The sequence below is a fragment of the Oppia nitens genome, unplaced genomic scaffold (assembly GCF_028296485.1).
Source record: "Oppia nitens isolate AA-2021 unplaced genomic scaffold, nextdenovo-longstitch-racon4-pilon3 scaffold27_pilon_pilon_pilon, whole genome shotgun sequence".
Taxonomy (NCBI): domain Eukaryota; kingdom Metazoa; phylum Arthropoda; class Arachnida; order Sarcoptiformes; family Oppiidae; genus Oppia; species Oppia nitens.
Window position 1 is genome coordinate 1,229,932 of NW_026533207.1, and position 144,179 is coordinate 1,374,110.

A 144,179-nucleotide genomic window follows, 5' to 3' on the forward strand; every position below is an offset into this window, starting at 1 on the left:
AGGCGTACTGTTGATTGGCGTCCCGTGTGTGACATTTGTCATAAACCTGGACATTTTGCTAAAACTTGTTATCACAATAAGAGTAATAATACGGAGACCAAAACTGTTGTTAATGCTAAAGATAATAACAGTTCGGGAAACGAGTGATGGCGGCGGTCATCACTAATGCCGTCGCCGATACCCACTGTTATATAATCAATATTAAAGATATGCATTTAACAATTGACGGCTATGTAAATAAAACCCCATATATTATGTTAATTGATACCGGATCCGCCCGGTCTATTATTAGTAAAAATGAATTTAATAAATTCAAAAATTTAAGTTTAAATTTATGCTCTCATCCTATATTAAAACTAGCCAACGGTACTACAATGGTACCGGTTGGTAAAGCTAACTGTACAGTTTCAATTGATAAATATAATTATTTAATCGAATTTATAGTCTATGATAACCTACCATTTAATGTACTTTTAGGTTTAGATTTTTGTATCAAATCTGAACTTAATATTGATTTTAAGCAACTAAAATCTAATTATCAAAGTTTAGTAAAACTTCCATTTTATAACCATAATTTTTATAATAATGTAAATAATGATTTTAAATTAAAGATAAAATCCAGTATTACTATACCTAAAAATAGTGGCCGATGGGTTGAAGTTAACACAATAAATAAATGTATTAATGATTTATATTTTGAACCAAGTGTTGAATTTCAAATCAAATTTAATGTATTAATTTTTGATTCGCTAATCAAATATGAGAATAATAAATTATTCATATTTATTATCAACACCTTACCATCAAATGTATTTATAAGAGAAAATACTACTATAGGTACAGTTCAAAATATAGACAATGTTGAATTGCTTACGGCAACCCATGAAACCGAAACGGCCAAATTGGCCAAATCGACCGATGCGGTCAATGATACACAAAATAATGATTCATTTGAATTTAATATTAACGATAACTTAACTGTTGAACAATATGATAAAATTAAATGTTTTTTATTAAAATATAATAACATTTTCGCTAACTCAATCTCTGATATCACTAAAACCGATATAATAACACATAATATAAAATTAACAACTGATGATCCGATTCATCAGCCACCATATAGGGCCAGCCCGAAAGATCTCATTGTAATGAATGATCAAATTGACGAAATGTTAAAAGCGGGTATAATTAGAGAATCAAATAGCCCATATGCTAGCCCTGTTGTAATGGTTAAAAAATCAAATGGACAGTTAAGGTTTTGTTGTGATTATCGTAATTTAAACAAAATAACCGAAAAAGATAATTATCCTTTGCCGAGAATAAATGACTTGATGACAGCATTTACCGGTTCTAAGTTTTTCACTACCTTAGACTTCATATCTGGTTATTGGCAAGTGGCCGTCGAACCAAAGGATATCCCTAAGACTGCATTTATAACACCTAATGGATTGTATGAATGGGAAGTAATGCCATTTGGTTTGACCGGTGCACCTGCTACTTTCCAACGCATGGTTAATAAGCTAATAGCGGGTTTAAGATACAATACATGTGTCGCCTATTTAGACGATATAATAGTATATGCCCCAGACTTTGACATACATTTAGACCGATTGGCCCAATTGTTCGATAGGATCGAATTGGCCAACTTAAAACTTCAAAAACAAAAATGTCATTTTGCTAAAAATGAAATAAAATTTTTAGGTTGGATCGTAGGATCCGACGGTATCAAACCTGACGACAAAAAAGTATTAGCCATCACTAATTTTAGATCACCTAAAAATGTTAAGGAAATTAAGAGATTTCTAGGTATGTGCGGTTATTACAGAGATTCAATGAATGAGTTTAGCAAATTAGCTTCACCGTTATTGAGACTATTAAGAAAACATGTACAGTGGCAATGGACTATATTAGAGGAAACTGCTGTAAACAATTTGAAAAAATGTTTGTCCACTGCTCCAGTACTGGTACATTATGACCAAAATTTAGATGTTAGACTTCATACAGATGCCAGTTTAGAGGGATTAGGTTATGTATTATTACATATAATTGACGGCAAAGAACACCCAATTAAATATGGTAGTCGTTCACTAAATAACTGTGAAATAAATTATGCTACGACCGAATTAGAAGCGCTCGCAGTATTTTTTGCCGTTAAACAAAACCGTCACTATTTGTTAGGAAAATATTTCGAAATAGTTACCGATCACCACTCCCTGTGCTGGATGTTCCGCTCTAAAAGTCCGACACGACGGATAGCCCGATGGGTACTTGAATTAGCTGAATATGATTTCAAAATTGTCTATAAATCAGGTGCTTATCATTTAGATGCCGATGCACTCTCGCGATCGCCTCTAAAATTAACTAATGTTGAAATCGGTCAAATTGGTCAAAATGGCCAAACTGGCCCGAATTTTGATGACATGTTATTGAATATTAATGACATTAATTTAGTTGAAATGCAACAGAAAGATGAATGGTGTAAGAATGTAATTAAAAAGTTTAAAAATCTTACAGACAAACCTCAGTATATATCTGGAGGAAAAAGTTTCGAATTAATAGACGGTATATTATATCGAAAAATCGATAATGGTTTTGGTCCTATTTATCAATTATTAGTACCGAAAGTATTACGTAAAGACATACTATATACTAACCACAACGATCCGGTTAGCGGACACTTAGGAATTATTAGATGCTATGCAAAAATGAGGGAAAAATATTACTGGAAAAAAATGTTTCGGTCAATTAGTCAGTACATCAATCAATGTATAGATTGTCAAACAAAAAAGAAACCGCAGCGGAAACCCATAGGTTTTGGTCAGATAATGGACACACCTGTCATACCTTTCTCGACAATTGGTTGTGATCTTCTCGGTCCATTCCCTCTGTCTTACAATAATAAAAAACATATAATCGTTTGTACTGATCATTGCACGCGTTATGTCATCACTGGTGCACTTGAGGACAGTAAAGCTGAAACAGTTGCTAATTTTATTATACATAATGTAGTACTTATATATGGAGCGCCTGCTGTAATATTGTCTGATCAGGGAAAATGTTTCACATCAACACTAATGCAAAAATTGTTTGATTCATTTGATACAATACATTCACGTACATCTAGTTATCACCCACAAACAAATGCATTAGTTGAAAATTTTAACAAAACTCTAGCTAATATGTTATCCCAATATTGTGATTATGATCAAAAAAATTGGCCAGATAGTCTACCTTATGTCACTTTTGCCCACAATACTACCCCTCAGGAAACAACAAAATTTAGTGCCTACAAACTGTTGTTTGGTAGAGAAGCTAGACTTCCGATAGACACTTTGTTGAGAACACCATTTATTAATGAAATACCAGAATTTTTTGAAGAATATTTAGAAAATGCTAGATTATTGGCCAATACAAACATTAAGGATATGCAGTTAAAAAATAAGTATTATTATGATAAAAAGAGACTAAATATAGATTTTAAAATTGGTGATAAAGTAATGGTATTCACACCGATTAGGAAACGTAATCTGAGTACAAAACTTTTACATCGAATGTTTGGTCCATTCACCGTAACAGACATTATAACACCAGTAACGGTAAAAGTAGTTAACGTAGACTCAAATAGATCCGAAGTAGTACATACTAGTAGATTAACAAAATTTAATGAGAATTTTGAATTGGAAATTTTACATGAAAATGACTTAACTGTTGAGCCAGTGAATGATTGGTCAAAATGTCCAAACTGGCCAACACAGACAAATCAGTCTAAAGATCTAATAAAAAATAATATTAAAAAGAAAAAGAAAAAACCAATTGTCAAGGTAATTAATAAACAAAATACGTTTAGAAAACACAGTAAATATGGACGTATATTAAAAGCGCCTGATCGCTATAGGTCTGAAAAGTAAATTAAATAAAAATTTTAAATCAAATTATTATAAAATTACTATTGTTTTTAGAAATGATGGATCGGTTAGTTAAAATAAAATGTAATATATTGCCAAAAAAACTATTTGTGAGACGTTAGCGCTAAAGTCTGCACAATATAGAAAGAAAATTAATGAATGAAATAAATATAAATTGAATAAAAAATAAATTGATTAGATAAGAAATAAGAAAAAAATAAATGCACATTTGAAAATAAATTATGAAAAAAAGTGAATAAAAAATGAGTAAATTAGAAAAATTAATTGAATTAAAAAAATGGGTTAAAATTAAATAAAAGGCAATTGAATTTAAAATTAATACATGATAGTTTTGACTACTGGACATATAGGTCAGTTTGATCGGATCGGCCGGTTTGGTCAAACTGTCATATCGTGCCCTAACATAACAGTCTGTATTTTAGTTTTGAAACTATAGTTAAGAATATGTAAATGAAAAAAAAAGAAATAAATAAAATAACAATAGTTTATAAAAAATAATTTTGATTTTAATAATGTTGAATAAATAAGTAGAATTAAATCTAATTAAGTAATAATTACCTTACAATTAACAATAAAAATAAGAAAAAAAATAATGCGATTGAGTTAGATATTACAAAAAATATACAAAATAAATTACAGAATATAATCTTATCAAAATATTAGTTTTTTAAATAAAATGTAATAAATAATTTATATATCAATAAAAATATTATACCCACACACATACACATACACACACACACACACACACACACACACATACACACACATATACACACATACAACCACATACAACCGCATACAGACACTTACAAAAATAAGGTATACCATATCTATACCATATGTATACCACATGTGTACATGTATACTATAAATAACAAACCGCCAATACCATTTATCAAATGTTATAGTGTCCAAGTATATGGTCCTGGTAATTACTGTGACTAGTGCTAGTCATAGTAGTAGTACCGGTGCAGCGTATACTACTAGTAAACAGGGATCTATCTGTAGTGGGCCATAAAAATACCAAAAGATATTATGATATTTATACAGATATATACGTAGAAACATAAATATGACATATAAATATAAAATTTAATGTTATGTAATAAAATTTGATATAATACTAATTATATAAATAAATCTAATTAAAAAAATAATTTTAAAAAAAATAATATGTTAAAAATAATATTTATAAATATATATATATAATAAAATGCTACACATAATGATGTTATAATCTTTTACTATATTCAAGTTTTTTATTAGTATAAATTACAATAATTTAAATAACTAAAAAAAATATATCAAATAATCATTTAAATTAGTAATAACAAAATAAACAACAAATATATATATAAAATTTACTAATTTTATAACGATTTTTGTTAAACAAAAAAAAATATAAAATTATGTAACTAAATAATAAAAAAAAACTTAATAACAAATATCTAAATAATCATCAAATTACACGATAATTGAATTATTTTTTTAAAAAATAATTTTAATTTAAATTATATAATAATTTTAGTTATATGTTATTAAACATTTAACCATGGTAATATTGGCCAAATTGGCCAAATTGACAAAATTGACAAAAAAAACATGATTATTATTACAGTATTTATATATTATTTCTAATAAAAGCAATTTGCTTTTAATTATGTATTTATCAACAACCAAAAAAAATTATTAAATTATTAAATAGATATAATCAAAAAAAATATATTTATAGATTTATTAATACAGTAATAATTAAATTGTAAATACAGTTTAATTTTTAAAAAATAATAATTTTTAAACAATAATTTTCATACATATTATTTAAAACGTTATAAAATAATGTGTGTTAAATTGAAATACTGTTATTTTTAGTGTGATTGTTTAGTTTGATTTACAATAAAATAAAAAGTCTATATTTATAATACTAATATGTAAATCAAATTATTTTTTTTTAAAAAAAAAATATTTAGTAAACAAAACAATTTTTTTATTAGTACTAAAATAATATCTATACATAATTATATCATTATATTTATACACATAATTATATTTGTAACCTTAAAAAAATATTTAAAAATAATTTATCACAAATATTTTTTTTTATAAAAAAATAATTTACTGTAATATTCTATATATTTTCTACATATATATTTGTCAAAATAGTTACAATATAGTTAAAAAAAAAATTTGCCAAATTGGCAAAATTGATTAATTGGTTTAACTAAATAGTTTCATAACTTTTAAGATATATATATAATAACATAAATTAAATAATGATTTTTTTATTAATGTTAATTACTATTTACTATTGTTTTTACTAATTGTTTAAAAGAATAGACAAAAAAAAGTAATTTTTTAAATGTTTTTTTCAAACAAAATAAATGTATATTTGAATTAGATATCAATTATTGTTATATATACCCAAACAAAACGAACAAATAACAGCCTAACTAACGATATGAAGTTTGGCGTGAATTAATGTCGAGGTGTTCATCATGTAGTGCTTTACTTTCATATGATTGTTTATGTCGTGGACAGTCGAATTAGGTCCGGTAGCCAAACATTGCCCACATATGGGACAACAAGGCGAGTATAACCGGAAAAAAACAAACTGATGAACAGTCCTACCGGTTAACACTTCCCATCCCATATATGACGATTTTTGATAGCTTTCAAACAATCGTTGTTTGTCTTTAACTGCGTTGGCGTTGGTCAGGTGTCCATACAGTTGGATGACTTTTTGATTACTTCCAGAAATAGTTTCTAAATATCCAGATTCGGTGGGAATTATGTCGGGACTTAAACCCCAATGAGATCCCAATTTGATGGCTCGGTTAGACTGTGATACCATATGTAGTCTACGATCAATGGGAACATTGTGACCGTCATTTGTCCACTCAACGCCTCCCAGACTAACTCCATCGCCACCGTCAACCTGATTGCCTTCAACGTCTGTGTTATCGTCTGAATCGTTCAAATTGTCCAAATTGTTCGAGTCGGCCGATCCCTCATTGGCCAAAACATTAAGCCAGTTAACACCTAACATATCAGGCCCGACACTCTGAGCAAACTCTTTACTAAAAAAAATAATAACTATTAACTAAAATACTCAATAAGTGAATAATAAAACCTTACAATTGATCACCGATTGTGTCAAATCTCTGTTTATACGACTCGACTATATTAAGTGACTCTTGTAATTCAAAGTGAAGTCTATTGACATCAGCTGTCAATAGGACAACGATTGCAAATATTTTGCTAAAAAAAACTAATTATAACAACATTTCTAATAATGAACTAAAATAGATAATACCTGTACTCCAGAATTCATACGCTTACGTTTATTACCAGTGTCTCTGTTATCGACGGATTCATCACCCGATTGGTCCACTGAGACGTCAGTGTCGTCCATGGGTTCAGCTATAAAGTTATCAATTGAAGTACTAACCCGTCCAGACATCTGACTGCTGGCCATTTCGATACATTTGGCAGAAGCATTACTGAAACGAGTCATCCATTTACCAAAATTGCGTCCACACGTTCCTAACTTATTGACGGCCAATGCGAACATTTCATCATTGAAAGAATCCAAGTCCTCCTGAGTCGGAGATACTGGTAAACCTGTTGTTGATTGAGTACGAGTGGGTGTCCTGTCATGAGTTTAGTCAAAGTTTAGTAATAATATTGTATAATAAGTTTAAAACACAATAATTGATCAAATTGTCCAAATCGGCCAAATCGACCAAAAAGTAAATTGTAATAAATAACAGTTGAATACATACCGTAGTTGTGTGTTGTCAGCACTGGTAGTACCCAAACCCTGGCCATCGTTATCGGTATTAATGGGTATTCCGTTGTTGACATCACATGAAGACAAACCATTGGTTTCATTACGAGTATAGACAACATCGGCATAACTGACGGCACTGTTATCTTCTCTACGATTGTCGACATCGATGGGAGGTATAGGAACTGTATTTGAGTTGTCAGTCGGATCTATATTTTGTACATCAAAACTGTCAACTCTGTCGGCATCCATATCAATGACTAGTCGGTTGTCATCCAAGTCGTCGCTTTGATCATTAATAATACCTCCAGTATTAATACCGACTGTTTGGTCACCGATTTCATCAACAATTTTGTCATCATTTTGGTCATCAGTTTCGGCACTGTTTGGATCACATCTGTTGTCATCAATGACAGCGACGGGTTGGCCATCAGTCTTGTCGTCTGATCGACCGTTGAGTTGACCACTGGTTATGTCACCAAAATCACCGACGCTTTGGTCAGTAGTTGTGTCATCTGATTGACAGTCGGTTTGCCCAATGTTTGTCTCATGAATTGTCCCATCATTTGTCTCATGAAGTAAGTGCTCATTTGGGTCATCCGTTTGACCGCTAATGGACTGACCAATTGGGTTCTTGAAAAAAAAATCAATAATTAATTTAACTAATAATTAATAATAATAATACATATAGTAATAGTAATAACAATACAATTACCGATTGAATTGAATCCATTCAAATGTATATAACAAACAAAAATATAATTTGTTTAATTTAAAAAAAAAATATTGTTAAAAAAAACACAAAAATCAATTGAAATTTATGGGTTTAATAAACAAACAAAAGTTTTTTTTAATTCAAAAAAAATCAATTAAAATGTATTGCAAACAATATTGAGTCAACAATTATAACAATTTTAAAATCTATTCACGTGATTAGGGATCGACTGTTTGACTGCATTGTTGACCAAACATGTGATCATTAGATATGCAATACAAATATAATATGCATTTATTCAACTCTGAATATACTAATTAGTTATATTAAATAAAGCTATAGATTTTTATTGCAAAATCTTTTTAATAAATAAAGTTTTTTTTTTAAAAAAAATAAATACAACAATTTTGCAAATTTTACAAAAATTATATATCTATATTGTATAATCAAAATATCTTATACTATTTTATAATAATTTTAGTTTTAAGTATATTTGAGGACTAAATTGGCATTTAATGTATAATTTAAATATATTAAATGATTGTCAAACTAAATAGACCAGGGCGATCAATTTGGCCAAATTGGTCAAATCGGTCAAACAGCTTATTTTGGTGTAGACATAGTGTGCCCACTTCACCCAATTTATGTAATAGGTTTTTCACCTAAATTATTGGCATTTAGCTGTAATTAAAGGTTTTCCCCTATTAATTAATAGTGGAAATAATTGTACTGATTGATAAGATAATTAGTATTAATTATATATTAACTATATATATATATATATAATAATTTTAAATTTTTATAATTGTTTTATTGTAACGGTTGGCTTTTATTTAACTGTGGGGGGATAAAACATAATAATATATATTACATATATATTATAGTTTTGGTAGCTAAGATTATATAATTGGTTAGTTTAGATCAGCCCATGCATGACATACCACACCTCCCTCTCCAGCTATATAAGAGTCAACCGACCCTAACTCGGGGTCTGGATATTGTAGTCGTCTTTTATAATCGTATATGTTTTGTAATAGTTTTTTTTACTTTGTTTTTAACAGTTTTTAGTACTTTTGTACTGTACTTATTTTGTCTAAGTTTTATACTTTTGTATTAAGTATTTAATTTTGATACTCAACAATAAAGTAATATTATTTTATAATTAAAATTGTGTGTTAAATAACAATTCATACAACTATACTGGTGCTGGGGAAAGGGTGGCGCAAGAAACGCCAGTACCGACCGGATCGGCCAAATCGGCCAATCACTTGGGTGGGACAACTGGATGTGTTTGAAGAGTGCTCTACATTTTGACGACCAGTTGTACGGCCGGTACGGCCTTCACAGCCGCTAACCCGAGTTCGTTGCAGCGCTCGTATACATACATATATAGGCAAAATATATGATATGTTGTAATATATATAGTTAGTTATTTTGGTATATAAAGTATAATAAGTATAATACTTAATACTTAATACCTGTCCACCTATTTATGGGTCAATCCATATGTATATCTCATTGTATATAACATATCAATAGTATGATAATCATACTGTATATCAAGTGCTTAGCATTATATTAATATATCACTGTTTAAATGATTAACAACAGATGCAAAATATAAATAGTTTGAAAATTGAAGAGTATTTCAAAAGATATAATAATAATAATAATTTAAAACATCAAACGTAAAGATTGGTTGAAGACAATGGCAGCAAACGACTCGTTCGATCGCTTCGGCGATGATTTGGTGGAACTATTGCTGACTTATCTGCCCATTGATGACAAACTAAGATTACAATCGGTGTCCAAACAGTGGTTGGCATTGATATTCAATACGGAAACACATCTGGTATTTGATGACATTTACTTATTAACTATTAAAGCGGTTATCTTTGGACTCATGTTTGAAATACAAACAAACTATCGGTTTGTTTGAATTGTTGGCCAAAAAGTGTCCAAACATTACAACAATAACTATAAGTTATATCTATTTTTCGGATAAATTGTTTGAAATAATAATAACATACTGTTCCCGATTGAGACACATATATCTTAAACTTATAATTATTGTCGAATGGATAACTAGTGGCCACCAATTTGACCGATTTTGTGACAAATTTGGCCAACAGTTACTGACATTCAAGTTTGACGCAAACTATTGTCAAAATTTTCAAAGTACTAAACAATTGTTTTATAAATGTTTGGATTGTTTACCAAACTTGAAGACACTGGACATCACTAGAAATGACTTGAATAGTATTAAATTGTCTGATATATTCACAGCCAATAAGTATTATATTTTGCCGAAATCATTGAAATCAATGTCACTAAAACTGGACAACTGGTCGGTCCAATTGTTTACTATATTTACCCACATTTATGGCAAACAATTGATATCATTAAATGTTTATAATTATTCATTTTTTATTAACGAAAATAATTACCGATCATTGATAACCGGTTTAGAGCTTATGAAACAATTAAGACAATTGAAGATTGATTTTGTAGAAGGTTTTAGCACCGATTTTACCGGCAATTTATTTGCGACAATTGGCCGAAACTGTCAGCAACTAAAGGCATTAGACTATTCACTAAACCAGAGAAATAAGTCGACAATTGAGCGCATATTTACCGCAATCAATGACCACATGTCAGCACAATTGAGACGATTATCAGTAAATTGTTGGATCGATTGGACGGAAAATTTGACCAAATTTTTACTGACTAGCGATTCGCTAAACCGATTGCACGGATTGACACATTTGACACTTTGCTTACATAATAGGCATTATATAATTGGTGACCAGTTTTTTCAAGACATTCATCGCAATCTTCCGCGACTACAGTATATATACTGCGATAAAGTGGACATCACTGACGAGTCAATCAAATCTATTGGACAGTTAGCCCATCTGATGGATGTCTATCTCCGATGCAAACCATAGGGATTTAAGTTATATAAAACTTTTATTAGAAAGCATTTACTGATTGACACTAAAGTCAAACACATTTATATTGACGATTATAGTAGTAATCAGTCGACCAAAAGAAAAGTATTGTTTAAATGTGGAAAATATATTAATTATAATTTTGATAATAATATCAATGAATATGTTAACCATTGGTATGATTTGGATTGTAATGATTTATATACTTTAGTTATAATATTATATTTTATTGATATGATATTATTGATTTTTTATTTTTTTTATTGATTTTTATTGATTGATTATGTGTTAAAAAAATAAATGTTTTATTTACTTTATTGATAAATATTTCATTAATTGCTTACTATATTATATATATATATTATTACTATTTTTTACATAATTAAACAAAATATATAAATCAAGTTATTACTTAAAAATTAATTACTGTATTAATAATTTTTTCAATATCAATATCTATAATATTTTATCAAAAATTTAAATAATTCGTTTATTTTATTTTTTTTGGTCAACAAAAGGGTTGGAAAAATACAAGGTTTTCAATTTTGTGTTTGTAAAATACAGTAAAATACAATGTACTGGATGTATTTTATAATTATAGAAAAATTACATTAACAATGATAAAATATTAATTTTTTATTAAAATTATTATTATTACATAATTTCAATATCGTTATTAGAATCGTTGTTTTCTAAAACTTTAAAAAATTAATATTAATTATTTTATTAATATATTTCAATACCAGAATTAAACTTTTTCCAACACATTCATCGCAATCTTCCGCGACTACAGTATATATATATTGCGATAGAGTGGACATCACTGACCAGTCAATCAAATCTATCGGACAGTTATCACATCTGATGGATGTTAATCTGCGATGCAATTCATATATACTTAAGTCAAATAAATCTTTTATTAGAAATCATTTACTGATTGACACTAAAGTCAAACACATTTATATTGAAGATTATCGGTATATTCTTTCAACCAAAAGAAAAGTATTGTTTAAATGTGGAAAATATGCTATTAATTGTAATTTAAATGATAATAATGACAATAATGACAATAATGACAATAATGATGATTATTATTATTTCAATAGTAATGATCTACAAAATAATAATAATAATCGTTTTTATATTTTTTTAATAGACTTATTAAGTATTGTATTGTATTTTATGTTATTATTATTATTTTACCACGAGTTTAAAAATAATAAACTTTTTAACTGATTGATATTTTTAAAAATATTTTATTTATTACTTATTGTAAATTATATATTTATTACATTATTTTATGCATAATTAAAAAAATTAAACCTTGGATATAGAATTTAAAATAATAATCCTAATTATAATAATGATAGTGATTATGACAATTATTTTAGTTATAAAATAATAATAACAGTGAATAAAACGCTAAACTAAATATTTTTTTTATTTATGGTAAAATTTAAAACTAACAATTTTAATTAAACAAATTATTTATATAAAGTATATTTAATTTAATACTTATATATACAGTATATAAATTTATATATAGATATTTAGTATAAACATGTTTAACATGGTATAAGTATGTTTAACATATATTTATAATTATTCTATTAGTTTATTATTTATAGCTTTTAAATTAACTTAAAAACAATTAATTTTAATTAAATTAAATTATTTATTTCTAAATAGTTTAAAATTCAATAATATTTATTATAAATATTGGTATATAAAGTTAGTTATTTTGGTATATAAAGTATAATAAGTATAATAACTTAAATATATTATTATTAATACAGTTAATAATAATAATACTTTTTAAATACCTGTCCACCTATTTATGGGTCAATCCATTTGTATATCTCATTATATACCGGTATAACATAGTATGATAAGTATATCAATTGCTTAGCATTATATTTATATATCCCACTGTTTAATGATTAACAACAGATGCAAAATATAAATAGTTTGAATATTGAAGAATATTTCAAAAAAATATAATAATAATTAAGACATTAAACGTAAAGATTAGTTGAAGACAATGGCAGCAAACGACTCGTTTGATCGCTTCGGCGATGATTTGGCGAAACTATTGCTGACTTATCTGCCGATTGATGACAAACTCAGACTACAATCGGTATCCAAACAGTGGTTGGCATTGATATTCAATACGGAAACACATCTGGTATTTGATGACAAATTATTAAAGCGGTTATCTTTGGACTCATTTTTGAAATATAAACAAACTATCGGTTTGTTTGAATTGATTGCTAAAAATTGCCGAAACATTACAACAATTATTATAAGTGATATACATTTTTCGGAAAATTATTTAAATATAATAATAACAAACTGTTGCCGATTGAGACACATATATCTTAAACTTATAATTACTGTCGAATGGATAACTAATGGCCACCAATTTGACCGATTTTGTGGCCTATTTGGCCAACAGTTGATAACATTCAAGTTTGACGGCAACTATTGTCAATATTTTTATAATATTAAACAATTGTTTTATAAATGTTTGGATTGTTTACCAAACTTGAAGACACTGGACATCACTAGAAATAACATTAATAGTATTTATTTGTCTGATATATTCACTGCCGTTAAGTATTATGTTTTACCGAAATCATTGCAATCAATGTCACTAACATTGCACGACTCGACGGTCCAATTGTTTACTATATTTGCCGATATTTATGGCCAACAATTGAAATCATTAGATATCAATAATTATTCATTTCATTTAGATAATGAAAATAATTACCGCTCATTGATAACTGGTTTAGCGCTTATGAAACAATTAAGACAATTGAAAATTGTTTTATTAAAAAATTTTAGTACCGATTTTATTGGCGATTTATTTTCGACAATTGGCCGCAACTGTCGCCAACTAAAGGCATTAGACTATTCACTAAACAAGACAAATAAATCGACAATTGAGCGCATGTTTACCACAATCAATGACCACATGTCCACACAATTGAGACGATTATCAGTAAATTGTTGGATCGATAGGTCGGAAAATATGACCGATTTTTTACTGACCAGCTATTCGCTAAACCGATTGTACGGTTTGACACATTTGACACTTTGCTTACATTTTCGTATAATCGGTGACCAGTTTTTCCAAGACATTCACCAAAATCTTCCGCGGCTACAGTATATATACAGTGACAGTCTGGACATCACTGGCCAGTCAATCAAATCTATTGGACAGTTAGCACATCTTATGGATGTCTATCTGCGATGCGATCCATATAAACTTAAATTAAGTAAATCTCTTATTAGAAACCATTTACTGATTGACACTAAAGTCAAACATATTTATATTGATGATTATGTTTATACAATCAATAGAAAAGTATTGTTTAAATATGGAAAATATATTAACTGTAATTTTGATGATAATTATAATAATAATGATTATGATAGCCATAGTGATAGTGATGATAACCATGTGTTTAATGATTGTTTTTGTATTGTTTTATAGGTTTAGTATTATTATTATTATAATTTTGTTGTCAATTACTATTACGATAGTCATAGTAATGATGATCAACAAAATAACAATAATATTGTAATTGTTTTTGGCATTGTTTTATAGACTAGAAATTTCTATTATTACTATTGATTATTATAATTGAAAAATAAAAGTTTTAATTTACTTGAGTAGAAATATATGTAAATTATTTATTTAATTGTTTTGTTATTTTTCAAAATTGATTCAATTAATTTCCTTATTATATATAGAGTATTAAATAACATTAATTAAAGAAAAAATGTATAAATTTTTAAAAAAAAGTTATTATTTAAAAATTAATTACAATATTAATATTTATATCAATAATTTTCAATATCAAGTTTTGTTAGCAAAAAATATATATATTTAATTGTGAAAAATATATTAATCATGATTATAATAATGGATAGTAATAGTGATTATGATACAGACAATCATAGTTATAATAGTTATTAAACAATAAAATTAATTAATTATACAAATAATTTAACATTTAATACAACAACAAAAAAAACATTCAAAATAATACTGTATTAGTATTTAACTTACTTTACATTTATTATTATTACTTTTTTTTAAATACCTGTTCACCTATTTATGGGTCAATCCATTTCTAAGTCTAAACTTTTGTATATCATATATCAAGTGCTTAGCATTTATATCCCTGAGCTAAGCAACTAATAACAACTTGTGTTACCAATGTTTTTATGATTTAGTAATTTTAAAAATAAGTAATTATTTTTTAAAAAATAGTCTAAAACTTATTGAAGACATCAAACGTAACAAAAATAAACTGAAGACAAATGACAGCAATGAATGACTCGTTTGATCGCTTCGGCGATGATTTGGCGGAACTATTGCTTAAATATCTGCCAATCGATGACAAACTCAGACTACAAACGGTGTCCAAACAGTGGTTGGCATTGATATTCACTACTGAAACACATCTGGTATTTGATGACAAACTATTGAAGAGGTTATCTTTGGACTCAATTTTTAAATGCAAACAGACTATTGGTTTGTTTGAATTGATTGCCAAAAATTGCCAAAACATTACAACAATTACTTTAAGTGATATCGTATTTTCGACAAAATTGTTAAATATAATAATAACATACTGTTACCGATTGAGACACATATATCTTAAACTTTTAATTACTGTCGAATGGATAACTAGTGGCCACCAATTTGACCGTTTTTGTGACCAATTTGGTCAACAGTTACTGACATTCAAGTTTGACGCAAATAATTTACACTATTTTCAAAAGACTAATCAATTGTATTATAAATGTTTGAATTGTTTACCAAACTTGACGGCACTAGACATCACTAGAAATGGTATTAATAGTATTCAATTGACTGATATATTTACTGGCGATAAGTATTATGTTTTACCGAAATCATTGAAATCAATGTCCTTAAAACTGGACGACCAATCGGTGCAATTGTTTTCAATATTTGCCGATATTTATGGCCAACAATTGCAATCATTAAGTATATCTAATTTTAGGATAATAGTCGATGAAAATAATTACCGGTCATTGATCAGCGGTTTTGAGCAAATAAAACAATTGAAACAATTGAATATTGTTTTAGCAAAAAGTTTTAGTACCGATTTTACCGGCAATTTATTGGCAACAATTGGCCTCAACTGTCGCCAACTGATGTCATTAGACTATTCATCAAAGCAGACAAATAAGTTGACAATTGAGCGCATGTTTGACACAATCAATGATCAAATGTCATACACACAATTGAAACGATTATCAGTAAATTGTTGGATCGATTGGTCGGAAAATATGACCGATTTTTTACTGACCAGCGATTCGCTAAACCAATTGTACGGATTGACACATTTGACACTTGGCTTACATTATCGGCAATACATAATTGGTGACCAATTTTTCCAAGACATTCATCGCAATCTTCCGCGTCTACAGTCTATACACTGCGAGAATGTGGACATCACTGACCAGTCAATCAAAACAATTGGACAGTTGGCACACCTGAGGGATGTCGACATCCGATGCAATTCACCTAAACTTCAGTTAAATGAATCTATTATTATAAATCATTTACTGATTGACACTAAAGTCAAACACTTATATATTGATAATTATATTTTCTTATTTAAAAGACAAGTATTAGTTAGATCTGGAAAATATCTTAATTGTAATTTTAATAATAATTTTAATAGTAATAATAAAAGCTATTGTGATAGTGATGATCAAAATAATAATAATAATAATAATTGTTTTTGTATTGTTTCATAACTTATAACTAAAGTGAATATTAAATGTTAATAAAATAATTAAATAAAATATTGTTTTTATAATTTATAATTAACAGTATTATATATTTTTGTTTTAATAGACAGCATTATTTTAATTAAATAAATAGATTTAAATTTAATATATAGTATTTAACTTACTTTACATTTATTATTATTATTATTACTTTTTAAATACCTGTCCACCTATTTATGGGTCAATCCATTTGAAGTCCTAACCCCTGTATATCATATGATTCATATATCAAGTGCTTTCAAGCATTTGATATATCATATATGCCTGTATTTAGTCACTGATAACACTATAATAATTGTATGAAAAATAAATTATGAAATAATATATAAAATGAGTATATTTATAATAATAATAATAATAATTTTTTAATAGTTTATGTATAAATATTTTTAAAAATAGTATTCAATTTATTTAAGACATCACTGAAGACACCAATGACAGCAATGAATGACTCGTTTGATCGCTTCGGCGATGATTTGGCGGAACTATTGCTTCAATATCTGCCAATCGATGACAAACTAAGACTACAATCGGTGTCCAAACAGTGGTTGGCATTGATATTCAATACGGAAACACATCTGGTATTTGATGACAAACTATTAAAGAAGTTGTCTTTGGATTCAATGTTGAAATGCAATCAAACTATTGATTTGTTTGAATTGTTGGCCAAAAAGTGTTCAAACATTACAACAATAACTATAAGTTATACCTATTTTTCGGATGAGTTGTTCGAACAAATAATAACATACTGTTCCCGATTGAGACACATATTATTTAAACTTAAAATTAGTGTCGAATGGATGTCTATTGGCAAACAATTTGACCGATTTTGTGGCCTATTTGGCCAACAGTTGATTACATTCAAGTTTGACGGAAACTATTGTCAATATTTTGACAATAATTCAAAATTATATGATAAATGTTTGGATTGTTTTCCAAACTTGAAGACACTGGACATCACTATAAATAACATTAATTGTATCCAATTGTCTGATATAGTTACTGACGATAAGTATTATTTTTTGCCAAAATCATTGCAATCAATGTCACTAACATTGAACGACTCGACGGTCCAATTGTTTACTATATTTGCCGACATTTATGGCCAACAATTGAAATCATTAAGTATATCTCAGTTTTGTATAATAGTCAATGAAAATAATTATCGTTCATTTATTAACGGTTTTGTGCTATTGAATCAATTAAGACAATTGAAGATTGATTTTTTAGAAGATTTTAGCACCGATTTTACCGGCGATTTATTTTCGTCAATTGGCCGCAATTGTCGCCAACTAAAAGCATTAGACTATTCATCAAAGCAGACAAATAAGTCGACAATTGAGCGCATGTTTACCGCAATCAATGACCACATGTCCGCACAATTGAGACGATTATCACTAAATTGTTGGACCGATTCGGGAGAAAATTTGACCGATTTATTACTGACCAGCGGAAGGCTAAACCGATTGTACGGTTTAACACATTTGACACTTTGCTTACTTTATCGGGGCTATAGAATCGGTGACCAGTTTTTCCAAGATATTCACCGCAATCTTCCGCGACTACAGTATATATACTGCGATAAACTTGACATCACTGAAGAGTCAATCAAATCTATCGGACAGTTATCACAGCTGATGGATGTCTATCTCCGATGCGATCCAAACAAACCTAAGTTATGTATATCTCTTATTACTAAGCATTTACTAATTGACACTAAAATCAAACACATTTATATCGATGATTATATTAATTCAATTAAAAGAAACGTATTGTTTAAATGTGGAAAATATATTAATTATAATTTTGATGATAATAATGATTATGATAGCCATAGTGATAGTGATGATAACTATGTGGTTAATCATTGTTTTTGTACTGTTTTATAGATTTGTTATCATTATTATTATTGTGCTGTCACTTACTATTACTATCATCTATTAATAATAAGATTTTTACTATAAATTATCATTGCAGGAATTATTAACAATTTTTATTTTTTTTTAAATTATTAATTTCACACATATTTTTTTATACAAAATTATTTTTAAAATATAAAACTCAATTAATAGTCAATAATGTGAACATTTATTTGAATGTTAAACATATGTTAGCAATAAATATAAATTCCAACTATATACAGTATATATATATATATTAATACATTTTTTGTACATTTAAGTGAATTATTTTATGTTTAAAAATAGTTTTTTTTGTGTATGAATATAAATATAATGCAAATATAATTTTTTTAAAAGTATATATTTTTTCTAATATTTTATTATTGATAATTTTTATTATTTCAAATAAAGACAAATTTTAAAAAATTATTTTACCCGAAATGTTGGTATAAATATAAAAAAAATAAAACCGAGTTAAGTATACATTTGCTTACAAAAACATATATGATATCTGATTCAAACATTTATACAATAATTAAGTTGATTAACAAAAAATAAGAGAAAAAATTATTGAAGACATTAAAAGTTAAGATCACTTAAGACAACGATAACAATGATGTCGTCTAAGGACTCATTTGATCGCTTCGGCGATGATTTGTGTCACCTATTGCTTCAATATCTGCCAATCGATGACAGACTAAGATTACAATTGGTGTCCAAACAGTTGAAGTCATTGATATTCAATACACAAACAAATCTCAACTTCAGTAGAAAACTATTGAAGAGAATGTGTTTGAATACAATTCTTAACTATTATCTGACAATTAAGTTGTTTGAAGTGATTGTCTCCGAAGTGTCCGAACATTACTGCCGATTGCGGTCATAATTAAAGTAATTTTTTTATTATTAAAAAATACATTTAACTGTTTTCAAAGACAACCTTTTCAATAGTTGAATCGCTGAATCCAAGTTTAATTTTGTCTAATTATGGGTATAAAATAATATAATAAATATATATATATATATACAGTATATAATAAGCAATAAATAAAATATTTAAAAAAATATCAAACAGTTAAAAAGTTTATTATTTTTAAACTCGTGGTAAAATAATAATAATAAACATAAAATACAATACAATACTTAATAAGTCTATTAAAAAAATATAAAAACGAATATTATTATTATATTGTAGATCATTACTATTGCAATAATAATCATCATTATTGTCATTATTATCATTTAAATTACAATTAATAGCATATTTTCCACATTTAAACAATACTTTGCTTTTAGTTGAATGAATATAATCTTCAATATAAATGTGTTTGACTTTAGTGTCAATCAGTAAATGCTTTCTAATAAAAGATTTATTTGACTTATGTTTATATGAATTGCATTGGAGATAAACATCCATTAGATGTGATAACTGTCCGATAGATTTGATTGACTCCTCAGTGATGTCCACTCTATCACAGTATATATACTGTAGGCGCGGAAGATTGCGGTGAATATCTTGGAAAAACTGGTCACCAATTATATAGCGCCCAAAATATAAGCAAAGAGTCAAATGTGTCAAACCGTACAATCGGTTTAACGAACCGCTGGTCAGTAAAATATCGGTTAAATTTTCGCCAAATTTGGTCCAACAATTTAATGATAATCGTCTCAATTGTGGTGACATGTGGTCATTGATTGTGGTAAATATGCGCTCAATTGTCAACTTAATAGTCAGCTTTGATGAATAGTCTAATGCCTTTAGTTGGCGACAGTTTTGGCCAATTGTCGAAAATAAATCGCCAGTAAAATCGGTACTAAAACTTTTTGATAAAACAATCTTCAATTGTCTTAATTGTTTCATAAGAGCTAAACCGGTTATCAATGAGCGATAATTATTTTCATTATCAAAATCATTAGCATTCACATCTAATGATTTCAATTGTTGGCCATAAATGTCGGCAAATATTGAAAACAATTTGACCGACCAGTCGTCCAGTTTTAGTGACATTGATTTCAACGATTTCGGTAAAACATAATACTTTTGGGCTGTAAATATATCAGTTAATTTGATACTATTTAAGCCATCTCTAGTGATGTCCAGTGTCTTCAAGTTAGGTAAAAATAACAAACATCTATAAAACAATTGATTAATATTATCTAAATATTGATAATAGTTTCCGTCACACTTGAATGTTATCAACTGTTGGCCAAATCTTTCAAAAAGCCAACCAAATACATGGCCATTAGTTTTCCATTCGACAGTAATTATAAATTTTAGATATATGTGTCTCAATCGGGGAAAGTATGTTCTTATTATATTTAAATAATTTTTCGAAAAATGTATATCACTTATAATAATTGTTGTAATGTTTCGGCAATTTTTAGCAATCAATTCAAACAAACCGATAGTTTGTTTGTATTTCAAAATTGAATCCAAAGATAACCTCTTCAATAGTTTGTCATCAAATACCAGTTGTGTTTCCGTATTTAATATCAATGCCAACCACTGTTTAGACACTGATTGTAGTCTTAGTTTGTCATCAATCGGTAGATATATTAGCAATAGTTCCGCCAAATCATCGCCGAAGCGATCAAACGAGTCGTTTGCTGTCATTTCTTCAGTTTATCTTTAGTTTTGATGTTTTCAATAAATTTTATACTAATTTAAAAAAAATTATAGAAACAGTTCATAAAATTATTATTATTATATTCTTGAAAAACATAATTTATTAATTAATTTTTAATTTATTTTTCATATAATTATTTTTATATAGGTTTTCAGGTTATTATCAGTCTCTAAGCACATGTACTGCATATAAAATATATAAAAAAAAGTTATTATTGATAGGCTATGACTTTCATTTAGTATATAATTTCGTTTAATACTACAAATGGATTGACCCATAAATAGGTGGACAAATTATTAATAATAATAAATGTATTAATAAAGTAAAGTTAAGTTATATACAGTTCAATAAATATCTATATCTATAACTTAGACATAGGATTATAAGTATTGATAACTTTTAATTTATTTATATATATATAAATAGATAATTAGTATTAAATATTTGGATATTTTGGAAATTTTAAATAATAAATATTTAAATACAGTTATTATTAAGCATTTTAAATGCACCAAAATTTATAATTGTGATAATGACTAACCTTAATAATAATACTATGCTTTTGATAATTACGCTTATGATAATTATGTAATTTGTGTTTGAATATAAATATAATGTAAATTAAATTTTTTCAAAGAGTATATAATATTTTTTAATTAAATTTTTTAAGTTAATAATAATAGTTGTAATATTTATTACTATAAAACTAATAACTTTTTAGACAGTAATTATTATGAATATATAGTGTCAAAGCTAGCGTAGGCTTAGTGTGTATTAATTTTTTTTTTTGAAGGTATAGATACTTAATTTAAACACCTGTTTGATTGGCCTAATGAGTGATATTGTATACGGGTTTCAATAGACAGGTGTGTGTGCTATGAATGCGTGTTTTATAAAAGACAAACAAATTAAGTATATATGCGATGAAAGTGATCGACATTTCAAAGCAATTATTATTGTGTGAAGACATTCAAACAAAACACATTTGAATATGAATTTAATTATATTATTATTAAACTCTATTAATGATAAAAACTTATTACACTATTAAATCAAATTAAAATAATTTTTAGTATAACAAACTTTTTAGTATAAAATAAATAATATAAAACAGGTTTTAGGATTAAAATTATTATTATTATTAAAGTTTTTGATATCCGTTTCAATAGACAGGTGTGTGTGCTTTGAATGTGTGATTAAAATAAGACAAACACATTATATGTGCGATGAAAGTGATGGACATTTGAAAACAATTATTTTTGTGTTAAAACATTCATACAAACAAAACACATTTGAATCATGAATTTAAATCAATTAATTCAATTGAAATCAACGGCAAATAGTTTACAACAAATTAGTGATAAATTTCGTGAAATATGTAAACAAATTGAATGCGAAGTAAATATTATAACAAATGTTTGCAATAATTCATTAAAAATTATTGATAACAACTCTTATGACGACAACAATACACGTGTGGTTAACAACAACAAGCGATTCATTTGTTTTTGGCCTAAATGTCGGTATAATTGTAAATCAAAAGCACATTTAAAATTACATCAATTGATTCATTCATCTGACAAACAATTCAAATGTGATTTCAATGATTGTAATAAAACATTTTTCAGTAAATCTAGTCTACAATCACATAAAAATGCTAAACATTTGAATATTAAATATATCTGTAATATCGATAATTGTAATAAAACTTTTACTCTAAATGGTAGCTTATTTAAACATAAATCTAGTGTTCATTATAATAAGCGACCATTTGTTTGTAATTATATTAATTGTCGCAAATATTTCATAAATAAAACTTATTTGAAAATACATTTATTATCAGTACATCTAAAACACAAACCGTTTAAATGTGATGTCAACTATTGTGATAAAACATTTGCTCAAAAATCAGACTTAATTAGACATAAATTACAACATTTGTCTAAAAAACAATTTATTTGTTCAGTCAATCAGTGTTTGAAAATATTTACAACAAATCATTGTTTACGACAACACATATCAACTGATCATTCAATTGAAGCAAAATTTAAATGTGATTTCAGTAATTGTAACAAACTTTACTCTTCATTGATTAGTATGAATAATCACAAACGTATTATGCATTTAAAAATAAAGATACATAAATGTGATGTCGACGGCTGTAACAAACAATTTTCATCAATAACTGATTATCGACGACATAATAATAATACACATAATGGCATCAAATTATTTAAATGTGATTTTAAGAATTGTAACAAAATTTTATCATCAAAATATTGTCTCAATTATCATAAACATCGCTTTCATTCAATACTTTAATTTTTTTTGAGTATGTTTTTTATAAACAACGAAAAAATTTATAATAAATATAAACTATTATGAAATATTCAATATATTTAAATTATACCAATAATACTGTACTATAATTACGATCAATAACTTATATTTTGTTTGATTTTATAAAATGCTTTACTTTCATACTGTATTATATATATATATATATATATATATATATATATATATATATAGTATATATATACAATGTATAAATATTATATTTATAATCAATAAATAAATAATTGTGTTTTTTACTACTACTACTAATAATAATAACTTTTTATTATAAAAATAGAAAAATATTATTTTTAAAAAGTAATATTATATGTATTTAAGTAAAGTTTTTTTTCTAGTATTTTATTATTGATAATTTTTATTATTTCAAATAAAAACAAATTTTTAAGAAAATATTTTCCCCGTTATGTTGGTATAAATGTAAAACTAAACCCGAGTTAAGTATACATTTGCTTACAAAAACATATATGATATCTGATTCTAACATTTATACAATAATTATATTGTAGTTTAGGTTTGAATTGATTAACAAAAAATAAGAGAAAAAATAATTGAAGACATTAAAAGTTAAGATCACTTAAGACAACGATAACAATGATGTCGTCTAACGACTCATTTGATCGCTTCGGCAATGATTTGGCGGAACTATTGCTTCAATATCTGCCAATCGATGACAGACTAAGACTACAATTGGTGTCCAAACAGTGGAAGTCATTGATATTCAATACACAAACAAATCTCAACTTCAGTAGAAAACTATTGAAGAGAATGTGTTTGAATACAATTCTTAACTATTATCTGACAATTAAGTTGTTTGAAGTGATTGTCTCCGAAGTGTCCGAACATTACTGCCGATTGGGGTCATAATTAAAGTAATTTTTTATTATTAAAAAATACATTTAACTGTTTTCAAAGACAACCTTTTCAATAGTTGAATCGCTGAATCCAAGTTTAATTTTGTCTAATTATGGGTATAAAATAATATAATAAATATATATATATATATATACAGTATATAATAAGCATTAAATAAAATATTTAAAAAAATATCAAACAGTTAAAAAGTTTATTTTTAAACTCGTGGTAAAATAATAATAATAAACATAAAATACAATACAATACTTAATAAGTCTATTAAAAAAATATAAAAACGAATATTATTATTATATTGTAGATCATTACTATTGCAATAATAATTATCATTATTGTTATTATCATTTAAATTACAATTAATAGCATATTTTCCACATTTAAACAATACTTTGCTTTTAGTTGAATGAATATAATCTTCAATATAAATGTGTTTGACTTTAGTGTCAATCAGTAAATGGTTTCTAATAAAAGATTTATTTGACTTATGTTTATATGAATCGCATCGGAGATAAACATCCATCAGATGTGATAACTGTCCGATAGATTTGATTGACTCCTCAGTGATATCCACTCTATCGCAGTATATATACTGTAGTCGCGGAAGATTGCGGTCAATATCTTGAAAAAACTGGTCACCAATTATATAGCGCCCAAAATATAAGCAAAGAGTCAAATGTGTCAAACCGTACAATCGGTTTAACGAACCGCTGGTCAGTAAAATATCGGTTAAATTTTCGCCAAATTTGGTCCAACAATTTAATGATAATCGTCTCAATTGTGGTGACATGTGGTCATTGATTGTGGTAAATATGCGCTCAATTGTCAACTTATTTGTCTGCTTTGATGAATAGTCTAATGCCTTTAGTTGGCGACAGTTGCGGCTAATTGTCGAAAATAAATCGCCAGTAAAATCGGTACTAAAACTTTTTGATAAAACAATCTTCAATTGTCTTAATTGTTTCATAAGAGCTAAACCGGTTATCAATGAGCGATAATTATTTTCATTATCATTATCATAATTAGTATTCACATCTAATGATTTCAATTGTTGGCCATAAATGTCGGCAAATACAGTAAATGATTGGATCGACCAGTCGTCCATTGTTAGTGATATTGATTTCAACGATTTCTGTAAAACAAAATACAATAACATATTGGCTGTAAATATATCAGATAATTTGATACTATTTAAGCCATCTCTAGTGATGTCCAGTGTCTTCAATTTAGGTAAACATTTAAAACATTTATAAACCAATTGATTAATATTATAAAAATATTGACAATAGTTGCCGTCAAACTTGAATGTTACCAACTGTTGGCCAAATTTTTCAAAAAACCAGTCAAATTGGTGACCACTAGTTATCCATTCGACAGTAATTATAAATTTTAGATATATGTGTCTCAATCGTGGAAAGTATGTTATTATTATATTTAAATAATTTTTCGAAAAATGTATATCACTTATAATAATTGTTGTAATGTTTCGGCAATTTTTAGCAATCAATTCAAACAAACCGATAGTTTGTTTGTATTTCAAAATTGAATCCAAAGATAACCTCTTCAATAGTTTGTCATCAAATACCAGTTGTGTTTCCGTATTGAATATCAATGTCAACCACTGTTTGGACACCGATTGTAGTCTTAATTTGTCATCAATCGGCAGATAAGTTAGCAATAGTTCCGCCAAATCATCGCCGAAGCGATCGAACGAGTCGTTTGCTGCCATAGTCTTCAGTTTATCTTTACTTTCAATAAATTTTATACTAATTTTAAAAAAAAAATTATAGAAACCGTTAATAAAATTATTATTATTATTATATTTTTGAAAAACTAAATTTATTAATTAATTCTTTATTTATTTTTCATTAGATTATTATTATTAGATAGTTTTTAAGGTAATTATCAGTCGATAAACACATGTACTGAATATGTACTGTATATAATAAAAGTTATTATTGATATATTTATATGACTTTCATTTAGTATATAAATTATAATTGGTTTAATACTACAAATGGATTGACCCATAAATAGGTGGACAGGTTTTATATAAATGGTAATAAATTATTATTATTAATAAATGTATTAATAAAGTATAGTTAAGTTAAATATTTTATAGTCTATATATAGTCTATAATTACTGTTCAATAAATATCTATAACTATAACTTAGACATAGAATTATAAGTATTGATTTGAACTTTTAATCTATATATATATATTAGAGCTAGGCGTTTGAGGCGATTAACATATAAATACTTAATTAAATAAATACAGATAAATGGATTAATATATATACAAACATTTTATATAAAATGTACAAAATACAAAATAAATTTTTAATTAATATGTTTGAACTTATAATTAATATAATTTAAAATGCAGTATAATAGTAATAGTAATAGTAATAGTAATAGTAATAGTAATAGTAATAGTAATAGTAATAGTAATAGTAATAGTAATAGTAATAGTAATAGTAATAGTAATAGTAATAGTAATAGTAATAGTAATAGTAATAGTAATAGTAATAGTAATAGTAATAGTAATAGTAATAGTAATAGTAATAGTAATAGTAATAGTAATAGTAATAGTAATAGTAATAGTAACAGTAATATATATATAAAAATAGATAATTAGTATTTGGATATTTTGGAAATTTTAAATAATAAATATTTAAATACAGTTATTATTGAGCATTTTAAATGCACAAAAATTTATAACATATGATACTATAATATAGAAAATATGATATATAAAAACAGTGTTGGCAGAGACAAAAAATTTGTATAATACATGCAGTAAATTGTATTTTACTGTATTATATAAAGTCAGAATTCAAAACCTTGTATTTTTCCAATCCTGGATTAAATGTTTGTATATGATTGACATTAATAATAATAATAATACTAAGCTTTTGATAATTACGCTTATGATAAAATGTTTTAATAATAATTTTGTTTTTTTTTGACATTACATAACTCATTACTTTTATTACAATGTAAATTAAATTTTTTCAAAGAGTATATAATATTTTTTAATTAAATTTTTTAAGTCAATAATAATAGTTTAGTGTGTATTATTTTTTTTTTGAAGGTATAGATACTTAACTTAAACACCTGTTTGATTAGCCTAATGAGTGATATTGTATACGGGTTTCAATAGACAGGTGTGTGTGCTATGAATATGTGATTAATAAAGACAAACACATTAAGTATATGTGCGATGAAAGTGATCGACATTTCAAACAATTATTATTGTGTGAAGACATTCAAACAAACAACACATTTGAATATGAATTTAATTATATTATTACTAAACACTCTATTAATAATAAAAACTTATTACACTATTAAATCAAATTAAAACAATTTTTAGTATAACAAAACTTTTTAGTATAAAATAAATAATATAAAACAGGTTTTAGGATTAAAATTATTATTATTATTAAAGTTTTTGATATCCGTTTCAATAGACAGGTGTGTGTGCTTTGAATGTGTGATAAAAAAAAGACAAACATATTAGATGTGCGATGAAAGTGATCGCCATTTCAAACAATAATTATTGTGTGAAAACATTCAAACAAACAACACATTTGAATATGAATTTAAATCAATTAATTCATTTGAAATCAACGGCAAATAGTTTACAACAAATTAGTGATAAATTTCGTGAAATATGTAAACAAATTGAATGCGAAGTAAATATTATAACAAATGATTGCAATAATTCATTAAAAATTATTGATAACAACTCTTATGAAGACAACAACAAGCGATACATTTGTTTTTGGCCTAAATGTCGGTATAATAGTAAATCTAAAACAAATTTAAAATTACATCAATTGAATCATTCATCTGACAAACAATTAAAATGTGATTTCAATGATTGCAATCAGATATTTTTCAGTAAAACTACTTTACAATCGCATAAAAATGCTAAACATTTGAATATTAATTATATCTGTAATATCGATAATTGTGACAAAACTTTTAGTTTAAATTATATCTTATTTATACATAAATCTAGTGTTCATTATAATAAGCGTTCAATTATTTGCTATTATCCTAATTGTCACAAAAAATTTGCAAATAAATGTAATCTGAAAATACATATATCGACTGTACATCTAAAGGTCAGACCATTTAAATGTGATGTCGAGTATTGCGTGAAAACATTTTCACAAAAAACAACTCTAGTTAGACATAAATTAATACATTTGTCTAAAAACCGATCTAAAAATCATTGTTTACGACAACACATATCAACTGATGATTCAATTGAAACAAAATTTAAATGTGATTTCAGTAATTGTAACAAACTTTACTCCTCATTGAAGAGTATGATTAATCACAAACGTATTGTGCATTTAAAAATAAAGTTACATAAATGTGATGTCGACGGCTGTAACAAACAATTTTCATCAATAATTGATTATCGACGACATAATAATAATACACATAATGGCATCAAATTATTTAAATGTGATTTTAAGGATTGTAACAAAAGTTTGTCATCAAAACGTTGTCTCAATTATCATAAACATCGCTTTCATTCAATACTTTAATTTTTTTGAGTATGTTTTTTTATAAACAATTAAAAATATATTTAAATTATACCGATTTATTATTATATACTATATATTGAATTTTTGAATCAAATTCAGATGTGATTACAAAGATTGCAATAAATGTTTTGCTACATTAAATGATATTTATGAACTATAATAAACGTGTTGTGCATTTATAAAAAATAATGCTATTCTAAATGTGATGACGACGGCTGTAACAAACAATTTGCTACGAAAGTATTATATTCTACTATTATAATATAAAAATTATTAAATTAGTATTACATTGAGTGTAACAAACAGTTTTCATTGAATATATTGATAATTTAATTTTTAAATTTATTAAAAACACACACACAATATTAATAAATATAGATTACATTGTAAATATTTTTTTTTTTAAATAACATATATTAACTTATTAAAAAATATATTAATTAGTTAGCATATTAATTTAATGTAAATATTATTAGTCAAATAAAATATATTCATGAATTATTTATAATTTTATTTTTGTACATAAATTGTTTTTTTAAGTAATTAATAGATTTATTATAACAATAATTATGTTTAATTTTTTTTAATTAAATTAATAGACGGCAATAATGTATGTATAAACATGTTTGCTATATATGTTTGTTAGAGATGTGTAATTCGTGACATTTTTTATATATATTTCTATTAAACTGACCCGAAGATTAAAAAATTAAAACTAAATCAATTATCTAACTTTAAAAAATCAAATTACAATATAATATATTTATCTAAAATAAAGTTTAACTTTTAAAATTGATATTAAAACTAAAAAAAAATTAATTTTTAAATCATAACTAGAATTTTTTTAAAAACCGGAAGCGAAACAATACCCGTTTTCTACTCTATTATACACTATATGTTAGTATTAATAGTAAAACTTTTGCGTCAATAGTACACTACTGTTGACTTGTGTTTTGTTTATTGTTTGCACAAAAAATAGAGAATTAATTAATTAAATGTATTTATTAATTATATTAATTTAATTAATAATACTGTTATTTACTTTATATATGTTAATAATTAACAATCATTTTGTTTTAAATAATTATTGCTAAAATGTAAGTAAATTTTTACTAATTATCCTATTTTTAAATATCATTATATGATATCTTAATTCAAACATTTATACTATTATTATACTGTAGTTTCAAGTTTTTGATTGATTGACACAAATAAAAGCAAAATCTACTGAAAGATATGAATAAATACATGTAAGTGAAGATCACTGAAGATAATGACAACGACAACAATGATGTCCGCGAAGAACTCGTTTGATCGCTTCGGCGATGATTTGTGTCAACTATTGTTGACATATCTGGCAATTGATGACAGATTAAGACTACAGTCGGTGTCCAAACAGTGGTTGGCATTGATATTCAATACACAAACACATCTCGTAATTGATAAAAATCTATTGAAAAGATTGTCTTTGGACTCAATTCGTGACTATTATCAGACAATTAAGTTATTTCAAGTAATTGTCCGAAAGTGTCCGAACATTACCGCAATTATCTTAAGTAAAGTCTATTTGTTGGACCGTTTTCTTGACTTATTAGTAAAATATTGTTACCGATTGCGACACATCAATGTTAGACTTGATTACGACGGCCACTGGTCGGTCATCGACGTCCGTATGTTTGATTGTTTTTTCCGAAAATTTGGCCAACAATTGCTAACATTTAAGTTTGACAGTTATAATACAACTATTACTAAGAAATTGTTTTACAAAGTGATCGACAGTATGCCTAACCTGAAGAAACTGGACATCACTTATAATAGTAGACGAAAAAGTATTATCCAATTGAATGACTTAATTGTCGGCGATATGAGCTATGATTTGCCGAAATCGTTGGACTCGTTGAACATAAAACTGAACAACTCATCCGTACCATTGTTTAGCCGGTTTGCCGATATTTATGGCCACAAATTGACATCATTGACAATAGTCTCGGATATCAAGATTGCCGATCAAGATTTGACCGTTAATTGCAAGACATTGATTGAAGGGTTAGCTCAAATGTTGCGATTAAAACATCTAAAACTTGTTTTATTGGAACAATTAGTCGACAATTTTGTAGGCCATTTATTTTCGACAATCGGCCGCAACTGTCGGCAACTTAAGGCATTGGATTGTATGTTAAAAATTTCATCCAAACTGACAATTGAGTGCATGTTTGACTCAATCAACAAACATATGTCCAGACAATTGAAACTGTTGTCAATAAATTTTTGGCCAAATTATGACAATCAATATTTGACATTATTGTTAACCAGCGATCTGTTTAACCGATTGCTTGGATTAACACATTTGAGACTATGTTCGGACAAAAAGTTTCGTATAATTGGTGACCAGTTTTTCCGTGATATTAATCGTAATCTTCCGCGACTACAGTATATATGCTGTGATAGAGTATTCATTACCGAGGAGTCAATCAAATCAATGGGACAGTTGGCTCATCTGACGGATGTCTATATCCGATGCGATACAAACACATTGCAAACAAGTGAATCATTTATTAAACAACATTTACTGATTGATAGTAATGTAAAATATTTGTATATTAATAATTCAAAACATGTTTATATATTTAAGGACTCGAAATACAATACTAGACATTATATTCATATATAATAATATTAAGCAACAATTTATAAATTTTTAATTAATTTTTTTTACAATAATTGTCACAAAAATTTAAAGTTTTTAAAAATTTGTTTTGTGTTAAACACATATTAAGTTATAGTAAAGTACTGTATAGTACTGGCTATTAAATTATTGTTATTAACTGTATTTGATTATAACGTTTGTACATATAATTCAATTTGTAGAGATATAATCTCATTTTTTTATAAAAAAAAAATAATAATTATTTATTAATAAATCTGACTATAATAATTAGATTTAATTTAATATTATAGATAATAAAATAGCAAAAATTAATTATACTATATATAGATATATATATTGATACAGTATATATATGATATAAACAGGTTTTCAGGATTATAAAAGTAAATATAATTTTAATATAAGTTTTATATCTAATACTGTTTGGTATGCTTTGAATGTGTGACTATTTCTGATTTTAATTGATTCAATACTATTGACAACACTTTTTATTGTTTAGTATTGAAAAAAAACGTGGTTTTAATTATTAAATTAATTAACAATTAATTACTGGTTTAGTGTATATTAATATTGGATTAAATTTTAGTTTTGTATTTCATATGATTGTAGTTAACAATCATTTTGTTTTTTATTGTTTCGATATTTAATTGAATTGATTGCCATATATTTTGTATACAATTATAGCCAAAATGTAAGTCAATTTAATTTAGTATAAACTTTTAATATCATATATGATATCTGATTAATATATTTATACTATAATTATTATACTGTAGTTTAGGTTTAAATTGATTGTAAAGATCACTGAAAACAACGACAACAACATTGATGTCAATGGCGAAGAAGGACTCGTTTGATCGCTTCGGAGATGATTTGGCGGAACTATTGCTTCAATATCTGCCAATCGATGACAAACTAAGACTACAATCGGTGTCCAAACAGTGGTTGGCATTGATATTCAATACACAAACTGATCTCATATTTAATAGAAAACTATTGGAAACAATGTCTTTGAATTCAACAATTCGTGACAACAATTGGATAATTAGATTGTTTGAAGTGATTGTCCGGAAGTGTCCGAACATTACTGCAGTTATCATAAGTTATGGGTAAGTGTTTTGAACTATTATTTTATTGATGAAAATAATTTTTATTATTAAAATATTGTTCAAATATTTTATAGTTAACACTTCCCGGTGCTGTCTATATGATAATACATTGCATGAATTTATTAATGAAAAACTGTCACCGATTGCGACACATCTCTATTACACTTGATTACGACGACCACTGGTCGGTCATCGACCGTACGTTTGAACGATTTTTCTGTCAATTTGGCCGACAATTGTTGACATTCAAGTTTATTAGCTATAGTCAGAGATTTAATAGACTATTATTTTATAAACTGGTCGACAGTATACCTAACTTGAAAACACTGGTTATCCCTACTGTCCGATTAAATGACATATTCATTGGTAATAATAATAATAATAATATGTATTATTTGTTACCAAAATCGCTGCAATCATTGAACATAACACTGAATATCTCGACAATGACTTTGTTCGGTAATTTTTGCAAAATTTTTGGCCAACAATTGACATCATTGACGATAATTTTTGAACCATTGATGATCGATGAACACTACTATTACCGTTTTTAACCACTTAATTAGACATATCAATTTTAAAAATTAATTAAAAGTGTCAAAAAGGTATGGAACTAATTATCACTAAACCTGCCATACCATGGCAGATAATGCGATAACTAAAGTAGTCGAATGGCAGTAAATGTGATAACTGGTATCTACACAATTATAAGTGTTTTAAATATCTAAATTTAGTTATAATTAATTAAATATATGATCGATCAATTAATAAATAAATAATTTAATATCCTAGGATCGATCAATACTGTAAAATTAATAATCAAATAAATAATAAATTAAATTAGTATTAATAATGCATAAATAATAGCATTAAATAATGAAAAAAATCATGAGTGGAATGAATTTGATAGATAATAAAAACTTATAACATGACTGGGATTTTGTGCCATCAAATTAAGCAAATTCCAGGGAAACAATTACCACTAAACCTGCCACTTATCGCATTATCTGCCAATGGAAAGGCGTGTGCGCAACAACGGTACTCTAAATGGAAGAAATGTCATCTGAAACCATTATCGGCCGGTTTTGAACAAATGTCGCGATTAAAACAACTTAAATTTGAATTGACGTACGATTTCGACATTACCGGTAATATTAGCGGCGATTTATTTGAGACAATTGGCCGCCACTGTCGCCAACTTAAAGCATTAGACTATCACTTAGAAATTTCAAATGCAGAAACAATTGGCCGTATTTTTGTCGCAATCAACAAACATATGTCCAAACAATTGAGACGATTATCAGTGATTTGTATAAATTATTTTAGCATTTCAAAGACAAACAGTTTATTAAACCGATTGAACGGATTAACACATTTGACAATTAAATTAAATAACAATAATCTAATCGATGATAAGTTTTTCCGTGATATTCATCTCAATCTTCCGCGACTACAGTATATAGACTGTGATTGTCTGTTCATTACTGAAGAGTCGATCCAATCTATGGGACAGTTGGCACACCTGACGGATGTCTATCTCAGGTGTGGTTTTAAAAAACTAACAATAAATGAATCATTTATTTCCAATCATTTACTAAATGGTACTAAAGTTAAACACTTGTCTATTAAATACAATGATTTAACATTAGATAATCAAGAATTTAAATTTGGAAAATATATTAATAATATAATTAAATAGTGATTGGGATTATGATTATGATTGCGAATAGACATAGAAATTAGAGTTAGAAATAATATATATATATATTTAAATTATATTACAATTAATTAATTTACATGAATTTATATCTATAGAAATTTTTTTATTACAATACAGTATAGCAATAGTTTTATTATTACAAAAATATATATAATATGAAAACTGATTTTTGGATTAAAAAATAAAAGTTAATTTTGATATCCGTTTCAATAGACAGGTGTGTGGTTTGTATTATAAAATTGAAATATATTTGAATTATGAAAATAAATATTATAAACGGGTTTTTTTTATTAAAAATCAATGTTAACTATTGTAATATCCATTTCAATATATGCTTTGAATGTATGATATAAAAGACAAACAAATTATTAAAATTGCATTTAAAAATAAATAAAAATAAAATGTGAAGTAAACGGTTGTAACAAACAATTTACCTCAAAAGCTGATTATATTAGACGACATAATAATACAAACATAATGGCATCAAATTATTTAAATTTGATGTCAATGATTGTAATAAAAGTTTGTCATCAAAATATAGTCTCGATTATCACAAATTTTAAATTAATTATTAAACGCTAATTATTGTTTTTTAATAAAATAAAATATACCGTAATTATCATTTGAATGTAAATATTGTTTAAATTATTGATTAACATTTATTTTAGTATTAAATAGTTATTTTAAATTAATAAAAATAAATAATTTATGTGCAAATATTATATATGTTTTTGTTTTATTAATTAAACAATCTAATATAAATATCTTAAATAATTAATACAATCAATATACGAAATTATAAATGTATGAATTAATATTATAATAACATTTTATGGATAATTAAAAAAATATATATCATAATCACTGACACTATCATTACTATTACTAATATTATTCATAAATATTATAATTCAGATATTTTCCGCATTTAAATACTTGTGTTCCCATTAAATCCGTGTAATTAATATACAAATGTCTAACTTTACTATCAATTAGTAAATGTCGTGAAATAACTGATTCACTTGTTTTCAGTTTGTTTGGTTCGCACCGTAGGATAACATCCATCAGTTTAGTCAACTGTCCCATTGATTGGATCGACTCCTCAGTGATGGACGCGCTGTCACAGTGTATAGACTGTAGTCGCGGAAGATTGCGATGAATGTCACGGAAAAACTGGTCACCAAATATCCAACAACGGTCTAACTCTAGCGTCAAATGTATCAATCGGTGTAATTGGTTAACCAAACTGTTGGTCAGTATTATATTTGTGTCATATTTAGGATAACATTTCACTGATATTCGTCTCAATTTTGAAGACATATGTTCATTGATTGTGGCAAACATGCGCTCAATTCCTACTATTGTTAAACTATTTGATGAATAATGCAATGTCTTTAGTTGTCGACAGTTTTGGCCAATTGTTTTGAATAAATCTCTGATAAAATCGTTAGTAAAATCGTTTAACAAAACAATTTTCAATTGACATAATCCTAGCATTTGTTGTCCAAAACAGTCAATCAATGGCCGAAAAATATCTTCATTATTACCTAACAATCTATTCACCGATATGTCCAACGATGTCAACTGTTGGCCATAATTGTCGGCAAACTTTCTAAACAATTCAATTGATCTATAGTTTAGACTAATAGTCATTGATTGCAACGATTTCGGTAAAACTAAACACTTATCGGCAGTTAATATATCAGTCAATAGTATACTATAAGTCTTATAGTTTTTGATATGAAGTGACTTCAAGTTTGGCAAACAATTCAAACATTTGAAAAACAATTGTTTGTTACGTTGACCACATTCCTCGTCAGTCATGAATGTTACCAATTGTTGGCCAAATTGTCGACAAAAACGATCAAATGTATGGCTACTACATAATGTCTGAATATGATTACTGGGCTTAAGATATATGTGTGTCAATCGGTAACAGTATTTCGTTAATAATTCAAACAATTTTTCCCAAATAAATACATTACTTATAGTAACTGTTGTAATGTTTGAACAATTTTTGACAATTGATTCAAACAAATCGATAGTCTTTTTGTAATCCGTAAATGAATTCAAAGATAATCTTATTAATAGTTTGTCATCAAATATGAGATGTGTTTGTGTATTGAATATCAATGCCAACCACTGTTTGGACACCGATTGTAGTCTTAGTCTGTCATCGATTGGCAGATATTGAAGCAATAGTTGACACAAATCATCGCCGAAGCGATCAAACGAGTTCTTCTTCGCTGTCATTACTGTTGTTGTGGTCATTGTCTTCACTGATATTAACTTTCAATGTCTTTCAATAGTCTTGTGTTTTTAAAACATTTTCATTCAATTCAATCAATAATAAGATTATAATATTTATATATATATGTAATAAATTAAATGCTTTTTTAAAAAATAATTAAATGAGAAATCAAATGATAATCCAAAACAAAACTACTAATACTTACATTTGATTTTTAAAAAATCAATTGTTTTAATAATAATTGTATTCAAAAATATAGAATATTATTAATATATTTATCACACAATTATTAGTTTAATTAATTAACTGATGAAATAAAATGAAACAATTATTACAATTAAACAAAAAACTGAAAAATAAAATAACTAATTAGGGATTAGATATGAAAAACTATTGAAAGGGTTTTTTTTGTTTTTTAATTTGAAAACGTTATATTAAAATAATTAATTAACAAATTGTTTTATAATTATATAGTTTAGCAAGTTAATATTATTAAATTTAACATAGTTTTCTAATTGTATTATATTTTAAAAATAAAACTAAAATTTTTTTTATAAGGTTTCAAACAATTAGTTTTTAAAAAAATTAAAAAAAAATATTTTTTTAACATGCATAATCAATTATCGGTTCGGTTAGTTAACAATAAATAATATGTTGTTAATACCCTCTCTATTGTAGATTAATATTATATCATTATTTACTGTAACTATTGGATACAATAAATGCAATAAATATATATTTAAAAAAAATATTAATGCCATCTATTTGTATCATAATTAATATTAAAATTTTTAAAAGTTAATTTCAATTTTTATTTGATTATTAATAAAATATAATACATTTTTCATAATTCAAGGTTAATTCAACAACAAAAATCAATTATATTAAATGTTTAGATTATGACACATTATATATATTTAATTTATATATAATTATACTTTTAAAAAAATTAATTAATAGTTATTAGAAATAATGTTAATTAATAGTTATTATTTATAATAATAATTAAAAAAACTAATCAATAATTAGTTACATATTTTATCATCAAAATAATTATTATATATATATTATTGATTACAAGTTTTTATTAATAAGATCAATAGTAGCATCACTTCTATCATATAATTTTAGGTTTAGTTTTAATAATTTTTAAAAAAAAACTTACGATACATAACTTTTTTTATAATAATTTTATTTTAAGAGATATGTAACTATTGGACTGGGTTTGAGTTGATTATGAGTTTCATGAGTAAACATATCATAAACCCAAACCATATATATCACACATTTTTAAAAATAATTATTTTATTCATTAGTATATTTCCTGAACCGACGCCCACCAAAGTTATAGTCATCGTAATCACAATCACTGTCACTATCACTGTTAGTACTATTAAAATTATGACAGTCTATTGACTGTAGACGCGGATGATTGCGGTAAATATCACGGAAAAACTGGTCACCGATTAGATGCAAATAATTAAACCGAATTGTCAAATGTGTCAATCGATTCAATCGGTTCAACAAATCGCTGGCAAGTCGTATATCAGTGTCCACCAGAGGATAACAATCATTATAACAATGCACTGATAGTCGTCTTAATTGCCGAGTCATATGTTCATTGATTACGGCAAACATACGGACAATTTGTGATATATTTGTCTCCATTAATGGCTTATATTTGAATGCCTTAAGTCGGCAACAATTGCGGCCAATAGTGGCCAACAAATTATCAGCAAATTCTTGGTCGCCGCCAAAGTCGGTCAACACAACGATCTTTAGTTGTATTAATTGTTTCATTTGTTCAAAACCGGTAATCAATGACTTGCGTCTATCGTTTGTATCGTTAAACAAATCGACTAATATGTCTACTGAAGTAATTTGTTGGCCATAAGTATTGGCATAATTGATAAACAATGGCAACGAAGTGTTGTTTAATCTGAAATTCATTGATTGCAATGATTTCGGTAATAAAACTAAACAACATTTATCATTGCCAGTGAATATATGAGACAATCGGATACTATTGATATACCGGTACTGTTGTCCATAATGTTTAATATGAAGTGATTTCAAGTTTATGAAACAATCAATGAATTTATAAAACAATTGTTTGTTTCGTTTAGTTTTGTATTTCTCGGATGTCATCAACCGTTGGCCAAATCGACGACAATTCTGGTCAATAGTGTGGCTATTGTTCAACCATTCGATAGTATTGTTAAGATATAAGTGTCTCAATTGGGAACAGTATTTAATCAATAAGTTTAGCAAATTATCACAAAAATCAATATCACTTATAGTTACTGTTGTAATGTTTGGACACTTTTTGACCAACAATTCAAACAATTTATCGGTAATTATATGTTTTTCATCAGACCATGACTTTGCATACAAAGTACGCAATAGATTCAAATCAAATACCAGTTGTGTTTCAGTTGTTAATATCAATGACTGCCACTGTTTGGACACCGATTGTAGTCTTAGTTTGTCATCGATTGGCAGATATTGAAGCAATAGTTCCGCCAAATCATCGCCGAAGCGATCAAACGACTCCTTTGTCGCAGTCATTGTGTTGTCTTCAGTGATCTTAAGATTCTGGTTGTCAATAGTCTTGTATTTTTAAAAACTTTATCAATCAATCAATTTACTAAAAATAAATAAATAAATACTTTAATAAATATTAATCACATAACATATTGTAAAAGTGATCAAACTATCGATAGTTCAATCAAATCATTTAAAATTTATTTTAATAAAAATTATGTTAAATTTAATGACAACATAATTAATACTTACATTTGTTTTTACAAATCAATTGTTTTAATAATAATTGTATTCAACTAATATATATATATATATATATATATACTGTATATACAGTACATAAATTACAATCAATTAATATTTTTTACAGATACTGTTTAATTATTTACAATTAGTAGATATACTGTACTATTAATTATACTGTATAATATACAGTGTATATAATATTTAATAATTTAAAAATAATTTATAAATATTTTTAACATATGATATAGTAAGCTCCGCCCCTATTGAAAACATTGCTCTAAAATATTAGATTATTAGTACTTTAATTAAATTTATTACATTTTGTTTCAACTTAACAAAAAAAATGATATATATTTCTGATTTTTACTGATAAATTAATTATAATTATAAATATAATAAACATATTTTTTTAAAAAAATACTATTACTGTAATAAATTTATGAAATTTGTATTGAAAATGTATTATCAATGAATAGAGAAAAAAATGTAATGTAATATAATATAATGAGATCATATGATTTTAAAAATATAACAAAATATTTAAATAGTTTAACAAAAAAATAACAAATAATAGTTAAAATTATATTTTATGTCTAAGTTAGCTAATGATATCAACTAAATAGTTAGTTTGCATACACAGTGTTTTTAATTATTGAAAAATATTTTTAAAACTCTTTCAACTCGTCATTACTTTTAATAATTTAAGGCAAAAAAAGTTATCTGAAAAGAAAATCAATGATTTGTTTATATGATTTGGACTCAAATGAGGAAACCGTTTGATTAATTAAACGCCAGTTTTTCATCAATGAGTTAAACGACGAAATGTTTGCAAACTTTTCCTTAATTATGTCCCAATCGATGTCCGACTCGTTGTCAAAGTTGTATTTAAACAAACAATATATGAGTCGTGCGGTATCTTCTGTGTGTCCACTGGTCCTCGCAATTGATCCCATTGTGCTACAGACCAACGAAATGGGTAATACCAGTGTTGGTCGACTGTAAACTCACTCATAGTTTCAACACATTTTTATCGTATTGATTACAATACAAATAAAACAATTTCTTTAATTATCAAAAAATATTTCAAACTCTTTTAAGCCGTCGTCGTCTGGATTGAGATATTGTGGCAAAAGATTGTCGTAAAGAAAATGAATGATTTGTTTATATGATTTCGACTCAAATGAGGGAACCGTTTGTTTAATTAAACGCCAGTTTCTCATCAATGCGTTGAACGACGAAATGTTTGCAAACTTTTCCTTAATTACATCCCAATCGATGTCCGACTCGTCGGTGAAGTCATATCTAATCAAACAATATATGAGTCGTGCGGTGTCTTTGTGTGTCCACTGGTCCTCCAATTGATCCCATTGTGCTACAGACCAACGCAAATGTTTATACCAGCGATTAGCGACTATAAACTCACTCCTATTAATTTCGGCCAACTCTTTGATTTGTTTATACGGAATATTTTTGGTGAACACATGTTGTTTAAGATCATCGGTATTCAGCACTCGTTTCATTGATGACAATAGTCGTCGGTCTTCATCTATAGACCACTTTCCTCTATCATATGGTTCACCATTTTTATCGTAATTCGTGTCATAATATACTTGCAGTGATTGGGGATTACACATAAACTTTTCCGATATCTTTGACCACTTTCTACCGTAAAGTGATAGCAATTGTTTTAATTGGACTTTGATCTCATCCGACAACTCTTTTGGTTGTTTCAATGTATTGAATTTACTTCTCGCGTAATGATATACATCACAAATACTACGGTTAGGCAAACCGTTAGCCAATCTCAACAAAAACTGTGAGCTTCTCATAAAATAACGAAACGATTTCCTCTCCTGTTTAGTATAGTTGTCGCTTAACGCAAAATATCCTAATAAACGTGTTTTAGTATTTTCATCGCATTCGTAATCATCACAAAACTTATCCCAATTTTGTTTCAATATTTTCAATTCATGTTTACTTAACATTCCTTTAATTACTTTTAAATTGTTTTCATTAATAATTTTCTTCTCTTTTTGTCCGATAAAAGCATAGGGAATGAGTCGATGTAATTGTGAATCACTTAATAGTGTGGTATTTGTATTGTCGATACTTTTATCGCAATCACTATAAACACTATTTGTCACAAATTGTGTGTTTAATGCATTGTTTGTAATATTCGCAGTGTTTTTCACACCGTTTTCGACAATTGAATCGTTTTTTGAAACTTTTTTATCATCAAATGTGTCTATCATTTCACAATCATCTGAATTAGTATTATTAAACTTTTCGCAACTTTCACTTAAAGAGTGATTAAATTTAATAATTTTATTAAACTTATTATTATAGCAATCGGTGACAACAAAACCGTTTGCAATACTTTTACCACTTATTAATTGTTTGTCATTTAATTGATAATCAATTAATTGATTCATCAATTTTTTATCATCAAATTTGGGTCTCATTTCAGAATTATTATTATTTTTATTACTTTCACTTAAATTATTTGTATCATTCATATGAATGTCATTATATTTAATAACTTTATTTAACTTATTATTATAACAATCGGTAACAACAAAACCGTATCGTTTATTGTATTGATTTTTATACATTATTTTACTTTTTTTTATTGCAATCACTTATCAAATAAAAATATTAATGTTTTTTTAAAAACAAAACCAAAAAACAAATTATTGACATTTTAAACAAATTTATGAATAATATTAGTTTATTTGTAAAATAACTTTTAAAAAAAAATTAATTAATTAATATATTATTGTTTGTTGTGTTTCACGTGTTGTTTGTGTTTATGTTATATTGACAGACATATCGATGACATCACTGTTTGAATGTGAAAATTATTGCATACATTCAAACATACATTACGTTTGAAATAAAAATATTTTATATTAATTACTGTATAATAGTGTATATTATTAGTAAAAAAATAGGTGTCAATAAAGTTATAGACGTTATTTATATCCATATATTTATAGTGAACTTAAAGTATTCAAACAATAAGTGTGTTTTTTTTAAATTAATTGATTTTTGATGTTTTGTTTTTTTTAAATAATAATTATTTTATTTTAATGTTTCTTTTTTTCTGAATATTTTTACTGATAAACTAATTAAATATTTTAAAAAATAATATTTTAATACTAAATAAAAATAATTTTTTAATTGATTTAAACATTGATTAAATTTATTATTTAATTTAATATCAATGAATAAAACAAAAATTAACATTTAATTAAAATATATATTATATACCGTATACTATATAATGAGATGATATTTTATATAAATAAATAAATAGTTAAATGAATTATTTTTGTAAAATATATATTTAATTTATGTCATCAAAAAAAATATTTAGTTTAAATCTTAATGCAAAACACAAAGTGTTTTAATTACTAAAAAACATTTCAAACTCTTTTAAAGCCATTGTCGTCTGGATTAAGATATTGTGGCAAAAGATTGTCGTAAAAATTTCAATCAATCATTTGTTTCTTATGATTATATAATAAATTATTATAACTAAAAAAATTAATTTTTAATTACATTATATGTTTTATAATGATTTTTAAAAATATAACAAATTAACAAAATAGTTAAATGATATCAAACTAAATAGTTTGGTTTGAAAACTTAATACAAAACACACAGTGTTTTCAATTATTGAAAAACATTTCAAACTCTTTTAAGCCGTCGTCGTCTGGATTGAGATATTGTGGCAAAAGATTATCGTAAAGAAAATCAATGATTTGTTTATATGATTTCGACTCAAACGAGGGAACCGTTTGTTTTATTAAACGCCAGTTTCTCATCAATGCGTTAAACGACGAAATGTTTAAAAACTTTTCCTTAATTACATCCCAATCGATGGCCGATTCGTCGGTGAAGTCATATCTAAACAAACAATATATGAGTTGAGCGGTATCTTTGTGTGTCCACTGGTCCTCCAATTGATCCCATTGTGCTAAAGACCAACGCAACTGTTTATGCCAGCGTTGAGCTACTGAAACCAAACACCTATTGATTTTCGACAAATCCCTGACCAGTTTGAACGGTATATTTTTGGTAAAAACATATTGTTTGAGATCATCGGTATTCAACACTTGTCTCATTGCTGTCAACATTCGTCGGTCTTCATCCAGAGTCCACTTTCCCTTATCATATGGTTCACCATTTGAGTTGTAATAGAAATCATAATATGTTGTCACTGATGACGGTAAGCACATATACTTTTCGGCAATTTTAGCCCATTTTCTACCGTATTGTCGACGCAATTGTAGTATATTATCCATTTCCTCATCTGACAGATCAATCATATGTTTCAATGTATTGAATCTAACCCGTGCTGTCAGATAAATGTTAACAATTGTACGGTTAGGCAAACCGTTGGCCAATCGCAACAAAAACTGTGAGCTTCTCATAAAATTACGAAATGCTTTCCTCTCTTGTTTAGTATAGTTATCGCTGAACGAAAAAAATCCTAATAAACGTGTTTTCATATTTTCATCGCATTCATAGTCATCACAAAATTGTTGCCAATTTTGTGTCAATATTTCCATTTCATATTTACTAAACTTTGTTGTAATTACTATTAGATTATTGTCTTTAATAATTTGTTTTTCTTTTGGTCCGATAAAAGTATAGGGAATTAATACATGTAATGGAGAATCACTAACAAAACATTTATTATCATTATTAGTATTGCAATTACTATAATCACTAGTACTACTAGTGTGATAATACTCATTGGCTGATTGTTTATTGAATTCAATACTAGTTTTATTAATTGCAGTGTTTTTTGTCAAAAAGTTTTCAATACTTTTATCATTCATTACTTTATTGTTATCAAATGTGTCTATCATTTCACAATCATTTAAATTATTATTATTATTACTACTAATTGATTGTTCCGTATATTTACTATTAGTTTGCAAACATTTGTTGTCAATAGTATTATTATTATGATTACTATAATTGTTATGAAACTTTTCACAATTTTCACTTAAAGAGTCATTAAATTCAATAATTTTATTAAATTTATTATTATAGCAATCGGTGACAACAAAACCGTTTGCAATACTTTTACCAATTATTACTTGTTTGTCATTTAATTTATAATCAATTGATTCAATCATCAATTTTTTATCATTAAATTTGGGTCTCATTTCACAATTATTATCTGAATTATTCATATTATTATTACTTTTACTTAAAATTTCACAATTATTTGTATCATTCGTATCATTATATTTAATAACTTTATTTAATTTATTATTATAACAATCGGTAACAACAAAACCGTATCGTTTGTTGTATTGATTTTTATACATTATTTTACTTTTTTTATTGCAATCACTTATCAAATAAAAATATTAATGTATTTAAAAAAAAAATAAAACCAAAAAAAAATTATTTAGATTTTTAACAAATTTATGAATAATATTTCATTCAAAAACATTAGTTTATTGTTACATAACTTTTTAAAAAATTAATTAATTAATTAATATTATTGTTTGTTGTGTTTCACGTGTTGTTTGTGTTTATTATGTTGTATTGACAGACATATCGATGACATCACTGTTTGAATGTTAAAATTATTGCATACATTCACACATACATTACGTTAGAAATAAAAATATTTTATATAAATTACTGTAATTGTGTATATTATTAGTAAAAAAATAGGTGTCAATAAAGTTATAGACGTTATTGATATCCATATATTTATAGTCAACTTAAAGTATACAAACAATAAGTGTGTTTTGAAAGTAAAAATATTTTTTTAGAAACAATTACCGGTAAACTAATTAAATATTTAAAAAATATTTTAATACTAAATAAAAATAATATTAAATTTTTTAATTGATTTAAACATTAATGAAATTTATTATTTAATTTAATATCAATGAATAAAACAAAAATTAATATTTAACATAAATTTAACATTTAATTAAAATATATGATATATAAGATTTTATACCGTATACTATATAATGAGATCATATTTTATATAATTAAATAAATAGTTAATTGAATTAGTTATTAATATACAGTATATTTAATTTATGTCATCAAAAAACAAATATTTAGTTTAAATTTAATGCAAAACAAACAGTGTTTTAATTACAACAAAAAAACAAAACATTTCAAACTCTTTAAAGCCATTGTCTTCAGGATTAAGATATTGTGGCTAAAGATTGTCGTAAAAATTTCAATCAATCATTTGTTTCTTATGATTATATAATAAATTATTATAACTAAAAAAATTAATTTTTAATTACATTATACGTTTTATAATGATTTTTAAAAATATAACAAATTAACAAAATAGTTAAATGATAAAAAAACTAAATAGTTTTGTTTGAAATCTTAATACAAAACACACAGTGTTTTCAATTATTGAAAAACATTTCAAACTCTTTTAAGCCGTCGTCGTCTGGATTGAGATATTGTGGCAAAAGATTGTCGTAAAGAAAATCAATGATTTGTTTATATGATTTCGACTCAAATGTGGGAACCGTTTGCTTAATTAAACGCCAGTTTCTCATCAATGCGTTAAACGACGAAATGTTTGCAAACTTTTCCTTAATTACGTCCCAATCGATAGCCGACTCGTCTGTGAAGTCATATCTAAACAAACAGTATATGAGTTGAGCGGTATCTTTGTGTGTCCACTGGTCCTCCAATTGATCCCATTGTGCTACAGACCAACGCAATCGGTAATACCAATGTTGGGCGACTGTAAACTCACTCCTATTAATTTCGGCCAATTGTTTGATCTGTTTATAGGGAATACGTTTCGTAAATATATGTTGACTGAGATCATCGGTATTCAGCCATTGTTTCATTGCAGCCAATAGTCGCCTATTTTCATCCGGTGTCCACTTTCCCGTATCATATGGTTCACCATTTTTATCGTAATAGGTATCATAATATGTTGTCACTGATGACGGATAGCATTGATATTTTTCGGAAATTTTAGCCCATTTTCTACCGTATAGTCGACGCAATTCAAGTATATTATCTTTTTCATCAGCCGATAGTTCACACATACGTTTCAATGTATTAAACTTAACCCTTGCGGTGATATAGATGTTAACAAGTGTACGGTTAGGCAAACCGTTAGCCAATCTAAACAAAAACTGTGAGTTTCTCATAAAATAACGAAACGATTTCCTCTCCTGTTTACTATAGTTATCGCTGAACGAAAAAAATCCTAATAAACGTGTTTTCATATTTTCATCGCATTCGTAGTCATCACAAAATTGTTGCCAATTTTTTCTCAATATTTCCGTTTCATATTTACTAAACTTTGTTGTAATTACTGTTAAATTATTTTCTTCAATAATTTGTTTTTCTTTTGGTCCGTAAAAAGTATAGGGAATTAATACATGTAATGGAGAATCACTAACAAAACATTTATTATCATTATTAGTATTGCAATTACTATAATCACTAGTACTACTAGTGTGATAATACTCATTGGCTGATTGTTTATTGAATTCAATACTAGTTTTATTAATTGCAGTGTTTTTTGTCATAAAGTTTTTGTCAACACTTTTATCATTCATTATTATATTGTTATCAAATGTGTCTATCATTTCACAATCATTTAAATTATTGTTATTATTATTACTAATTGATTGTTCAGTATATTTACTATTACTTTGCGAACATTTGTTGGCAATTGTGTTATTATTATTATTATTACTATTATTACTATAATTGTTATTAAACTTTTCACAATTTTCACTTAAAGAGTCATTAAATTTAATAATTTTATTAAACTTATTATTATAGCAATCGGTGACAACAAAACCGTTTGCAATACTTTTACCACTTATTACTTGTTTATCATTTAATTGATAATCAATTGATTGATTCATCAATTTTTTATCATTAAATGTGTGTCTGATTTCACAATTATTATCTGAATTATTCATATTATTATTACTTTCACTTAAAATTTCACAATTGTTTGTATTATTCATATGAATGTCATTATATTTAATAACTTTATTTAATTTATTATTATAACAATCGGTAACAACAAAACCGTATCGTTTGTTGTATTGATTTTTATACATTGTTTTACTTTATTTTTATTGCAATCACTTATCAAATAAAAATATTAATGTATTTTTAAAAACAAAACTAAAAAAACAAATTATTGACATTTTACACAAATTTATGAATAATATTTCAATCATTTAAACATTAATTTACTGTAAAATAACTTTAAATAAAAGTTAATTAATTAATATATTATTGTTTGTTGTGTTTCACGTGTTGTTTGTGTTTATGTTGTATTGACAGACATATCGATGACATCACTGTTTGAATGTGAAAATTATTGCATACATTCATACATACATTACGTTTGAAATAAAATATATAAAAATTTTTTTTAACATTAATTACTGTATAAATATTGTATATTATTAGTTAGCGCTTAAATAATATTAATTTAGTTTTAAAAATATTTTAAACTATTGAAAATTTTTTTGTTTGTTAATTATAAACAAACAATAAGTGTTAAAAGTTTTAAAAATATAAATGTTTTTTTTAATCAAAAAGAATATTAATTAATTTTTTAAAATTGTTTTGTTTTTTAAAAAATTAATTATTTTATTTGAATAAATAACAAGTGATTTATTATTTAATTTTTAATAAATAGAGAAATTAATAAATTACATAATCTGAATTATATATATATATTTAAATTTTTATGTTTATAAAAATAGATATATAATGAAAATATACGAAAGTATGTAAATTTTTAAGTGTCTAGACTTTTATCATAAATTCAAAAAATACACACAAAAAACATAATGATATATAAAATTATATTACATTTTTGTTTTATTAAATTAATTATAAATATAAATTTTTTAATTTCAATAAAAATATAAAAAAATTAAAGTAATAAATACATTTATTATTTTAGTTTTTATTATTAAATTGATTTTTTTAGTTATATTATATTTAGTTATATATCATTATTTTATATTGTAACTAAAAAATAAATGTAACATTAAAAACTAAAATAATAAACATATTGAATACTTTAAATTTTTATTGCAATTAAAAAATTTATATTTATATTTAATTTAATTTAATTTAAAAAATGTAATATAATCTTATATTAATTAACTTTAATTATAATAATTGACTAAAAGTGACCAGAATTGTTAATATTGATAATATTATATTTATAATAAACTTTTACTATTAATTGGCAAAAAAGCTGCAAATAATTATGGAATCTATACGTTTATAGGCAGAACTTGGGAATATGGGACATGCTTATCTGATAGCTAAGGTCATAGGGAGTACACATACAAAATTTCAATGATTGCAAAGGTTTATAGTATTATACTTAAATAATAGGATTAAATACTTAAGTAAATAGAAAATAGTATAAATATAGTAAATAAATAGTAAATAGGAAGTAAATTTACAAATATAATACATATATAAAGGTTTGAATTTTTATTAATTATTTATTTCAAAAATGAATTTATTTAAATTATCAACAGAAGTGTTGATCAGTAAAGAGAAATGCAAGTAATGGCTCAATCGTAAAGAACTTTTAGTCATTCCCGATAGTAAGCTTGTCCTCAATGTAATCGGGAAATGACTTTTGAAGATGACTAAGATGGGGACGATGTCGTTGCCGTAGGTCACACTCAAAATCTGGTAAATCTGTTGAAATATCAGTCGCTAAAGGGGCTTTTTTAAAAAGTTTTGAATCATGAGTTAGTGGTAGAGCCAAGTAAACAGATTCTGTTAATGATGACGGCACAATTGGCATCACTTGCGATAAATTAGCCAAATGAATGTTAAACAATATAAAATTTCCATTACTGTATTAGTATTTAATTATATATACATTTAAAATCAACAATGTATTCAACAATCAATTAATCATTACCTGAATTGTTATAATCTTTATTGAAATCGGTGGCAATGTAATAATATAATGTTGTCTTATGTCTTGGGAATCATTAATCGGAGGCACCATATCAATTCAAGAACACTGAGAAAACAGAGAGAAAAATGTGTTTAAAAAGATGTCAGTTATTTAAATGACAAAAATATATTTTTAATTGAAATGTCTTTTTTAATATTGACATTTTTAATGTTAGGGGCAAAATAGACAACATTTGTCATTCTATAATTGAACATTAATATATTTATTTAAATATATATGTAATATATAAAATAAATAAATATAATGATAAAAATCGATAATAGTAAATTAATATGATAATTAAAATAGAATTAAAAATGATTATTTCATTTTTAATATGTAATTTTTTTAGATTAATATGACAAAAATATAATAATAAATATATTTATGTACAATTTTTAAATTACAAAAGTATTGTATTTATATAATATATGTAATAATATATATGAATAAAAAATTAACAATATCAGACCTAATTAGCAAGAAATAATTATTAAAATAAAAAAAAATATAGAATCAATTATTAAATCGATTGGCCATTAAATTTCATTAAATTAAATTTCATTAAATTAAATTTTATTAAATTTCATTAAATTAAATTTTATTAAATTTCATTAAATTAAATTTTATTAAATTTCATTAAATTAAGCTTAATTTTAAAATTTAACTTTTTCAAATTTAATGAAATTAAATTTAGTTATATTTAATGAAATTTATAGTACAGTATATTACAGTATATACATATATTATAGTATAGTTAGTAAACATTACTTAGGATTATAATATATTTTTGAATGATTTATTTCCGTATATAAAATATATAAATACTTTGTCAGTCAGTCAGTCAGTCAATCAGTCAGTCAGTCAGTCATTCATTCATTCATTCATTCATTCATTCATTTATTAAATTATGGCTTATAATTTATTTCGTTTAGGTCAGTTGTTAACCAACAAAGATAGGACATACAACTTTCTACGAGATAATGAGTTGTTTCCCCGTCCGACACCAACACCGATATGTGGATTCAACCAAAGTCATGGTGAATGCACACCAGACTTCAGTGGTGATCGGGACGGAAGATGGAGGTGTCAACGAGCCCATAAAGGTAGGAATATGGGTAAAGAGTACTATAAATCAATGGCTGACAATACATGGATTGCTCACACAAAATTTGAAAAAGAAGTCAATCCATTAAAGGTATTCAATTTAAATTTGCAAAAAAACAATACATTAGTAAATCATTTTTAACTGTTTATAGGTTATTTTGTTAACATTGTTTTGCAAATAAGTTAACATATGAAGACGCGATTAGAGAAACATCTCTCTTAATCGGTGAGAGTGAGTACAACATCACCATGGTACAGTATGTGATTGGTATCAGTACTGTCGGGAGGTCATATTTGCCGCACACGACGCCAACATAGCCGAGGGCAAATTGGGTGGTAATGACAGTGATGGCAACGATGTTATTGTTGAAATCGATGAGTCAAAGGTTGGTCATCGAAAATATGATGTCGGAAGGATTCGGGAGGGTTACTGGATCCTTGGATTAGTCGAAAGAGGCACCAATAGGAGTCGATTGATCCATTGCCCTGACAACAAAAGAGATTCAGCAACTTTAATTCCAATCATAAAATCCAACGTCGAACCGGGATCTGTTTTATATACAGATATGTGGAAAGGCTACACCCATTTGACAGATAATGGATTTGTTCATAAGACTGTCAACCACTCGACAAACTTTGTTAACCCCGAGGATCCGGATGTTCACACACAAACCATTGAAGGTTTATGGAAACACATGAAAAGTCATTTGGAAAGGTCGGGTGGTCGCCGTAGTGAACACATGGATCTCTATTTGATTGAATTTATATGGAGAAAACGTGTTCATCAAGCGAGACGGCCATATTTTGAGTCACTTTTGACTGAAATTAAGGCGGTCTATTCTGGACCACTTAAAAAATAATTGATTTATTATTTTTCATGAATAAATAATTGAAATTAAAAATTTGTGTAATTTTTTATGTTAAGTAATACCCTTATAATTAGGTTTAGGTTGCGGATCGAACACCAGGTTAGGTAACGCTGCCGAACGCCAATACATTACAATGTTTTTTTTAAATAATTTTTTTTATTTTAAAAGCTATGTAGCTGGGACCTTCAGATATGAGTTCCTTATATCATAACCAGGGTTTTAAAAATGGAAGGCATAAACAATAGATGCCAATTTTGCCAAATGCCTGCCCTGCCTCTGCCATGCCCGGGGCATCTATTTTCAGGTGGTGACACCTATTATTTTAAGTTTATATTATTAATTAATTTATAAAACATTGTTTTTATAATATATTTGCTTGTATTTTTGTTTTGAATACCTTTAATTAAAAGGTAATATCATTGGAAATAAGTAAATTAATTGTAAATTTAATTAACACGTTAAAACACTAAATTACTTTATTTTTATAATTATAAATACAGTTGCTTTTTAGCAATTTAAATTGGCAGGCAAATAAAATAGATGCCCAAAATGCCAGGCATTTATGGCATCTATTTGGGCATTGCCAGGGCAGGCATTTATTTTCTTAAAACCCTGATTATAACCTATTCATATATAGCACTATATCCTTATTAACTTCCAGGACGTATACGGAAGTGACGCCAAAAGTAGTAATAATTACTATAAAAAATAGTATTTTATTTCAATTCAATAGCAATTGATTTAATCACACGATTATTATTGCATAACATTATTGAAGACAATAATATTAATAATATCAATGACCACAACATCGGCGATATCATCGGTAAAGATGACCACAAATACATTAACAACAATACAACTAATGAGGGATTCGTTTGATCGGTTCGGCGATGATTTGACGGAACTATTGCTTCGGTATCTGAAGATTCAAAGATCTGAAGACATATTGAAACTACAATTAGTTGAAAAACAATGGCAACGATTGATATTCAATGGACAGACAGACATCCAGATTGATATCAATTCGGGACTATTTAGTCAACGATTGAAATTGTTTTCGGCTATTGTCCGAAAGTGTCCAAACATTCACAGTGTTTGCATCCGTGGCTATAATTATATGACACGTAACGACCAACTGGTGGATCTATTGGTTGGTCAGACACTGCGGACATTGCGACACATTAGCTACACTACCGATAGTAGTGGTGGCCATAATTTCGGTCGATTATTGACGGCAATTGGCGGACAATTGTTGAGTTTGGAGTTAAGAAATCTCGGACACAATCACTGTCTAATGATTAAGAAAATCAAAGATTTGTCGCCAAAACTACGTAAACTTGTTGTCAGTAATGGAAATGTTTTACTGGATTTTCGCCACTATTTTGCTGACGACGACGACTCCTCCGGTGTCTGTCTTTTGCCAACAACTCTACAATCGGTTGCATTTCGGTTGACAACTAATTGGCAGTCATTGTTTGGTCAGTTTGCCGACAATTATGGCCAACAATTGACATCTGTGGACATTGTTGTCAAATTTGACAATGAATTGGTTGTCCAGTTATTTGTGGCCACATTATTAACAAAGTTTTATCAATTAAGACGACTTAGACTAACGATTCAAAGTTATTGTACAAAAATTATCGATAGTTTACTAACCCATGGATTCAGTCGGCGGTGTCTGAAATTGAAAAGTTTTGTAATTATTACAAACTTTCAATGGATTCATAATTATCTATTGAATCAATTGATTGATTCATTGGGCAAAGATCTTAAACAATTGAAACGACTGTCCATTGATTGTTGTGCTCTAAACACAAATTCACTAGAAATCAGTGATTCACTGAAACAAATGAAACAATCGACACATTTGTCGCTTAATCTCAGATACTATGACTCCGGTGACCAGTTTTTCAAGATATTGACCTCAATTTACCGCGACTTCAATACATTGACATTATTTTTGCTGATATTAGCCGCCGATCGTTGCAATCGCTGTCCCGTTTGAGTCATTTAAATTCAGTCCGTTTAGCCGATTGTCTTAACACTACTACTATCGCTGACCACTATATTATCGGTGATCTTATTTCGGTCCAACCAAATGTGGCCATTGTTTATATATCGTATAAAAATTTTGACGATAAATTTACCATGGGCAATTGGAATAATCAATTTAATGATTATATTCGTAATATTTATGGGTAGCAAACAAAATGTTTTTTAAAATTGTTTTTTTAATTACATTTAAATTTACTTTTTATTTTTTTATTAATATTTTTAATTGTATTGATATATTAAATAATTCACTATTTTTTATAAAAAAAATTTAATACAATATTTGTAAACTTTGTAATACTTTTATTGTACCGGTATATTATAATAATAATTTGATACAATTTAAAAAAATTGTTATTCTCAATTAAACATTATAAAAATACTTTAAAAAAATATTTATAATACTATTTAATAATACTATTTAATTAATATAATTTGATTTTATGACTTTAAATTAGATTATTTAAAAAATAAATATATATATGATTTGATATTCTTAAATAAACATTTAAAAATTACATTTGAATAATATATTAAATGCATTGGGTGGGGGCGGCTCAGGGAGGTCTAGGCAAACATTACTGTCATGTATTTCAATCAATGCGTTCATATCTTTTCCAACCTAAATATTTAATAAAAAAATAATTAATATTTATTTTTTAATTAATAAGTAATATAAATAAATTGTTATTTTACTAAATAGATAAAAATTAAAATACTTTAATTGACTGAATTAACTAAAATATTTAAAGTAAATTTGATTTAATTTTATTAATAAATAAAATTTTAATAAATCATTGAGTTTTGTGTATACTTTTTTCAGAAAACTTATAGACCAATAGATAATATCGACAATATTTTATAATAAACTAAATCAAAGAAAATAGTTTTTATTAAATGTTGAACATTATTAAAAAATATATTATATTTTTAATAATTAATTAATTACCTGAAAAAATAATGTCATTGTCATTGCATTCATTTGGGGTCCAATAGTTATACCGATTTTGCGATCACTGGACAGTTGTTCAAAATAAGCCATTAGTTTGACTTTGAATCGCATCCGAAACGGGTATCCATTGACTCGCCATTGAATGCGTGACAACAATAGACACATCCCATGAATATTAGCCGATAGTTTTGCTAAACTGTATTGTATTATAAATATCTGACTGCATATACTAATAATACAAATAACATAAAATAATTTTATTTGATAGTCTAACGGTTCAAATAAAATTTGATGTATGATTATTAAATTAATTGGCATTAATGTCAATATAAATATCAAATAGAGTTTTGTAGATGGTTTATTAGAATCATTAATTAGTCGACAAAATGTATTATGATTTTCAATAAACAAATAAATTGATTTGTAAATTGTTATGACATTCAAATTACATTTAAGTATTGTTGAATTGATTTTATTAATAACAATCAATGAAATATAATTGATTGATATCACTGATGAAATACCTATAAAACAATCGATCGTCAGTACATAAAACGGTATCATTTGTAACAATTGCCAAACAATTGATTGAATAAATGTTATCAATGAATAGTATTTCAAGATTACTGAAAACCACATTATTGTTATTGCAATAACTACAATATTTAAAAAAAATTGATTATAATTCTTAAATTAAATTGTTTACTTACTCCAATTTGTAAAAATAAGAAATTCAATTCTATAAATATACTGGACAATTTTTCTAGTTTTAATCATCAGATTATTATCATTATCTAAATTTGGTATCAATTGTTTGATATCCATTTGTATAGTAATTGCATCAATTAGTTTATACCAGATTTGGTCACGTGATAGATGAAACTTTTTATATTGATAAGCAAAATACAATGACGCCAATAAAAATATAATTAAATTATATTGATATAAATTGCCCATAAAATAAGCCATATCATAAAGTATAAGATGTATATTAATATCATTGACATAAATCAATAGACAATATTTTATAATATCGATAAAAAATGTCGATAATATTAGATATTCAACAAAATTGTGTGATTTGTTTTGAACAGATTTTTTATAAAACAAATTGAAATAATAATTGACAATAAAATCAATTAAAATTTGATATTTTAATATATAAATCATATTTAGAAAGTTATTAATAATTTTAATTTAAATATATTCAATAGATAACTAAATGAAGATTAAATTAAATAATAATTAATACAATTATTAAATAAAACTAAACTATTAGACTATATTAAATTAAACTAAAGCAATATTATTATAATTATATTGGATTTATTAAATTTTATGCTAAATTATATTTTATTAGTAATGCTTTTACTTTTTTATATTTAATATTCAAAGTTTTCACGCTATAATTCATTTAAAAACAAGATATTTCTTAAAATTATTAATTATGAAATATTTTTTATAATATATATATATATATATATATTAGAAATAAATTATTTTAATATACTGTATGTATATACTGTATATTAATAAACTTGTTATACACGCCATATTTTAATAAAACATATACATTATAATTATTACCATATATTAGTGAAAAAACAATCAATATTAGCTGTTATCTATCAACATAAAAAATATCATTGAAAAATTAATTATTAATTTATAAGTTTATAAAATAAATTTTTATAAACATACATAATTTCTAAATAGATTTCAAAATACAGAAAAAAACTTTAATTAGCTTAACATAAAATTTTGTTTATATTTATTGATATTTAATAATGTTTAACAAATAAAATTATATCATTGTATTAGTATAGCACAAAATTATAATCAGTTTATTACAATATACAGTATGTGTGTTAAACACAATAATAATTAACTAATAATTAACTAATAATTAATAATATTAATAATAAAATTTGTGTTATTATTAGTTATACACTATTGAAAGGGTAATACTAAGGCCAGTCGACTAAAAGTTAGTTATATTTTACATAAATTTTTGTAAATATATACTGTATATATATATATATCAGGATAAGCGAGGGTAGGGTAGGGGGGCGAGCTATGGTGACAGAATTTATTTACCTATTTTTTTATAATATATCAAAAACAAAACTATTAAATTTAGAAAATAAATTATACGTTATATTCATAAAAAACAAACAAAAATTAATTTAATTAAAATTAAGTTATTTTTAGTGATCACTGGTAGTATAGTAATCGTCATAATAGCCGCACGCGTGTATAAAACGTACGTATTTGCCAAATAAGTGTCTGATTTCCACAATAAACGTTAGGATAGTTACGGGCAATAGTGTCATATATGGACCGATAGCCACACGCATTGAATCCAAACCCAATCTCAGTTCATCGTAGGGATCGGTATCCACTGTAGTCGAGGCCTCATAATATTTAACACCATTCATTAAGTAGACGCTACGCATGTGCTCCCATAGGATCCATAAACCTGTTTCGTGTATCTGTGATAAACTAGATTCATACATATATATATATATATACATACATACATATACACATACACATACACACACATATATACACAAAAAAAATAAATAAAAATTAGTTAAAAGTTATTTTGATTTTTTTGTGTTAAATTAAAAAATTCATAAATAAATATATACTAACATATCCTTCAAATGCTTATGTAGTCTGTGATCGGTTAGGTTTCTATTGATTAAATAGGCATAGCTTTTGTCCTGATAGCCATCCGACGATATGTATAGATGTGGAAACTGATGGGAAGCGTAGATGAAATAGTTGGCGATATTTAATTGGGTAATGACTGCCGACTTTGGCCGCTGTAAGTCGTGGACAACCATTTTCAACATTTCTATTACATCGAAGACATTCAATTGGGAACCGGTTTGGTATCGGTTCAGACCTATCGCTCGTTTCAATATTTTCTGTTCAATTGGTGTCGAATTGTTCTTTCAGTTTGTAATTAAAGTTAATTATTATTTGTTTTTTTTAATAATAAAGTTTTGTTTTTTTTGCATAAAAATGTATAGTTATAATAAAATAATTAATAATAATAATAATAATATTAATATAATTATAATACTAATTATAATACTAATTATAATACTAATTATAATACTAATTATAATACTAATTATAATACTAATTATAATACTAATTATAATACTAATTATAATACTAATTATAATACTAATTATAATACTAATTATAATACTAATTATAATACTAATTATAATACTAATTATAATAATAATTATAATAATAATTATAATACTAATTATAATACTAATTATAATAATAATTATGATAATACTTTGATATTATTAAATAATATTTAAAAAATTATTTAATATAAAATTACTGTAAACTTTATATAGTATATAACCGTAAAAATATTAATTAAATTAATATATTAATATAATATTAAAATAATATATTATTAAATTAATATAAATTAAATAAATTAAAATTATTTCGTATAATAATATTTAATAGTTTTAAAATATCTATATAAAATATCTCTATTATATATACAATTTAAATACTTTAATTACTTATGTAATGTTTTTTTTGTTTTAAAAAAAATATTTTTTACTATAATTTATATTTAAAAAAAAATCAAATTACCTTAAACACAATGAATCGTTCGTAAAGCATAACAAATTTAATGATTAGTTTAGGCCTATGAGCTAATAGGCTATCGTATGTATTGATTGTTTGGTATGGATTGACAATATATATTGACATTATTTCCTGATTGATTAGATTAATAGTCAATGCATTCACTATGAATAGTGTGCCAAACAATATATAGTGAAAATAATTTGAAGTCAATTTGAATGAAACTAAATTAATTTAATAAATAGATTTTTTTTAAAAAATTAATATTACAAATACTGTATATATATATATCAATATATATATTTATTAAATATATATATTATTTTAATATAAATTTTAAATTATAACTTACATCCCATACCCAATGCATTACATATTTGCCAAAATTCTGTATAAATATTCCACTTATTATTATTATTAGTTGAACTAAAATTAATTAATTAATAATTTAATTTATTTTATCTGAATTACAATTATAGAAATTTCACTCAAAAATAAAATTATTTTTTTTAAATATAGCTTAATTATACGTACAATTGTGTATTATTATGATTGTATGAAATGTTAATTATTTTATTATTATAAACAGCATATAATATTGTTGAAACGAGTATGCTCAAAATAAAACTCCACCAAAACTAATTATTATTTTTTTAATTAAAATAAAAAAATGATTAATATTTTTTAAAAATCAATTATTTTATAGACTATTGATTAAATAAAATATAAAGAAAAAAAAATCTATAATTTAATTTTGTTTTTATATAAAAGTTATTTATAGTAAAAAAAATGAATAAAATCTTTGTTTAAAATTATGTTGAAATTAAATTTTTAAAATCTTTTAAAAATACTTACATAATTAGTTAGTATATCTGCAATACCATAGAATTTATTATACGATTCTATCGGATAATAAGTGCCCATAATTACGGCACTCAACGATTTATACGGACATATCAAATGAAATTGATTTAATAGATCGGACTTCAGATGAAATTCATTCGGTACTAAATCTACTCGCTTTTTATAAAAAAAAATATTAAAAATTTTTATTTATTAAAACTAAACAAAAATATAATTATAAATTTATAATAATTAAAAAATATTACAATTATTATTAAAATAATAAATAAATAAATATAATTACCATAGTTTCTGCACATTTTAGTGTTATTTCATGTAAATCCAAACCGGGATATAGATCGGTAACATTACTGTCCAATGCAATTGGTATAACACTAATAATTATTAATTAAATTATTTAAAAAAATACAATAATACAAGTTACAAATAAATAAAATAAATATTTTTTTTTTAATAAAAAATATATATATACCCATAATTGATACGTCTAGTCAATTCATATATAATATTAAAATTTAGATCACAAAAATATTGATTTTCTATTAATGGATGCTTTTTTTAAAAAAAAAATATATATATATAATAATAATCATTAAAAATATTTTTATATCTCAAATTAAATATTTCTTAAAAAAATATATAAATATAATGTTTTTTTTTAAAATTATATATTTAATTTATTTTATAATTATTTTTAAAAAAGACATATTGAAAATTTTGTATAACATTTTATTTTATCGGCAATATTAATACTTATAGATAAATTTAATTTTTTAATTAATATTTTCTAAAATATAATAATTTAAATATTGAATAATAATACTATTATTATTTTATATTGCTAATACAAACTATTAAATAAACTTGCATTAAACTTTATTTACATATAAATATAAATTACAAATTTTTAAAAATAAATAAATAATAAAATTAATTACAAATGTTGGCCAGGTAAACGTAAAATTGCCTAATTGTTGAAATTTATGATCAAATTGATACGGATGAGTTTCTTTTAGTAGATTCCTCTCGCATACTATATATGGAGCTAATTTAAAATACATAACTTATCAAGCTAATTAACAGTTAGTTTGCAATAACTAAAATTATAAATTATTATTATTATTTTTAAAATATATAGCTGGTTAAAAAAACACTAATATTTAAAACAATAATAAACAAATATACTAATAATATTAATATTAAGTAGTTTTAATTAAAAAATATTTAATTAAAAAAATATTTAATTAAAAAAATATACACTAGTACAGTATATTTTTAAAAAATCTACATATTAATTTTATAATACTAATTGTTTACAAAAAAAATTGTTTACTTATACTTATGTCTCTATTATAATATTGTTTATAACATTTTCAAATTGAATCTAATATTAGACCCTTTATTTAACAACAATTAGATAATATATATTCAAATATTTCTATTGAATAATAAAATATTATTCATGTACTGTACTGTACATAATAATTACTTTTTTTGAAAAAATGTTTTTTAAAAATAATAAAAGTAATAATGGTTTTTATAAATACCAGTTTGTCTATTCATTTACTATTTGAATACTAATTATTCTACTATTGTTATATAATGTTATATATATCTATATATATATATAAAACATAACTAATTTATATAATATATAATAGACTAAAATCTATAAAATTATTTATTTATTCATTTTTAATTCAAGTGCTAATGATAGTAGTAAAAAAACATACTGAAAATTTTATATAACATATTATTTTATCGGCAATATTAATACTTATAGTTAAATTTAATTTTAATTAATACTTTCAAAAAATATAATAATTTAAATATTGAATAATAATAATAATAATAATATTTTATATTACATTTACAAACTAGCATTAAACTTTATTTATATATATAAATATAAAATAGTTTAAAGTAATGTACTTATTTTCTAAAAAAATAAATATATTTATAAATTAATAATAAACAGATAAATACTTATATAATATTTAATTTTTTTTTAAATATGCTATAAATTATATTTATTATTATTTATTATCTTAACATTATTAATTTGTTAATTGTATTTATTAATAAAAAAATATAATAAAGAAAAATTAAGTAAAAGCTATAATTAATATACACTATTAAATAAATATTAAAATTACATTTATTAAAAAAATATTGATTTTATAAAATCAATATAAAATATTAAATAAAAATCAGAAATTAAATTAAAAGCTAATTTACACTAATTGATGGCACAATTACTATGCAATAACTGATTTATTAACTGATAGACAGACTAACTCATTGATTATTTTTAATATAATTTAATTTTTGTTTCTGAAAATAATAAATACATTAAATAGTTATTGATTACGACTGTTATGACGACAACAACACGTGCGATGCACGTGTTTTATTTTGGCCCAAATGTCGGTACACTACTAATAATAAAACATTTATTTAAATAGTCATCAATTGAGTCATTCAAATGACATAAAATTTTTAATAATAATTATTAAACATTTTTATGATATTCAAGTCCAGAAAAAGTTGTAAATATTTTATTACAATTATTGTAATAAAATATTTATAACTTTATCTGGACTTGTATATCATAAAAATATCAAATATATGAATATTAAATACATGTGTGATATAAAAATTCCGGGGGAAAAAATTTGCATTAAATCAAAATTTATTTCAATATAAATCTAGTGTTCATTATATATATATATATATATATATATATATATATAAAGCGGCCGTTAGTTTGTAATTATAATAATTGTCGCAAAAATTTCTAAATTAAATCGCATTTGAAGAGACTGTCAAATGTGATGTCGAGTATTGCGATCAAACATTTAATCAAAAAATTACTATTCACTAGACTTATAATCAATACATTTGTCTTAATCACGATTTGTTTGTTTCAGTATTTTCCGAATTCAAATGTGTGATTATAGTAATTGTAATAAACGTTTTACTTGATTGAATAGTTTAAATCAATACTAAAGTTATTCATCAAAAAAACAACTCTTGATTATCATATTTTTTTAGTAAACCATTGATTATTTTGATTTATTAACTAAAAAATTAATATGTAATAAATAAATAAATATGTATATATATATATATTTAACTTGAATTTAATTATAATTAATTATTATAATAGTAATTAGTTTTACAAATTTGAATCTAAAATTTCAATAATAATGAGAAATAATTTTTTAAGTTTTATGATATGAATATTAATGTATTATTATTAATAACTTTTTTTTAAATTGTTTTACTATATTATTTAAATTTATATAATATTAATATAAATAAATAATTAATTATTGGTAAAACAAATTGCCCATGATAAATTTGTTGGACGCGTTATGATTGACAAAAACATTGGTCAGTTTTGGCTGTTTTTGAATCAATTTGATGACCAACTGTTTACCGATACCACCGCCGTCGCCGCCGATATCAGTGTTGTCGACATCCGTTAGTCGCAGTGATCGCAAGTGTCTCAGTTTGGCCAACTCGCTCACTGTTTTGTCGGTAATCCCAACAAACGGCATATCCAAATACTCGAGACGCGGCAAATGTTGGCCAATATTGGCCAGAAATTCATCAGCAAATCGGTTAGTTGTCACATAAATAGACAAATGTGTTAACCGATTCATCGATTTCAGCGCTAAACTTGTAATCCGTTTGGTCAGTGACCACTGGTCGTCCGCATCGTATCGGGTGCCAACGCTAATGTTAAATCGTTTCAATCGGCGGCCACCTCTATGTTCACTAATAATGGCCATCAGCTGTACGATTGTCGGCTTGTTTAGGGTTCCGCCGACTATAGTCAATCCAGTCAATTGATGGTCACCAGTGTTGGCCAAGTGGTCCACCATAGCTACCAGATATTGATCGGCATTTGTTTTGTTAAGAATTACATGAAAACCCCGTAACTGTGACAACAATGCCATTGTTTGGACCAAACGATGACAATTTTTTCCATCAAAATAGCTAAGTAGTGTCAGATCCAGTAACTTGAGTTGACGGCCATATTGTCCAGCAAATTGCCGAAACAATGATACATAATCGGCATCGGCGGTCACCTGAATGTTCAACAAATTCAACAATTTTGGCAAACGAAACCTACGACTGTCGCCGCCATCGTATAGATGTATCAAATGATTGAATCGATGTTCATCTGAATCTTCAATGAGTATTACTTTTTCCAATTGATCCAACAGTGGCAGCCATTTGACAACAATTTTCGGATCAAAAGTATTTATCCGAATCGATCGCAACTGTTTAGCAAAATGTTTACCGAAAAACATGTCTACCGTTGGTTCGGTTAGCGACCAAAATCTTGATCCGTTTGTAAGTATCGACAAACGTTGCAATTCGGGACAGTATTTCATCAACAGTTGCAGATAGTCGTCGGTCATCCTATCGATACCAGTGATCGAAACCCGACTGAGGTTTGGAAAGTTTTTTACGAGTGTCTCAAACAATTCAAACATATTATTACCAAAATGTTTGTATTGTTTGATCAGTTGATTGCCATTGAAATAGAGATCCGTTTGTGTACTGAATATTACTCGACGAAAACATTTGCAAACCAATTGAAGTCTTAGCCGATTACCGATAGACAGTCCGGTCAGCAATTGTCGACACAATTCGTCGTCGAACCGATCAAACGAGTCTTTCGCTAGTTTTACGATATCTTTGACTTTCGTGTCGACAAAACCGCGTTTGAAATCACCGAAAGTCTTCACACATTCAATCTGTTTGCCATCAAATCTTAGCTGAACTTTGATGATCGTCTCTATTGCCCGTTGAAACTGTTTGGACATCGACTGTAATCGCAATTTGTCGACAGTCGGCAAATATCGGATCAATTGTTTGACCAGATTATCGCCAAAACGATCAAACGATTGTCTATTCATTGTTGTTCACTGACTGACTAACAATTTTTCTTAAATAATCTTTTTTTATACTATTATTATATAATATCTAGTATTTTTCCGATTATCTGCTAAATTAACAACAAAATATCAAATTAACAATTGATTTATACAACTAACTAACTAATAATACTTACAAAAAATTATAAACTAATTTCCGTAACCTTATTACTATTATATACTTATATAAAACAATATTAAATACAAAAAACACATTTTATTATAATATGATACCCATTAGTAATCAATGATTAATTAATTGGTGAGTCACTGGACATCAAAAATGAAAAATTGTTACTAACTTTTTCCGGTAAAATTTTTTTTATTTAAAAAAATAATTTTATTTACATAATATTTTTTTTGAAATAATATACAGTATTTCAATTCAATATAGTTTTTAGTTTAGTTAATTATAAAATATTTAAATTTTTTTTTTATTAAACTTATATTTAGTTAATCACTGGATTCAAACATTATGACTAAAATTGCAATCATTTTATATGTTTATTATATGAATACAAATATATTAGATATTTCTGAAAAATATTGCAATATAAATATATTAAGTTACATATATATATATAACTTATATATATATATATATATATATATATATTATACATCTATTGATTTCCTGTAAGTTATTGTAGTAATATTAGATTATTTAAAAAAATAATATTAACATAAAATCAGAAATATAAATCAAATTATAATAAAAACAAAATATGTATAGAAAAAAAACAAAATTTTTAAATAATCACTAAATTACTACATATAATAATAACTAATGATAAATTCAAGTATAATTATTATATATTGATAGATAATATACCGGTATAGTCACGCTATTATACCCTATGATTACACTATACTATTTAGTTTTCAATATAATAGTATAATCATAGGGTATTATAGCGTCACTACTCTGTGGACTGGCATCCAAATCGTGATGACTGTCCAAAACAATATCATAGTTGTGTGTCGACTGTAGAAATCGGACTAAAACAAGAAACAGGTCGGCAATGGCCAGCCTATCGCCCAGACATTTACGACGTCCCACACCAAACGGTATGAATGCTGGCGAACGGGTAGTCATATAATGGCCGTTACTGTCTAGGAAACGGTTGGGTAGAAATTGGTCACCATTTGTCCAGTACTTGTTGTTGTTGTTGTTGTTGTTGTTGTTACTAGTGTTTCGCAATACAATTCCCTGATAGACGAGCACTGGTAGTCCTTTAGGTATTGTATAGTCACCTAAAAAAAAACAAACAAAATTTATTAATTATAGATTATATAAAAAATTATTTCCAAAAATATATAATAAATTACTGTATAATACTTTTAAGGAAATTATTTTTTTGGTCTAATTATTATCTAAAATTTATAGTTAATTAAAAACTATTTTAAAAAAATATAGAATAGATTATTAGTAAAATTAAAACAATAAGAAATAAAATAGTTATGAGTGTATATATACAGTATATAAACTTATATATATAATATATATTTGTATTTTATAAATAATATATATATATACTGTATATAAGTATATACTATATATAATATATATTTGTATTTTATAAAAATATCAATATTATTAGTATTACTTTTTATACTAAATACAAAATAAACAACAATAAAATCGTTTACCTATTTTACTGGTGACGACAGCCCTATGAGACAAACCTAATGGCAGGACATTCCTGAATCTCATAGTTTCGGCTATAAATGCCATCACATAATGACACTGTTGTCTGTCCTCATGTCTGGGTAATCGTTCACCAATTTGACTATCAATTTCCTGTCGTAGTCTATTTTGCTCCGTTGGATAATAGGCTAACAACAGGACTAACCACAGGAAAGTATGATAGGATGTTTCAATACCGGCAAAAAACATATCGAAAACTGTATAACCAAGTCGTTCATCAGTCAGATAGGGTGCCGACTCCCGGCCCTCTCTCAGGGCATCATATTTGGCTGTAATCAGTGCATCGCAAATATCGCGTTCAATACCTGGTGTATAATCGGTGTAATGTTTTTGAAATTTTCGGACAATCAATTGTCTTAACTCATCAAACTCGCGGCTAACCTTCCCGACCATTTTATAGTCTAACCATTGAACTAGTTTAGAGTATTGCCATAACAGGAACCGGGATCCCGACTCTATCAATAGGTCTCGCAATACATATTTGATTTTAATAAATTCCGGATCATCGATAGTATAACTAATAACAATTCAATTATAAATATTAATAAATTTATATTACTGTATAATTATTTACTTTTCATTTAGTGCACTGTTGGCCAAAATATTTAGAAATGTTAGATATATATAATCGGATGGATTAATAGGTGTGTCCGGACCCTCCCTTTCCAACATTGTTTGAACTGTTTTGTCCATACAGTCGACGGCAACGGTTACTAGACGTTCATTATTTGAATATTTCCTATTAAAATAAAACAAAACAATTTTTTTTGAGTCAAAAAATTGTTTTAATTTATTATATTTATTTGAAAAAAATAAAATAAAAACACGTGTACATGGCTGCCGCATGCGCCACCCGTCTACGTGCTTCCCAATTGGGACCGTAATCAGTCATAGCTACTCCATTGGCTAATAAGGTTCCTTAAATAATAATAATAATTATTATTATATATTTTTTTATTTTAATTACATACACACACCCAAAAAAATATTAATAGTATATTAGTTATTAATTTAACAATTATTAATTAATTGTGTTTTTTTCTCGTTATATTTAACACAATATTTTTTGAACAAAAAAATTGTGTTAAATACTTGTGTTTTAACCAATAATATATATATATATACTAATATAATTAAAGTTTAGGTAAATAAAATTGTATATATTAAATATTTGTAGTTAAATTATTTTTTTTGTTATTTAATATAAAAATAAAACACAATAAAACAAAATAAAATACAACAATAAAAAAACATGTATATAATGTAATTGAAAGCTAATATATATAAGAGGACATGGCTTTTAAAAATAATTTGTATTTTTTTATTAAAAAAATAAAAACTTTATAATTACCAAAATGAGAATCGGGTCGTCCGGCAAAATTATTTTTGCTAAACGCCTGTCTGGCAATGTCTGCATCGGTAACAATAACTTGAGGTGTACTACCTATGTATACAGTAAATATTGGTCCATATTTTTCAGCCAACTGTCTAATAATGTCGTCCCAATGAGGTTTGGATCTAAATGCTTATAATAATAATATTAATAAATATTATATAATACTTTATATTTCATATAAAATCAATTGATTACTTACTTAACATATTGCCAACCAATGGCAATGGAAATGGACCGGGAGGTAGACTCAAGTATCGGTAATAAAATTTAACGACACTGTAGACAACATAACCGATTAGTAATGTTATTACTGTTGTCCATATATCCGATATAATCCACAAATATAATTGTGTTAATAAAAACATTTATTTTATTTTTTTTTGTCAAATTTAAAAAAAATAATAACTAATTAACAATTTTTTTTGCTAAACAGTATATAAATTAAAACTTTTAATGTATGTATAATAATATTATTTATTTTCACTCTATTATGTGTGACTTTGAATAAATGTTTTTAGTAATAATAATAATTAATTTTTTTGTTAAATTTTTGTTTTTATTTTGTAAAATATAATTTTTTTTTAAATAAAATATAAATAAAAAATTACAATTAATAGCTTTGTTATTAATAAAATCAAAAAACAAACTGATGATAACATTGAAAATAAAATAAAAAAACTATTATTTATACAATTAAATAAAAATGTGAGAAAATACCAACTTTTAGTTATTTTTGTTTGTGAAAAAAATTAACATTTGTTGACATTATTTGATTTGAAACTAAATAAACATTTATTTTGATTTGATTTATGTTTTTTTCAATAAACAAACAAACAAATAAATTAATTGATAAAATTTAACTCTTTTTTTAATTATTATTATTATTATTACTACTACTATATAATTTATATACAATATTAATAATATAGTAATAGAAAAAAGGGTTAAGTTTTATCAATAAAGTTATTTGTTTGTTGAAAAAAAACATTTATAGTATAATTAAAAGTGGAATTTTTTTTATAAAGTTTACAAATAATTTTTTTATAGATTATAATTAATGTAAACATACTGTATGGATGCAAATAATTTAATAGCTATTTAATCTAAATAATAATAAATTATTGATATTATTATTATTTAAAAAAACAAACAAAACTACTGGTTCACAAATATGGGTGCGATTTAACATTTTGAATCCACATAAGCAAGTGTTGTTGTATTAGGTATTATCTATCGGGTGATGGCATTGATCCAATATTTTTGCAGTAATGTCGCAATATATATATATATATATATATATATATATATATATTGTATATACACTTTATTTGGCGTAGGCCTCCCCGAGGACAGGGCCTTAACAAATAGATAGATAATTAAATAAAATACTAACTAATATTTTTTTTTAAAAAACTATGTATTTAATCCATACCTGTAGACATCATGGATGTAAAATATTACAGGTATTTAGGGGACAGTCGTGTTGTTATTGGACAAAAAAATCTTATGTAGACTTTCCCCAAATTAGGTTCGGGTAGTTAGTTATCTACAGTTCAAAAGTTGAACAAATACTTGAATATATAATCATTGATTTATCTAATTGTTGTTGTTTTATATATAAAAAAAATATGTTTGTATAAAAATTTATATAATAAATATTTACAGCATAATAGTTTAATTATTAATTAATTAGTCGATTAATTATTATAGATTAACTATATTTAATTGTAATTTAAAATAAAATAAATAATTAGTTTAATATTATTATTATTAATATAATATAAATACATTACAGATATGTATGTAAAATACTAGTAAAAAGTTTAGATAACTATAGAAAATGAACTTAAATTTTGGGTTTATTTTCTATGTCTAGACCTGTGTTTGTATCATACGATATGATAATACATGTAATCTAAACATAAAAATTTAAAGTTTTAATAAATTCAATACTTTTTTAATATAGTTTAAAACAATCATTTTGTTTGTTTGAAATTATAATTTAATGAAATCAAATATCATGTTTATTATGAATTAACTGAAATTAATTAATCAAATAAAACTAAAAGTTATTTTGTTTGTTTTTTTTGTATAAACAATATTTATTTGTTGTTATTACAAGTTTTTTACAACACTGTTATTATCTGTAAGTTTTTAAACAAAAATATTACTCATATTTAAAATTTTTTTTATTAATTATATAAAATAAATACATTTTTACTAAATAGTTTATTAATATATATTATAATATTATTTATTAGGTATCAAAAAATATTTATTAATATATTTATTTTAAAAAATAAAATAATTATTATATAAATTTTATAAAATTATGAAACTAAATAAAAATCTAAAACATTTACACTTAACTAAAGTTTTGTATTGTATTTAATATAATCAGCTAGTTCACTTAGATTATTATTATTATTATTATTATTATTATTATTATTATTATTATTATTATTATTATTAGATAGTTTATCAATGTACATTAAATTGTTTTCACTATCAATTTTATTAGCCTGGACATTTTTTATACCATTAGATGATAGTACATAATTACTAGGTTGATGTTTTGTAGTAGTAGTAGTAGGACTGGTAGCCATCGATTTAAATACCAGTCCAATAATACTGGCAATCGGACACTCGACTACTACATAGAAAATATAGGCCAGTATTATATCGTACAATAGGTCGACAATTAAATGTTCAAACTATTTCCAAAAATAAATAAATAATATTTTTAAAAAATTGTTAATTAATTTACATTTTTATAATTAATTTATATTATATTATAAATAATAAAACAAACAAACCATATATTTATCGGTCATTTCATAGGTATACTGATTGGTAAATATACGGTGCATAACAACCATATAGTGTAATATATAGATACCAAATGATAGTCGGGCCAGGGGTCGAAATATTGGCCATGTCAATATTGTATTCAATATACCTAGATCATATTATTTATATATGAATTTTTTATTATTATAACTATTGTTGATGGGTAACATACCTGCCCTCCCGGTGCACAGTGCATAATAGATCCAGGCTATGCCCAAACAAAATACTAACTTTCCCAGTGAATGCCACAATAATATACTAGCTAACGGTGCCGATTGATCTAGGCGCCAAAATGTATTATGATAGAAATAAACACTGGTACATACAGGTATGGTGATTAGCCATATTAGCACAGTTATCCTATTAGTGGGTTTCAAATAACTACTGGTACCGCTGGGCTTATATAGACAGAAACCGGTACCGATGCCTATGAAAAATGCTGTCACATAGTTGTTTGGTGTAAAGTGATACCAGGTATAGGAACGGGATACACTGAACAGTACAGTTTCCAGATCCCATAGTTGTAGGTATGGTTTCAAGTGGAACAGTATGTAGGGTGCTATGCTGGCCATAGTGCCGCAAATAACGGCTGCTACAGTGGCCAGCGAGCCGTACATACGATTGCGATAGTATATGATAACAAATACAGGTGCAACTATGGTTAGTTGTAGTAGTGATGATAGAAACCATGTTGGTGGATTGCACTGTTAGGTATAAATTTATTTATATATATATGGTTTATAAGTTATATACCCATACCTTTGAATTGGCTAATGTTAGCTGATCTTTGTGGTCATCCCTAAAATTATGTACAAATAGTAACATTTTCAATAAATTTACGGGGTTTTGACAGCCAGTGGTTACCCAGCCGATACCCGACTGCCAAATAGGTCCCGAACCGGTCAACGGGAACAGGTAGATGAATAACAGTGAGCCCAATATTAGGACAGCAAAGCGTAGCCAACGTTGAATAATGAACGACACGTACGAAAATTGGCCGTTAGTTTTGTCTAACTTTCGCAATAAGCCATAGGATAGTAATAATCCGCTAATTAATTATAAATTAAAATATTTTTTTTATTAAAAAATTAGTAATAGTTACTAATAATTAAGTTATTTTGATATAATTACTTTTTTTAATTAAATGCAGTATTTAATTAAATATATTTTTTTTACAAAAAAAAACTTTTACTATTATTAAATTTATTAACTACTAAATAGTTATTAGTTCTTTAAATTGTTATTTTTGTTATTGTTGGGTATAATTATATATAATGTTTGATAAACTTTTATTTTGTTAGTTATAATACAATAATACTAATAATAATTAATTTTTTTAATTAGTTTTAAATATTTTTGATACTAACCTTAAAGTGAAAAATGCGTCAATGATTAGTGGATTTCTAACAAAAACATATTCATTATCTGAATAGACTTTGAATACAACATCACTGAACAGTTTTTTTAGGCCAACCGCGCCCAGGGATGTGGTGTACGTGAATGCGTGTCCCGCGTGTACATTGAATATCAATAGCAGTCTAATGGTATCCAATGCAACAAATTTGTTGCCATTATTATTGTTATTAAACAATGAACTGGTATTTCGGATCAATGAAAAACTGGTTAACAATATGTCGTTATCAGAGATAACGGGTGTAGTAGTAGTAGTAGTAGTAGTTGTATTAACACGTAATATCAGCCACTCGTAGCACGTGCTAAAAGCTATCAATATTGCCAATATTGTCAAAATTGATCTGGGTTAATTATAAAAAAAATTAAATTATTAAAAAAAATTATAGATAAACAAAATTAATTAGCTATCTATAAGCTTACTTATTATTATATAATTATTAATTTAATATTTAAAAATTATTAAGCTAGCTTATTTTTTCTAATTAATATAAAATTATTTAAAATACTATATAAATACAGGTATAATATATTATATTAATAATATTGAATTATTTGCATTATATAATTTAATAAATTTAATTAAAAATATATATAATGTATAATATATATATATATATATATATATTTAAAAAAAAACTAACAAAAAATTTACATTTGATAACTTACATTGATAAAATTTGATAGTTATCCAGTTTAGTTTCATCAGCTAGTTGTTGACAATCGGGACCCAATTCTATGGGAATACGTGTTACGGGAAATAATACTATTGTGTAATCAAATAAACAATATATATATATATTTAGATATAAAAATAATTATACAAACAATAAAAAAAACTATACATTTATTTAGGAAACTTTCAAACTCCCGGGCCGTACACTGGGACGGTATGCATATACCCAGTCTAAATATAGTACCGTTGGCCAGATTCAGGGTTTCGACAAAATTACGTACAGTTGCCAATCGATTGAGTCCGTAGTGTGTAAACAAACTGGTGTATAGATTGGTATCGATTGAGCCGTCAATAGTATTATTGACCACTACTTGCGAGGCCGACGGCGTTGTCAACGAGTCCACTGTCGGATACGGTAGTATAGCTTTGGCCAGACAGTACTGGCCAGTGATTGGGGGTTTCTGGCTGTCCGTCGGACTGGCAATGGACAGACATTCACGGTATTCGCCAAAGTTTGACTGTAAGCCCTCAGCAAACCCAGACACCAGTGGCCGACCCATTGAATCGATAACTAAATGAAAAAAACAAATGAAAAAAATACTATTTATTTATTTTATATAAATATAAATAATTTTATTTAATTTTTTTTAATTTTATCAAAAAATATTATTATTATCGATATTTATGCAAAAATAAAATAATATAAATTACAAACGCTTGTGCTTTTAAGCTCAATAAATCTATATTATTGAGACATATTAAACTTGGTAAGTTTTATGTATAATTAAAATATTACAGTTTTAAAAACTAATTATTTAACATAAATATATATTTAGAGTAATATTTAAAACTATAATAATTTAATTGTGCATTATATTTAAAATATTTAATATATGCCTAACTATAAGTATAACTTAAGTAAGTAGTAATAATTAATTAAATTTTACTTAAATTAAAAATTTAAAAATAAATGATATTAATTATAGTTTTTATTTAGTGATTATGTTAACTATAATTTTTGTTTTGTTTAAAATCTAAACAAAATACAATTAATTAAATTACTTAATAATATTTATCATAATATCATAATAATCATATAGTTTACTGTATTAAATTTATTTATTTGTAAAATCATAATTAATTTTTATATAAATTTATTAGTTTTATTGTTTGAAAAAAATATTTAAATTTTTCAAAATGTTTTTCTATATATTTTATTTAAAAAATTATTGTAAATAATTAAATTTTTATTTATTTTTAAATTACTATTTTTATTTTAGTTTAAAATTTAATCAGTAATATATAAAAGTAAATAAACTGTGCTAACATTATATAAATTTTAAAAAATATTATTAATTAACATAAACTTTAATCTAAATTATAATTAGTAAACAATAAAATAATATAATATACAGTATTATTGTAAATAATTGTAAATATTATTGTAAATAATACTGTATTAATTAAAAATATAATTATTTTAATAATTAAAAAAATAGTTTTGAATAAAATGTTAGCTAAATATAAATTATTATCAATAATAATAATAATTATTATTTTTAATATTTTGTGAATTGTGATGTAAATTCAAAAATTATATTTTCCCCAACATTGTTATAATCTAGTAATTTATCGCTAGTCATAAAAATATATTTAAAAAAATATATATTAAACTACTGTATATCTATAATGTGTGTTAACTATGCATTTACTGTATATTTAAGTGTGTAAAATATTTATTATTATTAATACTTTTATATCACATAAATACTATAATATTTGATAGAAAATACATTTGCTTTTAATGTGTATCACTTTATATTCAATATATAAAGTTGTATATAATTTAGTATCAATATTACAATCATATATATATTTGAAGAAAAAACACTTTTTTAAGTTTCTGATTAATGTAATGATGTTAACCTTGAATTTAGAAATTAATTATAAATTTTTTTTACTTAATTCTCTCTCTCTCTCTCTCTCTCTCTCTCTCTCTCTCTCTCTCTCTCTCTCTCTACTAAATACTTTTTAATATATATATATCTTTTTTAATAAATTGGAAAATCTATATATAAAATATAACTATTATTATTATATTTACCAAAATTAGTAAATGGAAAATTTGTAATAAAAATAAAAATACTAGAATAATAAAAATAATTTTACTATTATATCATTAGCAAATAGTTTAGTATAAATATTATTTAAAATACTAAAAAATAAAAAACAAAGTTACTAATAATAATAAATATTAGCATATTCAAAAACATTAATAAAAATAATTTTTTTATTAATTAATTATAGTGCCTAAATTAATTATTAAATAATTTATCACTTATTTGATATTTATCTCATATAATATTAATATTAAACTAAAGTATAATTAGTATTTTGAATTAATTGATATTATACTATATATATTATTATTATTATTTATATTTTAAAATATTTTACAATATATAACAAAAATATTTTTTTTATATCTAAAACTAATTTATATTATAAAATTTATTATAATAACTAATAATAATAATAAATAGATAATAAATTTTTACTACTGTATGAAAAAAATATTATTAAATAGTATCTCATATTAATATATGAGGAGTAAATTAATGTGAATTAATTAATACTATCATAAAAAATATTAGTATTTTTTTAGTAAACATTATTTAACTAATTAATTAGTAATAAAATTAATTAATTAATTAATAATTACATTTAAGTGCCCATATCTCTCCATTAGCCATAGCTATTACCATACGGGTCAGTGCAGACATACAGTCGCCTCCTAAACCCAAATCCAATTCACTGAAAAACTCCAGAGCTTTATACCGTTCCCGGCTATTGTCCGGCGGCTTCAACAGGAACTGTAGATTTTCTTTGACTGTCCTCAACGTCCTCAGTGTATCGTTAATATGTTCAACTTGTTTGACAATTGTCTCACTTTTGCCTTCATTGTACAGTACTTTCCATTTGTCTAAAAAACTTTTGGCACAATCCTTAGCATCACATTCTCCTCCATCATCCTCTTCCTCGCCATCCCTGTCCTCCAGTTCATCATAATCTCCATAATCATCATCACTATTACTAGTATTATTAGGAGCAGTAGTATTATAATCATTATTATTATTAGTATTAATAGTCTCATCAACTATTTTATCATCACTAGTGCTATAATCACTGGTATCGGTATTATTATTATTATCATAATTACTGTTTGTGTCCTCATTTTCATCAATGACATCATCTATTGGTTTATTAGTTTCAGTAGTAGTAGCAGCACTGGTAGCTTGTATTACAATTAAATATAATAATAATACTAATGCAGCCAAAAATATATAATTAATATTAGTTAACTTAATATTGATAGACATTTTGCTTAACAAATCAAACTACTCATTAAAAGTTAATGGTTGTTATTAATACTGTATAAACTATTTGTATTATTATTATTATTAGTATTATAATTAATACTGGAAATTGATATTGAAATTTTGGTTAACACACATATAAACTGATGATTTAATATATATGTGTCAGTGAGAGAGTGATTGAAAGTGTGTGTGAGAGTGAGTGAGTGAGTGAGTGAGAGAGAGAGAGAGAGAGAGGACAGGTATGTATAATGTTATTACACACTCATACACACTGGCACTGGAAAACCAGTGAAAGTTAGGGGAAATTATCGCCAATAATGTGTATGTATATATATATATATATATATATATATATCTGTGTGTGTGTGTGTGTGTGTGTGTGTGTGTGTGTGTGTGTGTGTGTGTGTGCTCTTTAATATTGTATGATAGGAACGGGATGTCAATACATAAAAAATTACTATTTGATTTTTATACAAAAAAAATCATTTATCAAACATGTATTTAATATTATGTATATATTTCATTGCCATTTAGTTTGAAACATAAATAGTACATCAAATTTTGTGCAAATTTTTTTTTGTTTTTGATTTTATTATTATTATTATATTTTTTAAATAATTTTTTTTTGATGTGATGATGAATATATGTAATTAAAAAACATATTTTTTGCAGTTATTTTTTTGTAAAAAATTGGCATAAATTGAATTTATCAATCAAAATGATTATTTATTAATGACATGTATTTTTATATTTTTTTAAAAAATTGTTAATTTATAATATTTTATCAAAATTATTTGATGATTTATTTTAATTTATTAGTTTTTTTAAAATATTTTTTTTTAGTTTAATAATCTTGCATAATCTTGCATTTAAGTAACTATAATTATTATAAAATACATGTTATAAAATATTTACTATTTAATAAAAATAAATAATAAAAATAAATAAATATACTAGTTAAATATAAAATAATAAAAATTTAATAATTTAAAACATTTATTTAAATTTATAAAACTTTTATTTGATAAACACAATTGATTTATCAAAAAATAAATATTTAATGTATTTAACAATTTATATATTTTTTATAAAAACTGTCTCATTTTGATTATATATTATTTTACTATGTTTACTATTGTTAAAATTTTTAGATTAATTATTATTTGATTTTAATTATTTTTTAGTGTACTTATTAAAAACTAACTTTTATTATAATTATTATTATTGTTATAATAGTATAATATGAAAGCATTTAAGTTTATTTTTTGTTAATTCAATAAATTATACATTTCTTAATAGATATAATATACATTGTCATTATTTTTTGAATTAATTAACTAAAAATTTTGTTTATTTAATAATATGCTAATTAGTATTAACACAACAATATTAATATATACAGTATATTGAGTCATATGATTACTATGTATTTATAAAAAAAAGTATTGTAATTATTAATTAAAAAATTGTATGATATATCTAATACCTATAAAAAATAGTAATTAATTATCTTATAACTTAACAATTGATGTGTTTAAAAAAAAATAATTATTTTGATGTAATTGTTGTTTAATGACTAATTATTATTTACATTACAGTATAAATAGTGGTAAACATTTAATAGTTTTTTTAAAAAAATAATTATTAGTGATAATAATAAAAATAATAATAAGTATTATTATTAAATTTATATTAATTTTTTTTAAATACTAAGATTAAATGTAAGTATTGTTTTATTATTTTTTTTTGCTGTAAAATATATTGTTATTTTAAAACTTATATTTAATATTTTTTTTTAATTATTATTATTATTATTATTTAATAGATGAAGTATTTACTGTTAGCACTGGCCGTCCTATTGGCAGTCCTTGCCATTGGTGTCGACATCAACAGCAACTATATTATGGGACAGTCGACTAATGGTACCGACAGTGATAATAATAGTACCGTAACTCCAGGCAATAGTACTGACGGTAGTTATGGCTGTCCTGGCGATCAACGGCCGTGTATACAACACTGTGATGAACAAGGGGTATATAATTAGCATAAAAAATAAATATTAATTAATTAATTAAAAAAAAATATTTAATAAATTAATATAAGTATTATAAAAATATTTTTTTAAATTTAAATTATCATTTTTTAGGATTATGCATTTTGTGAGGGTAAAAAGTGTGTATGTAAATGAGCTTGGTGGTGGTTATCCTACAAATATAATAAAGCATCTATGGCTATCCCTATAGTATTTATTTAGTAAATTAAAATTTAGTAATTATAAATTTAAATAGTTATAATTTTATGATTTTTATTTATTTGTTTATTTATTAATTATATATTATTTTTTAAAAAAATATTAATTTAATCAAACAATCATGATATTAATTGTATTTGTCAAAAAAAAAAAATTACTGATTATATAGTAGATTAATAAATATTATTTAATAAAAGAAATTTTATTTTCAAAAATATTTTTTTTCAATTTAAAGATACAATAATATAATTATTGTCTACTTTATAACAGTAATCATTGATTACACTATAATTATAACTAAATTAAATGTTTTGACTATTATTTTTTATTTAATATAAAATAATAATATGAAATAAAAATCAATGTTATTTTCTATACACATGTTGTGTAAAAAATTTATGTATTATTTGTTTTTAATAAAAATTATTTTTATTTTCTTTAATAAATAAGTTATCAAATTAAAACTTTTAATTACTCATTATTAGCTTTAAATGTTTATTTTAAAAAATAATAAATATAATCATAATACTAATTATTATGACATAGCTAAAAAAAACCTTATAGACATTATACAACTGTATTAAAATCAAAAAACTATAAAAACTTAAATAAAATAATTTTATTATTAATTTAAATTAACAATATTGTAAACAGTGTTTTGTTAATTAATGTTAATTAAAAAAAATTAATTATTAATTAAAATAAAGTAGTGTAAGTAAAAAATTATCATGTTAAATTATTACAACAAAATTAATTGATTAATTAATTGTTTTATTAATTTTATTTTTATTTTAAATAGATTTATTCATTAGACTCGAACAGTTATGAAACTATTAGTTGTAATACTAATATGTGTACTACTGGTGCTTATTATTGACATCAACTACTCAATGGGACAGTCAGTCGGTCCACATGGTTGTCCCGGTACCACCATAGAGTGTGCCGATTATTGTGTTGACACACTAGTATGTATACAAATAATAATAATAATTATTATTATTGATTTTAGTTAAATAGTTTTTAAAAAAAATTAAAATACAATTTTAATAAATTAATTAATTTTGTTTTTTTTAATTATAGAAAAAACGCAATGGCTTTTGCAATAGTGATGGTAATTGTTTTTGTGGTAGTTATAAAAAGAAAATATTAATTAAATAATAATAATAATTATTATTAATAACTAAAATATAATAGATTGATATTATTATTATTATTATTGAAGAATCAATAAAAATTTAGTATTTTGAAAAATCTATTTATTTTAGTTTATTTTAATTTAGAACTAGAAATTATCATAGATAATAAATTAAAAGTCAAAGTTATTATTTTAAATATTATAAATTTATATCTATTGGTTTTATTATATTAATAATATTAAATATTTAATTTTGTTAGCAACTAGAAATAATATATATATATATATATATATATTTATATATTATTGTTTAATTAAAAAATTAATATAAATATAATTGTTTTTCCGTGTACTACTACTACTAATAATAACTACTACATTGTATTATTGTATAATTATTAAATATTTTAATTTATTTTAAAAAGAAAATTAAATATTTTAAATAATTTGTTTTTTTTCAATAAATAAAATTATTATTTAAATTTAGAGATTTATAAAAAAATATAAATAATTATGAAATTAATAACTAAATAGCTATTATGCTGTCCTACTGGTCCTTACTATCGGTTGATTCAATAAATAACTTTTTTTTTTGGTGATTACACGGCTGTCCCGTTAGAAATAGTTTAGATTGTTTTAACCATTATGTTCAACAATAATGTATGTCAACAACAACAACAACAACAAATAATTATTAACTTAAAAAATTTATCTAGTTTATTTTTAAAAAATAAATAATAGTTTTTATTATTATTATTAAATAGGGAAGCCGGGAATCACACTATAGTAATATCACTAAAAAAATTATTAAAAAAATATATACTAATAGTATATTTTGATAATATCAATCATATAAATAAAATTAATTTTAACAATATATATATATATTACTATATTTGTGTTATTATATATTTAATGTATTTAATCTCGTTTATTTAAATTTTATTACTAGTTTATTAGGGCATTCAATGTATTACACTATGTATACCAGTTTTTTTTGTTAATGAATGAGTTGCCAAAATAAAAGATATTATTATTAATATTATTGTAATAATGATTTAACATTTTTTAGATTCATTAACAAAATATGTCTTATTTTATTAGATTATTTGTAATTTAATATAATCTAATTTTTTTGTTATTTTATTATTGATAATAGATTGATATTAATTAGTGATATTAAATAAGTAACTTAAAAATTAAAAAATTAACTACTGTTAATTAATATATCTGTACTGTAAAATACAATAATATAGCTAATAATTTATTTATACTAAAAAAATTATATATTATTAAAATATGAAGAAAATTTTCAATAAAATTTTATACAAAAATATTGTTATAATTGTTTTATTTATTATAATATTGTTTACTTTATATGTTTGGCACAATAATCTACTGGACAGACAAATCCATAGGATTCACAACTATGTCTACTATACCGACAACAATGCGGACAAAATAAGTAGTAATAGTAGTAGTGATGACATCAATTTGGTACCCGATATTGTACACTATATATTGTTTGACATAACTGAACTCAGTTTCATACACTACCTGTCCGTATTGTCAGTGTTGCGCAATCACAAACCACGCCATATATACATACACTGCAACTGTTATAAACTAACTGGTCTATACTGGCAGCGAGTAAGCCGAGTGGCCGACAAACTAAATACCGTAATCAGTGTTAAATATAGACCCTTACCGTTAGAAATATTTGGACAACCGTTTTATAAGCCAAATCATAAATTTCATGCATCCGATGTGACCCGTATACAGGTATAAAAATTTAAATATTTAAAAAAAAATATTTAAATAAGTTTTTACAATTAATTAATTAACTAACTAATATTAGCTAATATTAACTATTAATAATATAGAGTATATTTATTATAAATACCACTACAAATACACACACAATTAGTGTTAAAAAATTAGTTCAATTTGCTTTCAATTAATTGATTAAATGTAATTTTATAAACCATAATATATTAATATAATTTACAGTATATTTAGTATTAGTTTATAAGTACACACACACACACACACACAAACACAAACACCTTATTGCACACCAATACTTAATTCTGGTATAAACCTAAACTAAACTACAGGTGCTCATCGAAAATGGTGGTATATATTTGGATCGTGATGTCTATGTTGTTCGTTCAATGCACGGGTTGTTGCGTACGGATAAAGTAATTTTCGACTACGAATACAATGGCAGACAACTGGGCGGACAGACACTGATCGCCCCACGAAATGCCCGGTTTCTACAGCTATGGCTCGAATCGTATCGGTTTTATTATGGCGAGTGTTGGCTCTGTAATGTTGAAGAAATATCGACAATATTGACCTGGGCCCGACCCGATCTGGTACAGCCAATCGAACCGCGCGGCCAATTCGGGTGCGATATTTATCGGGAGTGTTCCCGTCTCTATCTAAGCTATAGTCCTGATTGGCGTCAAACACACTATACAACACATTTATGGCTAAGAGCTAACAACTATACCTCTGGGCTTATCTGTTTGGCTAAAAATAGACCCGATTTGCTCAAACAGTTTATCGATGAAACCTATTTACGCCAATTGGACACCACTTTCGGTGAGATGGCCCGCGAGGTACTTGATTTTGAGCTAATGTTTCGTTAAAAAAAATATTATTACCGGTAATAGTAGAAAATGTATTAAATTTAACAATAACTTACAATTGGATTTATGTAACTTAAAAGTAATGTAAATTATATTTTGTATTTAAGTTGAAAAATAATAATAATTTATTTTTTTTAAAAAAATATTGTATTATTTTATATAATAATAATATAGAAATGTAATAAATAAAATGTTTGAATGTCTAGAAAATGATTGTTTGAAATGGCGACCACTTTTATCTTACAAATAATACTGTATTGTATATGAAATATATTAACATATAATAAATGATAATCAACTATAAAAATTATCAAAACTATTTTCAAGTTTAATTCATATAAATTAATTAAATATAAACTTACTTTTAAACAAATTATTTTTATACAAAAAAAGTACTTAAATTTAGTAAAAAACCATATATAAAATATTAATCATATAAAGAAAACTGATTTTTACAATATATATATATAAATTAATATACATTTGTTGTTATTTAATGTAAAATTATTTAATCTATTTTAATATGATATAATTTTTATTACTAGTTTATTATTAGGGCATTCAATATATACCAATTTGTTGTTGTTGTTGTTGTTAATAAATGAGTTGCAAATAAAATAAGACATTATTATTATTATTTTAATAATGATTTAACATTAAAAAAAATTTAGATTCATTAACAAGACATGTCTTATATAGATTATTTGCAATTTAATATAAAAATAATTACAGTTAATATAATCTATTTTTTTGATATTTTATTATTGATAAAATAGAATTGCTATTAATTAGTGATATTAAATAAATAACTTAAAAATTAATTACTGTTAATATACCTGTACTATTAATCTATAAAATAATACATATATTATAGCTAATAATTTATATATATATATATATATGTTAAAATAATATATTAGTAAAATATGAAGAAAATATTCAATAATATTTTATATAACAATATTGTTATAATTGTTTTATTTATAATAATATTGTTTACTGTATATGTTTGGCACAATAATCTACTGGACAGACAAATAGATAGGATTCACAACTATTTCTACTATACCGACAACGATGTCGACAAAATAAGTAGTAATAGTAGTAGTGATGACATCAATTTGGTACCCGATATTGTACACTATATATTGTTTGACATAACTGAACTCAGTTTCATACACTACCTGTCCGTACTGTCAGTGTTGCGCAATCACAAACCACGCCATATATACATACACTGCAACTGTTATGAACTAACTGGTCTATACTGGCATCGAGTGACCCGAGTGGCCGACAAACTAAATACCAATATCAGTGTTAAATATAAACCCTTACCGCTAGAAATATTTGGACAACCGTTTTATAAACCACATCATAGACATCATGCATCCGATGTGACCCGTATACAGGTATAAACATATAAACATAAAAAATTAATACTTTTAAACAAAAAATAATATTTAAATTAAGTTTTTATAACTAATTAAGTAACTAATATTAGCTACAGTAATATTAACTAATATAGAGTATATTTTAATTATAAATACCATTACAAACAAAAAAACAATTAGTGTTAAAAAATTATTTCAATTTGTTTTTAATTAATTGATTAAATATAATTATATAAACCATAAATATTAATATAATTTACAGTATATTTAGTATTAGTTTATAAGTACAGACACACTTTATTGCACACCAATACTTAATTCTGGTATAAACCTAAACTAAACTACAGGTGCTCATCGAAAATGGTGGTATATATTTGGATCGTGATGTCTATGTTGTTCGTTCAATGCACGGGTTGTTGCGTACGGATAAAGTAATTTTCGACTACGAATACAATGGCAGACAACTGGGCGGACAGACAGTGCTCGCCCCCCGAAACGCCCGGTTTCTACAGCTATGGCTCGAATCGTATCGGTTTTATTATGGCGAGTGTTGGCTCTGTAATGTTGAAGAAATATCGACAATATTGACCTGGGCCCGACCCGATCTGGTACAGCCAATCGAACCGCGCGGCCAATTCGGGTGCGATATTTATCGGGAGTGTTCCCGTCTCTATCTAAGCTATAGTCCTGATTGGCATCAAACACACTATACAACACATTTGTGGCTAAAAGCTAACAACTATACCCGTGGGCTAACCTGTTTGGTTAAAAATAGACCCGATTTGCTTACACAGTTTATCGATGAAACCTATTTACGCCAATTGGACACTACTTTCGGTGAGATGGCCCGCGAGGTACTTGATTTTGAGCTACTGTTTCGTTAAACAAAAATAATAATATTATTATTATTACCGGTAATAGTTTATGTAATTGATTTATGTTTGTAAATGTAATGTAAATTATATTTTGTACTTTAAGTTCAAAAGTAATAAAAAAAATTTAATTTAATAAAAAAAAATGTTTGAATGTCAAGAAAATAATTGTTTGTAATGGCGATCACTTTTATATTAAAAATAATATAATACTGTATTGTATTAATAATAAATTGAATTACATTTCAAAGCACACAAACAAAACAATAATATTCAAACTTATATATCATTTATTATAATATTTGATTTGTTATTAATCTATAAACCATGATTTTTTATAATACTGTATATTTAATATATTAAAACATAATATTGAATATATGATTGAACTAAATATAATAATTATCAAAACTATTTTCTAAAACAATTCATTAACAATAAGTTAAATATTAACTAATATTTACAAATCATTGGTTTAACTTACTTTTAAACTAATTATTTTATACTACAGAAAATAATACTTAAATTTTTATAAAAACAAATTTTTTTAATTACTTTTATTTAGTAGTTTACACAAAAAATATAATTAATTAATTAATTAATTAACAATCACTGTTTCAAACATCAAAATCTAACAAATCTCTAGCTATTTCACCGAAAGTTGTATTCAATTGGCGTACATAGTGTTCATCGATAACAGCAGTCATCATATCGGGTCTCCGGTCGAGACAGTAATTAATATCAGTCAACGAGTTGGCTCTCATTAATAGATGTATTGCATAGTACTTGTGCCTCCAATCGGGCTCATACCTCAAGTACAGCATCGGACACAATTCCTCTATAGAAGCGCCAAACGCACCGGGAGTTGTCCGATGAACCAATTCGGGCCATCGATTAATAATCTCTTTGGTCGGCCGGACAGCTGCGTTACACATCCAACAGTCGGCCTCATAGCGGCGATACTGTTGAAGCCATAGTCTCAAAAACAGGGCCTCACGGCCGGCAATCAATGTTTGCGTACCGAGAAACAGGTCGTACACTTCGTAGTCCACAGTCATCTCATAGTTACGAAATCGGTCTAATTTTTGGACAACCACTACATCCTTGTCCAGGTATATACCGCCCCATTCGATGAGCACCTGTATTCTGGTGACATCCGATGCGTGCCAACGTAGCTTCGATTCGCTAAACGGTTGTCCAAATATTTTCGTATGCATCTCCCTGTATCTGACTACTATCGGACAACCCATACGGTTGGCTACTCTGGACACCCGTTGCCAGTAGTGTCCACTTAGTTGACGACAATTACAGTGAATGTATATACTGTCGGGTCGTTGTGTTTTCAGTGCCGATAGTATTGATAAATAATGATTGAATTCAATGATATCGATGTCAAACAATATATAGTGAACAATGTTTGGCACTAAATATAAACTTTTAATATTATTATTATTATTAAAATATACAAAACTCGTAATTATTATTATTATTATTATTATAAATAATACAATAAAAGATTTAATAAATATTTTGTATAATAACATAATTTTTAAAATATAATATATTTTTTAAAATTAATTATTAGTCATAATTTTATTAAAACATTATATTTAATTAAAAATTAACTTAAACTTCCTATAATTAGTTTTTAATGAAAAACAATAATACTGTATAATGTTATGATTTGCAAAAAATTTTTAATTAACAAATTAAAACTAATAAGTATTATTATCATAAGTATTAACAATTAATTTGTATTATACTTTAATACTATTATTTAATATGTGTTATCTATGATATGTTAAATTTTAGATGACCATATTTTGTTATATTTATTTATATTAATTATTTTATTGTAATTATTTAAACTAAATAAAGTTATATTAATTTTTTTTAAAAAAATAACTGATTATATTGTAGAAACATATTTCTACATAAAATTAATTATTTAAATGTTTATCAAAATTCAATATTTTTAATATGAATTTAAAAATATATTTTGTTTATTGATATCTAATATTAATTGTTAATGATTTCCTGTAAATGATTTCATATAATATGTATTTTTAGATTAATTACATTTCTAGAAATATCTAATAGTTTTTACTAACATATATAAACTGTAACTTTAATTTAATTATTATCATTGTGTTGTCTGTAATAATGTGATCACTTGTCTCATAGTTATTAAATAAATGTTTTTTAACTTTAAATTTTATATTAATTTTTTATCCCTTCAATATAGTAGATTAATAAATATAATTATTTAATATAAAGTATTATATTATTTGTTTGATAAAATTTATGGTCATATCATTGCAATCATTGTCTAGTGATTCAAACATTTTATTTATTACATTTATATATTAATAATAATAATTATATAAAATAATACAATAATTTTTGTTTGAAAAATAATTTATTATTATTTTTGAACTTAAATACAAAATATAATTTACATTACTTTTACAGTAAGTAATATAAATCCAATTGTAAGTTATTATTAAATTTAATACATTTATTTATATATATAAAAAAACTATTACCGGTTATAATAATAATAATTATTTTAACGAAACGTTAGCTCAAAATCAAGTACCTCGCGGGCCATCTCACCGAAAGTGGTGTTCAATTGGCGTAAATAGGTTTCATCGATAAACTGTATGAGCATATCGAGTCTAAAAAAAGCAACCAAACAGATTAGCCCCGGGGTATAGTTGTTACCTCTTAGCCACAAATGTGTTGTATAGTGTGTTTGACGCCAATCAGGACTATAGCTTAGATAGAGACGGGAACACTCCCGATAAATATTGCACCCAAATTGGCCGCTCGGTTCGATTGGCTGTACCAGATCGGGTCGGGCCCAGGTCAATATTGTCGATATTTGTTCAACATTACAGAGCCAACACTCGCCATAATAAAACCGATACGATTGGAGCCATAGCTGTAGAAACCGGGCATTTCGTGGGGCGATCAGTGTCTGTCCGCCCAGTTGTCTGCCATCGTATTCGTAGTCGAAAATTACTTTATCCGTACCCAACAACCCGTGCATTGAACGCACAACATAGACATCTCGATCCAAATATATACCACCATTTTCGATGAGCACCTGTAGTTTAATTTAGGTTTATACCAGAGTTAAGCATTGGTTTGCAATAAAGTGCAAATGGTTTGTACTTATAAATTACTATTACATATACTGTAAATTATATTAATATATGACGGTTTATATAATTATATTTATTCAATTATAATTAAAAACAAATTGAAATAATTTTTTAACACTAATTGTGCGTTTGTATTTGTAGTGGTAATTATAATAAATATACTCTATATTAGTTAATATTAATTACTTAATTAATTATAACAACTTAATTTAAATATTTTTTTTATTAAAAGTACTATTTTTTAATGTTTATATGTTTATACCTGTAAACGGGTCACATCGGATGCATGAGGTCTATGATGTGGTTTATAAAACGGTTGTCCAAATATTTCTAACGATAAGGGTCTATATTTAACACTGATTACGGTATTTAGTTTGTCGGCCACTCGGCTTACTCGCTGCCAGTAAAGACCAGTTAGCTTATAACAGTTGCAGTGTATGTATATATGGCGTGGTTTGTGATTGCGCAACACTGACAGTACGGACAGGTAGTGTATGAAACTGAGTTCAGTTATGTCAAACAATATATAGTGTACAATATCGGGTACCAAATTGATGTCATCACTACTACTATTACTACTTATTTTGTCCGCATTGTTGTCGGTATAGTAGACATAGTTGTGAATCCTATTGATTTGTCTGTCCAGTAGATTATTGTGCCAAACATATACAGAAAACAATATTATTATAAATAATACAATTATAACAATATTGTTATATAAAATATTATTGAATATTTTCTTCATATTTTAATAATATATATATATACTGTGTATATATATATATATTTGTTTAATATAAATAAATTATTAGCTATATTATTGTATAATTATTTTACAGTACAGATATATTAACAGTAATTATTTTTTAAAAAATTTTAAGTTACTTATTTAATATAACTAATTAATATAGAAATCTATTATTGATAATATAAATTAGATTATATTACTGTAATTATTTTATATATTAAATTTCAAATAATCTATTATAAGATATGTTAAATCATTATTAAAATAATAATTTCTTTTTTTTATTGGCAACTCATTGATTAACAAAAAAAATAATTGGTATACATTTAGTGCCCTAATATATTAGTAATAAAAAATTATATAAAAGTTATTAAATACATTTTTATAATAACACAAATATAGTAATATATATATATATATTGTTAAAATCACTTTTCTTTATATATGATTAATATTTTCAAAAATATACTAATGATATATTAAAATATATTTTTTAAATATAATTTTTTATTTTAGTAGCAATCGTGATATTACTATATAATGTGATTCATTATTAAGTAATTTAAAAAAAAAATTATATACTATTTCATTAATTATAATAATATTTTGTTTTAATAGAGTTATAACGTGAAAACATTGAATATTAAGTAATTATTTTTTAAAAATAATCTGATTAGCTTAAATTATTTAATTTTATTAAATATAAACTTTAAAACAAAACATTAAAATTTATTAGAAAATTAAAATGATTTTTATATTTAATAAAAAAAATTATTAGCAATCTTTTCTAATAACTATGTAATGAAAAATTACCCTGTATTATTTTTTGTAATTAAAAAATTTAATGATTTTCATAATTTTATAAAATATAGTTTTAATAAATTACATCATAATTTACATGACTATATAGTTAATAATAAAAGTTTTTTTTAAAATTAATTATAATATAATTAAAATATGTATTTAATAAAAATTTATTTATTTAAAAAGTCAATATAATAAATAAATAATAATAAATAAACAAATAATGTGTACTAATGTTTAAAAATGTAATTACAAAACAATATATATTAATACCAATGTTATTATATTATTATTTTAATTTTTTAGCAAACTTATAGACCAATAGATAATAACGACAATATTTTATAATAATCTACAATCAAAACAAATTGATGATACAAATTATTTTCTGTTTAAATATTTAATTAAAAAAAATATCAATATTTATTTTATTTTTTCAATTACCTGATAAAACAATGTCAAAGTCAAAGCATTACAATTGGGTCCAATAGTTAAACCAATTTTGCGATCACTGGACAGTCGTTCAAAATAAGCCATTAGTTTGACTTTGAATCGCATCCGAAACGGGTATCCATTGACTCGCCATTGAATGCGTGACAACAATAGACGCGACCGATGAATATTAGCCGACATTTTTGCAAAACGGTATTGTATTATAAATAAAGCATTACATATACTAATTATACCAATAATATAAAATACTTTTATCTGATAATCTAATGATTCAAATAAAAGTTGATAAATAAATAGCAAACTAATCGGCGTTAATGTCAACATAAATACTAAATATGTTATTGAAAATGATTTATTGCATTCATTGATTAGTCGACAAAAGCTATTGTGATCTTCAATAAACAATTTAATACTATTTGTATTAATAATTGAATTTTTATTGAATTTTTGGTTAATTATTCTTGAATTTATTATACGAATAAAAATTACGGAAATATAATCCAATGCAACCATTGCTGAACTGCCTATAAAATTGTCGACAAACAGCACATAAAACGGTATCATTTGTAACAATTGCCAAACAATTGACTGGAAAAATGTATCCAAAGTATAATATGTATAGACTATTGCGATCCACATAAATGTTATAATTATAACTGAAATTAAAAAAAATAATTATATATAAAATAATAAAGTAGTAATATGCACTGCTTACTTGAAATTAAAAAAACTAGAAATAAAAAATTATAAATATAATGTACAATACGTTTACCATTTAATATAGTCAATGCATTATCATTGTCTAAGTTAGGTATCCATTGTCTAATATCCATCAATTGGCCATCAATTGCTTTCAATGGCCGATGCCATAACTGACCCCGTGATAGATGAAATATTTTGAATGTATAAGCATAATAAGCTATACCTAACCAATACATTAAAATATTATACTGATATAAACCGCCCATAAAGTAGATAATATCGTAGAATATTATATGTATATTACTATCATTATTATTATAATTATTGGTTGAATTTAACAATAGATAAACATGTTTGAATATATCAAACAAATATAATGAAAATATCAAGTATTCAATAGAATTATGTGCTTTTTGTTCATAAGATTTTTGATGAAATAAATCTAAATAATAATTGATAACACTATCGACTAATTGTTGATAATATCTTACTATAGTAACAATATTTATCATTATTATAAAGTCTAAAATTTATAATAGATATAAAAATTATATTTATAATAACAAAATAATAATATAATAACTATATTAATAATCTTAACAGTGTTTAACTAATAATAATATACAACTGTCTATTACAATACATTTTAATTTAAATAAAATTATTTGATGAGATTAATTATTTTCAATTTATTTTAAACTGCTATACTAAACTATATTTTATTAGTATAATATTTACAATATAATAAATATATCATAATTATAATAAATACTTTTTATTTATTTATTTTTGAAAATATAACATTCAATGTTTTCACGTTATAACTCAATTAAAACAAAAATATTTTTATGATTAATGAAATAATATATAATATTTTTTAAAAATTTCTTAATGATGAAATATTTTTACTATTATATATACTATATAAAAGTAAAATAACAAACATGCAATATTTTTATAATAATATTTTTAAATTATAAATTAATTAAAACAAGATATTTCATAAAAATTATTAACAATAACATGTATATAAATATCTTTTATGTTTCTTAATAATAATTTATTTTTTAATAAACTTGTTATTGTGATCAATGTTAGATCAATAGTATAATAGCAAAAGTAAAATAATTTTTATTATTATAGATTATACAAAAACAATTATTTAGTTACTTTACTTTCAATTTACTTAAACTTTTCAATTATTACTATTCAGATAATCATATTTCTATAATTTTTATTTCGTTATATATTTTATTGTATTTTAATTTAATATAACTAAGTATTTTCTATTTAGAAATTATGAACAAAGTTTAATAATAAGTTTTGTTATAATAAAATTAGTCGATAGTGTTGTTAATTATTATTTAGATTTATTTCATCAAAAATCTTATGAACAAAAAGCACATAATTCTATTGAATACTTGATATATTCATTATATTTATTTGATATTTTCAAACATGTTTATCTATTGTTAAATTCAACCAACAATTATAATAATGATAGTAATATACATATAATATTCTACGATATTATCTATTTTATGGGCGGTTTATATCAGTATAATATTTTAATGTATTGGTTAGGTATATCCTATTATGTTTATGTATACAAAATATTTCATCTATCACGAGGCCAGTTATGGCATCGGCCATTGAAAGCAATTGATGGCCAATTGATGGATATTAGACAATGGATACCTAACTTAGACAATGATCATGCATTGACTATATTAAATGGTAAACGTATTGTACATTATATTTATAATTTTTTATTTCTAGTTTTTTTAATTTCAAGTAAGCAGTGCATATTACTACTTTATTATTTTATATATAATTATTTTTTTTAATTTCAGTTATAATTATAACATTTATGTGGATCGCAATAGTCTATACATATTATACTTTGGATACATTTTTCCAGTCAATTGTTTGGCAATTGTTACAAATGATACCGTTTTATGTGCTATTTGTCGACAATTTTATAGGCAGTTCAGCAATGGTTGCATTGGATTATATTTCCGTAATTTTTATTCGTATAATAAATTCAAGAATAATTAACCAAAAAATAAATAGAAATTCAATTATTAATACAAATAGTATTAAATTGTTTATTGAAGATCACAATAGCTTTTGTCGACTAATCAATGAATCTAATAAATCATTTTCAATAACATATTTAGCATTTATGTTGACATTAACACCGATTAGTTTGCTATTTATTTATCAACTTTTATTTGAATCATTAGATTATCAGATAAAAGTATTTTATATTATTGGTATAATTAGTATATGTAATGCTATATTTGTAATGCAATACCGTTTTGCAAAACTGTCGGCTAATATCCATGGGATGTGTCTATTGTTGTCACGCATTCAATGGCGAGTCAATGGATACCCGTTTCGGATGCGATTCAAAGTCAAACTAATGGCTTATTTTGAACGACTGTCCAGTGATCGCAAAATTGGTTTAACTATTGGACCAAATTGTAATGCATTGACTTTGACATTGTTTTATCAGGTAATTGAAAAAATAAAATAAATATTGATATTTTTTTTAATTAAATATTTAAACAGAAAATAATTTGTATCATCTATTTATATTGATTGTAGATTATTATAAAATATTGTCGTTATTATCTATTGGTCTATAAGTTTGCTAAAAAATAAAAATATAAATATAATAACATTAATATTAATATATTGTTTTGTAATTACATTTTAAGCATTAGTACACATTATTTGTTTATCTATTATTATTATTTATTTATTGTATTGACTTTTAAAACAAATAAATTTTTATTAAATACATATAAAATATATATTATAATTAATTTTTAAAAAAAAAATTTTGTCGAAATAATCCGCGATATTGGCGACGATGTCGATGTATTTCAAAAACGTTTTGCCGAAAAAAGCACCGGCAGTTAGTTCGGCTATGAAACTGGTCAGTCAATTGTTCAAACAAATTGGCCAAACAATTCTTCAAACCATTCAACCATTATTGTCGGGTAAGCAACGTCCGGGTAAGCCATTGTTGGACAAACATTTCGGACCGGTTACCTATAAACTATCGGATTGTGTGGGCAAACAATTGACGGCTAAGGAGGCGCCCAAACAAGTCGGTACAGTATTTGTCGAATTGATTGGTCGGGCCAGTAATCAGGCCATACAATCGGTTTTGGACAGGACTAAAGTGTTGGGTGCTATACCCGCCCAGTACTTACCCATACAAACGTTTAGTAAGACATTGGAAACATTGATCAACAAAATTGTTGATATTTGTAAAAAAGTTTTATAATAATAATAATAATTAATAACTATTATGTTTTTTTGTTGTTGAAAAAATCAATTAAAATAATTTTTTATTATTTTTATTATTTTATTTTATTCAGCTATTACTTTGTTTTTTTAATAAAATATTTTTAATATAAAAAACAGCAAAAATTTTATATATCTTACAATTATAAGCTTTATATTTATTTATTTGATTTTTGAAAATTAAACAAATTATTGTTTTTCTAATTATTGTTTTTTTCTAATTAATAAATGAATTTGTAATTATTTGAGATCATTAAAAATTTGATAATAAAATATAGTTTAGTACTAATAGTAATAATAATTGTATTGATAGTATAAATATAGCAGAATTTGAACTTTTTATTATTAATGAAGTTTTTTTTCTATTTATCATAATATATATTATTTTGTTGTTGTTGTAATTATGCAATATTATTATTATTAGAACTTATATTAAGATATTATATATATTTTTTTGTCAATATTTATATGATTTTAATTTCTAAATATATATTTATATAAATTTTATTATAAATATAAATGATTTTATATCTTATATGACATTATTGCGTGAAAATTAAGAAACTAATAGTTTATTACAATCTTTAATGATATACAGGTAAAAATAATATATCAATAAAATTATGAGAATTTTATTAAAATACTTAGTTGTATAGTGTAAGTAAATTGAAATTAAATATATAGGTTAATTTTTTTATAAATATTTTCTAATTTGTAATTATTATTATTATTAATATTACTGTAGTTTAAGTTTAGTTAATATCTTATTGTTATTTGTTTAGTTTATTAACTAAATTAGTATATTTACTATAACTAGTATAACTATTTTTAACATGATTTTTATAGTCAAATATCAAAATTTAATTAATTTTATTATAAATTATTATTTTAATTTGTTTTATCAAAAATCTGTTCAAAACAAATCACACAATTTCATTGAATACATAATATTTTTGATATTTTTTATTGATATTATAAAATATTGTCTATTGATAAATGCTAATAATATTGATAGACAACTATTACTCTATGATATCGCCTACTTTATGGGTGGTATCCATAAGTATAATATAATATCATATATGTTGGCAACAATATATGTCGGATATCTATATAAAAAGTTTCATTTATCACGTGATCAAATTTGGTATCAACTAATTGATGCAATTATTAGACAATTGGATATCAAAAAATTTATATCAAATTTAGATATTGATACTAACTTATTAACTAAAACAATTACTGTTGTCAATTTTATTTTTAAAATTATGTTTTTATTTTTAATAATGTTAAGTAAGTACACAAATCAATATTAAGTTATGATTTATAATAATAATTATTTTTCAATTTAGTAAATGCATTGACAATAATGTGGTTTTCAATAATCTATAAATACTATTCATTGATAAAATTTATTCAATCAATTGTTTGGCAATTGTTACAAATGATACCTTTATATGTACTGATGATCGATGGATTTATTGGAGTTTCATCATTGATAGCAATCAATTATATTTCATTAGTTTTGATCGATAAAATCAATTCAACAATACTTGGATGTAAATTGAATGGCAAATCATATTACATATCAATTAATTTGTTTATTGAAAATCATAATAGTTTTTGTCGACTATTCAATGATTACAATAAGATATTTTCAAAATTTTATTTAGCATTTATGTTGACATTAATGCCAATCAATTTACTAATCATACATCAAGTTTTATTTGAATCGTTAGACTATCAAATAAAATTATTTTATATTATTAGTATTATTGTTATATGTGGTCTGGTATTTATACTTCAATACCGTTTTGCAAAACTATCGGTTAAAATCCATGGGATGTGTCTATTGTTGTCACGCATTCAATGGCGAGTCAATGGATACCCGTTTCGGATGCGATTCAAAGTCAAACTAATGGCTTATTTTGAACGACTGTCCAGTGATCGCAAAATAGGTGTAACAGTCGGTCCCCATTGTAATGCATTAACAATGACATTGTTTTATCAGGTAATCAAACAAAAAAACATTGTTATTTTATTAATCATTTATTTGTTTTTATTATTATTATTATTATTATTATAGATTATCTTAAAATATTGTCGTTGTTATCTATTGGTCTATAAGTTTGCTAAAAAAATTTAAATAACAACAACAATTTGTAAAAAAGTTTTAAAATAATAATAATAATAATTAATAACTATTATGTTTTTTGTTGTTGAAAAAATCAATTAAAATGTTTTATTATTTTATTTTATTCAACTATTACTTTGTTTTTTTTAATAAAATATCTTTAATATAAAAAACAGCAAAATTTTCTATATCTTAGATAATATAAACTTTATATTTATTAATTTGATTTTTGAAAATTAAACAAATAATTTTTTTTCCAAATTAATAAATTTATTTGTCATTATTTGCGATTATTAAAATTTTGTTAATAAAATTTTAGGTAGATTTATAAATAAGTAAAATCATCTAATTTTTTTTAATAAACATAGAAAGAGAGAGAGAGAGAGAGAGAGAGAGAGAGAGAGAGAGAGAGAGAGAGATAAATGATATTTACTTTTCCTATGAATCAAACGATATGACTGACTCTTTGTTTGTAAATACTTTGAATGTGTGATATAAAAGATTAACACATTAAGTATATATGCGATGAAAGTGATGGACATTTCAAATAATAATTGTTAAAAACATTCAAATAAAACACTACATTGATTATGAATTTTAGTTGAATTAATTAATTCAATTAAAATTTTTCAATCTAATAGTTAAGACAACTAATTAGTAATAAATTTCGTTTAATATGTGAACTAAATAAATGTTATAATAAATGTTATAATAAAATAGTTATAATCATTAGAGTAAAATGTTTTGATAGTATAAAAATAGCAAAAATTTGCACCTAATTTCTATATAACCTATATTATTGATTGCAATTTTTTTTATTATATTTAATTAAAAGTTTGAATATTTAGGATATCTAATAAAAGTCGTATATATTATATATATCAGTATATTATATATATCAGTATATTATATATATCAGTATATTATATATATATATATAAATATATTTATCCAATATTTATAGTCTTCTTCTCTAAACTATTTTTTATATCATATATTATAATATTGCGTGAAAATTAATAAAATAATATTATATTATTATTAATACAAATAATATATAAAAAAATTATGAGTATTTTATTAAAATATTTAGTTGTAGTGTAAGTAAATTGAAATTAAATTAATAGACTAATTTTTTTTATTACAAATATTTCTAAATTATAATTACAATTAGTTTTATTTTAGTTTAGAAATTAATGTTAATATCTTATTGGTTTTTATTTAATTTAGTTGTATAAGTAATATAATAAAAATTATTTCCCAATAAATATATAAATATCAAATATACATTAATAGCTAATTATTATTAAATATATAGTAATATAAATATTATTTAACATATTTATTAATTATATAAATAAGTTTATCTAAAAAAAATGTTCCACTAATATATTTATATTTTATTATATTATTTACAATAGTTTTAGTATAAATATATTGTTATTATATTATATTAATTGAATTATAACGTGAAAATATTTGTTAGAAATATGCATTTAAAAGTATATTATAAATATATTCTAGAAAAATATAATTGAGCATAAAATTTCATAAATCTATTATAATTGTAATAGTTTTGACTTTTATTTAGTTTAATATTGTAGATATAATATTATAGTTGTATTAATGATTGATTGAAAATTCATTTAGATATATCTTATATTAGTAAAAACTTTTGTAAATATGATTTCTATATTAAACTATAAAAATATAGTTAATTTTATTATCAATTATTATTTCAATTTGTTTTATAAAAAATCAGTTCAAAACAAATCACACAATTTCATTGAATACATAATATTTTTGACATTTATTATTAATATTATAAAATATTGTATATTGATAAATATTAATAATATTGATAGACAGCTATTACTCTACGATATGGCCTACTTTATGGGTGGTATACATAAGTATAATATATTATCATTTTTGTTGACAACAATATATATCGCATATCTATATAAACAGTTTCATTTATCACATAATCAAACCTGGTATCAACTAATAGATATAATTCTTAGACAATTGGATATCAAAAAATTTATACCAAATTTAGATATTGATACTAATTTGTTAAATAAAACAACTAGTATTGTCAATTTTATTTATAAAATTAATTTTTTATTTTTTACCATTTTTAGTAAGTACACAAATCTATATTTAGTTAGATTTATAATTATTAATTTTTTTCAAAATAGTAAATGCTATGACAATAATGTGGGTCTCAATAATCTGTAAATATTATTCATTGATAGCATTCATTCAATCAATTGTTTGGCAATTGTTACAAATGATACCTTTATATGTACTACTGATCGATGGCTTTATTGGCATTTCATCGGTGATAGCAATCAATTATATTTCATTTGTTTTAATTAATAAAATTAATTCAACAATACTTGGATGTAATTTGAATGGAAAATCACAATACAAATCAATTAATTTGTTTATTGAAAATCATAATAGTTTTTGTCGATTATTCAATGATTACAATAAGATGTTTTCAAAATTTTATTTATCATTTATATTGACATTAATGCCAATCAATTTACTAATAATACATCAAGTTTTATTTGAAACGTTAGACAATCAAATAAAATTATTTTATGTAATTAGTATTATTGTCATATGCAGTGAAATATTTATAATTCAATACCGTTTCGCAAAACTGTCGGCTAATATTCATGGGATGTGTCTAATGTTGTCACGCATTCAATGGCGAGTCAATGGATACCCGTTTCGGATGCGATTCAAAGTCAAACTAATGGCTTATTTTGAACGACTGTCCAGTGATCGCAAAATCGGTGTAACATTTGGACCTCAAATGAATGCATTGACGCTAACATTGTTTTATCAGGTAATCAACAAAAAAATCAATGATATTTTATTAATTAATTATTTAATTTTATTAATATTATTATAGATTATCATAAAATATTGTCGTTATTATCTATTGGTCTATAAGTTTGCAGAAAAATTAAAATAATAACAATATTAATATTTATTACATAAAATATTTTATGTGTATTATTTATGCTTATCAATTTATTATATATTTATTATATTGAATTTAAACAATATTAATATACATATATTTATTTATTTATTAGTATTTCTTTATTGATAGTTTATAATTTTAATTTAATTATTTCTATTATTGATTATGATCCGTAAACTTTATTAATTATAATAGTAATAGTATTATATTATATTAGTAATTTAATAGTCCATCTAAAATATAATTATCCTATATTATTGATTTTGTTATAACTATGCAATTTTTTAAAATTAAATACGAAATTTAGGAACTAAAAAATAAAAATTTTATATTATTAAATATATATTATATATTTTTCCCCCCAATAGTTATATTTTTCTCTAAACTATAATTTTTAAAATTAATAAATTATTTTAATAAGTTAATAAGTTTTAATAAGTTATTTATTATAATATTGCCTGAAAATTAATAAAATTATCAATAAAAATATTATTATATTACGATATTATGATATTATGATATTATTAGTAGACATCAATATATTATAAGTATTTTATTAATATATCTATAGTAATATATAATAAATTATTTGTTTTCTAAATTAAAATTAAAAGTAAATTTTTATAACAATTTCAAATATATAATATAATATTATAATATTGCGTGTAAATTGATCCAATAATAATATAAATATAATAATAATATTATACAGGTATAAATTATATTAATCAAAATTTAGTTTCAATATATTAATTTATTTAAATTATCAGTAAAATAAATTTTTGGTGTATATTATCATTATTAGACATTATTATAGTTTTATTATTATATATATATATATATATATATATATATATATATATATATAGACAAATATCTACTATAATTTTGTATATTATTTATATCTATTATAATTTTGTATATTATTTATATCTACTATAATTTTTTCTATATTAGAATAATGATAAATATTATTACTATAGTTAGATATTATAAACAATTAGTTGATAGTGTTGTTAATTATTATTTAGATTTATTTCGATTTATGATCAAGTAAGTAAATACCGTAACCTAACCTTATTTTCAATGGTAACTTAACCTAATCTATATAATACTGGGGGTTTTAAAAAAAATTATTCTATCGAATAATTAATATTAAAAATATTAATCTCGCGCTTAGTTCTAAAAATAATGTATTATTATTAAGTTTTATCAATAGTAATATTCTCGCGCTTACAATAACAATTAGTTAGATTACTGTAATGTTATGCTATGTATGTCAGGTCAGGTATGTTAGGCCAGTTTTGAGTAGGTTTTAGGTGTTTCCGCACTTTTATTTTTATCGGAATATGTTATTTAGGACCAAAACAAGCATTTTCCGTTGAAAAAACACTGTTTTATCACTGGGCTTTAAACTTCCGATTAACCAAATTAGAATAATACTAATTGCTGTATTTATATTTATTTTATTACATAAAAATTTTATGAAATATATTGTTTTATTTGATTAAAAAATATTATTATACTAGGTTTTATACTAAAATATATTAAAAATAATTTATTATTAAGAAATTTATATATATATATATATATATATATATATATATATATTTATATAATTGTCATTGATAGTTTCTAAATATATTATTTTAAATATTATTAAAATATATTTATATATATTACAATATTATAACAGTATTAATAAATATAATTTATCAGTAAAATAAATTTTTGGTGTATATTATCATTATTAGACATTATTATAGTTTTATTATTATTATATATATATATATATATATAGACAAATATCTACTATAATTTTGTATATTATTTATATCTATTATAATTTTGTATATTATTTATATCTACTATAATTTTTTCTATATTAGAATAATGATAAATATTATTACTATAGTTAGATATTATAAACAATTAGTTGATAGTGTTGTTAATTATTATTTAGATTTATTTCATAAAAAATTCTGGAAACAAAAAGCACATAATTTTATTGAATATTTGTTATTTTCATTATATTTGTTGGATATTTTCAAACATGTTTATCTATTGTTGAATACAATATATAATAATAATGATAGTAATATACATCTAATACTTTACGATATTGTCTACTTTATGGGCGGTTTATATCAATATAATATTTTAACCTATTGGCTAACAATAGCCTATTATACTTATTTATTTATAATATTTCATCTATCACGGGGCCAGTCATGGTATCGGCCATTGAAAGCAATTGATGGCCAATTGATAGATATTAGACAATTGATACCTAACTTAGACAATGATCAGGCATTGACTATACTAAATACTAGACATATTGTACATTATATTTATTATGTTTTATTTCTAGTATTTTTATGTTCAAGTAAGTACTGTATATAAAAAAATCAAATTTAATAAAAAATTATATATTTTATTTTTATAAAATTTTCAGTTATCAGTATAACATTTATGTGGATCTCAATAATCTATACATATTATACTTTGGATGCATTTTTTGGATCAATTATATATCAATTGTTACAAATGATACCGTTTTATATAATATTTGTCGATAGTTTTATAGGCAGTTCAGCAATAGTTGCATTGAATTATATTTCGTTGATTTTTATTAAAATAATAAACTCAAGAATAATTACACAGAAAATAAATAGCAATTCAATTATTAATACAATTAATATTAAATTGTTTATTGAAGATCACAATAGCTATTGTCGACTAATCAATGAATATAATAAATCATTTTCAATGATATATTTATTATATATGTCGACATTAACACCGATTAGCTTACTATTAATATATCAGGTTTTGTCTGAACCGTTAGATTATCAAATAAAAATATTTTATATTATTTGTATAATTAGTATATGCAGTGCTATATTTATAATGCAATACCGTTATGTAAAAATGTCGGTTAATATCCATCGCATGTGTCTATTGTTGTCACGCATTCAATGGCGAGTCAATGGATACCCGTTTCGAATGCGATTCAAAGTCAAACTAATGGCTTATTTTGAACGACTGTCCAGTGATCGCAAAATAGGTTTAACTCTTGGACCCCATATGAATGCATTGACGATAACATTATTTTATCAGGTAATTGAAAAAAATAAATATTTAGATTTTTATACAGAAATTTATTTGTATAATCTATTTGATTTGATTATAGATTATCATTAAATATTGTCGTTATTATCTATTGGTCTCTAAGTTTGCTGAAAAATTAAAATAATACTAATTGCATTAATTTTAATTAATATTGCATTAATGGATATTTTTTTTAATTACATATAAATTGTATGAAATATTTTGTTTTATTTGATTAAAAAGATTATTATTTAAATATAGCGTTTATATCAAACTTGTTTTTTACTATTATATATTAAAAATAATTTATTATTAAGAAGTTTATATAATTTTTATTGATAGTTTATAAATATATTATTTTAAAAATTGTTAGAATATATATACAGTATATTATTACAGTATTAATAAATATAATTTATAATATTTTATAATTTAGGGTTAAGAAAGTTTCTAGATTTATAATGATAAGGTATTGATGGTGACAAATGAGGGTTTTTTAAAATAATTTAGGGGGGGTTATCGGATGGGATGTATATTTAAACGGCTATTATTCAAAAATATATATAATCATGATGAGGGATGCCATAAAGTAAATTCCCTAAAAATTTCATAAATTTTAGAAGTAGTAGTTGTATTTTAATAGTAATTTGCACCTAAATTCTAATTATCCTATATTATTGATTTTTTATATAATTATACAATTTTTTTTATTAAATATTAAAGTTTGAATTTAAGTACTATAAAAAATTATATCATAATAGTTTATATATTAATTTTTTTATTTAATTATTAAAAAGAATATATATTTATATATAGATATTATATTATTTATATATAGATATTATATTATTTATATATAGATATTATATTATTTATATATAGATATTATATTATTTATATATAGATATTATATTATTTATATATATATATATTTTTGCCAATATTTATATTCTTTTCTAAACTATTTTTTATAACTTTATATTTTAATATTGCGTGAAAAATTAATAAACTAATATTAAAATTATTAATAATATTCAGAAACAAATATAATTATGAGTAATATTTATTAAAATATTTTAGCTGTAGTGTAAGTAAATGGAAATTAAGTGTATATGTTATTATTTTAAAAATATTTTCTAAATTGTAATAATTATTATTATTAATATTACTTTAGTTTAAAAATTAATGTTAATATCTTATTGTTATTTATTTAATTTATTATTAACTGAATTTGTATATATAATATAATTAGCATAACTTTTTAAATATGATTTTTATATTAAACTATCAAAATTTTATTAATTTTATTATCAATTATTATTTCAATTTGTTTTATGAAAAATCCGTTCAAAATAAATCACACAATTTCATTGAATACATAATATTTTTGATATTTTTTATTGATATTATAAAATATTGTCTATTGATAAATGTTAATAATATTGATAGACAACTATTTCTTTACGATATGGCCTACTTTATGGGTGGTATACATAAGTATAATATAATAACATATATGTTGGCAACAATATATGTCGCATATCTATATAAAAAGTTTCATTTATCACGTGACCAAACCTGGTATCAACTAATTGATGCAATTATTAGACTATTGGATATCAAAAAAATTATACCAAATTTAGATATTGATACTAATTTGTTAAATAAAACAAATAGTAATGTCAATTTTATTTATAAAATTAGTTTTTTATTTTTTACAATTTTTAGTAAGTACACAAATCTATATTTAGTTAGATCTATACTAATTATTTTTTTCAAATTAGTAAATGCATTGACAATAATGTGGTTTTCAATAATCTATAAATATTATTCATTGATAACATTCATTCAATCAATTGTTTGGCAATTGTTACAAATGATACCTTTATATGTACTAATGATTGATGGCTTTATTGGCATTTCATCGGTAATAGCAATCAATTATATTTCATTAGTTTTGATCGATAAAATCAATTCGATAATATCTGAATGCAATATGAATGGCAAATCACTTTACAAATCAATTAATTTGTTTATTGAAATTCATAATAGTTTTTGTAGATTATTCAATGATTACAATAAGATGTTTTCAAAATATTATTTAGCATTTATATTGACATTAATGCCAATCAGTTTACTAATCATTCATCAAGTTTTATTTGAACCGTTAGACTATCAAATAAAATTATTTTATGTTAATAGTATTATTGTTATATGCAGTCAGATATTTATAATACAATATCGTTACGCAAAACTGTCGGCTAGTATTCATGGGATGTGTCTATTGTTGTCACGCATTCAATGGCGAGTCAATGGATACCCGTTTCGGATGCGATTCAAAGTCAAACTAATGGCATATTTTGAACGACTGTCCAGTGATCGCAAAATCGGTGTAACACTCGGACCCCATATGAATGCATTGACACTAACATTATTTTATCAGGTAATCAAACAAAAAACATTGATAATTAATTAATTAATTATTTGTTTTTTAATTATTATATAACTCTTGGACCAAATATGAATGTATTGACGTTAACATTGTTTTATCAGGTAATTGAAAAAAATAAATATTTAGATTTTTAAACAGAAATTTATTTATATAATCTATTTGATTTAATTATATGATAGATTATCATAAAATATTGTCGTTATTATCTATTGGTCTATAAGTTTGCTAAAAAATTCAAATAACAACAACAATGTTATGAATATTTTTTTATCATATAAAATATTTTATGCGTAGTATTTATCAATTATTATTCATTATTAATTAGTATTTTAAATTTAAACAATAATTTATTTTAATTAAATACATGTATAAATAAATATTTTTTCTTCTATTGATTATATTAGATAATATATATCTTTTACATTTTTATTTCATTATTAGTTTATATAACTTATAATATTTTATAATTTAGGGATAAGAAAGTTTCTGGATTATAATGATGAGGTATTGGAGGGGGTGTCAAATGAAAAAATCTCAAAAAAATTTTTTGGGGGGGGGATTTGGATGTAAACTTTTATTTTTTATTAATATTATAAAGTATTGTCTATTGATAAATGTTAGTAATATTGATAGACAACTATTACTCTACGATATGGCCTACTTTATGGGTGGTATACATAAGTATAATATATTATCATTTTTGTTGACAACAATATATGTCGCATATCTATATAAAAAGTTTCATTTATCACGTGATCAAACCTGGTATCAACTAATAGATATAATTATTAGACAATTGGATATCAAAAAATTTATACCAAATTTAGATATTGATACTAATTTGTTAAATAAAACAACTAGTAATGTCAATTTTATTTATAAATTTATTTTTTTATTTTTTACAATTTTTAGTAAGTAGACAAATCTATATTTAGTTAGATTTATAATAATTATTTTATTATCAAATTAGTAAATGCATTGACATTAATGTGGTTTTCAATAATCTTTAAATACTATTCATTGATAACATTCATTCAATCAATTGTTTGGCAATTGTTACAAATGATACCTTTATATGTACTACTGATTGATGGTTTTATTGGCATTTCATCACTGATAGCAATAAATTATATTTCATTAGTTTTGATCAATAAAATCAATTTAACAATACTTGAATGTAACACAGTACAAATCAATTAATTTGTTTATTAAAAATCATAATAGTTTTTGTCTATTATTCAATGATTACAATAAAATGTTTTCAAAATATTATTTAGCATTTATATTGTTATTAATGCCAATCAATTTACTAATCATACATCAAGTATTATTTAAACCGTTAGACTATCAAATAAAAGTATTTTATTTTATTAGTATTATTGTTATATGCATTCAGATATTTATAATACAATATCGTTACGCAAAACTGTCGGCTAGTATTCATGGGATGTGTCTATTGTTGTCACGCATTCAATGGCGAGTCAATGGATACCCGTTTCGGATGCGATTCAAAGTCAAACTAATGGCTTATTTTGAACGACTGTCCAGTGATCGCAAAATTGGTTTAACTATTGGACCCAATTGTAATGCATTGACAATGACATTGTTTTATCAGGTAATTGATATTAATCAACATAAATATTGAGATTTTATTATTAAATATTTAAACTGATTTTGTATAATCTTTTTTTTATTTTTATTGTAGTTTATTATAAAATATTGTCGATATTATCTATTGGTCTATAAGTTTGCTGAAAAACTAAAATAATACTAACAGTGGTATTAATATATTTTTTTGTTACTACATAAAAATTTTATGTCTAGTATATGTAATGTTACGCAAAAGTCGTTTAGTTTAGTTGATTTTAACCAAATGATTATTAAACAAACACTTAAGGGTAACATCAATAGATAGTCTATATTCATATTTATTAGTTAAATAAAATTGTATAATAAAAAAACTATTATTTAAAACAATTTATTATTTATTTATATTTATTAAAAAAACTGTTTTTTAAAAGACTTAGAAAAAAAAATACAATACTCTCTTTCCCTCACATATCACATCCCTATCTCCTCTATCTCTCATAACATAATAATAATAATAATTATATATTAATTATTTAACCAATTTATAATAAAATAAACATATTATATGTTATACATCTACATTGTAGATGTATATAAAACATCAGTTAAAGTTACAAATATAAATTATAAAAAAAATATTTAAACATAAAATATAAAATATTATATTATATTTAAATCAATAGCATAAAGCATTAATACTATTATTATAATAATATTTGTAATATAATATTTCAATGTCATTTTATAAATTTAAATTATATAAATATAATATAATTAATATTATAAAACAATAAATCATTAAATCATTGAAAATCGATTTTAAAAATAACAGTAAAAATTAAAATTGCAAAATTATCTAGATCATTTAGTTATTGCTTTTTAACCCTTAACACTTCCCTCCCCTATAACAGAGCATCTAAATGAGCATGATAATTTTACATTACAATTAAAATCTAAATATATAAAATATAAATATATATGTATTCATATAATTGAATACTGTATAATAATTTTATAAATGTATTAAATTTAATTTTAAATAAAAATATATCTTATTATTGACGGTGAGGAATGCTGTCCTTTTTGTACATTATAGTGCACGTACCATAAGTGCAAATCAAACGTTTTGGCTGATTGTCCATCCAAATAAAGTCCTTAAACGATACGTCAACAGTTTGCTCCCGAACGACATCGAATCCTGTTAACATATCGATGGCCAATTTTACTGGTGACAACAATTTAAAACGATAATCGTTGTCCTTTATGTATATCTGCCATAATTTTTGCGATCCTATAATTGATATAGATCCGCACGCTAAAGCGTTGTCCAAACAGTCAATTGGTACCTGTAAAACTATTTCTACGATTTGTGGTCGGAAAAGTGTAAGATTTGTATAATTGAATGAAATTACAAAATGATTGTTGTAATTAACAAGATCTTTGTTTTCCTTTACTGCATAATAATTTGAAAAATATATTGTACGCAATGTCTGTCTACAGTATAAGGTTAAAAGTACAGCAATTGATAGTATCAATAATATTAGGTTTACCCATACATTGATAGGGTTAGCACTCGTGAAATGGTCTAAAAAACCAATATTAATGTTGGTGTCTATAATTTTAGCGGAAACACCTGTAGTTTCATTCACAATAATTACACCTACGGTAAACAATCGAATAAAACCTAAACGTATCATAGTTAGTGTCATTGTTGTAATAGTTATAAATAAAAATGTTTTTGTAATTGAATGGACTATTGAAGTCCAATACAACAAGTTATCAGTGTTTGAACTTTTAATTTTGACATAATTTAACTGGTCTGCATGCGTTTCAAGTGTTTCATACATTGTATTTAGTATGTTAGCACTTGCAAAGTTATCTAATGTTAAATGTGTGTTATATTTATTTGTATCGAATTTTTTTATGTTTACAGAAATATCTGGTATTTGGTCACTCTGTTTGTCAAAATTATGATATTTTCTAGTGAATTGTTTGTCAAATAGAAAAACTGGAGTTTTACTATTAATCGTATCTAATCGAGAATCTCGTTCATTCAAAGGGCCATAAATAGTGTGTTTTGGTGTCTGTATATAACAGTTTGAGTCAACTATTATCTCTTCAGCCCAATCAGATAGCTGTCGACTTTTAGCACCAGATTTCTGATTGCCAGATTGACAAATAATATCATAATTACTAATTACATCCCTATGTATTATCCATATATTATCTGACATCCTTATCGGACTGTAATTGTCCATTAAGGATAGCTCAATTTGACAAAACTTTTTTATAAAATTTATATCCCAATTCCAGAGACTAACAGTACATTGGCTAACCGTTTGAATTAATGATCTATCAAGTGTGAAACATAGATTGTTTCCACTTATTGTTATACAACTTAAAGTCGATAAATCTATTTCACCGATAATTTCTTTGTTATCAAAATCGGTTAGCCATGACCGTTCAGAAAGGGATATTCTAATATAAGTACTGTCGGCGTCTAACCGACCGTACCACTGACAATAGTCATTACTACAGGGTATTGGACTTGTTATAGGTTTCAAAATATTATACTGTGTCTGTGTATTGATTGTCTGTAAAGGTATAGATAGCTTTAAAATTATACCATTTTTATAAATTGAAAACTTAATTAATGGTAAAATATAATAAATGTCAATGTTTTTGTGTGAGATACCTATTGTATAGAGTGGTGACACACCCTCATTAACTTTAATTAAGATATCTTTTAAAATATCGGGTGATATTAGAGTAGAGGGTATTAATCCTCGTCTCATTTGTATTAGACTCTCTTCTAAGTCTTCAACAGTAAAACCATACAATAACATATTATGTAACTCAACCAAAGCACTAATGATTACATCATTAAGTTTGACTTGTATTCTCTCAAACAATTCTAAATCTTGGGTTATCATTTTAATCTTTGATAAAGTATTTATATGGGAATTCATAATATTATCTAAACTTTGAATATGGTTTCCTATTTGTGTTAGTGCTTTGTTTACATTAATAGATCTATGATTAACTAATTTAGTTAAACCTAATAAATTATTTTTTAAAAGAGAACTCTTATCGTTTTGTAGTTTGATTTGTTCCGACAATAGCAGGTATTTCTCTTGAAGGTCAGTAACGTCACGTGATGTAGACGTACCAAATACTGCACTCAACGCCTCTCCAACAAATGGGATCAATGCACGCTTTTGTCTATATAGCCAACTATGCGCTGTCTGCTGCTGTAAAATACTGTTAAATTTATCATGTAAAATACCGTTAAATCCATTTGATGCATTCAAAACAAGGCTAATCATATCATTAAAGTTGTCACATGTGGCCCTTAGCGATGATCTATAGGATTGATTGTGACAATCAAAATACATCTCTGGTATCTTGAATTCTTTGTCCAAAATCGCCGGAAAATCGATTTGAATGATTTGAGTCCAATATCCACTGAATATCATCGCTTTACCGTATTGAGATATACGTAATCCATGAGAACCGGTAGCTAAAAGATAAGTCTGATTCTCTAGGGGCGATATTTTAATTGTATATACATTCAAATATACAAAAAATAGTAAACAAACACTATATTTTAAGGTATACATTATTAAAACAATTGCAATTTTATATTATTTGTGTGCACACATTAATAAACCATAAATGACTAAAATATTTTGCGCAAATCAATAATAAACACAACAGTACAGGTATTTTAACCTTAAACATAATTATTGGCCAATTAGTAGACATGTCATTGTAGGAGCATGCTCATTTTATATATAAAATATACGCATTATGTATATTTTAAACCAATTATAAATAACTAAAAACCATTAATAATCGATAAAAAAACCATTAAATATCGATTTAAACATATAAAATATAATATATGTAAATGTAAAAATAAATTTGAATCGATTCCCAAAAAATTAGTAAACAAAATATCAAATGTATTATTGAATTATTATATTATATTTCAACCCCATATAATATAATATAATATAATTATAAAATTATATATTAACTATCAATTAAGTGTTATTGAATAAAAATAAAAGTAAAATATTTTATATTATATTATTACATAATTAGATTCAATAGTATAATATATCAATTAATAAGCAGATATATATCATAAATTTAAATACATATCATATTTAATATATATTAATTTATATATTTATATAATTATTATGTAATTATAATTATGTAAAATTTAATTTAATTAAATTATATATTAAATTAGTTTTTATAGTTAATTTTATATACAATAAAGATATTTATTATAAATTTTTATTACTAAATTAAGTTTAATTTTTATATATATTTCATATTAAATTAAAATTAAAATATATTAAACAAATATATATTAAATTTCAAAATACTATATACTAGTTATAAAATATTATTATTATATGTAATTTTAAACCTATAATTAATGAAAATTGCCGTAATTTTAAAAACATTATAAATAACAATATATTAATATCATATTCAATATTTTTAAATAATATTTATAAATAATTATAATATATTTTAATTTATCTAAAAATTAATTTAATCATAAATATTATTACCGAATCTATACGGCCTTTTGTGCTGACGTCTAGGTCTAGAAATTAATCTTGTTACATTATTATCTTTTATATTATTATCTATTATATTATTATCTAAAATATTATTATCTATTACATTATTATCTAAAATATTATTATCTATTACATTATCATTATTTGTTGAATTATTATCAATTAAATTACCTTGATCTCCTGTGTTGCCATCATTTTGATCCAATTCATATATCTCGGTTTCATCACTTTCATTGCCATCGCTATAGTTTTCAATTTGATTTATATCGGCTAAATATTGTCTAGGTAATTTGTGAGTCTCAAGAAATTTATAATCATTATTATAATAGTGCTCTAAATGTCTTACATTAACCTTTTTATGGATATTATAATTGTATACGTCTTGTATAACATAGACATTATTATGACATTTCATAATAACAATATATGGACCTAAAAATTTTTGTTGTAGAGATTTGTGTCTCTTTGGGTCTAAATGTTTGTTTCTAACTAAAACTAAATCACCAATTAAATATATAGGTTGTCTATGATTTTCATTATATATTTTGGCTATTTTTATCTGTTTTGATTTTATCCTATTTTTAATTTTTTCAATTTCTTTCTTATATAAATCATTTGTTTTATCTGTGAATAAGTTTGTAATATTTTCTGTTTTTTGTTTATAATTTAAATCTAAGTCAGTAAAAGTATACGGCAACCGGTTGTATAACAGTTCAAAGGGGGTCTTATTAGTAGTACTATTTCTCATAGTATTTAAAGCAAATTTACAACTAGGCACAAATAAATCCCAATCTTTTTCATTCTTAATATTAGTACGTAAATACTCTTTAATGGTAGCATTAGCGCGTTCAATTTGACCCTGACAACTAGGGTTATATGGGGTGCTAAATTTTTGAACGGTAGGTGGGTTGATTGATACAATTGCTTGTACGATTTCACTTAAAAATACAGTACCTCTATCTGATTGTAAAACTATAGGAGGTGAATGTCTATTAATAATATCCTCGTATATGAAATTTGCAATTGAAAATGCATCTTGATTAGGTATAGCTCTCATTTCAACATATTTAGTGAAGTTATCTATAGCAGCAACTATATATTTATTGCCTCTATTAGTGAGTCTATATGGGCCGGTAATATCTATCTGGACCCGTGAAAACGGTTTATCAACTTCTATTAACTCACAATATCCAGGTAGTTTTTTTCTATTTATTTTATTTAATTGACAATTATGACAATTTTTAACAAACTCACTGATATCATTAAACATATTTTTCCAGTAGTATTTAATTTTTATTTTTTGATAGGTATTTTCTGGACTAAAATGACCTGACATATGGTGACAATGATAATTACTTATTATATTTTCTCTATAAATATTTGGTAAAACAATACAATAGTATGCAATACCATCAATAATTACTCTTTTATATAAAATATTATCATCAATATTTATCATAAATTTACTATTATGATTATTATTATTTTCTATTTTTAAAATAATATCATTAATTTCAATATCTTTGCGCTGTTCTTGGGCCATATTTATCGATTTACATTGGTTATTTTTGAATATTTTAAACCCTACATGTGGACAGTCAAATTCAGTTTTATCGTTATCTATTGGTAATCTAGATAAATTATCTGGTTGACAAGTATGTTTTGGCGATTTATAAACAATATCATACTCAAAATCAGTCATATATTGGGTCATATTATACATTCTAGAATTAACCTTAGTACTATTTTTTAACCAACAAATACTTGAACTATCAGTAATTATAGTAAATTTTCGTCCTATTAGATATGGTCTAAAATAATTTAAACAATAATATACTGCAAAATATTCCTTCTCACAAATTGGCCAGTTTTTTTGATAACCTGATAATGTTTTACTGACATATGCAATAACATATTCATTTCCATCTTTGTCTTTTTGACATAGTGTTCCGCCTAATCCATAACCTGAACTGTCAGTCTTTAATATGACCTCTAAATCATCATTAAAATGGGACAATATTGGGGCATTTATAAGTAAATTTTTCAATTTTAAAAAAGCATCTTGTTGTTTTTTGGTCCAGTTATATTTACTATTTTTATTTAATAATTCATATAACGGTTTACTAATTAAACTACAATCTTTTATATGATCTCTATTAAAATTTATATGACCTAAAAAACTTTGTAATTCTTTAGTATTTACGGGTCTAGGCATCTTAACTATTGCTTCTACTTTTTTATCATCTAATGATATACCATTCTCATTGATTTTATATCCTAAAAACTTAATTTCATTTGATCCAAATATGCATTTGCTTGGTTTAATTTTAAGGTTATATTGTCTAAATCGATTGAATACAATTTCTAATCGATATAAAAATTGTTCAAATGTATTGGCATAAACTGTTATATCATCAATGTAATTTACTAGTATATTATATTGTAATCCAGACATCACTTTATTAATAGTTCTACAAAAAGCAGACGGGGAGTTACGTAAACCCTGTGCTAAAACAGTGAACTGGTAATGACACGTATCAGTAGAAAATGCAGTTTTTTCTTGACTTTCTTTATCAAGGGCAATTTGAAAAAATGAATTAGTCAGATCAATTTTTGCAAAATATTTTGAACCACTAAATGTATCTAGTACAGTTTTTATAGCTGGTATAGGGAATGTATCTGGTTTAGTTATAGAATTTAGTTTACGGTAGTCCAATACAAGTCTAACACCGTCAGGCTTTGGACACAATAATACTGGACTATTATAAGGTGAAGTAGATTCGATAACTATACCAGCGTCAACAAATTGTTGTATTTGTTCTCTAATAAATTTATTTTCAACCGGTGATAACTTATAATTAGGTATATTAATTATTTTATTTTCTGTAATTATTGAATGTTTCATTACATCACAGTAACCCATATCTAATGAATGTTTACTAAAAATATCTGTATATTTATTTAATAGGTTTGTTAACTGATTTTTTTGCAATAAATTTAAATTTTCTCCTAAAATAAAATTAATTTCATTGTTTTGTTTATTTGATTTGTTATTATAATAGTCTCTTATTTTATTTATTACTTGGGATTTTCTGGTAATAATTTCATTATTATTTAAATTATTAATTTCAAAATTATTAGTTAATTGTTTCATAGAAACTAGTTTTTTCATAGATTTTTGGCAATAATCTAATGAAAATGTTGGCTCAACAAAATAATTTGAAGTAGATTTAATGGCTAAAACTTGATTTTTATAAACATATTTTTCAAACGGTGTATAATTTGCTATCAACATTTTGTGAGTAGATTTATTATTTGATATAAATAATGAATTTGCAGCACATAAGTCATGTTTTTGTGTCAAATTTATTGTAGGTTCAATATCGCAAAAAATATATTCATTTGAATTACAATTAATATCAACAAATTTATAACTATTTGGAGGTATTTTATAATTATCATTACTGTGAAATTTAATTTTATTTAACTTACTTATATTATTTTCATAAATGTTACCATTTATCTCATAATTATTTATAGTTATAGTGTTAGTATTATAACTTATATCTATTTTAAATTTAATGAAAAAATCCGATCCTATTACGATCTCATCAACAATATTTTGACAAACAGTCACTGTATCTAAAGTATAATTATTATCATTTATTTTTATTGTAATATTAGTTTCACCTATAGGTTTAAATTCATATCCATCAATGGTTGTCGATTCTATAGAAGTATCTCTAATTTTTAGTTTTAAATTATTTGCTAATTTTAGTGAAATGGCTGTAATGTTACATCCTGTGTCAATATTTGCTAAGCAATTATAATTATTAACTAAAATAGGTATATATATTAAATTATTGTATTTATATAAATCAAAATTTATTGATTCGAGGGGTTTAGATACTGTTGGGATGGGCCCTCGTTCGCATCCCGATAACGGTTTAAATTTTCGACATTATTGTCGATATCTGGTTGTGTACTATTTATTTGTCTAATTGTCTGATTGGTATCAATTTGTTTAGGTATAGTTTGATTTCTGTTTGTATCTATAAGATTTTGTCGATTATTTATCGATCTACTATTGGATTGGCCATTATTTCGGCTATTGGTTTGGCCGTTGGTTCGGCCATTGGTTTGGCCATTGTTTTGACCATTAGTTTGAAAACGATTCTCATATTTATTATTTCTATTATAATAAACTCTAGAATAGTTTTGTCTGTTATTAGGTTTATAAGCATAATTAATAGTATTAGTATCATTTTGAAGCCTTTTACTATTATTGAAATTTCTATTATTATTGTTAGTGTTGTTAAATTTACGCATTTGAAAATTATTTGATTGAGATTGTTTGTTATCTGTGTTATAACTTTTGCTATGACGATCATTGTTTGGACACTCATACGATTTGTGTCCATTATTACCACATGCAAAGCAACGACCAGGAAATTGTGGGATATTTGGACGATTTGTTAGGTTTAACGATTGATTATTGGGATTTTTTGAAATATTTCTTTGATTATTATAAGTACTAGATTTACTATTATTTTTATCATTAAAATTAGTACTTAAGTTTTGTTTTGATTGAGAACTACTATCAATTATTCGATTCATTTCAATAAAGTTTTCAGCATTTATACACATTTGTCTAAATTCAGAGACACCCCCTTGGAATGGCCAGACACCTACATTTAGTATGCGATTTCTAAGTTCTGGTTTTAACCCAAATGTCAATATTTCAACTTTTTCTTTAGATCTCATATTATCATTTACGGACTCTATTAAATCTAATCCACGTCTAATATATATCCTAACTGTCTCATTACTGTATTGTTTCAATGTATTTAAACGCATTCTGTTGGTTATTCCCTGATCCTTTGCCTGAAACTCACTCAAAAATGCATTTTTAAATGTTTGCCAATTAATAAAATCTAAATTTGCAAATGTTTCTGTGATCCAATTGATCACATCATCTGTAACAAATTTAGCAAAATTTTTAATTTTATGGTTGTCTTTCCAACCATTTATTAGTGCCGATTTTTCATATTTTTTAAGCCAAACTTTAGGGTCAATATCATAGGTTAGTTTTGGTGGTGAATGTATTGTGTTTGTATTAATTGTTAACTGCTCTAATGCATTAATCAATTGATCGCCAGTATTGTTACTGTGAGTAGTGTTAGATTGTCTATGACTCAAATTACTGTATGTATAACGGGGCGGTCTATTATAGAGAGGAGACCGTGTCCTGTCATTCTGTTGGCCAATAAGCCCTATACTTGTTGATACATGCGGTCTATTAAGTGTTGTATACACTGTATTAGTTATATTGGTGACCGGCGCGGACGTACTATTAGTATATATAGGTACAGACCGGTTTATACCAGTTGTTATGACAGACATATTAGATACTAATAAATTATTAAAGTGTGAGTCAGCATTAAATGACTGCATTGCAGTGGTAGGCGTACTCACTGTCAAATTAGGTATAGAGTTACTGTATAAATTATATAAGTGAATTATATCATCAATATTCATAATATCATATAATCTAAGCCATGATAGCTCATAGTTATCTATATCTAGATGATAATCATTAAATAGTCCATTAGAAACAAATTCTGGGACAACCTGATACATTGTAATCCAGTTAATAACTGGTGGTTTGTCTAAATATGCACTATTACCTCTACTAACAGTAGGGTTAGCAATAGTAGTAATTACAGATTCATTATCACTATTTTCGTCATTATTGACATTATTACCGTTACTTCCCTCCCCTAAAATTGGGAGATCGCTACTAAATAAATTAGTCATTTTTCTTACTAATTACGGGGTTTCCTTGGACTCCGAGAGTACGGACAACCGATCCTTATCTCCACCAAGTGTTACGCAAAAGTCGTTTAGTTTAGTTGATTTTAACCAAATGATTATTAAACAAACACTTAAGGGTAACATCAATAGATAGTCTATATTCATATTTATTAGTTAAATAAAATTGTATAATAAAAAAACTATTATTTAAAACAATTTATTATTTATTTATATTTATTAAAAAAACTGTTTTTTAAAAGACTTAGAAAAAAATACAATACTCTCTTTCCCTCACATATCACATCCCTATCTCCTCTATCTCTCATAACATAATAATAATAATAATTATATATTAATTATTTAACCAATTTATAATAAAATAAACATATTATATGTTATACATCTACATTGTAGATGTATATAAAACATCAGTTAAAGTTACAAATATAAATTATAAAAAAAATATTTAAACATAAAATATAAAATATTATATTATATTTAAATCAATAGCATAAAGCATTAATACTATTATTATAATAATATTTGTAATATAATATTTCAATGTCATTTTATAAATTTAAATTATATAAATATAATATAATTAATATTATAAAACAATAAATCATTAAATCATTGAAAATCGATTTTAAAAATAACAGTAAAAATTAAAATTGCAAAATTATCTAGATCATTTAGTTATTGCTTTTTAACCCTTAACAGTAATATTATATCTAATATTATTTATAGTATCGATTTTTTAGTTAATAAAATTATAATTATTTTTTTTTGTATATTATTTCTAATATGGGTATCATATTATCAGTTTATAAATATACTATTTATGTTTATTATACAGTTTTTACTGGTTATGTACTAGTTTTAAAAGTTACAAAATAAACAATTTTTTAAATATTATTTTATTAATTTATTGTATTTTAAATATTTCAAAATAATAACTTTTTTTATAATAATAAAATATATTATTATCATATATAATTAATAATTAAAATTTTCAAATAATTCATATATTTTTGTGAGGGTTATAGGTTGTGGTATAAACTTTTATTGCATATTTAAACGGTTTATATTAAAAAAAAATTATAAAATAATAAGAAATTTTTTTTAAAAATTTCCTAAATCTTAGTACTAATATTATTAGATATTTAGTAGTAATTTGCACCAAAATTTTAATTATCCTATATTATTGATTTTATATATATAGTATATATAATTATATAATTTTTGTTATATGTAAAGTTTTATATTATGATAGTATTATATATAATTATGTTATTAGTTTTACCAATATTTAATTTTTTTTTATAAATTAATAAATTATTTTATTAGTATTTATTATAATATTGTGTGAAAATTAATAAACTAATATTATTTATTATATACAGAAAATAAAACTTATTATTTGATTAAAATATTTAGTAGTAGTGAGTATTGAATATGAATAAAAAAATCAATTTTTATAAATATTTCTATAATTTCTATAATTAAATTTAATATAATGTTATTCTTTATTTAATTAATTATTAATTAATTATATATAATATAGTATAACTTTGTAAATATGATTTCTATTATATAACTCAAAATTTATTGTAAATTTATTATATACTTAATTTATTGTAATATTTCACTTTGTTTTATAAAAAATCCGTTTAAAAATAGATTAAAAACAATTTTATTAAATACATATTATATTATATAAAAATTTTATTTAATTTAAATTGAATTAAATAAATATTTAAAATAATAAACATAAATTATCGCCAATTAAATAATTTGAATTTGTTATTTTACTAAAAAACAATCAATGGTAATAATTACATTATTTGATATAAATTGAGACAAAAATATAATTTAAAATTTTAATATATATATTTGAGCTTATATAAAAATGTTAAAAAACTAACTTAATTTTTATTAATATTTCAAAATAGCTAAAACTTAAAATAAAACATAAGTTAAATTATTAAGTTTTGTGTATACTATTTTCAGCAAACTTATAGACCAATAGATAATATCGACAATATTTTATAATAATCTAAAATAAAACAAAATAGTTTTTATTGAATGTTAAACATTAAAAATATTTTATATCTTATTAATTAATTAATTACCTGATAAAACAATGTCATCGTAAAGACATACATATTTGGTCCGAGTGTTAAACCGATTTTGCGATCACTGGACAGTCGTTCAAAATAAGACATTAGTTTGACTTTGAATCGCATCCGAAACGGGTATCCATTGACTCGCCATTGAATGCGTGACAACAATAGACACGTCCGATGAATACTTGCCGACAGTTTTGCGAAACTGTATTGAATTATGAATACAATACTACATATACTAATACTACAGATAACATAAAATACTTTTATTTGATAGTCTAACGGTTCAAATAAAACTTGATGTATTATTAGTAAATTGATTGGCATTAATGTCATTATAAATATCAAACAGAGTTTTGAAAAAGGCTTAATGTAATCATTGATTTGTCGACAAAAACTATTATGATTTTCAATAAACAAATTAATTGATTTGTAAATTGTAATACTATTTAGATTACAGCCAAGTATTGTTGAATTGATTTTATTAATTAAAACAAATGAAATATAAATTAGTGATATAAGCGATGAAATACCAATAAAGCCATCGATCATTAGTACATATAAAGGTATCATATGTAACAATTGCCAAACAATTGATTGAATAAATGTTATCAATGAATAGTATTTAAAGATTATTGAAAACCACATTATTGTTATTGTAATAACTATTTTTTAAAAAACATAAAAGTTATCTATGATAATAACTATTTATTTAAATTGAATATATTAAAAATTCATAATTAATATGTATACTTACTGAAATTTATAAAGAATATAAATTCAATTCTATAAATATTCTTGATAATTTTTCTAGTTTTAATCATCAATTTATTATCAATATCTAAATTTGGTAACAAAAGTTTGATATCCATTTGTACAATAAAGGCTTCAATTAGTTTATACCAGGTTTGGTCACGTGATAAATGTAACATTTTATAGATATAACTATAAAACAATGGCGTCAATAAAAATATAATTAAATTATATTGATATAAATTGCCCATAAAGTAGGCCATATCATAGACTATTATTAATATATAAATCTCTATATTATTAACATAAATCAATAGACAATATTTTAAAATATTCATCAATAATATTGAAAATATTATGAATTCAATAAAAGTGTGAGATTTATTTTGAATGGATTTTCTATAAAACAAATTGAAATAATAACTGATAATAAAATCAATTAAATTTTTATATAGAAATAATATAGAAATCATATTTATAAAGATATTAATCTTAAGATATTAATATAAATAAATATAAAAGATATTAATATAAATAAATATAAAAGATATTAAGATATTAATTTTAATTAAAATAGATTCAATAGAATTTTAGATTAAATAATTGTTAAAACAACTATTGAATTATATTAAATTAACTTTAAAAATATTTATATTTCATTAGAATATATTTATAATAAAATTCGAGACAGAATTCAATAAATATTTAATTGTTTTTCAGTTATTATTCAATTAAAACTTAAAATTTTTAATAAATTTCGTAACAATAACAGGTATATAAATAATTTTATAAATTTTTTAATTATAAATTATTTTATTTTCAAAAAAAGAGAGATAGGCAAATAGAAAGTTTCTAGAAATTTTTTAAAGTATTATTATACTATGGGATCCCCAAATTTATAGCTATTGTAATTTATAATACTAATAATAATAATATAAATATTAATGAGACATAATACTATATGGTGTGTATATATATATATAATACAAAATGGGATAATAATAATAATTAGTTTTGTAAAATTTTATTCATAGTTTAATATAATTAAATAAATAAATTGTTTACTTTAATTAAAAATACTAATACTTTAATTACTTAATAATTATTACTTGTAAAAACAAAGCAAGTTAATAAAAATATCTAGAAAACAAAATTAACCATGGCGAGATCTCATAGATAATTTTTTTTGTTTGAAACATTCTAGAAATTTCCTTAATTATTTTTATAAATTTTTCTCTCTTTTATTGACAACACGCTATATTTTAATTATAATAATAATTATTATACATCATTATCGATTGCCTTAAATTTTTACATATACTATTTAAATTTTTTAAATAGATTTTTAAAACTTGAAAAAAACTTGAAAAGTAAAAGTTAAAATATAATCAAAAAAAAATAATCTATAAAAAATACATATACAATTACATATACAATAAAACAGTAGTGTGACCTGAAAACAAATGATTATTTTTGTAATTTTATTCAGCAATCTTATAGACTAAAAGATAATAACAACTTTTATTGCATATTTAAACGGTTTATATTCAAAAAAAAAATAAATATAAAATAATTGAAGAGAGTAAATTTTCTAAATATTTCCTAAATTTTAGTATTAAGATTAGTAGTAATTTGCACCTAAATTATAAAATTATTATTATAAAATATTGATTTATATATATATATATATATATATATATATATATATATATATAATTATACAATTTTTGTTATATGTAAAGTTTGAATATTTAGAATATATTATATTTTTATATTAGTAGTTTTTGCCAATATTTATATTTTTATAATTTAATAAATTATTTTATTGCTATTTATTATAATATTTCGTGATAATTAATAAACTAATATCAATAATAATATACAGTTACAGAAAATATAACTTATTATTTGATTAAAATATTTATTAGTAGTAGTAGTAGTAGTAGTAGTAGTAGTAGTAGTAGTAGTAGTAGTAGTAGTAGTGTAAGTGACTATTGAAAGTAAATACAAAAATCAATTTTTATAAATATTTCCAAATTCATATAATAGTTATATTAGTGAAAAAATTTAGTTAATATCTTGTTATTATTTATTAATTTATTAAGTGTATTATATTATATTAAGTATAGTATAACTTTGTAAATATAATTTCTATTATTAAGCTTTTTATTAAATTTAGTTGATTTTATTGTGGATTATTATTTCAATTTGTTTTATGAAAAATCCGTTCAAAAATAAATCTCATTATATTTAATATATTTTCTATTGAATTTGAATTGAATTTTAATAAATATTTTGAATAATAAGTATAAATTATCATCAATTAAATAAATTTAATTTATTATTTTAGTAAAAAACAATCAATTGTAACAATTACATTAGTTGATAACCATCGACACAAAAAAAAACATTGAAATTTTAAAATACCGTATATATATTTAAGTTTATTTAAAAATATTAAAAAAACATATTAATTTTAAATTAGCTTTCTAAATAACAACTTAAATAAAAAAATGAGTTAAATTATTAAGTTTTGTGTATACTTTTTTCAGCAAACTTATAGACCAATAGATAATAGCGAAAATATTTTATAATAATCTAAAATAAAACAAAATAGTTTTTATTTAATGTTAAATATTATTAAAAACATTTGATATCTTATTAATTAATTAATAACCTTTGAAAATAATGTCATCGTCAAGACATACATATTTGGTCCGATAGTTATACCGATTTTGCGATCACTGGACAGTCGTTCAAAATAAGACATTAGTTTGACTTTGAATCGCATCCGAAACGGGTATCCATTGACTCGCCATTGAATGCGTGACAACAATAGACACGTCCGATGAATACTAGCCGACAGTTTTGCGTAACGGTATTGAAGTATTAATACAACACTACATATACTAATACTACAGATAATATAAAATACTTTTATTTGATTGTCTAACGATTCAAATAAAACTTGATGTATGATTAGTAAATTGATTGGCATTAATGTCAATATAAATATTAAAAACAATTTTGAAAACGGTTTATTGTAATCGTTGATTTGTCGACTAAAACTATTATGATTTTCAATAAACAAATTAATTGATTTGTAAGTTGTTATACCATTTAGATTAGAGTCAAGAATTGTTGAATTGATTTTATTAATTAAAACAAATGAAATATAAATTAGTGATATCAGCGATGAAATACCAATAAAGCTATCGATCATCAGTACATATAAAGGTATCATTTGTAACAATTGCCAAAAAATTGATTGAATAAATGTTATCAATGAATAGTATTTTAAGATTATTGAAAACCACATTATTGTTATTGTAATAACTATTTTAAAAAAATATAATAACATAAAAATTTATTTATGATTATATTTATTTATTTAAATTTAATATATTTTTTAATTTTTTAAATTTAAAAAATATTTAAATTTATAATTAATATGTGTACTTACTGAAATTTATAAAAAATATAAGTTCAATTCTATAAATATACTGGACAATTTTTCTAGTTTTGTATATCATATTATTATCAATATCAAAATTTCGTATAATTTTTTTGATATCCATTTGTACAGTAAATGCTTCAATTAGTTTATACCAGATTTGGTCACGTGATAAATGTAACATTTTATAGACATAACTATAAAACAATGCCGTCAATAAAAATATAATTAAATTATATTGATATAAATTGCCCATAAAGTAGGCCATATCATAGACTATTAGATAAATATCCATATTATTAACATAAATCAATAAACAATATTTTATAATATTGATCATAAATATTGAAAATATTAAATATTCAATAAAAGTGTGTGATTTGTTTTGAACGGATTTTTTATAAAATAAATTGAAATAATAATTGACAATAAAATCAACTAAATTTTTATATAAAAATAATATAGAAATCATATTTATAAAGTTATTAATAATTTTAATTAAAATATATTTAATAGATAGCTTATTTTTATTTTAAATTAAATAATAGTTAACACAACTATTGAATTATATTAAATTATTTAAAACAATATTTTATTTTATGCTAAACTATATTTCATTAGAAAATATTTATAATAAAATTCGAGACAAAAAATAAATATAATACCAATATTTTCTTATTTTTTAATTGTTTTTCAGATATTATTCAATTAAAACAAAATATTTAATAAAATCATTAACAATAACAGGTATATAAATACTTTTATAAATTTCTTAATTATAAATTATTTTTTTCAGAAAATAATATTACATAACAAACTTGTTATTATAGAGATGGGCAAATAGATAGTTTCTACTAAAATTCCCTGAAAAAGTTTCTAGAAACTTTTACAGGAATAAATTTCTATAGAAATTATTATAATATGAGATCCACATATCTATGGCTATTGTAATACTATATTAATGAGACATAAAACTATACATATATTATACAAAATATGATATCTATATATATATAAATAATTATAATTATTTAATAGTAATCAGTTTTGTAAAATTTTATTTATCATTTTAATAAACAGTATATATATAATAGTTTAATATAATTAATTAATTAATTAAATTTTTTATTTTACTTAATAATTAAAATACTAGTACTTATATTTAACTATTATTTGTTTATTTTATTAACAATTAACGAGAAAACAAAATTAACCATGGGGATCCGCATGAGATAGAAATTTATTTTTATAAACTTTCTTGAAATTTCCCTATTATTTTTAGAAATTTCTTTTTTTTTTGTCAACACTACTTGTTATACACGCTATATTTTAATAATAACTAATGATAAGTAATCATCAATTGCATAAATAATTTTACTTATATTACTTAAATTTCAAAACTTGAAAAAAACTTATAAATAATAAAATATAATCAAAAAAAATAAACTATAAAAATTTCATCTAATAAAATAGTAGTGTAACCTAAAATAATTATTTTTTAATTAAACTTATAAACTAATAGATAATAACGATATTTAAAAAAACTACTTAATATCTAAAATTAAAAATATAAAAAAATAGTTATATAAAGCGAAAATACAATTATCTCATTGTTGTCCAAAAAAATTGCTTTTAATTAGTTTATACTGTACTATGTGTTTGATTATGTGATTTGATGATGAAACTATAATTATATATATATAATATATACAGTATTAAATTGAAATGCAATAAAATACTAAAAAGCAAAATACAATATATTATATTGATTCATATATTTATATTATTTTCTAAAATATATTTACATAAATTTAATTATACATTAATATAAATGATTTTATATATTATATATTATTGCGTGAAAATTAATAAAAAAATAACAGTATATGTAATACAGTATAAATTATGAATAATTTAATATTTAAAGTATTAATAGTAGTTAAAGTGTAAGGAAATTCAAAGTTAATACAAAAGTCAATATTATAATATATTATAAAAAAATAGTAAAATTATATAGATTTAGTATAAAACCAGAGATAAATATTAATATAATTGGGATAAATTAATAAACAATATTTTTAATAATATTGATATAAAAAATATTGAAAATATTATATAATTCAATAAAAGAGTGTGACTTTTTTTGAACAGATTTTTTTGTACATAAAACAAATTTGAATAATAATTAACAGTAAAATCAAATAATTTTCAATAGTTTACAATAGAAAACATATTTACAAAATTAATAATAATTATAATTAAAAATCTATTCAATAGATAATACAAAAATAAAGTTTAAATAAAATAATAATTTATCTATTTTTTGACTATTTTAAATTAAAACAAGATAATTTTTCTTATAAAATTATAAACATTAAAAAATTTATACATATATTTAATAAATTTTTAATATATCTTAATATATAAATTATTTTCATTATATTGTATTGTATTAAATAACAAACTAGATATATATATGCACTATTTTAATAATAAAATTTTTTACGTTATAGTTTAACTAAAATAAGTTATTTCCATAAAATTATTAAACAATAACAATTATATAATTATCATTAAGATTTTAATAAATATTTTTAATTAAAAGTATAAATTATAATCAATTAAATCACAGTCAATGGTAACAATTACATTAGTTGATCTACACAAAAAATATCAGTGAAAATTTAAAAAATATATATTTAAGATTATATAAAATGTTAAAAAATCATACTTAATTTTTAAATAGATTAATTTTATATAGATTAAAAATAGTTATACCTATTTAGTATAGTTATAGTTATAAAATTAATTATTAAGTTTTGTGTTTACTATTTTCAGCAAACTTATAGACCAATAGATAATAGCGACAATATTTTATAATAATCTAAAACAAACAAAAATAGTATTTATTTAATGTTAAACATTATTTTTAAAAAATATCTTAAATATTAATAATTAATTAATTACCTGATAAAACAATGTCACTGTTAATGTATTAAAATGGGGTCCAATAGTTAAACCGATTTTGCGATCACTGGACAGTCTTTCAAAATAAGCCATTAGTTTGACTTTGAATCGCATCCGAAACGGGTATCCATTGACTCGCCATTGAATGCGTGACAACAATAGACACATCCGATGGATATTAACCGACAGTTTTGCAAAACGGTATTGAATTATAAATACAATACAACATATACTAATACTACAGATAATATAAATTACTTTTATTTGATAGTCTAACTATTCAAATAAAACTTGATGTATGATTAGTAAATTGATTGACATTAATGTCAATATTTATACGAAATACTGTTTTGAAAACGGATTATTGAGTTGTCATTGAGTTGTCGACAATAATAATTCAAAGACATCAGTCAAAGACATTCAAAAAAAAATACTTAATATCAAAAATAAAAATAAAATAATATAATTATATAAAAGCGAAAATACAATTATCTCATTGTTGTTCTCAAAATTGCTTTTAATTAGTTTATACTGTGTGTTTGATTATGTAATTTGATGATGAAACTATAATATATATATATATATATATATATATATATATATATATATATATATATATATTAAATTGAAATGCAATAAAATACTAAACAGCAAACTACAGTATATTATATTGATTTATATTATTTTCTAAAATATATTAACATAAATTTAATTATACATTAATATAAATGATTTTATATAAATTATAATATTGCGTAAAAATTAATAAAATAACAGTATATGTAATATAAATTATGAATATTTGAGTAAATTATTATTATTATTATTAGTAGTAGTAGTATTAGTTTAATTAAATTGCAAGTGAATATAAAATTATAATATTATTATAAATTGTAAAAATAGTTAAATTAGTTACTTTATTATTTTATTGTTAGTTACTTAATTTATAATTTTATTAATATATAATTAGTAAATATGATTTTTATATTAAAGTATCAAAATTTAGTTGATTTTATTATTAATTATTATTTCAATTTGTTTTATAAAAAATCCGTTCAAAACAAATCACACAATTTCATTGAATATATAATATTTTTGATATTTTTGATTGATATTATAAAGTATTGTCTATTGATAAATGTTAGTAATATTGATAGACAACTATTACTCTACGATATGGCCTACTTTATGGGTGGTATACATAAGTATAATATATTATCATTTTTGTTGACAACAATATATGTCGGATATCTATATAAAATGTTTCACTTATCAAATCATAACCTAACCTGGTATAGACTAATTGATGCTATTATTAGACAATTGGATATAAAAAAATTAATACCAAATTTAGATATTGATAATAATCTGATGAATAAAACTAGAAAAATTGTCCAGTATATTTATAGAATTGTATTTTTTATTTTTATAAATTGGAGTAAATAAAAAAAATTAATTATAAATTAAAATATATTACAATAAATTAATAATTATAATGAAATATTTTATTTTTGTAAAAAATAGTTATCGAAATAACAATAATTTGGTTTTTAATAATCTTGAAATACTATTCATTTCAAACATTTATTCAATCAATTGTTTGGCAATTGTTACAAATGATACCGTTTTATGTACTGATGATCGATGGCTTTATTTGTATTTCATCCCTTATAGCAGTGAATTATATTTTATTTACATTAATTAATAAAATCAATTCAATAATACTTACATACAATGAAAATCGTTTAACAATTTACAAATCAATTAATTTGTTTATTAAAAATCATAATAGTTTTTGTTTGCAACTTATTGAATACAATCATAAGTTTTCAAAACTCTATTTAGCATTTATAGTGACAATAATGCCAATCAGTTTACTTAGTATACATCAGATTTTATTTGAACCGTTAGACTATCAAATAAAAATATTTTATTTTATTAGTATTATTGTTATATGCAGTCAGATATTTATAATGCAATACCGTTACGCAAAACTGTCGGCTAATATTCATCGGACGTATCCATTGTTGTCACGCATTCAATGGCGAGTCAATGGATACCCGTTTCGGATGCGATTCAAAGTCAAACTAATGGCTTATTTTGAACGACTGTCCAGTGATCGCAAAATCGGTGCAACACTCGGACCTCAAATGAATGCATTGACGTTAACTTTATTTTATCAGGTATTGAGAAAATTATTTAGATTTACTTTATATATATATATATATATTGATAATTGTTAACAATAAGTTTGTTTAAATTTATTATAGATTATTATAAAATATTGTCGCTATTACTTATTGGTCTATAAGTTTGCTGAAAAAATTAAATAAAAATAAAATACTATTATTTATTAAAATGTCAATAATTAGTAATTTACAGTAAAAGTAAATAATATATTGATTGTATTGTTATAATTTGTTTACAAAAATATTATTAAATTTAATTAGTAATCTAATTTATATTGATATATTGTTAAAATCTTTTTTCTTATTTTATATTATTTTTATATATATATAATTTTTTTAATTAACTTTTAAAATATTAACTATTAATATTACTTTTAACAAATAGATACCAAATTTTAGTGAATCAAAACATTTACGGTATATATGATATTATAAAATGATTGAAATAATTTATTATTATTAGGACAGTAGGTATATAATTAGTATAAGCATCAAAACTGTAAATTATGATAAAACTTTTATTATTAAACAAAAGTACACTTATTTTTAGTCATAAATACAAATTTTCACAACATTTGCTCATTTGGTTCAGTTTTGGTGACTTCTTAAAGTGTTCAATGTCTGAGAAAACCATAAATTTTGCTTCTCGTGATTTTCGGGCAATAATTGCCTATTGTTATCGGCGCGCGCTGACGGCACAGGAGGCGACAGATGAAATTAATGACACATTGGGATCAAATACTGTTATTTACTCTACAGTAACGCATTGGTATCGAGAGTTCAAATTTGGTCGTACATCACTTGAGGACATGCCGAAGTCAGGTCGACCTCGGGAAGTGACCACCGATGAAAATGTGGCCAGAATTCGGGAACTACTTCAAGTAGATCCACGAATGACACTAATACAGATGGCATATACATTGAATATTTCAACCGAGAGAGTCCATCATATTCTACACAATTATCTTAATGCAAGACATGTTTGTGTCAAATGGGTACCCCACGTGCTGTCAGCCGACCAAATGGCCACTCGTGTTAAGATCTGCCGGGAAAACCTAAAGATATTTTCGGATGGCGGAGATCACTTTATTTATCGATTAGTGACTGGTGATGAAACATATGTGTACTTTTATGACAATTTAAACAGTAAAGAAGCAAAGTTATGGGTCATAGAAGATGAAGAGATCCCGAAGTTAGCCAAACGTGAAGTGCATGTAAAAAAGATAATGTACGCCATTTTTTTCCGCTCAACCGGTATTGTGAAAATCGTTAAGTTAGGAAAGGGAGAGAAGGTTACCGCCGACTGGTATGTGAAGAAATGTTTGCCTCAAGTCTTTGAATCTGTTTGTGAGGACCGCCCGAAGTCGGGACTAACTGGTATTTTTTTGCATCACGATAATGCCCGTCCTCACAAAGCATTGGTAACAACCAAGTATCTCAAAGACAATGGTATTCGACTTCTGGCACACCCACCGTACAGTCCTGATCTGGCTCCGGCTGATTTTTGGCTTTTCAAAAACCTCAAGAAACACCTGAGAGGAACGGTATTTAATAGCGAAATTGAGATTGACATCGCTATTGAGTCATTTTTGGGAGACCTAAGTCCAGCCGACTGGCGCGGGGTCTATGAGAAGTGGGTCGACCGTATGAAACGTGTCATAAGGGCTAACGGAGACTATATTTAAATAATATTTGAAAAAAATTTGAATAAAATTGTCTTAAGCTACCGAGGCTAATTTCTTTTCTACCAATCTAATATATTACAAAACTAATATTTCAAATAAGATTATTTTGATTTATTAAATAATTTTATTCAATAATTTAATTGAAATATTATGTGAAAACATTAATAAAAATACTAAAAATAAGTTTATTAAAGAATATAATATAAGGATATCAAAAAATTTATAAAAAGTATGTATTATTTATAAATATTTTTTATAGAATATATTATTATATATATATATATTTATATTTTTTAGTATAAAGCCAGTGATAAATATTAATATTATTTGAATAAATTAATAAACAATATTTTTGATAATATTAATATCAAAAATATCAAAAATATTAGATATTTCAATAAAAGTGTGTTTATTTGTTTTGAACAAATTTATTTTACTATAAATTACTATAAATTTATATTTTTTTTATATTTAATAGTCAATATTTTCAAGTTTTAATTCAATTAAAACAAGATGTTTAATAAAATTATTGACAATAATAAGTATATAAATAATTTTTAAAAAAAAATTCTCAATAGATATTTGAATTTTAATTAAACAATACAGTAATAAATAATAACTTATTATTTATAAGTTTTATATAGACGCCATATTTTAATAATACTATTTTCAATTAAAACAAGATAATTTTTTATAAAATTAAAAACATTAATAAATTTATACATATATTTAATATATATTTAATATATCTTAATTTAAAAATTATTTTCATAATATTATACTGTATTAAATAACAAATTTGCTATACACGCACTATCTTTATAATAAATTTTTTAGTTATAGTTTACCTAAAATAAGCTATTTTCATAAAATTATTAAACAATAACAAATATATAAATATTTTAAAAAAAATCTTTATAATAAATTATTTTAATTATATATTATAAAATAATTGATTTGCTATATAAACCTTATTTTAATAACACGTATACATTATCATCAATTGCATAACACTATTAATAATAACAATAATAATATTAGCTGTTGTTGAAAACGGCTTATTGTAATCATTGATTTGTCGACAAAAACTATTGTTATTTTAAATAAACAAATTAATTGATTTATAAATTGTTATATCATTAAGATTACAGCCAAGTATTGTTGAATTGATTTTATTAATTAAAACAAATGAAATATAAATTAGTGATATCACCGATGAAATACCAATAAAGCTATCGATCATCAGTACATATAAAGGTATCATTTGTAACAATTGCCAAACAATTGATTGAATGAATGTTATCAATGAATAGTATTTAAATATTATAGAAAACCACATTATTGTTATTGCAATAACTATATAAAAAAAATTATCAATTATATTAATTAATTATTTAAATTCTTACCGGTATATTTTTAAATTTATTTAAATTTTAAAAATATTTAAATTCATAATATTAAAAAATAATTATAATAAAACATAAAATTTTTTGATTATAATTATTAATTTATTTAATATATTTTAATTTATAATTAAATTGTTTACTTACTCCAATTTACAAAAAATATAAGTTCAATTCTATAAATATACTGGATTATTTTTCTAGTTTTATTCATAAGATTTTTATCAATATTTAAATTTGGTATTAATTGTTTGATATCCATTTGTACAGTAAATGCTTCAATTAGTTTATACCAGATTTGGTCACGTGATAAATGAAACTTTTTATATTGATAAGCAAAATACAATGTCGTCAATAAAAATATAATTAAATTATATTGATATAAATTGCCCATAAAGTAGGCCATATCATAGACATACATCAAACATATAAGCACCGATAGATTTCCCCTAACTTATACATACAAATTGACTTTATATGTATAATAGTTGCAGCGCTTATTGATATGACTTTACTGCATAACATTGCTAACTTCCACAGTGTGCCAGTGGATTTGATCTATGATCATAGACTATTATTAATATAAAAATATCTATATTATTAACATAAATCAATAGACAATATTTTATAATATTGATCAAAAATATTGAAAATAATATGTATTCAATAAAAGTGTGTGATTTGTTTGAACTGATTTTTTATAAAACAAATTGACAATAATAATTGACAATAAAATCAACTAAATTTTCATATAGAAATAATTTTGAAATCATATTTACAAAGTTATTAGTAATTTTAATTAAAATAATAACTCATTTAATTTTAAATTAAATAATAGTTAACACAACTATTGAATTATATAAAATTATTTAAAAACAATATTTTATTTTATGCTAAACTATATTTCATAAGAAAATATTTATAATAATAACATAGTTATAAGTTACAAAGCAAACTTATTATACTCGCTATATTTTAATAATAATAATTATAATACATTATCATCAATTTCATAAATTATTTTACTTAATTATTACTTAATTTCTTAAGAGATTTCAAAACTTGAACAAAAACTTAGTAAAAGTTAAAATATAATGAACCATAAAATACATATACATTTTCATCTAATAAAATAGTAGTGTAAACTAAAATAATTATTTTTTGTTAATTTTTTCAGCAAACTTATAGACCAATAGCTAATGTTAAGGGTTAAAAAGCAATAACTAAATGATCTAGATAATTTTGCAATTTTAATTTTTACTGTTATTTTTAAAATCGATTTTCAATGATTTAATGATTTATTGTTTTATAATATTAATTATATTATATTTATATAATTTAAATTTATAAAATGACATTGAAATATTATATTACAAATATTATTATAATAATAGTATTAATGCTTTATGCTATTGATTTAAATATAATATAATATTTTATATTTTATGTTTAAATATTTTTTTTATAATTTATATTTGTAACTTTAACTGATGTTTTATATACATCTACAATGTAGATGTATAACATATAATATGTTTATTTTATTATAAATTGGTTAAATAATTAATATATAATTATTATTATTATTATGTTATGAGAGATAGAGGAGATAGGGATGTGATATGTGAGGGAAAGAGAGTATTGTATTTTTTTTTCTAAGTCTTTTAAAAAACAGTTTTTTTAATAAATATAAATAAATAATAAATTGTTTTAAATAATAGTTTTTTTATTATACAATTTTATTTAACTAATAAATATGAATATAGACTATCTATTGATGTTACCCTTAAGTGTTTGTTTAATAATCATTTGGTTAAAATCAACTAAACTAAACGACTTTTGCGTAACACTTGGTGGAGATAAGGATCGGTTGTCCGTACTCTCGGAGTCCAAGGAAACCCCGTAATTAGTAAGAAAAATGACTAATTTATTTAGTAGCGATCTCCCAATTTTAGGGGAGGGAAGTAACGGTAATAATGTCAATAATGACGAAAATAGTGATAATGAATCTGTAATTACTACTATTGCTAACCCTACTGTTAGTAGAGGTAATAGTGCATATTTAGACAAACCACCAGTTATTAACTGGATTACAATGTATCAGGTTGTCCCAGAATTTGTTTCTAATGGACTATTTAATGATTATCATCTAGATATAGATAACTATGAGCTATCATGGCTTAGATTATATGATATTATGAATATTGATGATATAATTCACTTATATAATTTATACAGTAACTCTATACCTAATTTGACAGTGAGTACGCCTACCACTGCAATGCAGTCATTTAATGCTGACTCACACTTTAATAATTTATTAGTATCTAATATGTCTGTCATAACAACTGGTATAAACCGGTCTGTACCTATATATACTAATAGTACGTCCGCGCCGGTCACCAATATAACTAATACAGTGTATACAACACTTAATAGACCGCATGTATCAACAAGTATAGGGCTTATTGGCCAACAGAATGACAGGACACGGTCTCCTCTCTATAATAGACCGCCCCGTTATACATACAGTAATTTGAGTCATAGACAATCTAACACTACTCACAGTAACAATACTGGCGATCAATTGATTAATGCATTAGAGCAGTTAACAATTAATACAAACACAATACATTCACCACCAAAACTAACCTATGATATTGACCCTAAAGTTTGGCTTAAAAAATATGAAAAATCGGCACTAATAAATGGTTGGAAAGACAACCATAAAATTAAAAATTTTGCTAAATTTGTTACAGATGATGTGATCAATTGGATCACAGAAACATTTGCAAATTTAGATTTTATTAATTGGCAAACATTTAAAAATGCATTTTTGAGTGAGTTTCAGGCAAAGGATCAGGGAATAACCAACAGAATGCGTTTAAATACATTGAAACAATACAGTAATGAGACAGTTAGGATATATATTAGACGTGGATTAGATTTAATAGAGTCCGTAAATGATAATATGAGATCTAAAGAAAAAGTTGAAATATTGACATTTGGGTTAAAACCAGAACTTAGAAATCGCATACTAAATGTAGGTGTCTGGCCATTCCAAGGGGGTGTCTCTGAATTTAGACAAATGTGTATAAATGCTGAAAACTTTATTGAAATGAATCGAATAATTGATAGTAGTTCTCAATCAAAACAAAACTTAAGTACTAATTTTAATGATAAAAATAATAGTAAATCTAGTACTTATAATAATCAAAGAAATATTTCAAAAAATCCCAATAATCAATCGTTAAACCTAACAAATCGTCCAAATATCCCACAATTTCCTGGTCGTTGCTTTGCATGTGGTAATAATGGACACAAATCGTATGAGTGTCCAAACAATGATCGTCATAGCAAAAGTTATAACACAGATAACAAACAATCTCAATCAAATAATTTTCAAATGCGTAAATTTAACAACACTAACAATAATAATAGAAATTTCAATAATAGTAAAAGGCATCAAAATGATACTAATACTATTAATTATGCTTATAAACCTAATAACAGACAAAACTATTCTAGAGTTTATTATAATAGAAATAATAAATATGAGAATCGTTTTCAAACTAATGGTCAAAACAATGGCCAAACCAATGGCCGAACCAACGGCCAAACCAATAGCCGAAATAATGGCCAATCCAATAGTAGATCGATAAATAATCGACAAAATCTTATAGATACAAACAGAAATCAAACTATACCTAAACAAATTGATACCAATCAGACAATTAGACAAATAAATAGTACACAACCAGATATCGACAATAATGTCGAAAATTTAAACCGTTATCGGGATGCGAACGAGGGCCCATCCCAACAGTATCTAAACCCCTCGAATCAATAAATTTTGATTTATATAAATACAATAATTTAATATATATACCTATTTTAGTTAATAATTATAATTGCTTAGCAAATATTGACACAGGATGTAACATTACAGCCATTTCACTAAAATTAGCAAATAATTTAAAACTAAAAATTAGAGATACTTCTATAGAATCGACAACCATTGATGGATATGAATTTAAACCTATAGGTGAAACTAATATTACAATAAAAATAAATGATAATAATTATACTTTAGATACAGTGACTGTTTGTCAAAATATTGTTGATGAGATCGTAATAGGATCGGATTTTTTCATTAAATTTAAAATAGATATAAGTTATAATACTAACACTATAACTATAAATAATTATGAGATAAATGGTAACATTTATGAAAATAATATAAGTAAGTTAAATAAAATTAAATTTCACAGTAATGATAATTATAAAATACCTCCAAATAGTTATAAATTTGTTGATATTAATTGTAATTCAAATGAATATATTTTTTGCGATATTGAACCTACAATAAATTTGACACAAAAACATGACTTATGTGCTGCAAATTCATTATTTATATCAAATAATAAATCTACTCACAAAATGTTGATAGCAAATTATACACCGTTTGAAAAATATGTTTATAAAAATCAAGTTTTAGCCATTAAATCTACTTCAAATTATTTTGTTGAGCCAACATTTTCATTAGATTATTGCCAAAAATCTATGAAAAAACTAGTTTCTATGAAACAATTAACTAATAATTTTGAAATTAATAATTTAAATAATAATGAAATTATTACCAGAAAATCCCAAGTAATAAATAAAATAAGAGACTATTATAATAACAAATCAAATAAACAAAACAATGAAATTAATTTTATTTTAGGAGAAAATTTAAATTTATTGCAAAAAAATCAGTTAACAAACCTATTAAATAAATATACAGATATTTTTAGTAAACATTCATTAGATATGGGTTACTGTGATGTAATGAAACATTCAATAATTACAGAAAATAAAATAATTAATATACCTAATTATAAGTTATCACCGGTTGAAAATAAATTTATTAGAGAACAAATACAACAATTTGTTGACGCTGGTATAGTTATCGAATCTACTTCACCTTATAATAGTCCAGTATTATTGTGTCCAAAGCCTGACGGTGTTAGACTTGTATTGGACTACCGTAAACTAAATTCTATAACTAAACCAGATACATTCCCTATACCAGCTATAAAAACTGTACTAGATACATTTAGTGGTTCAAAATATTTTGCAAAAATTGATCTGACTAATTCATTTTTTCAAATTGCCCTTGATAAAGAAAGTCAAGAAAAAACTGCATTTTCTACTGATACGTGTCATTACCAGTTCACTGTTTTAGCACAGGGTTTACGTAACTCCCCGTCTGCTTTTTGTAGAACTATTAATAAAGTGATGTCTGGATTACAATATAATATACTAGTAAATTACATTGATGATATAACAGTTTATGCCAATACATTTGAACAATTTTTATATCGATTAGAAATTGTATTCAATCGATTTAGACAATATAACCTTAAAATTAAACCAAGCAAATGCATATTTGGATCAAATGAAATTAAGTTTTTAGGATATAAAATCAATGAGAATGGTATATCATTAGATGATAAAAAAGTAGAAGCAATAGTTAAGATGCCTAGACCCGTAAATACTAAAGAATTACAAAGTTTTTTAGGTCATATAAATTTTAATAGAGATCATATAAAAGATTGTAGTTTAATTAGTAAACCGTTATATGAATTATTAAATAAAAATAGTAAATATAACTGGACCAAAAAACAACAAGATGCTTTTTTAAAATTGAAAAATTTACTTATAAATGCCCCAATATTGTCCCATTTTAATGATGATTTAGAGGTCATATTAAAGACTGACAGTTCAGGTTATGGATTAGGCGGAACACTATGTCAAAAAGACAAAGATGGAAATGAATATGTTATTGCATATGTCAGTAAAACATTATCAGGTTATCAAAAAAACTGGCCAATTTGTGAGAAGGAATATTTTGCAGTATATTATTGTTTAAATTATTTTAGACCATATCTAATAGGCCGAAAATTTACTATAATTACTGATAGTTCAAGTATTTGTTGGTTAAAAAATAGTACTAAGGTTAATTCTAGAATGTATAATATGACCCAATATATGACTGATTTTGAGTATGATATTGTTTATAAATCGCCAAAACATACTTGTCAACCAGATAATTTATCTAGATTACCAATAGATAACGATAAAACTGAATTTGACTGTCCACATGTAGGGTTTAAAATATTCAAAAATAACCAATGTAAATCGATAAATATGGCCCAAGAACAGCGCAAAGATATTGAAATTAATGATATTATTTTAAAAATAGAAAATAATAATAATCATAATAGTAAATTTATGATAAATATTGATGATAATATTTTATATAAAAGAGTAATTATTGATGGTATTGCATACTATTGTATTGTTTTACCAAATATTTATAGAGAAAATATAATAAGTAATTATCATTGTCACCATATGTCAGGTCATTTTAGTCCAGAAAATACCTATCAAAAAATAAAAATTAAATACTACTGGAAAAATATGTTTAATGATATCAGTGAGTTTGTTAAAAATTGTCATAATTGTCAATTAAATAAAATAAATAGAAAAAAACTACCTGGATATTGTGAGTTAATAGAAGTTGATAAACCGTTTTCACGGGTCCAGATAGATATTACCGGCCCATATAGACTCACTAGTAGAGGCAATAAATATATAGTTGCTGCTATAGATAACTTCACTAAATATGTTGAAATGAGAGCTATACCTAATCAAGATGCATTTTCAATTGCAAATTTCATATACGAGGATATTATTAATAGACATTCACCTCCTATAGTTTTACAATCAGATAGAGGTACTGTATTTTTAAGTGAAATCGTACAAGCAATTGTATCAATCAACCCACCTACCGTTCAAAAATTTAGCACCCCATATAACCCTAGTTGTCAGGGTCAAATTGAACGCGCTAATGCTACCATTAAAGAGTATTTACGTACTAATATTAAGAATGAAAAAGATTGGGATTTATTTGTGCCTAGTTGTAAATTTGCTTTAAATACTATGAGAAATAGTACTACTAATAAGACCCCCTTTGAACTGTTATACAACCGGTTGCCGTATACTTTTACTGACTTAGATTTAAATTATAAACAAAAAACAGAAAATATTACAAACTTATTCACAGATAAAACAAATGATTTATATAAGAAAGAAATTGAAAAAATTAAAAATAGGATAAAATCAAAACAGATAAAAATAGCCAAAATATATAATGAAAATCATAGACAACCTATATATTTAATTGGTGATTTAGTTTTAGTTAGAAACAAACATTTAGACCCAAAGAGACACAAATCTCTACAACAAAAATTTTTAGGTCCATATATTGTTATTATGAAATGTCATAATAATGTCTATGTTATACAAGACGTATACAATTATAATATCCATAAAAAGGTTAATGTAAGACATTTAGAGCACTATTATAATAATGATTATAAATTTCTTGAGACTCACAAATTACCTAGACAATATTTAGCCGATATAAATCAAATTGAAAACTATAGCGATGGCAATGAAAGTGATGAAACCGAGATATATGAATTGGATCAAAATGATGGCAACACAGGAGATCAAGGTAATTTAATTGATAATAATTCAACAAATAATGATAATGTAATAGATAATAATATTTTAGATAATAATGTAATAGATAATAATATTTTAGATAATAATATAATAGATAATAATATAAAAGATAATAATGTAACAAGATTAATTTCTAGACCTAGACGTCAGCACAAAAGGCCGTATAGATTCGGTAATAATATTTATGATTAAATTAATTTTTAGATAAATTAAAATATATTATAATTATTTATAAATATTATTTAAAAATATTGAATATGATATTAATATATTGTTATTTATAATGTTTTTAAAATTACGGCAATTTTCATTAATTATAGGTTTAAAATTACATATAATAATAATATTTTATAACTAGTATATAGTATTTTGAAATTTAATATATATTTGTTTAATATATTTTAATTTTAATTTAATATGAAATATATATAAAAATTAAACTTAATTTAGTAATAAAAATTTATAATAAATATCTTTATTGTATATAAAATTAACTATAAAAACTAATTTAATATATAATTTAATTAAATTAAATTTTACATAATTATAATTACATAATAATTATATAAATATATAAATTAATATATATTAAATATGATATGTATTTAAATTTATGATATATATCTGCTTATTAATTGATATATTATACTATTGAATCTAATTATGTAATAATATATTATAAAATATTTTACTTTTATTTTTATTCAATAACACTTAATTGATAGTTAATATATAATTTTATAATTATATTATATTATATTATATGGGGTTGAAATATAATATAATAATTCAATAATACATTTGATATTTTGTTTACTAATTTTTTGGGAATCGATTCAAATTTATTTTTACATTTACATATATTATATTTTATATGTTTAAATCGATATTTAATGGTTTTTTTATCGATTATTAATGGTTTTTAGTTATTTATAATTGGTTTAAAATATACATAATGCGTATATTTTATATATAAAATGAGCATGCTCCTACAATGACATGTCTACTAATTGGCCAATAATTATGTTTAAGGTTAAAATACCTGTACTGTTGTGTTTATTATTGATTTGCGCAAAATATTTTAGTCATTTATGGTTTATTAATGTGTGCACACAAATAATATAAAATTGCAATTGTTTTAATAATGTATACCTTAAAATATAGTGTTTGTTTACTATTTTTTGTATATTTGAATGTATATACAATTAAAATATCGCCCCTAGAGAATCAGACTTATCTTTTAGCTACCGGTTCTCATGGATTACGTATATCTCAATACGGTAAAGCGATGATATTCAGTGGATATTGGACTCAAATCATTCAAATCGATTTTCCGGCGATTTTGGACAAAGAATTCAAGATACCAGAGATGTATTTTGATTGTCACAATCAATCCTATAGATCATCGCTAAGGGCCACATGTGACAACTTTAATGATATGATTAGCCTTGTTTTGAATGCATCAAATGGATTTAACGGTATTTTACATGATAAATTTAACAGTATTTTACAGCAGCAGACAGCGCATAGTTGGCTATATAGACAAAAGCGTGCATTGATCCCATTTGTTGGAGAGGCGTTGAGTGCAGTATTTGGTACGTCTACATCACGTGACGTTACTGACCTTCAAGAGAAATACCTGCTATTGTCGGAACAAATCAAACTACAAAACGATAAGAGTTCTCTTTTAAAAAATAATTTATTAGGTTTAACTAAATTAGTTAATCATAGATCTATTAATGTAAACAAAGCACTAACACAAATAGGAAACCATATTCAAAGTTTAGATAATATTATGAATTCCCATATAAATACTTTATCAAAGATTAAAATGATAACCCAAGATTTAGAATTGTTTGAGAGAATACAAGTCAAACTTAATGATGTAATCATTAGTGCTTTGGTTGAGTTACATAATATGTTATTGTATGGTTTTACTGTTGAAGACTTAGAAGAGAGTCTAATACAAATGAGACGAGGATTAATACCCTCTACTCTAATATCACCCGATATTTTAAAAGATATCTTAATTAAAGTTAATGAGGGTGTGTCACCACTCTATACAATAGGTATCTCACACAAAAACATTGACATTTATTATATTTTACCATTAATTAAGTTTTCAATTTATAAAAATGGTATAATTTTAAAGCTATCTATACCTTTACAGACAATCAATACACAGACACAGTATAATATTTTGAAACCTATAACAAGTCCAATACCCTGTAGTAATGACTATTGTCAGTGGTACGGTCGGTTAGACGCCGACAGTACTTATATTAGAATATCCCTTTCTGAACGGTCATGGCTAACCGATTTTGATAACAAAGAAATTATCGGTGAAATAGATTTATCGACTTTAAGTTGTATAACAATAAGTGGAAACAATCTATGTTTCACACTTGATAGATCATTAATTCAAACGGTTAGCCAATGTACTGTTAGTCTCTGGAATTGGGATATAAATTTTATAAAAAAGTTTTGTCAAATTGAGCTATCCTTAATGGACAATTACAGTCCGATAAGGATGTCAGATAATATATGGATAATACATAGGGATGTAATTAGTAATTATGATATTATTTGTCAATCTGGCAATCAGAAATCTGGTGCTAAAAGTCGACAGCTATCTGATTGGGCTGAAGAGATAATAGTTGACTCAAACTGTTATATACAGACACCAAAACACACTATTTATGGCCCTTTGAATGAACGAGATTCTCGATTAGATACGATTAATAGTAAAACTCCAGTTTTTCTATTTGACAAACAATTCACTAGAAAATATCATAATTTTGACAAACAGAGTGACCAAATACCAGATATTTCTGTAAACATAAAAAAATTCGATACAAATAAATATAACACACATTTAACATTAGATAACTTTGCAAGTGCTAACATACTAAATACAATGTATGAAACACTTGAAACGCATGCAGACCAGTTAAATTATGTCAAAATTAAAAGTTCAAACACTGATAACTTGTTGTATTGGACTTCAATAGTCCATTCAATTACAAAAACATTTTTATTTATAACTATTACAACAATGACACTAACTATGATACGTTTAGGTTTTATTCGATTGTTTACCGTAGGTGTAATTATTGTGAATGAAACTACAGGTGTTTCCGCTAAAATTATAGACACCAACATTAATATTGGTTTTTTAGACCATTTCACGAGTGCTAACCCTATCAATGTATGGGTAAACCTAATATTATTGATACTATCAATTGCTGTACTTTTAACCTTATACTGTAGACAGACATTGCGTACAATATATTTTTCAAATTATTATGCAGTAAAGGAAAACAAAGATCTTGTTAATTACAACAATCATTTTGTAATTTCATTCAATTATACAAATCTTACACTTTTCCGACCACAAATCGTAGAAATAGTTTTACAGGTACCAATTGACTGTTTGGACAACGCTTTAGCGTGCGGATCTATATCAATTATAGGATCGCAAAAATTATGGCAGATATACATAAAGGACAACGATTATCGTTTTAAATTGTTGTCACCAGTAAAATTGGCCATCGATATGTTAACAGGATTCGATGTCGTTCGGGAGCAAACTGTTGACGTATCGTTTAAGGACTTTATTTGGATGGACAATCAGCCAAAACGTTTGATTTGCACTTATGGTACGTGCACTATAATGTACAAAAAGGACAGCATTCCTCACCGTCAATAATAAGATATATTTTTATTTAAAATTAAATTTAATACATTTATAAAATTATTATACAGTATTCAATTATATGAATACATATATATTTATATTTTATATATTTAGATTTTAATTGTAATGTAAAATTATCATGCTCATTTAGATGCTCTGTTATAGGGGAGGGAAGTGTTAAGGGTTAAAAAGCAATAACTAAATGATCTAGATAATTTTGCAATTTTAATTTTTACTGTTATTTTTAAAATCGATTTTCAATGATTTAATGATTTATTGTTTTATAATATTAATTATATTATATTTATATAATTTAAATTTATAAAATGACATTGAAATATTATATTACAAATATTATTATAATAATAGTATTAATGCTTTATGCTATTGATTTAAATATAATATAATATTTTATATTTTATGTTTAAATATTTTTTTTATAATTTATATTTGTAACTTTAACTGATGTTTTATATACATCTACAATGTAGATGTATAACATATAATATGTTTATTTTATTATAAATTGGTTAAATAATTAATATATAATTATTATTATTATTATGTTATGAGAGATAGAGGAGATAGGGATGTGATATGTGAGGGAAAGAGAGTATTGTATTTTTTTTTCTAAGTCTTTTAAAAAACAGTTTTTTTAATAAATATAAATAAATAATAAATTGTTTTAAATAATAGTTTTTTTATTATACAATTTTATTTAACTAATAAATATGAATATAGACTATCTATTGATGTTACCCTTAAGTGTTTGTTTAATAATCATTTGGTTAAAATCAACTAAACTAAACGACTTTTGCGTAACACTAATAACGATATTCAAAAAAATTATTTAATATAAAAAATATAATATCAGTTATATATAGTTATATATGATAGTTATATAAAGCGAAACTACAATTGTCTCATTGTTGTTCTCAAAATTGCTTTTAATTAGTTTATACTGTGTGTTTGATTATGTAATTTGATGATGAAACTATAATTATATATATGCCATAAAATACTAAACAGCAAACTACAGTATATTATATTAATTTATATATTTATATTATATTCTAAATTATATTTAGATAAATTTAATTATACATTATATTATATTATTGCGTGAAAATTAATAAAATAATAGTATATGAAATATAAATTATGAATATATGTGATTAAAATATTAGTAGTAGTAGTAGTTCTAGTGTAAGTCAATATAAAAGTCATTATTATAATAAATTATAAAATTAGTAAAATTAGTTAATTTTTTATATTATTGTTAGTTACTTTAATTATTTTATTTGTGTGTGTATAAATACTAGTTTTAATATAATATTATGTTAATATATTATTTTAATTTAATTATAAAGTGAAAATATTGTTAGAAATATGCACTTAAAATTATATTATAAATATTTTCAAGAAAAATATAGTTAAGTATAAAATATAATAAATCTATTAAAATTAGTATAAATTTATAAATATGATTATTATTATAAAATATCAAAATTTAGTTGATTTTATCATTAATTATTATTTCAATATGTTTTATGAAAAATCTATTCAAAACAAATCACACAATTTCATTGAATACATAATATTTTTGACATTTATTATTAATATTATAAAATATTGTCTATTGATAAATATTAATAATATTGATAGACAACTATTACTCTACGATATGGCCTACTTTATGGGTGGTATACATATGTATAATATATTATCATTTTTGTTGACAACAATATATACCGCTTATGTATATAAAAAGTTTCATTTATCACGTGACCAAATCTGGTATCAACTAATTGATGCAATTATTAGACAATTGGATATCAAAAAATTTATACCAAATTTATATATTGATAATAATCTGATGATTAAAACTAGAAAAATAGTCCAGTATATTTATAGAATTGGATTTATTATTTTTATAAATTGGAGTAAGTAAACAATTTAAGTATAAATTAATAATTATAATCAAATATTTGTTTGTTTGTTTTATTATTTAAAAAAAATAGTTATTGCAATAATAATAATGTGGTTTTCAATAATCTATAAATACTATTCATTGATAACATTCATTCAATCAATTGTTTGGCAATTGTTACAAATGATACCTTTATATGTACTGCCTATCGATGGCTTTATGTATTTTTCGTCACTCATAGCTATCGATTATATTTCATTTGTTTTAATTAATAAAATCAAT

The 144,179-nt window shown here is 23.6% G+C and overlaps 9 protein-coding genes and 1 long non-coding RNA gene across 10 annotated transcripts; 3 read left to right on the forward strand and 7 right to left on the reverse strand.

The window, feature by feature from the left end:
• Positions 1-30,599: 30,599 nt before the first annotated feature.
• Positions 30,600-32,212, forward strand: LOC128954439 (uncharacterized). Its single transcript, XM_054300019.1, has 2 exons — positions 30,600-30,636; positions 30,724-32,212. The coding sequence occupies exon 2, from the start codon at positions 30,813-30,815 to the stop codon at positions 32,208-32,210; it is 1,398 nt and encodes a 465-aa protein (XP_054155994.1). The 5' UTR covers positions 30,600-30,636; positions 30,724-30,812; the 3' UTR covers positions 32,211-32,212.
• Positions 32,213-41,141: 8,929 nt separating this feature from the next.
• On the reverse strand, positions 41,142-42,329 carry LOC128954409 (cyclin-D-binding Myb-like transcription factor 1). The gene has a single exon (XM_054299987.1). It carries the CDS (start codon positions 42,327-42,329, stop codon positions 41,142-41,144), a length of 1,188 nt encoding a protein of 395 aa, XP_054155962.1.
• Positions 42,330-43,748: 1,419 nt separating this feature from the next.
• LOC128954410 (cyclin-D-binding Myb-like transcription factor 1) lies at positions 43,749-44,924 on the reverse strand. The gene has a single exon (XM_054299988.1). It carries the CDS (start codon positions 44,922-44,924, stop codon positions 43,749-43,751), a length of 1,176 nt encoding a protein of 391 aa, XP_054155963.1.
• A 1,560-nt stretch (positions 44,925-46,484) lies between these two features.
• On the reverse strand, positions 46,485-47,663 carry LOC128954411 (cyclin-D-binding Myb-like transcription factor 1). The gene has a single exon (XM_054299989.1). The coding sequence runs from the start codon at positions 47,661-47,663 to the stop codon at positions 46,485-46,487; it is 1,179 nt and encodes a 392-aa protein (XP_054155964.1).
• A 15,214-nt stretch (positions 47,664-62,877) lies between these two features.
• LOC128954412 (uncharacterized) lies at positions 62,878-64,681 on the reverse strand. Its single transcript, XM_054299991.1, has 2 exons — positions 64,635-64,681; positions 62,878-64,568 (listed from the first exon to the last, which is right to left on the reverse strand). Exon 2 carries the CDS (start codon positions 64,477-64,479, stop codon positions 62,878-62,880), a length of 1,602 nt encoding a protein of 533 aa, XP_054155966.1. The 5' UTR covers positions 64,480-64,568; positions 64,635-64,681.
• Positions 64,682-65,368: 687 nt separating this feature from the next.
• Positions 65,369-67,993, reverse strand: LOC128954413 (cytochrome P450 1A1-like). The gene is made up of 6 exons (XM_054299992.1): positions 67,801-67,993; positions 67,557-67,730; positions 67,039-67,123; positions 66,780-66,944; positions 66,148-66,722; positions 65,369-65,751 (listed from the first exon to the last, which is right to left on the reverse strand). The coding sequence occupies exons 1-6, from the start codon at positions 67,964-67,966 to the stop codon at positions 65,369-65,371; spliced, it is 1,548 nt and encodes a 515-aa protein (XP_054155967.1). The 5' UTR covers positions 67,967-67,993.
• A 1,734-nt stretch (positions 67,994-69,727) lies between these two features.
• On the reverse strand, positions 69,728-75,943 carry LOC128954414 (nose resistant to fluoxetine protein 6-like). Its single transcript, XM_054299993.1, has 10 exons — positions 75,940-75,943; positions 75,260-75,832; positions 72,707-73,108; positions 72,531-72,627; positions 71,819-72,205; positions 71,211-71,499; positions 70,624-71,155; positions 70,418-70,560; positions 70,124-70,315; positions 69,728-69,745 (listed from the first exon to the last, which is right to left on the reverse strand). Exons 1-10 carry the CDS (start codon positions 75,941-75,943, stop codon positions 69,728-69,730), a joined length of 2,637 nt encoding a protein of 878 aa, XP_054155968.1.
• Positions 75,944-78,801: 2,858 nt separating this feature from the next.
• LOC128954502 (uncharacterized) lies at positions 78,802-79,333 on the forward strand. Its single transcript, XR_008484487.1, has 3 exons — positions 78,802-78,879; positions 78,968-79,133; positions 79,249-79,333. It is a non-coding gene; the product is annotated as an uncharacterized LOC128954502 (long non-coding RNA).
• Positions 79,334-84,837: 5,504 nt separating this feature from the next.
• On the reverse strand, positions 84,838-85,437 carry LOC128954415 (uncharacterized). Its single transcript, XM_054299994.1, has one exon. It carries the CDS (start codon positions 85,435-85,437, stop codon positions 84,838-84,840), a length of 600 nt encoding a protein of 199 aa, XP_054155969.1.
• A 41,954-nt stretch (positions 85,438-127,391) lies between these two features.
• Positions 127,392-129,292, forward strand: LOC128954416 (histone-lysine N-methyltransferase SETMAR-like). The gene is made up of 3 exons (XM_054299995.1): positions 127,392-127,601; positions 127,993-128,024; positions 128,158-129,292. The coding sequence occupies exons 1-3, from the start codon at positions 127,392-127,394 to the stop codon at positions 129,290-129,292; spliced, it is 1,377 nt and encodes a 458-aa protein (XP_054155970.1).
• Positions 129,293-144,179: the final 14,887 nt, after the last annotated feature.

Excerpts from the sequence above, each read along its gene's own strand:
- LOC128954415 (XM_054299994.1), bottom strand. The coding sequence starts at position 85,437 with ATGCATACGAAAATATTTGGACAACCGTTTAGCGAATCGAAGCTACGT.
- LOC128954411 (XM_054299989.1), bottom strand. The coding sequence starts at position 47,663 with ATGAATGATAAAAGTGTTGACAAAAACTTTATGACAAAAAACACTGCA.
- LOC128954409 (XM_054299987.1), bottom strand. The coding sequence starts at position 42,329 with ATGATAGACACATTTGATGATAAAAAAGTTTCAAAAAACGATTCAATT.
- LOC128954410 (XM_054299988.1), bottom strand. The coding sequence starts at position 44,924 with ATGAATGATAAAAGTATTGAAAACTTTTTGACAAAAAACACTGCAATT.
- LOC128954439 (XM_054300019.1), top strand. The coding sequence starts at position 30,813 with ATGACAACGACAACAATGATGTCCGCGAAGAACTCGTTTGATCGCTTC.
- LOC128954414 (XM_054299993.1), bottom strand. Across the intron at positions 73,109-75,259 it reads AGAGATATGGGCACTTAAAT|TTATCGATTCAATGGGTCGG; the intron begins GTAATTATTAAT and ends TTTTTCATTTAG. Across the intron at positions 72,628-72,706 it reads TGAAAGTTTCCTAAATAAAT|TATTATTTCCCGTAACACGT; the intron begins GTATAGTTTTTT and ends ATTACACAATAG.
- LOC128954413 (XM_054299992.1), bottom strand. The coding sequence starts at position 67,966 with ATGTTTTTATTAACACAATTATATTTGTGGATTATATCGGATATATGG. Across the intron at positions 66,945-67,038 it reads GTGGCGCATGCGGCAGCCAT|GAAATATTCAAATAATGAAC; the intron begins GTACACGTGTTT and ends TTATTTTAATAG. Across the intron at positions 66,723-66,779 it reads AACAGTGCACTAAATGAAAA|TTATACTATCGATGATCCGG; the intron begins GTAAATAATTAT and ends AATTGTTATTAG.
- LOC128954416 (XM_054299995.1), top strand. The coding sequence starts at position 127,392 with ATGCAATACCGTTACGCAAAACTGTCGGCTAATATTCATCGGACGTAT. Across the intron at positions 127,602-127,992 it reads CGTTAACTTTATTTTATCAG|ATACCAAATTTTAGTGAATC; the intron begins GTATTGAGAAAA and ends TTTAACAAATAG. Across the intron at positions 128,025-128,157 it reads AGTGAATCAAAACATTTACG|TCATAAATACAAATTTTCAC; the intron begins GTATATATGATA and ends ACTTATTTTTAG.
- LOC128954412 (XM_054299991.1), bottom strand. The coding sequence starts at position 64,479 with ATGAATAGACAATCGTTTGATCGTTTTGGCGATAATCTGGTCAAACAA.